Genomic DNA, 144,179 nt, shown 5'->3' on the forward strand with positions numbered 1-144,179 from the left:
GGACTGTGCTCGTGATGTCATCAGTGTTCCAAAAAGAAAGGAATTTCGTCTGTTGCATTCAGCAGCTAATAAGTACTGGAAGGATTAAGATTTTTTCATAGAAGTAATTTACAAATATGTTTAACTTTCTGCCACCAGTTGATTTAAAAGAAAAAAGGTTTTCACCGGAGTACCCCTTTAATATCATCACAGGGGCTGCCGGGTCAGAGAGGAAGCCCAAGGACTATAGAGGGGGAGCCTGCAAACAGTAAGGCACTTACTAGCAACCAAAAGTGCCCTTATTTGAGCCCCTGCCCTCCAAAACGTCCGTGCACCTCCCTGCTGTCCGGGCATGCTGAGAGTTGTAGTTTTGCAACAAGTTTGGAGACCACTGCTATAGACAGTCACTGCAATGTAACCGGGCCCCATTATCGCAGTCTCTTGGGAGCCACCTAGAAGTGATCCTGTGTATATATATATATGAAGTACTTGATGCTCTGCAGACGTGGTCCCCATATCCAGTGTTTCTCTATCACATCATCTGATTTAGAGTCTCTGCTCTTAGTGCCACATTGTGCGGGGTCCATGTTAGACGAGAAGAGATGCTCTGCAGGCTTGTGGTCCAGCGCTTCATGAAGGAACATGATCCGATGTTAATATTCAGGCCGCTATATGACCTGATGGCTGGGACATAACATGGCGCCTCTCAGTAAGGTTCACCATGAATGGGCACGGTCCTTGCAGTCATCCGGTGTGATGGCGGTGGACCCGTCCAGGCTCAGATGAAGGTGGCTCTGTGCACGTGACGTTCCTCCAGCTCTCGGTAGAGCGCCTCGTTCTCTCTCTGTAGTTTCCATATCCTTTCGTTCTGTACGGAGAGCTCCTGTGAGGACATAGTGATCTGTCAGGACAATTGTACATCTCCTGCACCTACTCCAGATAACAGTCATTGTGCTACTCCTGGGGATACAGATGGGTACACCAAATGGGCACTGGGCCAATCTTAGCATTGTCTTAAAGGGGTACTCCGCTGCTCAGCATTTGGAACAAACTGTTACGAACGCTGGAGCCGGGAGCTTGTGATATCATAGCCCCGCCCCCTCATGCCATCACGCCACGCCCCCTCAATGCAAGTCTATGGGAGGGAGCGTGACAGCCGTCACGCCCCCCTCCCATAGACTTGCATTGAGGGGGCAGGGTGTAACGTCATGAGGGGGCGGGGCTATGACGTCACGAGCTCCCGGCTCCAGCGTTCGGAGCAGCGGAGTACCCCTTTAATGGGGATCTCCAATGTCCCTGGTATTCTTGTTTTTCGGTAGATTCAGAAATATAGTATCTGCTGCGGATTTGATACTTTACATATTTATTTGTATTAATCAGTGATGTTCCAATACCGATACTGGTATCAGTGCCGATACGAGACATGTGAGTACTTGTACTCATGCAAATGTACCAAAACCCTTCCTGATTCCTGCAGATGGTGTTGATGCCATTCGATTGGTAGTCAGAGAGACCCCTTCATAGAAAAAAAAGTCCCTCTCACCTTTCCTCCGCTCCTGTGCTGAGGCCTCTTCGTCATTCGCTCATTATCAGGAGTGGTGCAGGACATCCCGAATGATGATGTGTTTTTATTGCGAGTCATCCTGCACCACTAACAGAGCAGAGGATGCAGCCGAGTGGAGGGAAGGTGGGAGGGGACTACCGAATTGACTACCTAAATACTGGGGGCTTTTGCCTAAAATGGGAGGGTTCCCGACCTACCTGCCTACTGGGGGCTTTTAACTTTTCGGGGGGATCCCCTGCCTACCTACTGAGGAACTTAACCTAATAGGGGGATTCCCTACTTACCCTTCTTTTGGGGGTTCTATCTAAAAAGGGGAGGATTACCTACCTACTGGGAGCTTTCACCTAGTAAGGGGGAATCCCTATCTACTTACCGACTGGGGGCTTATAATCTTTTAGGGATATTTCCTACCTAGCTACCTAAGTATGAACGGACCGTCCACAGCCGGCTTAGAGACTACTCCATCTTGGACTGTCCGGACGTCGATGAAGAAGAGGATTAACGCCCCTCTGCTTCCCCTACCTCCCTGTATGTTTTCCTAGTAGTTTGACCCTGTCATCTGCCCTCCCTCCTACCCCCATAGATCCCACGCCCCACCCCGATCACAGACTGTAATGTGTTGTTGTTTTTCGACTTTGTTTCTTTGATATCGAGTGATGGAGCGGAAAGTTAGTGTAGCATGTGGTATAGTGTATAGCTAAGGGAACCTGTGCTGTATATTGTACCGTCATGCTTTGTGTGATTGTAATTTAATGACGACTGAATGACGAATAAAGCTCTTTCAATACCTTTAGAGTCCTTTCACGTAGGACAGAGCTAAATATTGAAAGTCTGCAGTGTATTATAGTAGCAATGTGAATGTGATTTCAAAAAGATTTCATCCACAAGCTGCAGAAGAAAGTAATGGACTGCATGTATGAGGGAACATGTATGAGATATGCATTCAATGTATGCTTGCAATGTTATTTGGTGCCACTAGATGTCACTATGCATTATAAATTATAAATGGAGCAGTGAATCAGGAAGTAAGACAGTGTGAGGCTGAGAGCACAGAAAGTGCTGTAAGGAGCAGCATATGTTTGCTATGGGGATTTCCTCCTACTCTGGACAGTTCTTAAAATGGACAGAGATGTCAGCAGAGAGCACTGTGCTTGTGATGTCAGCAGAGAGCACTGTGTTTCAAAAAGGAAATAATTAGTATTAGACATTATTAACTGTCCAGAGTAGGATAAAATCCCCATAGAAAACATATGATGCTTTGGACACTTCCTAAAATGGACAGAGATGTCAGCAGAGAGCACTGTGCTCTTGATGTCAGCAGAGAGCTCTGTGTTCTAAAAAATAATAGAATTTCCTCTGTAGTATTCAGCAGCTAATAAGTACTGGAAGTATTACGATTTTTTAATAGAAGTAATTTACAAATCTGTTTAACTTTCTGGCACCAGTTGATTTAAATAAAAAAAACGTTTTCCACCGGAGTACCCCTTTAATGTTTATTATACTGTATATCAGTGGTCTCCAAACTGTGGACCTCCAACTATTGCAAAACTACAACTCCAAGCATGCCCGGACAGCCGTTGGCTGTCCGGACATGCTGGGAGTTGTAGTTTAGCAACATCTGGATGGGCCACTGTTAGGAAACCAGGGTGTATCCCATCCAGTCTCCACCCTGCGACTCTGTCCATCTATTACCCACCTTGGTTAGCAGCCGGTTCTGGTACCTCAGTGTGGTGATGGTGTCAGGATGTTTTGTTGAGTAGGGGGACTGTCTCCGGGTGCCCTAAAAACACAAATATGCCAGCAGTCAAGATAAAATACAATATACGGGCATACAAGCTGCATTGACATTATAGAAACATAGAATGTGTCGGCAGATAAGAACCATTTGGCCCATCTACCATTATGTGATTAGCTTTGCCAATTCCAGACTATAAGAGTATGTTCACACCTGTAAGGAAAAAAAACCTTCTAAAACGTTTCCATGTGGTTTTTAAAGTACGGGTGTTTTGTATTTTTGTGATTTTTTTTCTGGAATTTTCCAATCTCCCATTTATTTCAATGTAAGCTTCCAACGAAACTGATCTGAAAGTAACAAGGCGCTTATTTTTTTAAGTGCTGTTTTAATTCTCTTTTGAGCATTCTTCATAGAAGTTAAAGGGGTACCCTGCCCCTAGACATCTTATCCCCTATCCAAAGGATAGGGGATAATATGTCTGATGGTGGGGGTCCCGTCGCTGGGGAGGTGCACTAAGCAAACTTGCCGGCGGACTGGCGATGACGCCAAGGTCACGCCCCGCTCGTGAGGTCACGGCCATGCCTCCTCAATGTAAGTCTATGGGAGGGGGAGTAGCCGTGATGTCCCAAACTGGGCGTGCCTCACGCACTGCTCATAACGCTGCACACAACACACCGGGTGCAGCAGGGAGATCGGGGGGGTCCCAGCAGCAGGACCCGCGCGGTCAGACATCTTATCCCCTATACTGTGGATAGCGGATAAGATGTCTAGGGGTGGAGTACCCCTTTAATGGGAACTAAAACACACTTTTTCACAGTGTTTTAGAGGCTTTTTGGGGCTTTCTTTGCTTGTGTGAAAATGTATTTTATGTCTTATGTATCATCTTGATTTTTTATACTGATTAGAACCTGATACTGAAACGTGTGTTGATTTTTATTTATTTATTTTTTTGTCCTGTTTCTATTTTCTGATTGTAATTTTTTTTCTCATTCCCAGGGAGGGGGAGGCTGAGCTGTGAGCTTCATCTTTTGTCATCTCTATCTACTGGTGTCACCTTACCTGTAATGCTGTACAGATCATTTTCTAGCAGACACCTCCTTATTATCACATATAAAACAGGAAGGCTCAACTTAGTTTTAGGCCCAGAGGCCTGAATGGAAATTGCAAGCTTTCGGGAATATTTTATAATATAGATTAGAGATGAGCTAATTTTTTGAAAAAAATTATTTGGCTAATTTGCCGAATTTTTTAAAAATTTTATATTCAATCCATATTAATTCACCGCGAATCGATATAATAAAAAGTGTGTGTGTTTTTAACTTTTTTAACTTTTTTTTTCTTTATTTTTTACATTTTTAGGCAGTACTACTACTCCCAGCATGAAACAGACTGTTCTATGATGGGAGTAGTAGTACCTGTACTAATAGACAGGACGCCCTGGGTATCACTTCTGACACCCATTGCGATCCTCCTATACAATGTATAGTTGCGGACAGCTGGCCGCTCTTCTGCACGATCCTGCAGTATGTTCTGTGATGTAAAATTCTTCACATCACAGATTCATATTTCTCGCAGAGAGCTGTGATTGGCCAGATGGCTCCTGCCAATCACAACTCTCTGTGGGAAATATGAATAATAGGTGTATGTATGTATATATATATATATATATATATATATATATATATATAGCAGTGCCAGGGACCAGAGAAGATCGTCCGTTCCTCGAGTCTATACATTATATAGGAGGATCGCAACGGGTGTCAGGAGTGACACACACTGTGATCTTTCCTTAACTGCAGGTACTACTGCTCCCAACATGGAGCACACTCTGCTCAATGCTGGGAGCTGTAGTACCTGCATTAATAGACAGATCGCAACAGGTATCACTTCTTACACCTGTTCTGATCTGTCTATTAATGCAGGTACTAAAGGGACTAATTATCGGGAGCGATATTATATATATTTTCACTTTACCTTTTTAGCCCTGTTTATTTTATTTTTTCGGGCATTTAGATGTGCTGGCATGAATAATTGCGGGGGTCAGAGACAAGCTGAGGACAGGGACATCCGTAACATGTATAATACAGTAGGCAAAAAAGGCTGACATTTTCCTTAATTTACCAAAAATCCATAAATTTACAGAGGTCTTCTATTAGAAATTAAAAATACTTCAAATTGTAATTTGCGGAGGCAGATGGCCGGGACAATAATGTATGTATGTATTAAATATAATTGGGAAAGACAATGTCATTGTAATTATACAGTATGAGCTGGTTTTAACCCCTTAAGGACCCGGGGTTTTTCAGTTTTTGCATTTTCGTTTTTTCCTCCTTACCTTTAAAAAATCATAACTCTTTCAATTTTGCACCTAAAAATCCATATGATTGCTTATTTTTGCACCACCAATTCTACTTTGTAATAACATCAGTCATTTTACCCAACAATCTACATGATAATGGGGGAAAAAAATCATTGTGAGACAAAATTGAAAAAAAAACACCATTTTATACATTTTAACCCCTTAAGGACACATGACGTACTGGAACGTCATGTGTCCACTCCCGATCTATAACGCGGGGCCACGGCGTGGCCCCGCGTCATAGCGGGTCGGGCCCGGCCTCTAACAACGGCCGGGACCCGTGGCTAATAGCGCGCGGCATTGATCGCTGTGCCGCGCGCTATTAACCCTTTAGACGCGGCGTTCAAAGTTGAACGCCGCGTCTAAAGTGAAACCGAAAGCATGCCGGCTAGCTCAGTGGGCTGTTCGGGATAGCCGCGGTGAAATCGCGGCATCCCGAACAGCTGACAGGACAGCGGGAGGGCCCCTACCTGCCTCCTCGCTGTCCGATCGCCGAATGACTGCTCAGTGCCTGAGATCCAGGCCTGAGCAGTCATGCGGCAGAATCGTTGATCACTGGTTTCTTATGAGAAACCAGTGATCAACATAGAAGATCAGTGTGTGCAGTGTTATAGGTCCCTATGGGACCTATAACACTGCAAAAAAAAAGTGCAAAAAAAAAGTGAATAAACATCATTTAACCCCTTCCCTATTAAAAGTTTGAATCACCCCCCTTTTCCCATAAAAGAAAAAACACAGTGTAAATAAAAATAAAAATAAACATAAATGGTATCGCCGCGTGCGGAAATGTCCGAATTATAAAAATATATCGTTAATTAAACCGCATGGTCAATGGCGTGCGCGCAAAAAAATTCCAAAGTCCAAAATAGTGCATTTTTGGTCACTTTTTATATCATGAAAAAATGAATAAAAAGCGATCAATAAGTCCTATCAATGCAAAAATGGTACCGTTAAAAACCTCAGATCACGGCGCAAAAAATGAGCCCTCATACCGCCCCATACACGGAAAAATAAAAAAGTTATAGGGGTCAGAAGATGACAATTTTAAACGTATTAATTTTCCTGCATGTAGTTATGATTTTTTCCAGAAGTCCGACAAAATCAAACCTATATAAGTAGGGTATCATTTTAATTGTATGGACCTACAGAATACATATCAGGTGTCATTTTTACCGAAAAATGTACTACGTAGAAACGGAAGCCCCCAAAAGTTACAAAACAGCGTTTTTTTTTAAATTTTGTCGCACAATGATTTTTTTTCCCGCTTCACCATAGATTTTTGGGCAAAATGACTGACGTCATTACAAAGTAGAATTGGTGGCGCAAAAAATAAGCCATCATATGGATTTTTAGGTGTAAATTTGAAAGAGTTATGATTTTTTAAAGGCAAGGAGCAAAAAACGAAAATGCAAAAACGGAAAAACCTCCGGTCCTTAAGGGGTTAAGGGCTTCCGTTCCTACACAGTAAATTTTGTATACATTTAAAATTGTCATCTTCTGACCACTATAACTTTTTTATTTTTCCTCTTATGGGGTGGTTTGAGGGCTCATTTTTTGCATCATTATCTGAAGTTTTTATTGGTACCATTTTTGTATTGATCAGACTTGTTGATTGCTTTTTATAAATTTTTTCATAATATAAAAAGTGACCAAAAATACACTATTTGGGGCTTTTTAATTTTTGTGTGGTTTAATTAATGATATATTTTTATAATTTGGACATTTCCGCATGCGGCAATACCACATATGTTTATTTTTCTTTTTATTTACACAGTTTTTTTTAATGGGAAAAGGGGGGTGATTCAAACTTTTATTTGGGAAGGGGTGAAATGTCCTTTATTCACTTTTTTTTTTTGCAATGTTATAGCTCCCATAGGGAGCTATAACACTGCACACACTGATCTTTTACATTGTTCAATGGTTTCTCATAGGAAACCATTGATCAATGATTCTGCCGCTTGACTGCTCATGCCTGGAACTTGGCGATCGGACACCAGGAGGCAAGGTAAGGGATCCTCCTGCTGTGTCTCAGCTGTTCGGGATGCCGCCCCCTGAGCTAGCCCCCTGAGCTAGCCGGCAACGATTTAGTTTTACTTTAGACGCGGCGATCAACTTTGAACGCCGCGTCTAAAGGATTAATAGCGATCAGTGTCGCGCACTATTAGCCACGGGTCCTGGCCCGGGCCTGACCCGCTATGATGCGGGACCATGCCGTGGCCCCGCGTTATAGAACAGATGCGGACTCAGGACGTACCAGTACGTCCTGGGTCCTTAACAGGTTAATTGACAAATTACAGAAAAACTTTTCTTGCAATTCCAATGTCTCTGCTTTATATGTGAAAGATCTTTTATTTTTTTATGTAGGGGATGATGGGAGTTGTAATGTCTGAATTCTAGTACTGTGGTTGCAGCGGGACCGTCAGGGAGTCTATGGCCGTCCTGGGGCCATATGAATGGAAGAAATAAAGTTTTGAAATATACAGTAGAGCAAATTAAGGTCAATTGAATAATGAGACCACATCCAATTAAGGTCAAATAGGTAATAGAACATCAAAGGAATGTAGGTCAAGTGGTTTGACCTTAATTGGCTGTGGTTTTATTATTCAATTAAGGTCTTTCCTTAATTGAATAATAAATTAAGGTCTCTCCTATTTCCTGTTCTTCATTCATCTGTCTGCTGTGTGAGATGTATGATGTTATAGGTCCAAGACAGACCGCAGCAATAATGTCCATTTACCAAATGACCATATTCAGACTCCCAACAGGCATGTACTAAATAATCATACTTCACTCCGTGGGATTTTTCATTGGAAGACAAGTATACATTCTTAGTTCCAACATAAACGTACATACATACAAACATCCTTAGTATACATTTGGTCTTCCAATAAAAAATCCCATGGAGTGAAGTATGATTATTTAGTACATGCCTGTTGGGAGTATGAATATGTCATATGGTAAATGGACATTATTGCTGCGGTTTGTCCTTGTCACGATTCGGCTTCAGGTAGTGGATCCTCTGTGTCAGCGAGGGATTGGCGTGGACCGTGCTAGTGGACCGGTTCTAAGAGGCTACTGGTGTTCACCAGAGCCCGCCGCAAAGCGGGATGGTCTTGCTGCGGCAGTAGCAACCAGGTCGTATCCACTAGCAACGGCTCTACCTCGCTGACTGCTGAGAAGGCGTGGGACAGAAGGACTAGGCAGAGGCAAGGTCAGACGTAGCAGAAGGTCGGGGGCAGGCGGCAAGATTCGTAGTCAGGATGGATAGCAGAAGTTCAGGTACACAGGCTTTGGACACACTAAACGCTTTCACTGGCACAAGGCAACAAGATCCGGCAAGGGAGTGCAAGGGAGGAGATCAGATATAGCCAGGGAGCAGATGGAAGCCAATTAAGCTAATTGGGCCAGGCACCAATCATTGGTGCACTGGCCCTTTAAGTCTCAGAGAGCTGGCGCGCGCGCGCCCTAGAGAGCGGAGCCGCGCGCGCCAGCACAAGACAGCAGGGGACCGGGACGGGTAAGTGACCTGGGATGCGATTTGCGAGCGGGCGCGTCCCGCTGTGCGAATGGCATCCCCGACGGCCATGACAGTACAGCGCTCCCGGTCAGCGGGACTGACCGGGGCGCTGCAGGGAGAAAGACGCCGTGAGCGCTCCGGGGAGGAGCGGGGACCCGGAGCGCTAGGCGTAACAGTACCCCCCCCCTTAGGTCTCCCCTTTTTTTTGTCCGGTAACTGCCTCCCCTGGGATGAGGACACCGGGAAAGAATGGAGGGTTTCCTCAACGGCAGGCAGAGCAGCAGGAGTAGGAATGGGGAGGGAGGGCAGAGGGTGAAGCTTGGCACGGGGCAGGGTGACACAAGGACGGGAGCCATGAGGAGGCACAGAGGCTTGCCTGACGGGACTGGGAGGGGGGGAGAGGCACTTCCTAAGGCAGGCAGAGTCCCAGTTCTTGATCTCCCCGGTGGTCCAATCAAGGGTGGGAGAATGAAGCCGGAGCCACGGCAGACCGAGGAGGACCTCAGAGGTACAGTTGGGGAGAACGAAGAGCTCAATCCTTTCGTGGTGGGGTCCAATACACATCAGGAGGGGTTCTGTGCGGTAACGCACGGTGCAATCCAGTCTGACTCCATTGACCGCGGAAATGTAGAGCGGCTTGACAAGACGGGTCACCGGGATGCGGAATTTATTAACAAACGACTCCAAAATAAAATTTCCAGAGGCACCGGAGTCCAAGCAGGCCACGGCTGAGAGGGAGGAGTTGGCTGAAGGAGAAATCCGCACGGGCACCGTGAGACGTGGAGGAGCAGACTTGGAACCAAGAGACGCCACACCGACGTGAGCTGGGTGCGTGCGTGGAGGACGGATAGGGCAATCCACCAAGAAATGCTCGGTACTGGCACAGTAAAGACAGAGATTTTCTTCCCTACGGCGATTCCTCTCTTCCTGGGTCAGGCGAGACCTATCCACTTGCATGGCCTCCTCGGCGGGAGGCCCAGGCGTAGATTGCAACGGATACTGTGGGAGAGGTGCCCAGAGATCTAAGTCTTTTTCCTGGCGGAGCTCTTGGTGTCGCTCAGAAAAACGCATGTCAATGCGGGTAGCTAAATGGATGAGTTCTTGCAGGTTGGCAGGAATCTCTCGTGCGGCCAGCACATCCTTGATGCGACTGGATAGGCCTTTTTTAAAGGTCGCGCAGAGAGCCTCGTTATTCCATGATAACTCGGAAGCAAGAGTACGAAATTGGATGGCGTACTCGCCCACTGAGGAATTACCCTGGACCAGGTTCAACAGGGCAGTCTCGGCAGAAGAAGCTCGGGCTGGCTCCTCGAAGACACTCCGGAGTTCAGCGAAGAAGGCCTGGACTGTGGCTGTGGCAGGATCATTGCGGTCCCAGAGCGGTGTGGCCCAAGACAAGGCCTTTCCTGAAAGAAGGCTTACTACGAACGCCACCTTAGACCGTTCTGAAGGAAACAAGTCCGACAACATCTCCATATGCAGGGAACACTGAGACAAAAATCCACGGCAGAGTTTAGAGTCCCCATCAAATTTGTCCGGCAGGGACAAGCGGAGGCTAGGAGCGGCCACTCGCTGCGGAGGAGGTGCAGGAGCTGGCGGAGGAGATGGTTGCTGCTGTAGCAGAGGCAGAAGTTGCTGTAACGTGGCGGTCAACTGCGACAGCTGCTGTCCTTGTTGGGCAATTTGCTGCGATTGCTGAGCGACCACCGTGGTAAGGTCAGCGAGACTTGGCAGCGGCACCTCAGCGGGATCCATGGCCGGATCTACTGTCACGATTCGGCTTCAGGTAGTGGATCCTCTGTGTCAGCGAGGGATTGGCGTGGACCGTGCTAGTGGACCGGTTCTAAGAGGCTACTGGTGTTCACCAGAGCCCGCCGCAAAGCGGGATGGTCTTGCTGCGGCAGTAGCAACCAGGTCGTATCCACTAGCAACGGCTCTACCTCGCTGACTGCTGAGAAGGCGTGGGACAGAAGGACTAGGCAGAGGCAAGGTCAGACGTAGCAGAAGGTCGGGGGCAGGCGGCAAGATTCGTAGTCAGGATGGATAGCAGAAGTTCAGGTACACAGGCTTTGGACACACTAAACGCTTTCACTGGCACAAGGCAACAAGATCCGGCAAGGGAGTGCAAGGGAGGAGATCAGATATAGCCAGGGAGCAGATGGAAGCCAATTAAGCTAATTGGGCCAGGCACCAATCATTGGTGCACTGGCCCTTTAAGTCTCAGAGAGCTGGCGCGCGCGCGCCCTAGAGAGCGGAGCCGCGCGCGCCAGCACAAGACAGCAGGGGACCGGGACGGGTAAGTGACCTGGGATGCGATTTGCGAGCGGGCGCGTCCCGCTGTGCGAATGGCATCCCCGACGGCCATGACAGTACAGCGCTCCCGGTCAGCGGGACTGACCGGGGCGCTGCAGGGAGAAAGACGCCGTGAGCGCTCCGGGGAGGAGCGGGGACCCGGAGCGCTAGGCGTAACAGTCCTGGACCTATAAACAGCATACATGTGTAAGAGGCTATAAATTGTACATCTCGATGTCATCATTTTAATAGCCAGAATGTACTATATGAAAATATGAATACAAAAAATGCATAAAAAATGCATAGTATGCATACTAACTTAAATGGTTCATGAAATAGAATATATTTTGAATGTGTGCTACTTGTTTGGATAATCAGGTTGGTGACTATATTTCACATTAAATGTGAACTGTGTACTGGATGTCCATAAAGCAGTGGAATTGAATATAATACTGTTTGGAGTGCGCTACTTGCTTAGACAATTGCAGTGGGTGGTTACATACCGCATTGAATGTGAACTCTGCACTAGATATCTATAAAGCAGTGGAAGTGAATATTTAAAATTGTTTGGATATATTTGCAGAATAGACTATTTTGCGCTAATGTTGTTGGGTGCCGTATGCTACAACGGACGTATAATAGGCTCTACAAGAATAATATACTTGAGCTGTTAATAACAAGCACGATCCAGGCGTAGGAGCTGCAGGACTGCTATATTGACGCCACTTGCAGGCGCTGCAGGTCCTCGACCCGGCATCCACCGCCACTGATACATATATAACTTACTGCGAGGACTGCATCTTAGAAGGGATCACAGAGGTGATCGCAACCGAACATACCCGGGAGGGGTGAGATACAAAATTACCTGTCATAACTGCCAGTATCTCTTGCATAGTTGATAACCATCAAAGATCCTATTGTTGCAGCAGTATAAATCTGTTCAACTTGTTACAAATTGACTGCGCTAGAGACTTGAACTCAAAGTATGTGTTGAAACAAAATATTTATGCTGGCCAGCTTTTTTCCATATCTTTTTCTATATCTATCATTGATTAAGGACTGAAGGAACCTATTAGGATTTACTGCTGCCGGCTGACAGTCTCACAAATGGTTGCTACTGGTTACAGCCATTGAGTTGCTATTTGTACAGCTTGCGCCAATCGGAAAGAAAAAACGAGCGCATCAATTAGATGAATTTATCTACCTTTCTATAGTGGTCACATTTTTAACATTTTATTATTTGTTATACCATTTTATTGATATACTTGTTGGAGTGGTGTCATCACAAGGGCCCTGTGGTACACCTATCTCCACTAGTTTTTTACATATATATATATATATATATATATATATATATATATATATATATATTAATAAATAGTTGTTTATATATAAAACTATATCCTATGGCCATTTGTTCAAGACCTTGAGCCCCAATTTACTTCCTATTTACATTTAACTATTTTCATCACCTTGGGTATAGGTGATATAATTGGGTAGCCCAGGTCGTATGGTTATTTGATTGACAAGAGCCTCTCCAAACCCACATTGTAGTACGATTCTGGATATTGTTGCATATAATTATGAGGAAGCTGCAATGGCGTATCTGGACATTTATATATTTGTTTTGTAATTTTGTATCTTTCACTCCCACACAAGCAGAAATAATCTAATAATCTAACAAATGTGCAATCACATGTAGTAATGCCGTATACTGCTGTGCAACTTGAGCAATAAAAATCAAGTTTACAGTATGTGGTGGAATTATAGTACAAAATAAGTGGACTCTGCAGCGTTCAAGAGCACTGGTGGTGGTCAGAGTGTATCTAAGTTTGATAATCTATTTCAGTATTTTTAAAAGAACTTATTAAAAGTGAAGGTTTCTTGAAGGTTCCCGATACATTTTTGCTTATATATATATATATATATATATATATATATATATATATATATATATACACACATCTACAGTATATATATTATTACATATTATCCATATGGTACATATATTCAATATGCTGGGTCCTGCAACAGTATTGAGATAAGCTACGGGACCCACCCACCGTCAGTTTAGAAACAGTGCAAAATATATGTTTTCAAACTGTCCGTGGGTACTCAAATAGGATAGGTCAGATATGCTGCAGGATCGGCGGTACCCACGGACAGTTTGCAAACATATATATATATATATATATATATATATATATATATATATTATATCTGTACATATCTTATTAATTTTTTGCGTTCACACAGCAGACAGATGAACGAAGAACAGGAAATAGGAGGGAAAGACATAAATTGAATAATAAAACCACATCCAATTAAGGATAATCCACTTGACCTACATTCCTTTGATGTTCTATTAAATATTTGAAAAACAAACAAAAAAATGTCCCTGAGGGTCTCAGGGTAATTGTATATTGAACAACCTTTAAGGGGTTGCCCCCTCTCGGGGATAAGCCCTTACTAGATACCCTCCCCTAAAAATCAACTTTTATTGAATTTATATAAAATCTTATAATCCCTTCACACGTTTTAAAATTATCAGCGATGCAGTACTGTGCTTCAGTGGGGGTATTGTATTGACCCCCTACTGTGTCCGGTATCACTGGAGCTATGGTACCTAATTAGTGTATATGTTTGGTGTGCTACAGTATCTGCATCACCTAACCATAAACTACCAGTCCTGTTGTGATTCAAACTGCCGCTGGTTAAAACTCATTTAGGACCTCCCCGACGTTTCGCGGATGAATCCGCTTTGTCAATGGTTGCGAGGCTACTGAGCATATTGAATATATAGATACATATTGAATATATAGATAGGTATATGGTAACCAATCATACTAGCATATGATTGATCAGGCCCCCCCCCCCCCCCCCCGAGTATAGTGACACAGACCCAATAACTGTATTGTGCTGCACTGCTAAATAAGAATGCAAACAGGACTAAGTGTCTAAACATACCCATACATCAACATAGGCTGCAAAGGGAATTAATTCCCTAAGCGCAAGGATATGCACGATATGCACATATGTGCTGGTGCGAGACCGGAATTATTTCTAAGTGCAGTGACATGCGCCAAATAAACATACCCAGATCGGACCCTGGTTATGCGCAAGTCGGAGAAGCTGAAGAAATCTAAGTCCTGTGACATGCGCGAGATGACCAGCGAATGAGATCGCGCGAGACATGAGATCAGATACGTCATCTGGTCACATGATAACAACAAAGAGTAAAAGGAGAACCGGATTGGACCACAAATCACGCGATAAGGGAGATTATGACGTGGCGCTACTCTATTGGAGGGGGACGGAAGTGAGGAGGATCCGAGGTCATATAAACTAGTGATGGGCGTCCGGAGCTCAGTAGCCTCGCAACCATTGACAAAGCGGATTCATCCGCGAAATGTCGGGGAGGTCCTGAATGAGTTTTAACCAGCGGCAGTTTGAATCACAACAGGACTGGTAGTTTATGGTTAGGTGATGCAGATACTGTAGCACACCAATCATATACACTAATTAGGTACCATAGCTCCAGTGATACCGGACACAGTAGGGGGTCAATACAATACCCCCACTGAAGCACAGTACTGCATCGCTGATAATTTTAAAACGTGTGAAGGGGTTATAAGATTTTATATAAATTCAATAAAAGTTGATTTTTAGGGGAGGGTATCTAGTAAGGGCTTATCCCCGAGAGGGGGCAATCTATTAAATATTTGACTTTAATTGGATGTGGTCTCATTATTCAATTAACCTTAATTTGCTCTAATTAGAGCAGCTACTGTATATTTCAAAACTTTGTTTCTTCCATTCATACGGCCCCAGGACGGCCATAGACTCCCTGCCAGTCCCACTGCAACCACTGTACTGGAATTCAGGTATTTCAACTCCCATCATCCCCTACATAAAATATAAAAGATTTTCACATACAGAGCAGAGACATTGGAATTGCAAGAAGAGTTTTTCAGTAATTTGTAAATGAAAAACAGCTCATACTGTATAATTACAATGACATCGTCTTTCCCAATTATATTTAATACATACATACATACATTATTGTCCTGGCCATCTGCCTCCGCAAATTACAATTTGAAGTATCGTTAATTTCTGATAGAAGACCTCTGTAAATGTATGGATTTTTGGTAAATTAAGGAAACTGTCAGCCTTTTTTTTGCCTAATGTATTATACATATTACTGATGTCCCTGTCCTCGTCTCGTCTCTGACCCCCGCAATTATTCATGCCAGCACATCTAAATGCCCGAAAAAATAAAATAAATGGGCTTAAAAAGTAAAGTGAAAATATATACTGTATAATATCACTCCCGATAATTAGTCCCTGTAGTACCTGCATTAATAGACAGATCAGAACAGGAGTAAAAAGAGACACCTGTTGCGATCTCTCTATTAATGCAGGTACTACAGCTCCCAGCATGGAGCAGAGTGTGCTCCATGTTAGGAGCAGTAGTACCTTTAGTTAAGAAAGGTCACAGCGGGTCTCACTCCTGACACCCGCTGCGATCGTCCTGTATAATGTATAGATTTGAGGCACGGACGCTCTTCTCTGGTCCCCTGCACTTCCGTATATATACCTATTATTCATATTTACCACAGAGAGTTGTGATTGGCTGGAACCATTTGGCCAATCACATATCTCTGTGGGAAATATAAATCTGTGATGTGAAGAACTTTACATCGCAGTACATAGTGCAGGATTGCGCAAAAGAGCAGCCGGCCCCCCACATCTATACATTATATAGGAGGATCACAACGGGTGTCAGAATGACACCCGGGGCAATCTGTCTATTAGTATAGGTACTACTACTCCCATCATGGAACAGTCTGTCCCATGCTGGGAGTATTAGTACTGTGTTTCCCCTAAAATAAACCCTACCCAAAAGTAAGCCCTAGCAGTATTATCAGGGTGGGCTGCAATATAAGCCCTACCCCAAAAATAAGACCTAGGCCAGGGGTAATCAACTGGCGGACCGCGGTCCAGATCCGGACATTTTTATTATTGTTGGCTACATTTTTAGGCTCCTGCCTGCCCACATAAATTGGTCCCTGTTTACAAATTACTTAAAATTTTGTCATAGAAAATAAAAATTTCGTTAAATGCATTTTTTTTTTACTGCAAAAACTTAGTGGAATCCTAGCCTTAGAGTTATAACAAAATGCAGTGAATGAAGAAATTCGTTATTTCGAATCATCTGTAAATTCGGATTCGGTATGAATCAAATTTTTCATGAAATTCGGAATGAATTCGGATTCGCCCGATTCGATTCACTCATCTCTAATATAGATAGTAAAATAGGAAATTAAAAAAAAAAACATCACCAAAAATTCTTAAAAAATATATGTTTAATGTAAAATCTTGAATTAATCAATAGGTCCTTTTCTCATGGTACGTTACTGTGGGCCCTTATCTATATGTCCCCCTGGTGTGTATATTTACAAGGTCTAGTTATATGCTTCTGTTTGTTACAATGTATCAGTTACAATAAGCCTTGAGTCCTAGATAGATACAGTGAAACAAACTGCAGTTGTGTGAGAAAGTCTCGGAATATGAACAATTAAAAGATTGTTAAATAGTTAAATACAGTAATTTCCCAAAATTTATTTTGAGTCCAGTTCATTGTATTGTATAAAATTTAAAAGTGCTCTGAAAAGTCATGTATGAGAAGTAGAGATCTCCTAGTATTGTTTCCAACTGTACCCAAGCTCTTTGGGTTAGAGTCCCTTAACCTAATCCTTTTTCAATCGCTAAAATGGTAGCCCCCATTTTAAGCAATTTCCCTATAACAAATCCAAAAGTTTCGGATTTGCTGGTATCCTTTGTGAAATTCGGAACTAGTTCAATTTGTTCCAAATCAATTCCATCCTCTTTAAAGGGGTACTTCGGTGGAAAACTTTTTTTTTTTTAATCAACTGGTGCCAGAAAGTTAAACAGATTTGTGAATTACTTCTATTAAAAAATCTTCATTCTTCCAGTACTTATTAGCTGCTGAATACTACAGAGGACATTCCTTTCTTTTTGGAGCTCTCTGCTGAATCACGAGCACAGTGCTCTCTGCTGACATCTCTGTCCATTTTAAGGACTGTCCAGAGTAAAGGAAAATCCCCATAGCAAACATATGCTGCTCTGGACAGTTCCTAAAATGGACAGAGATGTCAACAGAGAGCACTGTGTTCCAAAAAGAAAATAATTTCCTCTGTAGTATTCAGCAGCGAATAAGTACTGGAAGGATTAAGATTTTTTAATAGAAGTAATTCACAAATCTGTTTAACTTTCTGGCACCAGTTGATTTAATCACTTAAGGACCAAGGGCATACAGGTACGCCTTTGCTCCCTGGTACTTAAGGACCAAGGGCGTACCTGTACGCCTGTGGGAATTTCGGTCCCCACCATGCGCCAGGCTGGGACCGGACCGGGGTGACTGCTGATATCGATCAGCAGTCACCCCGAGCAAATGCCCAGGGGGGTCATCAGACCTCCCCCATATCGGTGATCGGCGAAAATCGCAAGTGAATTCACACTTGCGATTTGCGCGATTCCGGGTCATTACGGGTCTATGGTGACCCGGAATATAAGGGGGATCACGGTTGTCCAAGACACCCACGATCCCCTTGAAAGGATAGGAATGAGGGGGCAAGGGTGCCACCCCTCCTATCCCTGCTATTGGTCGTATACACGCGACCACCAATAGCAGATCGGGGGTCGGGGGGTTAACTTTTGTTTTCCCCGTTCTGCCCACCCACAATAGGCGGGGCAGAATGGGGAACGGAAGGAGACCGGCGCCGGAGTCCACTTACAATGCGGGCGAGGCTGCGGGCGACGATCGGTGTCGGAGATCGGCGGGCAGCTATGTCGTGCAGCAGGCTCCCTGGATCCGACGGAAGCCGGTTAGTTGCCTAGCAACATCTGGAGGGCTACAGTCCAAGACCACTATACAGTGGTCTCTATACTGTAGCACTCCAGTTGTTTCAAAACTACAACTCCCAGCATGCCCAGACAGCTGTTTGCTGTCTGGGCATGCTGGGATTTGTAGTTTTGCAGCATCTGGAGGGCCACAGTTTGCAGTGGTCTCTATACTGTAGCTCTCCAGATGTTGCAAAACTGCAAATCCCAGCATGCTGGGAGTTGTAGTTGCGATCCCTCCAGCTGTTGCATAACTACATCTCCCAGCATGCCCTTTGGTGATCAGTACATGCTGGGAGTTGTAGTTTTGCAACAGCTGGATGCACACTGGTTGGAAAATATTGAGTTAGATAACAGAACCTAACTGAAGGTTTTCCAACCAGTGTGCCTCCAGCTGTTGCAAAAGTACAACTCCCAGCATGCACGGTCTGTCACTACATGCTGGGAGTTGTAGTTTTGAAAAAGCTGGAGGTTTGCTCCCCCATGTGAATGTACAGGGTACATTCACACAGGCAGGTTTACAGTAAGTTTTCTGCTTAAAGTATGATCTGCGGCAAATTTTTCACTGCAGCGCAAACTCCTAGCAGGGAACTCACTGTAAACCTCCGCCAGTGCGAATGTACCCTAAAAACACTATGCTACACTACACTAACACAAAATAAAGGGTAAAAAAACTACATATACACCCCCTTACACTGTCCCCCCCCCCCCCCCAATAAAAATTAAAAACGTCTTCTACGGCAGTCTTTCCAAAACGGAGCCTCCAGCTGTTGCAAAAGAACAACTCCCAGCATTTCTGGACAGCCACTGACTGTCCAGGCATGCTGGGAGTTTAGCAACAGCTGGAGGCACCCTGTTTGGGAATCACTGGCGTAGAATACCCCTATGTCCACCCCTATGCGATCAGTAATGTAGTCCTCAAATGCGCATGGCGCTCTCTCACTTCAGAGCCCTGTCGTATTTCAAGGAAACAGTTTAGGGTCACATATGGGGTATTTCCGTACTCGGGAGAAATTGCACTACAAATTTTGGGGGTCCTTTTCTCCTTTTACCCCTTATGAAAAGGAAAAGTTGGGGTCTACACCAGCCTGTTAGTGTAAAAAAAAAATGTTTTACACTAACATGCTGGTGTTGTCCTTTACTTTTTATTTTCACAAGAGGTAAAAGGAAAAAAAGACCCCCAAAATGTGTAACGCAGTGTACAGAAATACCCCATATGTGGGTGTAAAATACTCTGCGGGCACACAACAAGGCTCAGGAGTGAGCGTGCACTATGTACATTTGAGGCCTAAATTGGTGATTTGCACAGGGGTGGCTAATTTTACAGCGGTTCTGACATAAACGCAAAAAAATAAATACTGACATATGACCCCATTTTGGAAACTACACCCCTTACGGAATGTAACAAGGGGTATATGGAGCCTTAACACCCCACAGGTGTTTGACAAATTTTCATTAAAGTTGGATGGGAAAATTAAACAAATAATTTTTTTTCACTAAAATGCTAGTGTTACCCTAAATTTTTCATTTTCACAAGGGAAAATAGGAAAAATGCCCCCCAAAATGTGTAACCCCATTTTGTCGGAGTAAGAAGATACCCCATATGTGGATGTAAAGTGCTCTGCTGGCGCACTACAATGCTCAGAAGAGAAGGAGCGCCATTGGGATTTTGAAGAGAAAATGTGTCCGGAATTGAAGGCCACGTGTGTTTACAAAGCCCCCATAGTGCCAGAACAATGGACCCCCCAACATGTGACCCCATTTTGAAAACTACACCCCTCACATAATGTAATAAGGGGTACAGTGAGCATTTACACCCAACAGGTGTCAGACAGATTTTTGGAACAGTGGTCCGTGAAAATGAAAAATTAAATTTTTCATTTGCTCAGCCCACTGTTCCAAAGATCTGTCAAATGCCAGTGGGGTGTAAATTCTCACTGCACCACTTATTAAATTCTGTGAGGGGTGTAGTTTCCAAAATGGGGTCACATGTGGGGGGTCCACAGTTCTGGCACCACGGGGGGCTTTGTAAACGCACATGGCCCCTGACTTCCATTCCAAACAAGTTCACTCTTCAAAAGCTCAATGGCGCGCCTCCTCTTCTGAGCATTATAGTTCGACCGCAAAGCACTTGATGTCCACACATGGGGTATTTCCATACTCAGAAGAAATGGGGTTAGAAATTTTGGGGGTAATTTTCTCCTATTACCCCTTGTAAAAATGTAAAATTTGGGGAAAAACCAGCATTTTAGTGAAATTCTTTTTTCTCATTTACACATCCGACTTTAACAAAAAGTCGTGAAATACCTGTGAGGTGTTAAGGCTCACTGTACCCCTTGTTACATTCCTTGAGGGGTGTAGTTTCCAAAATAGTATGCCATGTGGGTATTTTTGCTGTTCTGGCACCATAGGGGCTTCCTAAATGCGACATGCCCCCCCAAAACCATTTCAGCAAAATTTGCTTTCCAAAAGCCAAATGTGACTCCTTCTCTTCTGAGCATTGTAGTTCGTCCGCAGAGCATTTTACGTCCTAACATGGGATATTTCCATACTCAGAAGAGATGGGGTTACAAATTTTGGGGGGCATTTTCTCCCATTACCCTTTATAAAAATGGTAAATTTGGGGGGGGGGAAATGCATTTTAGTTCAAAAAATGTTTTTTTTCATTTACACATCCGACTTTAACGAAATGTCTTCAAACACCTGTGCGGTATTAAGGCTCACTGTACCCCTTGTTACATGCCTTGAGCGGTGTAGTTTCCAAAATGGGGCTTCCTAAATGTGACATGACCCCAAAAACCATTTCTGAAAAACTCACTCTCCAAAATCCCACTGTCGCTCCTTCCCTTCTGAGCCCTTTACTGTGCCCGCCGAACACTTGACATACACATATGAGGTATTTCCTAACTCGAGAGAATTTGGGTTTCAAATTTTGAGAGGATTTGTCTCCTTTTACCCCTTGGAAAAATTCAAAAACTGGGTCTACAAGAACATGCGAATGTAAAAAATGAAGATTTAGAATTTTCTCCTTCACTTTGCTGCTATTCCTGTGAAACACCTAAAGGGTTAACACACTTACTGAATGTCATTTTGAATACTTTTAGGGGTGCAGTTTTATAATGGGGTCATTTATGGGGTATTTCTAATATGAAGACCCTTCAAATCCACTTCAAACCTGAACTGGTCCATGAAAAATTCTGATTTTGAAAATTTTGTGAAAAATTGGAAAATTGCTGCTGAACTTTGAAGCCCTCTGGTGTCTTCCAAAAGTAAAAACATGTCAACTTTATGATGCAAACATAAAGTAGACATATTGTCTTTGTGAATCAATATATAATTTATTTGCAATGTCTATTTTCCTTACAAGCAGAGAGCTTCAAAGTTAGAAAATTGCTAAATTTTCATCAAGTTTTGGAATTTTTCACCAAGAAATGATGCAAGTATTGACAAAATGTTACCACTAACATAAAGTAGAATATGTCACGAAAAAACAATCTCTGAATCAGAATGAAAGGTAAAAGCATTCCAGAGTTATTAATGCTTAAAGTGAAAGTGGTCAGATGTGCAAAAAACGCTCTGGTCCTACAGTGAAAAGTGGCCTGGTCCTTAAGGGGTTAAAAAAAAAACTCCACCGGAGAACCCCTTTAACAGCACAAGCTGCAGTGTAAGGCTATGTTCACATGGCTGAATTTCTATGATGCTCATAACACAAAATTGTGCCAAAATTCATAGCCCCGTTGAGTTCAATGGGATTCCGCTGCAGAATTCGGCAAAATTTAAAAAAATGTTCAATGTTTTCGCAGAATCAGGAAAGCAGAATTTTCGCTGCAGGATTTCCTCAGCGGAAATTCTGGCTTGTGAATGGGACAGCGGAATCCCCATTCAATACAATGTGCAGTAAATTTTGCAGAATCCGTGCAGAATTCCACTGGAAAATTGTGCAGGGAAATTCCACCGTGTGAACATGAGATTGGGGGGAGGTAATAACACCCCAGCCCCTGATGAGATGGAAGGCTATTATATTATTCATATTATTGATGCAGCTTACCCCTCTATATCTGGCAGCTCTTCATCTCGGATGCCAGCAATTAACTATTTATAGGAGTACTCTGGGGTATGAAAACTTATCTCCAATCCTAAGGATTGCTGGGGGTCCGACCACTGTGACCCCCCCCCCCCGTGATCTTCCCTATGGGGCCCTTGCAGTCCACAGGAAGGATTGGACCCCTCGCGATCTGAAACCTATCCCCTATCCTTAGAATAGGGGATAAGTTTTCATATCCCGGAGTACTCCTGCTGCTCAGCGTTTGGAACAAACTGGAGCCGGCTCCGGGAGCTCGTGACGTCACAGCCCCGCCCCTCATGATGTCACGCCCCGCCCCCTCAATGCAAGTCTATGGGAGGGGGCATGACGGGGTTGTCACGCCCCCTACCATAGACTTGCATTGAGGTGGTGGGGCGTGACGTCATGAGGGGCGGGGCTATGACGTCACAACCTCCCGCTGTGTGTGGAATTTTTGGTCACATCACATCCCACATGGAATAAAAAGTGATCAAAAAGTCACGTCTACCCCAAAATGGTAACAAACAAAAATACATTTTCAGATCCCTTTTAAATTTTAAAACTTGTTTGTCATTTTTGTAAAGTATTAAAATATAAAACTATACATTGGGATTGTACCGGCCTTAGATACATATCACTTTGACTGCACAGTTTAATGGCATAAAAACTAAAAACCCCACCCCAAATTTGCAAAACTGTATTTTTTTTTCTATTTCACCTCACAAAGAATACATTTTTTTGTTTTGCAGTTTATTTTATGGTAAAATGAAGGATGTCTTTACAAGGTATAAGGGCTCATTCACACTTCTGAATTTCCGCCAGGAAAATTTCACCGCAGAATTTCGTTTGCAGCAGATTACAATGGGATTCCCCTGCACCATTCACACTGCAGGATTTCCGCTGACAAAACAATAAACATGTTCATTCTTTTGGCAGAATCCGGCAGAACTACATTGCTGTCTATGCATAGGGCGCACATCCACTCAGTCCTACAATTTTGATGGCGCCCACTCCAGACACAATATGTTCAGGCAAAGATTCTGCAGTGTGGATGGGCCCTATTTGGCCCCGCAAAAGCAAGTCCCCATATGGCCCTGTAAACGGAAATATAAATGACTTATGGCTCTTAATAGACAAGAAGAAAAAAACGCAAAAATGAAAATTTCATGAATCGCTAAGGGGTTAAAGGGGTACTCCGGTGCTTAGACATCTTATCCCCTATCCAAAGGATAGGGGATAAGATGCCTGACCGCGGGAGTCCCGCCACTGGGGACCCCCGGGATCATGCACGCGGCACCCCGTTTGTAATCAGTCCCCGGAGCGTGTTCGCTCCGGTACTGATTACCGGCGACTACAGGGCGGTGTGTGATGTCAGGCCCCCGCCCCCGTGTGATGTCATGTTCCCCCCTCAATGCAAGCCTACGGGAGGGGGCGTGACAGCTATCACGCCCCCTCCCGTAGGCTTGCATTGAGGGGCGGAGCGTGACGTCACATGGGGGCGGGGGCGTGACGTCACACGGCGCCCGCCCTGTAGTCGGCGGTAATCAGTCCCAGAGTGAACGCGCTCCGGGGACTAATTACAAAAGGGGTGCCGCGTGCATGATCCCGGGGGTTCCCAGTGGCGGGACTCCCACGATCAAGCATCTTATCCCCTATCCTTTGGATAGGGGATAAGATGTCTAAGCACCGGAGTACCCCTTTAAGCAAGTACTAGGCCTTAGATATGATCTTGTCACCTTTTCAGAAGATGAAATGAGGTCACTCAAGAATCTGTTGACTTCTTGTATCTGCACCAAAAGTGTGGAGCCAAGGAGCGGAGGTGGTGGGGCTTGGTTCTGAGGAGAAGAAGCAACATGGTGTCAAGTTGATGCCGTATCGGTAGAAGAGCCAATATATGGTGGTCAACTAACTTACTGCATGTAGAAAACAAATAAAAACATAGAAAAATACACTTGCATAGAAACACATTTAAAGACATAGACCTGAGACTGAGCTGGGGACCTCCGAGGCGTCAGGAACCAGAACAGTGTTCATGGTAACAAAAGGTGACCCCCGCTCAGGGACACCACAATAGCAGAAGAAGAATGTAAAAGAATGTAATGAGAAGCATAGGACAAAAAACATCTATGTACCAAGGTGCCCTGCCGGTCCCTCTGCTGCTCGGACTCCTGTAGACGGTCCCTGTACCACTCTCGGGCCCTCTCCACCAGTTGGACACCATCTAGAAGAGCGTCTCGTTCCTGCTCCAATTCTTTCATGCGACGCAGCTGTAGGGGAAAAACAAAACAGAATTTCACAGCTTATTGTGACATTGCAGAACAGGGAGTGGAGGGGCGGCCCGGGAATGATCTGCTGAGAGGGAACAAGGCGGAATGGATGTGAAGTTCATGAAAAGTAGTCACAACTCTATGTATCATCACCCTAAAGATCAGGTCAGGAGGACTAAAAACCATAGATATGATAGACAAATCAATATATAGATATGAGATAGATATGTGGTGAACCACCGGTGTATGGAGGGACCACGGGTGTAGCAGAGTGAGTGGTGGGATCAGATGGTATTAACCCCGGGGGGGAGATGGTATTAACCCCTATGCGTGCATGATGCCAGTGTGGTTTTAGGGTTCTGGAACACCACACGCCCGGTTCCTCCGCTATCCCAGTTGCTAGTAGTGAAATGAGAGTCCACAACCAGTTGAGGGTAAACGGAGGCCTTACTGAGTAGAAGACAGGTGGAATTATCTTCACAGCTGAGGCCAGATTTCCCAGAGAGGTGGTCAGGACCCAGAAGGACCGCACAGCTTGCTGGACCAATATACTTGTAATTAACTTGACTTGAGATTGGACTTGACTTGACTATATGCAGGACTTGACTACTTGTAGTGACAGCAGACATAGACTTGAGACTTACTGGAATGACTGTAGCTTTTGGGGTCTTCCAGATGCTGATCACTTGCACTGAGATGTCTGTACTTGCTGGTTCTCAGTAAAAGAAGAGAGTGAATTGTAATGGCCGCCCCTTTATATAGTGCGGGGCTGGACTAAAGCCCATTGGTCAAGCTGTGGGTCATAGGTTAAGCTGGTGCTCTCTGGGGGAACATGTGACAACAAATCATTTGACTGTATAACATAACATGTGACAGACTCACACAGGTCCTTGAGACAACCTCTTCCAGGTCCTTTACACTACCTATACATAGGGATCCTGTCTAGGCATTAAAATAATATACACACCTTTATGAAACCAACAGGGGGAGACCTTGCAGGGGAGCCCAACCTGACAGGGCCTAAGGGTAGTACATGACCATGTCCTGTACTGGGAAATCACAGATATGAGATAGATAATAGATGGATAGATATGAGATAGATTGATATGAGAGAGATAGATATGAGAGAGATAGAGAGATAGATAGATATGTATGTAGAAGGTAGGCAGCACAACCACGTACTCTGCAAGTCTTGGGGTGCAGGCAAGGATAGCAGTCCCAATCGCAGACAGCTCAGATAATCCAAGATGCAGAAAATATAGCAGCACACCCAGTAGTAAAGTGCAAAAATCGGGATTTATTGACCCATATCAGATGCGACGTTTCGACGGCATCCCGCCATCTTTTTCAAGCATGCTTGAAAAAGATGGCGGGATGCCGTCGAAACGTCGCATCTGATATGGGTCAATAAATCCCGATTTTTGCACTTTACTACTGGGTGTGCTGCTATATTTTCTGCATCTTTGAGATAGATAGATAGATATCTAGGAAGGATGCCGCAGCACACAGAGGATTCAAGTGCAAAAACAGTGATTTATTCCATGGTAATACAGGTAAGCAACGTTTCTGCTGCCAATGCAGCCTTTATCAAGCTTTATCGCTTGATAAAGGCTGCATTGGCAGCAGAAACGTTGCTAACCTGTATTAGCATGGAATAAATCACTGTTTTTGCACTTGAATCCTCCGTGTGCTGCGGCATCCTTCCTAGATGTCTAACTTGCCTTGACCAGGGCTCTATTCGCTGCTTGCACCGCTATCATATTACTGTGGGACGTGCTGCTCTACCTTTTCTTGTGCTGTAGATAGATAGATAGATATGAGATAGATATGAGATAGATAGATATGAGATAGATAGATATATATGAGATAACTAGGAGATAGATAGATAGATATGAGATAGATATGAGATAGATATGAGATAGATAGATAGATAGATATGAGATAGATAGATAGATATGAGATAAATAGATAGATAGATAGGAGATAGATAGGAAATAGATAGGAGATAGATATGAGATAGATAGATAGATAGATAAAAGTAGAGAGGATCATCTGCATCTGCCTGAAGATGGTGGTGTGAGACTACCAAAACATTGCACTTTATGTATTTATATTGCTGAAGATGGAAAAAAACACAAGTTTTTGTACTGAAGAATTTTGTGTGCTGCGGTCCTCTCTACTTTTATTGAAGTGTGGGGTTTCTAACCAAGTCTCCTATGACTGCGTGCACCTTTATACTAGTGAATATGGACTAGCAGATGTGCTGCTTTTCTGGAATTCTAGATAGATATGAGATAGATAGATAGATAGATATGAGATAGATAGGTAGATAGATAAGAGATAGATAGATAAATAGATATGAGATACATATGTTCTGCAGTGTAATGTATTATAAAATGTTTTGTATCTTTAAGAGTTATACCATGTGATATGTCATGTGATTGTTACCCAGGAGGTATCAGTGACCAGGTGACCCCGGGGGTGACCTATGGGCTCCCTGCTAGTCTCCCCATATAATCCCTGGGTGGAGCTTCTCTCTCTCTTCTGCTGAGGTCCAGTGTAGTCTTGTCTAGTGTGTGTGTCCAGAGTGTTGGAGACCTCAAAGTCCAGTTCTGCAGCCGCCATCAAGTCAAGTAAGATAAAGTCACAGCTTTATGAGTCAAGTCAGTCCCTGTTATCTGTCAAGTCAGCGTGGTCTGCATCCAATTGTCCAGTCCTACTACAAGTCCCAGCAAGCCCTTAAGGTCTCTGTGTCACTGGTCCCCTCCTCGGTCCCTGGCTGAACTGTATAGACTTTACCATCTGTCTACCCTCAGTAAAGCTATCGCTGTCCGTAACTTGGCGTCAGTCTTTATTGCCCCCCGTGCCTAGCCCAGGATCCAGCGTATACCTTCGGGTGGTATCGAGGATAAACTACACCTTGGCGTCACGAATACAAGGGGTTATTTCTATCTGCCCCTAGGGTAACAACATCTGCCCTTATCACACCCCGCTACCACAATAGATAGATATGAGATAGATAGATATGAGATAGATAGATAGATATGAGATAGAAAGATATGAGATAGATAGATAGATAGAGAGATATGAGATAGATAGATATGAGATAGATAGATAGATAGATATGAAATAGATAGATATGAAATAGATAGATAGATAGATAGAGAGATATGAGATAGATAGATATGAGATAGATAGATAGATATGAAATAGATAGATATGAGATAGATAGATATGAGAGATAGATAGATAAATATGAGATAGATAGATATGAAATAGATAAATATGAGATAGAGAGATATGAGATAGATAGATATGAGATAGATAGATATGAGATAGATAGATATGAGATAGATAGATAGATATGAGATAGATAGATATGAGATAGATAGATATGAGAGATAGATAGATAGATAGATATGAGATAGATGTCAGATATATAGAAATAATAAATTGTAGATATGAGACTCTGGAGAAACGTCGCTGTTCACATTATAATGGAATAAAATCTTCTACAGTTTTTTCACCTATACTGGAGTACTGCATTCAACCTGATTTTTTTTTTTATAGACATGAGATAGATAGATAGATAGATAGATAGATAGATATGAGATAGATAGATAGATAGATAGATATGAGATAGATAGATATGAGATGGATAGATATGAGATAGATAGATAGATAGATATGAGATAGATAGATAGATATGAGATGGATAGATATGAGATAGATAGATATGAGATAGATAGATAGATAGATAGATATGAGATAGATAGATATGAGATAGATAGATAGATAGATAGATATGAGATAGATAGATATGACATGGATGGATAGATAGATATGAGATAGATAGATAAATAGATATGAGATAGATAGATAGATAGATAGATAGATAGATAGATATGAGATAGATAGATAGATAGATATGAGATGGATAGATATGAGATAGATAGATAGATAGATATGAGATAGATAGATAGATATGAGATGGATAGATATGAGATAGATAGATAGATATGAGATAGATAGATATGAGATAGATAGATATGACATGGATGGATAGATAGATATGAGATAGATAGATAAATAGATATGAGATAGATAGATAGATAGATAGATAGATAGATAGATATGAGATAGATAGATAGATATGAGATGGATAGATATGAGATAGATAGATAGATAGATAGATATGAGATAGATCGATAGATATGAGATAGATAGATAGATATGAGATAGATCGATAGATATGAGATAGATCGATAGATATGAGATAGATAGATATGAGATAGATAGATAGATAGATAGATAGATATGAGATAGATAGATAGATATGAGATGGATAGATATGAGATAGATAGATAGATATGAGATAGATAGATAGATATGAGATAGATAGATATGGCATGGATGGATAAATAGATAGATATGAGATAGATAGATAGATAGATAGATAGATAGATAGATAGATAGATAGATAGATATGAGATAGATAGATATGGCATGGATGGATAAATAGATAGATATGAGATAGATATGAGATGGATAGATATGAGATAGATAGATAGATATGAGATGGATAGATATGAGATAGATAGATAGATAGATAGATATGACATGGATGGATAGATAGATAGATAGATATGAGATAAATATGAGATAGATAGATATGAGATAGATATGAGATGGGTGGATAGATAGATAGATATGAGAGATATAGATAGATAGTAAAGTAAAGTAAGTAAAGTCTCACCACTGTGAGGAATGTCGGACCCCAGTGAGGAGTCGGTGTGGCCCCTCTGGTTATTTTGCTTCCTATATAAACACTATAATCAATATGACAGCCGTGTCCTGGTAATGAATTGTTTCCATCTCTCCTGCCTCCCCTCCCTAGTAAATGAATAGGATTCGCCATGATAAGTATTGGTTGGGGCCCCTGAGGTGTCGTCGCTGTACAGTGTGTGGGTGGCAGCGCGGGCACTAATATTAGGAAATACTCCATAATAACAATTACCAGAGTAAGCTACTATGGAGGAACCTGTCACCTATAGATGAGGAATTGTTATTACTGCCATTTCCCCATAGATACCGGGGGAGATTTATCAAAACCTGTGTAGAGGACGAGTGGTGCAGTTGCCCATAGCAACCAATCAGATCGCTTCTTTCATTTTTTACAGAACTCTTTAAAAATGAAAGATCTGATTGGTTGCTATGGGCAACTGCACCACTCGTCCTCTACACAGGTTTTGATAAATATATCTATCTCATATCTATCTAATATCTATATCATATCTATCTATCTATCTCATATCTATCTATCTATCTCATATCTATCTATCTATCTATCTATCTCATATCTATCTATCTCATATCTATCTCATATCTATCTATCTATCTCATATCTATCTATCTATCTATCTCATATCTATCTATCTCATATCTATCTATCTATCTATCTATCTATCTATCTATCTCATATCTATCTATCTCATATCTATCTCATATCTATCTATATATCTATCTATCTCATATCTAGAGAAGCAGGTGGAGCAGCACTCTCGAATTGAACTAGGTGCAGTGGGTGCAGGCTGTGGATGGGCCCTGGTCCTCGAGCCCCAATTAGATACAGCAACCAAGTAGACGCAGCAGCACTCCAGCGTAGTGAAGAATAGTGACTTTTATTTATCACCAAAATGCAATAGCGACGTTTCAACCACCTCACGTGGCCGTCGCTATTGCATTTTGGTGATAAATAAAAGTCACTATTCTTCACTACGCTGGAGTGCTGCTGCGTCTACTTGGTTGCTATCTCATATCTATCTATCTATCTCATATCTATCTCATATCTATCTATCTCATATCTATCTATCTATCTATCTATCTCATATCTATCTATCTATCTATCTCATATCTATCTATATATCTATCTCATATCTATCTATCTATCTATCTCATATCTATCTATATATCTATCTATCTCATATCTATCTGTCTCATATCTATCTATATATCTATCTATCTCATATCTATCTCTCATATCTATGTATCTCATTTCTACCTATCTAATATATATCTCATATCTATCTATCTATCTCATATCTATTTATCTATCTCATATCTATCTATCTCTCATATCTATCTATCTATGTATCTAATATCTATCATTCTATCTAATATCTATCTATCTATCTCATATCTATCTATCTATCTCATATCTATCTTCTATCTCATTTCTATCTATCTCATATCTATCTCATTTCTATCTATCTCATATCAATCTATATATCTCATATCTCTCTCATTTCTATCTATCTATCTCATATCTATCTATCGATCTCATATCTATCTCATACCTATCTATATTTCTCTCTCATATCTATCTATCTCTCTATCTATCTCATATATATCTATCTATCTCTCTATCTATCTCATATCTATCTATCTATTTCCTATCAATCTATGTATCTCATATCTATCTATCTAATATCTATCTCATATCTATCTCCCTATCTCCTATCTATCTATCTATCTATCTATCTATCTCATATCTATCTATCTATCTATCTATCTATCCATCTATCTCATATCTATCTATCCATCGATCTCATATCTATCTATCTATCTATCTATTTATGTATCTCATATCTATCTATCTCATATCTATCTATCTCATATCTATCTTATATCTATCTATCTATCTCATATCTATCTATCTATCTATGTATCTCATATCTATCTATCTATCCATCTATCTCATATCTATCTATCTCATATCTATCTATCTATCTCATATCTATCTCATATCTATCTATCTCATATCTATCTATCTCATATCTATCTATCTATCTATCTATCTCATATCTATCTATCTATCTATCTCATATCTATCTATCTATCTATCTATCTATGTATCTCATATCTATCTATCCATCTATCTCATATCTATCTATCTCATATCTTTCTATCTATTTATTGAGGTCACTACCGTCACCAACGGACATGACTGTGCAGCTGCTTAAGGGTCTCATGGAGTCGGTCCCATCCCTCCATACCAGTGTTTCCCATGCAGGGTGTCTCCAGCTGTTTCAAAACTACAACTCCCAGCATGCCCGGACAGCTGAAAGCTGTCCGGGCATGCTGGGAGTTGTAGTTTTGCAACAGCTGGAGGCACCCTGGATGGGAAACACTAGCCCAGTCTAAGGGCCAGCCATTCTAAAATGGTCTCCCCCTGTGGTTTTTCCGCTGTTGCAAAACTACAACTTCTAAGGTTGTACAGACATTCTGGGAGTTGTAGTTTTTTCACCAGTTGGGGATCTACAGCTTGGAGTTTACTACTTGCACTAACACTTGAAAAGTGCAAAAACATTCTAAACAAATTCAGTAACAGGTATAGGGCTGGGTTGTTCTCTGAGATGGTATCACACATCACTGGCTTAGATACATTGGCTGAGCAAAACCATAACGCTAAAAACAGGTTATGTAGGTTGAATCAGGATTTAATTATCAGTTGCTGTCACAGTTTATGGCAGATAGGGCGGCGCTGTTTTCATATGAATTGAATCAGAGAGTAAATTCTTTACTTTAGGGTTCGGTCCATATTGTATAATGTCATGTTTCTGCATTTTATGGCTCATATATGAGAGGTGACACATGACCTGGGCGTGATGATGATGATGATGATGATGATGAAACCCGGTGCAGCCTCATATAGTCCATAAACTACAGTCTCCTCTGATGTGCAGTGATGCTTATATATACATGTCACTTATATGCTAGTAAATGGGAATGGTAAAAGAAATATGTGACAGCTTATAGGGTGTCAGGGCGAGGGAGGGGCGGCTAGGGTGACAGCACTGTGCAAGGAAACAAGAGAGAAACACAAGGGTACCTGCAGAGTAATGGAGGACAACGTCACAGACTACATCCAGCACAACACCCACTGCCACATACTGGGTATTATAACCCCCAACGGATTAAGAGATTTACAGCGTGGGCCACGGGGGAAAGGACAGACAGGGAGGAGAGGAGGAATGGATACAGGAGGAGAGAGATATGGGATGGATAGATACAAAAGAGATAGATAAATATGAGATGGAAAGATGTGACATAGATAGATAAATAGATATGAGATAGATATATAGATAGATAGATAGATAGATATGAGATAGATAGATATAGATAGATAGATATGAGATAGATAGATAGATATGAGATAGATAGATAGATAGATAGATATGAGATAGATAGATAGATATGAGATAGATAGATAGATAGATATGAGATAGATAGATAGATATGAGATAGATATGAGAGATAGATAAATAGATATGAGATAGATAGATAGATAAATAGATATGAGATAGATAAATAGATATGAGATAGATAGATGTGAGATAGATAGATAGATAGATAGATATGAGATAGATAGATAGATAGATAGATAGATAGATAGATATGAGATAGATATGAGAGATAGATAAATAGATATGAGATAGATAAATAGATATGAGATAGATAGATAGATAAATAGATATGAGATAGATAAATACAAAAGAGGTAGATAAATAAATAAATAGATAGACAGATATGAGATTAATAAATAAATAAGAGATAGATAGATAGATAGATAGATAGATATGAGATAGATAGATAGATAGAGAGGAGATAGATAGATATGAGATAGATAGATATGAGAGAGATAGATATGAGATAGATAGATACAGTGGGGATCAAAAGTTTGGGCACCCCAGGTAAAAATTTGTATTAATGAGCATAAAGAAGCCAAGGAAAGATGGAAAAATCTCCAAAATGCATCAAATTACAGATTAGACATTCTTATAATATGTCACCAAAAGTTACATTTTATTTCCATCATTTACACTTTCAAAATAACAGAAAACCAAAAAATGGCATCTGCAAAAGTTTGGGCACCCTGCAGAATTTATAGCATGCACTGCCCCCTTTGGCATGTATCACAGCTTGTAAACGCTTTTTGTAGCCAGCCAAAAGTCTTTCAATTCTTGTTTGAGGTATCTTTGCCCATTCTTCCTTACAAAAGTCTTCCAGTTCTTTGAGATTTCTGGGCTGTCTGTCACGCACTGCTCTTTTAAGGTCTATCCATAGATTTTCAATTATGTTGAGGTCAGGAGATTGTGAAGGCCATGGCAAAACCTTCAGTTTACGCCTCTTTATGTAATCCCCTGTGGATTTCGAGGTGTGTTTAGGATCATTATCCATTTGTAGAAGCCATCCTCTCTTTAACTTCAGCTTTTTCACAGATGGCATCAAGTTAGCATCCAAAATTTGCTGAAATTTTATTAAATCCATTTTTCCACTCATGAGATGTTCCCTGTGCCACTGGCTGCAATACAACCCCAAAGCATGATTGATCCACCCCCATGCTTAACAGTTGGACAGAGGTTCTTTTCATTAAATTCTGTTCCCCTTCTTCTCCAAACGTACCTTTTCTCATTCAGGCCAAAAAGTTCAATTTTAACCTTATCGGTCCACAGAACTTGTTTCCAAAATGCATCAGGCTTGTCTATATGTTCATTTGCAAAGTTCAAACACTGATTTTGGTGGTGAGGACGTAGAAGAGGTTTTCTTCTGATGACTCTTCCATGAAGACCATAAAGTATCTCTTTATAGTGGAATAGTGTACCACAACTCCAGTGTCTGCCAGATCTTTCTGGAGGGATTGTGCAGTCAAACGTGGGTTTTGAATTGTTTTTCTCACAATCCTGCGAGCTGTTCTGGCTGATATTTTTCTTGGTCTTCCAGATCTTGCTTTAACTTCCACTGTTCCTGATGACTGCTATTTCTTAATTACATTCCGAACAGAGGATATTGACATCTGAAAACGTTTTGCTATCTTCTTATAGCCTTCTCCAGCTTTGTGAGCATCAACTATTTTCAGTTTCAGATTTCTAGACAACTGCTTAGAAGAACCCATGGTGCTGATTGTTGGGGCAAGGTCAGATGAGTCTGGGAATTTAAAACCTTTGAGATTGACATCACCTGGTCTTCCGAGATGATGATTGAGAACAATCCATGACACTGGCAGGTCTCAGCTTTGCAAAGGGGACAGTGCATGCTATAAATTCTGCAGGGTGCCCAAACTTTTGCAGACACCATTTTTTTGTTTTCTGTTATTTTGAAAGTGTAAATGATGGAAAGAAAATCTAACTTTGGTTGACATATTATAAGAATGTCTAATCTGTAATGTGATGCCTTTTGGAGATTTTTCCATCTTTCCTTGGCTTCTTTATGCACATTAATAACATTTTTCCCCTGGGGTGCCCAAACTTTTGATCCCCACTGTAGATAGATAGATGATAGATATGAGATAGATAGATAGATATGAGATAGATAGATGGATAGATAGATAGATATGATATAGATAGATATGAGATAGATAGATATGATATAGATAGATAGATATGATATAGATAGATAGATAGATATGAGATAGATAGATAGAAAAGAGGTTCCGCAGCACTCCTGTAGTAAAAAAAAAAAGTGTATTTTTATCAGCCATCTCTCTGATACGTTTCTCTGACCTCACATCAGCTTTCTCATGTATGATACTTAAAACGTTTTATCAGGAGTGCTGCAGAACCTCTTTTGTATTTAGCTAATTGTGCTGGACCATGACCTGGATAGATAGATAGATATGAGATAGATAGATAGATAGATAGATAGATAGATATGAGATAGATAGATGATAGATATGAGATAGATAGATATGAGATAGATAGATAGATATGAGATAGATAGATAGATAGATAGGTAGATAGATATGAGATAGATAGATATGAGATAGATAATAGATAGATATGAGATAGATAATAGATAGATAGATAGATATGAGATAGATAGATGATAGATAGATATGAGATAGATAGATAGATATGAGATAGATAGATAGATATTAGATAGATATGAGATACATAGATAGATAGATAGATAGATAGATATGAGATAGATAATAGATAGATATGAGATAGATAGATAGATAGATAGATAGATATGAGATAGATATGAGATAGATAGATAGATATGAGATAGATAGATAGATAATAGATAGATATGAGATAGATAGATATGAGATAGATAGATAGATAGATATGAGATAGATAGACAATAGATAGATATGAGATAGATAGACAATAGATGAATAGATGATAAATAGTAGGTACAAAGATGAATCCAGTTTATAGATAAGTGACAGGTCAATAGATTAATTGTCAGTAGAAAGATCCTCTTAATAGACAGACAGATAGACACTTCACCCCCTGTATCCCCCTCTTCCCCCCATAGACCCCTGTATTCAGCTGATACTCACCCACAGGTAGAAGGTCAGGGCCTCTCGGCTGCTGTGCAGGGGGAGGATGAGGATGGTGTAGGCAGCGTGTACAGCCATGCACCCTGTGTATACTCTCCTCTGTGTGTATATAGGTGTCAGTATATAGCCATGCACCCTGTGTATACTCTCCTCTGTGTATATATAGGTGTCAGTATATAGCCATGAACACTGTGTATATATACTCTCCCCTGTGTGTATATATATATATATATATATATATATATATATATAGATGTCAGTATATAGCCATGAACACTGTGTATATATAGGTGTCAGTATATAGCCATGCACACTGTGTATATAGTAGTCAGTATATAGCCATGCACACTGTGTATATAGTAGTCAGTATATAGCCATGGCTGCATACGTGTATGTCCCCAGAGCAGTGTGTGCAGCTGTATAGAGGGTGTGATCATGTCCTCCCTCAGGAGCTCTAGGCGTGTCGCTGTATCTACCTGTACGTCCCTCCCCGCTTCTCCTTCACCGTTTCTGCTGTGGTTGGGACGTCTCTCGCCTTTCCCTTCTTTTTGTGTCTTTCTTCTCTCATTTCCCCCCCTTTAGTTATTTGAAGCCTCCTAGAATTACCTGTGTGACTACACCTGCCCCGTCCCCACACAGCGCCCGCCTGGATCTTTGATGTCGTCTCCCTAAGTGACCCCCTTCCCCGCTCCCCGCCGTTTTTTCCTGGCTGGAGCCGCACAGACTTGTCCGCCTGTCACTTCCAAACAGCGTCCCCGTGTGAATAGAGAAGTTATGTGGGCTGACACTCCCTCGCCACCACGCTTTCCCACCCCTCCTTTATCTGTCTGGCCCTCTCCTGTCTCCCACCCTCCCTCCCCGGCCCGTTCATAGGCCTCCACCATCAGGGCCACCGAGAACATGGAAAGGACTGTGCGCCAAAATATTCAGGCCAAACATTCCCAAAATGATTTGTATCTAAGCCTTTCGTGTGTGATACTGCCTGTGGGAACCACACGGTACTACAATCCCCATCATCTGAGGAGTGACAGGGGAGACAGGTCTCTAAGCTATAGCTTCTCCTCAAGAAAAACATCTCTTCATGCACCCTAAAGAAAGACAATATAGGTCTTCATTCCTTCAAGCAGTGGTCTCCAAACAGGGTGCCTCCAGATGTTGCAAAACTACAACTCCCAGCATGCCCGGACAGCCGTTAGGTCTCTAAGCTATTTATTATAGAAGCGGAGATTTATCAAAACCTGTGCAGAGGAAAAGTTGCCCAGTTGCCCATAGCAACCAATCAGATCGCTTCTTTCATTTTGCAGAGGCCTTGTTTAAAATGAAAGAAGCGATCTGATTGGTTGCTATGGGCAACTCAGCAACTTTTCCTCTGGACAGGTTTTGATAAATCTCCTATATGTTCTTCTCAAGACAAACTTATCTTCACGCACCCTCATGCACCGTTCCTTCAAGCAGTGGTCTCCAAACTGCGGACCTCCAGATGTTGCAAAACTACAACTCCCAGCATGCCCGAACAGCCGTTAGGTCTCTAAGCTATTTGTTATAGAAGCTATATGTTCTTCTCAAGACAAACATATCTTCACACACCCTCATGCACCGTTCCTTCAAGCAGTGGTCTCCAAACTGCGGACCTCCAGATGTTGCAAAACTACAACTCCCAGCATGCCCGGACAGCCGTTAGGTCTCTAAGCTATTTGTTATAGAAGCTATATGTTCTTCTCAAGACAAACATATCTTCACACACCCTCATGCACCGTTCCTTCAAGCAGTGGTCTCTAAACTGTGGACCTCCAGATGTTGCAAAACTACAACTCCCAGCATGCCCGGACAGCCGTTGGCTGTCCGGGCATGCCGGGAGCTGTAGTTTTGCTAAATCTGGAGGTCTATAGTTTGGAGACCACCGGTCTATGCTGAACACTGGACAGAGAACTAGAGAAGTCCTCACATATTGTAATAATGTGGACCCCAAAATGGGGGAACGTCCATATTAACATTAACTACATATAAGTGTGGTCCGGGTGTGATGGAGGGCAGATGTTATCAACCTAGGGGCAGATGGCATTAGCCCCTTGTATTCGTGACGCCAGGGCGTGGTTAACCTCTGCACCACCCGAGGTATGACCGCTGGCTACTGGGCTAGGCACGGGGCAAATAATGAATCCGACGCCAAGTTACGGAACAACGGCAGCTTTACTGAGGCAGACAGATGGAATAGTCTTTACAGCTCAGTTAGGCCCAAGGAGGTGACCAGTAACTTCAGAGACTTTAGGGCTCGCTAGGACTTGTAGTGGATTTTGGACAATTTGCTGCAGGCCCACGCTGACTTGATACAGACTGATCTTGACTGACTTGACTAGGACTGACTAGACAGACTTCACCCCGTATGTAGCTTACCAGGTTTTGACATTCACCTGTGGGGTACTGAATTAGTAGAAGCGTGGCTGCGTGGTCGGCCTGGGGTCTCCTCCGGACACAAGACACTCTCTCCGGTCTTGGTTGCCCTAAACTGAAACTAGAACTCCCTAGGTAGCTCCTCCAAGGGCTTTTATGGGGCAGACTCTGGAGGGGTCCTATAGGTCACCCTATAAGTCACGTGATCACTGGTACCTTCCTTGGTTACAAGACTAGGTAACAACATTAAAGTTACATAACGTCATATATACATTACATTAGATGATATAGGCACTTATTAACCATTTAACATACTCAGCTTAAAGGAAAACTGTCATATGTTTTGTCCTGCACTATCCACGGGTATCTGTGGATAGTGCGGGAGACGCTGAACATTTTGAGTCATACCTTGCCCGGATCTGCTGCGCCGTTCGCCCGTTATAGCTGTTTTTTGGTATATTCAAATTAGCTGCTAACTGGCACAGGCGGGGTTACTGCTTTCAACTGGCACTGTGACGTAACCGCCGCCCAGCCCGCAGCACTGCCCGGCTAATGAATATTCATATGTTGTCTATCCGTCTTATCTCGAGTCCTGGACGATACTGCGCATGCGCGGGATTTCCTATTATACCCGGAAGCTGTCTTCAGCGTTGCCCGTGCCAGTTAGCAGCTAATTTGAATATACCGAAAACCAGCTATAACGGGCGAACGGCGCAGCGGACCAGGGCAAGGTAGGACTCAAAATGTTCAGCGTCTCCCGCGCCCGTGGATAGTGCGGGACAAAACATATGACAGTTTTCCTTTAAGGGGGAACTCAGGAGACACTGCAATAGAGTCCACCAGACAGGACAGCAAGGGTACAGGGGTGCCACTCCTGTACTGGGCCACCACATAAGGCACTGTTTACACTACGCCTGAGCCATCGGGAGAGCTTATCAAAGTGTTCCTGTAGACATATATATATAGGCATACAGTGGCATATGTCGCCCACTGGACCCAAATGTATATCTCCCAGTTCTCAGGATTGAAGGGGGAGAGGGGGTTCCAGTTTTTGGAATTAAAAGGGGGAGGTTCAATTGTCCAGTCCTACTACAAGTCCCAGCAAGCCCTTAAGGTCTCTGTGTCACTGGTCACCTCCTTGGACCCTGGCTGAACTGTATAGACTTTACCATCTGTCTACCCTCAGTAAAGCTATAGTTGTCCGTAACTTCGCCTCAGAGTCTTTATTGCCCCCCGCCCTTAGCCCAGGATCCAGGTATACCTTCGGGTGGTTATAGGCTAAACTACACCCTGGCGTCACGAATACAAGGGGTTAATGCCATCTGCCCCTAGGGTAGCAACATCTGCCCTCATCACACCCCGCTACCACAATAGAGAGTTCTATATGAGATAGATGTCTGATGTATAAAAATAATAAATTATAGATATGAGACTCTGGAGAAACGTCGCTGTTCACATTATAATGGAATAAAATCTTGCAATCGGAGGGAAGGGAAGGGTCCCAGTTCTCGGGATCGGAGGAGGGGTATTAGTTTTTAGGATCAGAGGGGGAGTCCCAGATGTCAGATCGAAGGGGGGAGGGTTCCAGTTCTCAGGACTGAAGGCGGGGAAGGCCCCAGTTCTCATGATCTGAGGGGGGGGGGGGGAAGGCCCCAGTTCTCATGATCGGAGGGGGGGAGGGTCCCAGTTCTCATGATCGGAGGGGGGGAAGGCCCAAGTTCTCATGATCGGAGGGGGGAAGGCCCAAGTTCTCATGATCGGAGGGGGGGAAGGCCCAAGTTCTCATGATCGGAGGGGGGGAAGGCCCCAGTTCTCATGATCGGAGGGGGGGAAGGCCCAAGTTCTCATGATCGGAGGGGGGGGAACGCCCCAGTTCTCATGATCGGAGGGGGGGAAGGCCCAAGTTCTCATGATCGGAGGGGGGAAGGCCCAAGTTCTCATGATCGGAGGGGGGGTAAGGCCCAATTTCTCATGATCGGAGGGGGGGAAGGCCCCAGTTCTCATGATCGGAGGGGGGGAGGGTCCCAGTTCTCATGATCGGAGGGGGGGGGGGGAGGCCCAAGTTCTCATGATCGGAGGGGGGAAAGGCCCCAGTTCTCATGATCAGAGGGGGCGAGGGTCCCAGTTCTGGGGATCAGAGGAGGGGAAGGTCCCACTTCTTGGTATTGGAGGGGGGGAGGGTCCTAGTTTTCTGGGTTGGAGGGGAGGGGGGTTCCTGTTCTCAAGATCATGGGGGCTCCCAGCAGTTAAACCCCCACCAATTAGATAGTTATATCACCTATTCTGAAGAAAGGGGATGACTTTGTTAGTTGGTACAACCTCACAAAATAAAGAAGGATACCAGAATGATAGAGGCCAAAATAGGACACTCTTCACTGTCTGGGTAATTGGTGTCTATAGATGCAATTGTCGTTTGCCCTGGGTGCTACAATGCATACGCCAAATGTAAGGAATAAGATGTGAACAGAAACTTAAAGGGGTACTCCGGTGGAAAACTTTTTTTTTTTAAGTCAACTGGTGCCAGAAAGTTAAACAGATTTGTAAATGACTTCTATTAACCCCTTAAGGACCAGGCCATTTTACACCTTAAGGACCAGAGCGTTTTTTGCACATCTGACCACTGTCACTTTAAACATTAATAACTCTGGAATGCTTTTAGTTATCATTCTGATTCTGAGATAGTTTTTTCGTGACATATTCTACTTTAACTTACTGGTAAAATTTTATGGTAACTTGCATCCTTTCTTGGTGAAAAATCCCAAAATTTGATGAAAAAAATGAAAATTTTGCATTTTTCTAACTTTGAAGCTCTCTGCTTGTAAGGAAAATGGATATTCAAAATAAAACATTTTTGGGTTCACATATACAATATGTCTACTTTATGTTTGCATCATAAAATTTATGAGTTTTTACTTTTGGAAGACACCAGAGGGCTTCAAAGTTCAGCAGCAATTTGGAAATTTTTCACAAAATTTTCAAACTCGCTATTTTTCATGGACCAGTTCAGGTTTGAAATGGATTTGAAGGGTCTTCGTATTAGAAATACCCCATAAATGACCCCATTATAAAAACTACACCCCCCAAAGTATTCAAAATGACATTCAATAAGTGTATTAACCCTTTAGGTGTTTCACAGGAATAGCAGAAAAGTGAAGGAGAAAATTCACAATCTTCATTTTTTACACTCGCATGTTCTTGTAGACCCAATTTTTGAATTTTTGCAAGGGGTAAAAAGGAGAAAAATTTTTACTTGTATTTGAAACCCAATTTCTCTCGAGTAAGCACATACCTCATATGTCTATGTAAAGTGTTCGGCGGGCGCAGTAGAGGGCTCAGAAGGGAAGGAGTGTCAAATGGTTTTTGGGGGGCATGTCACCTTTAGGAAGCCCCTATGGTGCCAGGACAGCAAAAAAAAAACACATGGCATACCATTTTGGAAACTAGACCCCTCAGGGAACGTAACAAGGGGTAAAGTGAACCTTAATACCCCACAGGTGATTCACGACTTTTGCATATGTAAAAAAAAAAAAAAATGTTTTACCTAAAATGCTTGGTTTCCCAAAAATGTTACATTTTTAAAAAGGATAATAGCAGAAAATACCCCCCAAAATTTGAAGCCCAATTTCTCCTGATTCAGAAAACACCCCATATGGGGGTGAAAAGTGCTCTGCTGGCGCACTACAGGTCTCAGAAGAGAAGGAGTCACATTTGGCTTTTTGAAAGCAAATTTTGCTCTGGGGGCATGCCGCATTTAGGAAGCCCCTATGGTGCCAGAACCGCAAAAAAAAACACATGGCATACCATTTTGGAAACCAGACCCCTCGGGGAACGTAAAAAGAGGTTAAGTGAACCTTAATACCCTACAGGTGTTTCACAACTTTTGCATATGTTAAAAAAAATAATAATTTTTACCTAAAATGCTTGGTTTCCCAAAATTTTAACATTTTTAAAAAGGGTAATAGCAGAAAATACCCCCCAAAATTTGAAGCCCAATTTCTCCCGATTTAGAAAACACCTCATATGGGGGTGAGAAGTGCTCTGCTGGCGCACTACAGGTCTCAGAAGAGAAGGAGTCACATTTGGCTTTTTGAAAGCAAATTTTGCTCTGGGGGCATGCCGCATTTAGGAAGCCCCTATGGTGCCAGGACAGCAAAAAAAAAAACACATGGCATACTATTTTGGAAACTAGACCCCTCGGGGAACGTAAAAAGGGGTAATGTGAACCTTAATACCCCACAGGTGATTCACAACTTTTGCATATGTAAAAAAAAAAAAAATTTTTTACCTAAAATGTTGGTTTCCCAAAAATTTAAGATTTTTAAAAAGGGTAATAGCAGAAAATACCCCCCATAATTTGTAACACAATTTCTCCCGAGTACGGTGATACCCCATATGTGACCCTAAACTGTTGCCTTGAAATACGACAGGGCTCCAAAGTGAGAGCGCCATGCGCATTCGAGGCCTAAATTAGGGACTTGCATAGGGGTGGACATAGGGGTATTCTACGCCAGTGATTCCCAAATAGGGTGCCTGCAGCTGTTATAAAAGTCCCAGCATGCCTGGACAGTCAGTGGCTGTCTGGTAATACTGGGAGTAGTTGTTTTGCAACAGCTGGAGGCTCCGTTTTGGAAACAGTGGCGTACCAGACGTTTTTCATTTTTATTGGGGAGGGGAGGGGGGCTGTGTAGGGGAATGTGCATATGTAGTGTTTTTTACTTTTTATTTTATTTTGTGTTAGTGTAGTGTAGTGTTTTTAGGGTACAGTCGCACGGGCGGGGGTTCACAGTAGTTTCTCTCTGGCAGTTTGAGCAGCGGCAGAAAATTTGCCGCAGCTCAAACTTGCAGCCGGATACTTACTGTAATCTTCCGCCCATGTGAGTGTACCCTGTACGTTCACATTGGGGGGGGGGGGGACATCCAGCTGTTGCAAAACTACAACTCCCAGCATGTTGGGTCTATAAGTGCATGCTGGGAGTTGTAGTTTTGCAACAGCTGGAGGCTCCGTTTTGGAAACGGTGGCGTACCAGATGTTTTTCATTTTTATTGGGGAGGGGGGCTGTGTAGGGGTATGTGTATATGTAGTGTTTTTTTACTTTTTATTTTATTTTGTGTTAGTGTAGTGTTTTTAGGGTACAGTCACACGGGCGGGGGGTTCACAGTAGTTTCTCGCTGGCAGTTTGAGCTGCAGCAGAAAATTTGCTGCAGCTCAAACTTGCAGCCGGATACTTACTGTAATCCTCCGCCCATGTGAGTGTACCCTGTACATTCACATTGGGGGGGACATCCAGCTGTTGCAAAACTACAACTCCCAGCATGTACGGTCTATCAGTGCATGCTGGGAGTTGTAGTTTTGCAACAGCTGGAGGCACACTGGTTGTGAAACACCGAGTTTGGCAACAAACTCAGTGTTTTGCAACCAGTGTCCCTTCAGCTGTTGCAAAAGCTACAACCCCCAGCATGTACGGACAGCGGAAGGGCATGCTGGGTGTTGTAGTTATGCAACAGCGGGAGGCATACTACTTTGGCTGGGGATTGTAGTTATGCAACAGCTGGAGACAAACTGGTTTGCTACTTAACTCAGTGTGCCTTCAGCTGTTGCAAAACTACAACTCTCAGCAGTCACCGACAGCCAACGGGCATGCTGGGAGTTGTAGTTATGCAACCAGCAGATGCACCACTACAACTCCCAGCATGCACTTTAGCTGTTTGTGCAAGCTGGGAGTTGTAGTTACACAACAGCTGAAGGTACACTTTTCCATAGAAAGAATGTGCCTCCAGCTGTTGCAAAACCATAAGTGCATGCTGGGAGGTGTGGTGGTCTGCCTCCTGCTGTTGCATAACTACAGCTCCCAGCATGCCCTTTTTGCATGCTGGGAGCTGTTGCTAAGCAACAGCAGGAGGCTGTCACTCACCTCCTGCTGCTGCTTGATCGCCGCACAGGTCAGTCCCGCCGCCGCCGCCGTCGTCGCTCCTGGGGCCCCGATCCCAACATTAACGCCGGGGATCGGGGTCCCCAGCAATAGGGGTGCACGTCCCGCACCCGTTCACGTCCTCCGGAAGAGGGGCGGAGCGGGTGCGGGAGTGACACCCGCAGCAGGCGCCCTGTTTGGTCGGCCGGGAATCCGGCCGACGAATCAGGGCGATCGTGAGGTGGCACCAGTGCCACCTCACCCCTGCAGGCTCTGGCTGTTCGGGGCCGTCTATCAGCCAGTAATTCCGGGTCACCGGGTGACGGGAGACCCGATTGACCCGGAATCGCCGCAGCTCGCTGGACTGAATTGTCCAGCGATCTGCGGCCATCGCCGACATGGGGGGGCATAATGACCCCCCTGGGCGATATGCCGCGATGCCTGCTGAAGGATTTCAGCAGGCATCGGGCACCGGCTCCCCTCCGGCTAGCGGTGGGGGGCCGGGAATGGACAGGACGTACTCCTACGTCCTCGGTCCTTAAGGACTCGGAAACGGGGGCGTAGGAGTACGTCCATTGTCCTTAAGGGGTTAAAAAATCTTAATCCTTCCAGTACTTATTAGCTGCTGAATACTACAGAGGAAATTATTTTCATTTTGGAACACAGAGCTCTCTGCTGACATCACGAGCACAGTGCTCTCTGCTGACATCTCTGTCCATTTTAGGAAGCGTCCAAAGCATCATATGTTTTCTATGGGGATTTTCTCCTACTCTGGACCGTTCCTAAAATGGACAGAGATGTCAGCAGAGAGCACTGTGCTCGTGATGTCAGCAGAGAGCTCTGTGTTCCAAAACAAAAATAATTTCCTCTGTAGTATTCAGCAGCTAATAAGTACTGGAAGGATTAAGATTTTATAATAGAAGTAATTTACAAATCTGTTTTTCTGGCACCAGTTGACTTAAAAAAGAAAAAAAAAAAGTTTTACCCCTTTAAGTCTCTGTTCACATCTTGTTCCTTACATTTGGGGTATGCACCGTAGCACCCAGGGCAAATGACACTTGCATCTATAGACACCAATTACCCAGACAGTGAAGAGTGTCCTATTTTGGCCTCTATCAGGCTGGTACAAATCTGTTTAACTTTCTGGCACCAGTTGATTTAAAAAAAAAAAAAAAAAAGTTTTCCACCGGAGTACCCCTTTAAAGGGGCATCAGACAGAATGATATGGGGTCAATGGCAAATGAGAGAGTTGGTCTTATCCTCTTGGGTGGACTCTCTCTACCATAGAGGAACTAGATCAGTGGTCTCCAAACTGTATCCCTCCAGATGTTTCAAAACTACAACGAACAGCATGCCCGGACAGCCAACGGCTGTCCGGGCATGCTGTTCGTTGTAGTTTTGAAACATCTGAAGGTCCACATTTTGGAGACCACATAACTAGATTGTCTACTTCTGGTTGAAGAACCCATCATCATAATGGGCGGCCATATTTGCTCTTTGCCAATAACACACAATACGCACATAAATTGACAGTACCGTGTTGTAATCGATCCCACTGGTCAGCGTGTGGCGCCGTATCCGCTGCTCCTGGCGTGTCAGGCGTACGGTAGAGGTGACGTCATTGTTGATGCTCTGGGATCGGGTGACAGACTTGGATCCTGGGAGACAGACAGAACGGCATTACTGGTGGGTCATGGCCCCCCGTGTCACCGGGGACGTTCTTTTAAGAAGGACGAGTATTATAAGAGGCTTGATATTCCTCTCCCAGTAATTAATGTTGTGATCTCTCCATCTGTTCCCATCTTATGGATCCACATCTGCTCGCATGAAAGAAAAAGTTCACACAGGGCCGGGGGGGGGGGGGGGGGGAGCAGACGGATTGGGATGTCTGGGGCCGCGGTGCAACTGAGCGCGGTCACTTCATCACCGTATCTGGCAACATACATGATAGACGGGACCTATATACTGAACATATGGAAAGTCTATGACTAGTGGTCTGGAGGGACTTTCAGCCTGATAACAATATATCAATGAGACGTAGAAACAAGAGCGTGTTAGAAAGTCAAATTATACAGTCACTTATGGATAGAAAGAAGTAAAATCTCTAGTGGTTGTCTGTGTGGAGGGCACAGAGGGTCTACTCCCTACTTTGGACGCTTCTCCATGAGCCAAAGTGGAAAACCACTAACCATGAGTTGTACTGGAGGACAAGGCCATGGATTACATGCAATACTACATTTTACCTATAGAGGCCGCTAGATTCTGGAGAAGGGGATTTAGATTATTGATCAAGGGATTTATTCTGACTGCCAGGTCTGGAGTCACAAAGGATTGGGTTTTTTTTTTAGAAAGAAAGAAAAGAACAGAAAGAATGAAAGACATGAGACATATAGCTAAATATGGGATAGAAAATAGATATGAGATACACATAAGAAACATAAGAGATAGATAGATATGAGATAAATTGATAGATATTAGATAGATATGAGATAGATAGATAGATAGATAGATAGATAGATAGATAGGAGATAGATAGATATGAGATATATATGAGAGATAGATAGATAGATAGATAGATAGATATGAGATAGATATGAGATAGATATGAGAGAGACATAGATAGATGGATAGATAAATATTAGATAGATAGATAGATATGAGATAGATAGATAGATATGAGATAGATAGATAGATATGAGATAGATAGATATGAGATAGATAGATATGAGATAGATAGATAGATATGAGATATATAGATAGATAGATAGATATAGAGAAAGAGAGGACTGTAGCACTCCAAAATGGTGAAAAAGCAGTGACGTTTATTCCAGCTTAAACATCAAGGCAACGTTTCGGCTGCATGCAAGCAGCCTTTGTCAAGCCAGGCTTGACAAAGGCTGCTTGCATGCAGCCGAAACGTTGCCTTGATGTTTAAGCTGGAATAAACGTCACTGCTTTTTCACCATTTTGGAGTGCTACAGTCCTCTCTTTCTCTATATCCAAGTTGTGATTCCTGTGACCTGGGACTCCGGCTGTGTGCACCCACTATCTTCATTTTCTTCTACACGGAGTGCTGCTTCCCTATCTTATCGTAGATAGATAGATAGATAATAGATAGATAGATAATAGATAGATATGAGATAGATAGATAGATAGATAAATATGAGATAGATAGATAGATATTAGATAGATAGATAGATATAGATATTAGATAGATATGAGAGATAGATAGATATGAGAGATAGATAGATAGATATGAGATAGATAGATATGAGATAGATATGAGATAGATAGATATTAGATAGATAGATAGATATTAGATAGATAGACAGACAGATAGATAGATAGATAGATAGATATGAGATAGATAGATAGATAGATATGAGATAGATAGATATGAGATAGATAGACATGAGATAGATAGATATTAGATAGATAGATAGATAGATATGAGATAGATAGATAGATAAATATGAGATAGATAGATAGATATTAGATAGATAGATAGATATAGATATTAGATAGATATGAGAGATAGATAGATATGAGAGATAGATAGATATGAGATAGATAGATATGAGATAGATATGAGATAGATAGATAGATATTAGATAGATAGATAGATAGATATTAGATAGATAGACAGACAGACAGACAGACAGATAGATAGATATGAGATAGATAGATAGATAGATATGAGATAGATAGATATGAGATAGATAGACATGAGATAGATAGATATTAGATTGATAGACAGACAGATAGATAGATAGATAGATAGATAGATAGATAGATAGATAGCTATGAGATAGATAAATAGATAGATATTAGATAGATATGGGATAGATAGATATGAGAAAGATAGATATTAGAAATGAGATAGATAGATAGATAGACAGATAGAAAAGCAGGAGAGATCTATGTAACATGTATTTGTTAGCTTTGTATGGCGCACTCACACTCTGCTACTGTATAATTGTATCATTTCTATTCTATGTATATATCACTTTATAGGGGGAGAATAGCTCTTTAATGAAACATTCTACAACTCTCTAATATACTTTCTACTTTATACCCCTGTTCAACATCTGTGTTTGCTGTCAGTGAATAAGAACATTCTTTGGATAAAGCAGGTCAGTGACCAGGACCACATAAAGTATCAGGTAGGTTCTAGGCAGGACAGAGCTGAACATACACTGAATGACCATTTTATTAGAGACCCCCATTGTGGTGGCATAGATTCCACCAGGTGCTGAGGTTGTTCTGCAGGAATACTGGACAGGATCTCTTCTTGCCGCACATTAGATGGAGGTACTGACATGTTCTGAACGGCCCATTCTGCCTCGTCCCAAAGATGTCTATAGGATTGAGATCTGAGGACTGGGACCATTCCATGACTATATGACCCTTGATGCGTTGTCCTGAAGCTGCCATGACGGGGTGAACATGGTCGGTCACAGTGTTTAGATAAGTCTTATTGTCCAAATGTCTATCAGAGGGGCAGGGACGTGCACAGACACTTTGGGGGGCAGGGGCACTTCTTGTAATTATTTGTATAGATGCCCACATAATGATGCCAGACTGCCCAGGGCACTATAGGAAGAACATGAAAAGGGCAGGGGCTCAAGCCCCCTTTCTAGTCAACCTGTGCACTTCCCTGCAGAGGAGCCAGGGGGCGCCAAGAAAACATTGCCCACCCCATTACACCTCCTCCACCACAGAGATCTGGAACCATCAGTCCAGGCAATGTTTCTCCATGTTTGGTGATAACATTTTGCTCTTTTGCCCCCTTAGGGTACGTTCACACTACGGAATTCCAGCAGATTTCCACGAGCGGAATTCCGCGGTGTGAACTTAACATTTAGTGTGAATGGGTTTTCCGCGAGACCCGTTCACACTGCGGAATTCTTTCTTTTCGCGGAACAATTTCAGCGGTGGACTTGTCCACCGCTGAAATTGTTCCGCGCAAAGAAAGAACATGTTCATTCTTTGAGTGGATTCTGCGAGCAATGCATAGCCATCAATGGTGATGGCTCAGTGCCCCGCGGCCCTGGTGCTGAAGTATTTTTGGCGGCATCCGCCAGATGGAATTTCCGCTCGCGAAATTCAGTGAGCGGAGATTCCGCAGTGTGAACGCACCCTTAGACACGATGGTCATCTGCTGTTCTAGCCCATCCATGGTGGGGAATTATGTTTTATGTGTTCGGATACGCTAGTTGGACCCCAACGTTGTATTGTACTCCGGTTTTCTTGACTGAGCGCCATCTGTTCGTCAGAACGATTCCAGGACAGGTTGTCTCCATCTACAGGATCCCTTTTCTCTGGATGATTCTTCTCACTAGTATTATTCTTTATATACCCTTCATACTGTTACTTGGGGAAACCCCACAAGGTTGGAAGAGTGTTTCCCTGACTAGTCTAGCCCTGTTGACCCGGCCTCGGTCCAAGCTGCCCACTGGATTTTCCCAACTAGTGTAGATTCACACCAAAACTGATCCACAGGAAGCTGATCACTGGATTTTTCCATCTAGTGTAGATTCACACCAAAACTGATCCACAGGAAGCTGATCACTGGATTTTTCCATCTAGTGTAGATTCACACCAAAACTGATCCACAGGAAGCTGATCACTGGATTTTTCCATCTAGTGTAGATTCACACCAAAACTGATGCACAGGAAGCTGATCACTGGATTTTTCCATCTAGTGTAGATTCACACCAAACCTGATGCACAGGAAGCTGATCACTGGATTTTATGTTGCAGTCTAGGACAGTATTTTCCAACATCCAAGTTGATATCCCCCAGCATGTTTCATTGTAGAAACAGCATCCTCAGGGGACTGGGATATAGAATGAATACCACTTTTGTTATGTTGCCCTCTAGGGCAGTGTTTCACAACTAGAGGGCCTCCAGCTATTCCAAAACTACAACTCACAGCATGCCCGGACAGCCGTTGGCTGTCCGGGCATGTTGGGAGTTGTAGTTTTGCAAGAGCCAGAGGCGCACTGGTTGGGAAACTGCAAAATGCAATACTAACTCGGTATTATGAAAAATCAAGTCGATATCCCCCCAACATGTTTCACTGTAGAAACAGCTTCCTCAGGGAAATTTGGGACAGTGACTGAATACCACTTTTGTTATGTTGCACTCTAGGGCAGTGTTTCCCAACCAGAGTTGTAGTTTTGCAACAGCTGGAGAAACACTTGGTCTTATCTCCATACAGGGGTGGGCCCTAATAAAGTGGCCATTTAGCATATACAGTAGAATCTCCCAATAGCGGACACTCACGGGGAATAAAAAAGTGTCCACTATTGGGAAAAAGGCTCAAAATTCTTCCTAAATGACGGAATACTGTCCTGTACTCACTCCAGAGTGTAATTACCTATAAAACACTATAAAAAGTAATATTACAGTACAATCTCCCAGTGACGTTTAATCACCCCTTATCCTTCCCATCATTTCATCCCCCCTTTATACCCTGTGCCACCTTATTCCCCCTCCATTGTGCCAAATTATCCCCTCCTTACATCATTTCCCCTTGACCCCCGCTCCCTGTACGATTTCATTCCCCCTTCATTACCCTCTATGTAAATTCCTCGCCCCCCCCCCCCCCCTCTTCATGAAGTGGCACAGGGGATAAAGGGGGAATAAAATGGCAGAGGGGGTTGTAAAGAGGGGGTGATGAATTAGCAAAAAGGGGTGTAAAGGGGGAATTAAATAGCACAGGGGGGGATCAAGAGGAAATTATGTGGCACAGAGGGTAATAAAGGGGGGATATGATTTGGCACAGGGGAAATAAAGTGGCACGGGGGGGATCACGAGGAGACCACTGTTTAAACATTGGTCTTTTGCTTCTGTGCTGGGGCTTCTGCAAGGGGGCCCCGCGGGGGCCTGGGCCCCTTACTGGGGTACTGTCTGTACCCCGACAGTGGCTTTGTGTACAATGTAGGACCGGCACATTAAACCTGGTTGCCCCTATTGGGAGTGTTTTGCCCCCTATTGGGAGTGTTTTGTCCCCTATTGGGAGTGTTTTGTCCCCTAATGGGAGTGCTTTGTCCCCTATTGGGAGTGTTTTGTCCCCTATTGGGAGTGCTTTGTCCCCTATTGTGAGTGTTTTGTCCCCTAATGGGAGTGTTTTGTCCCTATTGGGAGTGTTTTGTCCCTTATTAGGAGTGTTTTGCCCCCTATTGGGAGTGGTTTTTTTTTCAGCTAATGAGAGTGTTTTGTCCCCTATTGGGAGTGTGTTGTCCCTTATTAGGAGTGTTTTGTCCCCCATTGGGAGTGTTTTGTCCCTTATAAGGAGTGTTTTGTCCCCTATTGGGAGTGTTTTGTCCCCTATTGGGAGTGCTTTGTCTCCTATTGGGAGTGTTTTGTCCCCTATTGGGAGTGTTTTGTCCCCTAATGGGAGTGTTTTGTCCCTATTGGGAGTGTTTTGTCTCCTATTGGGAGTGTTTTGTCCCCTAATGGGAGTGTTTTGTCCCCAATTGGTAGTGTTTTGTCCCCTATTGGGAGTGTTTTGTCCCTTATCAGGAGTGTTTTGTCCCTATTGGTAGTGTTTTGTCTCCTATTGGGAGTGTTTTGTCCCCTAATGGGAGTGTTTTGTCCCCAATTGGGAGTGTTTTGTCCCTTATCAGGAGTGTTTTGTCCCCTATTGGGAGTGTTTTGTCCCTTATTAGGAGTGTTTTGTCTCCTATTGGGAGTGTTTTGTCCCCTAATGGGAGTGCTTTGTCTCCTATTTTCCACTATTGGGAGTGTTTTGTCCCCGATTGGGAGCGTTTTGTCTCCTATTTTCCACTATTGGGAGTGTTTTGTCCCAGATTGTCCCCTTTCGGGTCTGTCTGCGACCGCTACTGGGGGTGTCCCCTATTCGGAGGGTGCAAATACATTCATTCTTATGAGAGTTGTCCACTAAGGGAGATTTCACTGTTTCTGCAGTAGCTAAACGTTGGTAATCTGTTCTATGGTGGCGTATGTACCCTGGATAGTGGATGCCAGGAAAAATGCCAACATGTCACAGAATTTAGATATAGGGCTAATACATTTGTCCCGGGTGAAAAAAATTCTAGCTACAGTCACTATCCAGGATCCTACAATCACTATCCAGTATCCTACAGTCACTATCAGGGATCCTACAGTCACTATCCAGGATCCTACAGTCACTATCCAGGATCCAACAGTCACTATCCAGGATCCTACAGTCACTATCCAGGATGATACAGTCACTATCAGGGATCCTACAGTCACTATCCAGGATCCTACAGTCACTATCCAGGATCCAACAGTCACTATCCAGGATCCTACAGTCACTATCCAGGATCCTACAGTCACTATCCAGGATCCTACAGTCACTATCCAGGATCCTACAGTCACTATCCAGGATCCTACAGTCACTATCCAGGATCCTACAGTCACTATCCAGGATCCTACAGTCACTATCCAGGATCCTACAGTCACTATCCAGGATCCTACAGTCACTATCCAGGATCCTACAGTCACTATCCAGGATCCTACAGTCACTATCCAGGATCCTACAGTCACTATCCAGGATCCAACAGTCACTATCCAGGATCCTACAGTCACTATCCAGGATGCTATGGTCCAGGCTAAAGGGGATCCCTACTTTCCATTGTATTGGGATATAATAGACTACATCAGGGGGCGCCCACCAGCTGGCACTCATACATTGAAGAGCTCTGGGCCCATAAGACATCACTGGGTCCATAAGTTTCCCAGAACATGGTTAACAAATGTCCATCCGAGAAGACACAAATGACCTCTATGACCAGAGCATTAGGAATTTCTCAGGTCACTGGTGGGAATCCCCCCCGTAATATGAATAGACCCCCTTTAATACTCGGTTAAAGTAATTTTTGTGACATAAAGTAATAATCCCTCCAAGCTTAGCCCTTTTTTCTGTTAATGTACAGATTACCCTCAGACAGATGGTGCAGATTACAGAGGGTCATGATACATGTGTCCGACCATAGAAACCGCACAGGAGAAGATGAAGGGGACAAGACTGGATGAGATACAGAAGCTGTGAGACAAACAGAAGACAATGGTAGACAGATCCCTCACATCCTCCTTACACTCACCCCTTTTCCTTGGCGGGGCTGTGTCTTCAGGGTCCCCTGCTCTCAGCGCTTGGGTAAGACCCCTCACCAGTCGTGGGAAGCTCAGGTATCCTCCACTCGAAGCCGTGGCATCTCTGAGAGCCTGAGGGACGCCTGCCAGAATGCTTGGTCCCCCCCAGAGTCCCTCAATGTCCTGTACGTGTACTCGGCCGCCACCTTCTTCTTCCAGAATGTGATACAGGATCCGAAGGCTGCGAAGAAAGCCCCGGGAAGGACAAGGAAAAGCAGCGGAGCCAGGGGCCGGGGCACCTGGGGGAAAGGGGCCAACATTGGCAGAAGAGGGGCTGGGGGTGCACAGGGGAGAGGTAGGGCAGGAAACTAACATTGCGCTCATAATGGTTTCACGTTATCCTAGTTAACAAACTTTTCATATATCTAGTGATCTACAAGCCTTCTCTACATCTATCTATCTCTCTATCTATCTCTCTCTCATATTTATCTATCTCTCTATCTATCTCTCATATCTATCTATCTCTCTCATATCTATCTATCTATCTCTCTCATATCTATCTATCTATTTAATATCTATCTATCTCTCTATGTTATATCTATCTTTTGTTTGTATGTATATATTGTTTGTATATACATATATATATATATATCTCATGTATTTATCTCTTGTTTGGACACTTTCTGTGCGCACTTTCTGCTCTGAGCTTAGTTGCCCTCTCTATAACAAGTCCCCGAAAGTACCCCCAGGATAATATTCCTACACTTCACTGTGCAGTATGAGTACCCCATAGATACAGCGGGTCTATCCCTCTCTAACCCCCATCTCCCTGTAGTCAGTCTCTAGCTGTCTCTTACTCACACTCTCTCTCCTGCCAGTCTCTCCTTGTCTTGCAGTCTCTTCATCTGTCAGGGTGCGGGCTCCTGGCTCTGCTGTGCCCCTCAGATTAGCTATGGTTGTTGTGTGTCCCTGGCACTTTCTCCTTACTCCTCGTCCCCTGGGTCAGTCTATGGGCCAGTTAGCTGTCTCTCTCTCTCTCTCTCTCTCTCTCTCTCTCTCTCTGGCTCCCCTCCCTCTCACCATCTAATCTCTGTGATTCTTGCTAAGTCTCTACCTCTTTCTCTTTGTAGCTTGTGTTGCTTCCTGTGGTTTTTAGAGACTGTCACATGTGCGCACGGTCTCATTGAACCACATGGGACTCTGGACCAGACGGGACCAGGAACATTGGCCGTCCCCTTCCCTCCCCCTTGCTCTTCTGTCCCTTTGTCTCGTTCCCCTCTTTGTCCCTCGGTGTCTATCCTTCCCCAGCTTTCTCCCAATTCACCTGTCACTTTCTGCGCTCCTCATTACGGTCACAACTTCCGCATGTTTTTTTTTGGAATCTCGAAAATAAATATTTGACTTCTTTATGGCAGAGAAAACACAGAGCGAAGCACAATGTAAACACGATGCTTATTCTACATACTTCTCACACAAAGGGTTAAAAACACAAACCATAAGACCAGATGTTACTCTGTAAGGCCATGTTCCCACGGCGGAATTTACTGTACATTCGTTTCAATGGGATTCCGCGGTCCCATTCAGGGCATTCCACGCAGAAATTCCACAATTTTGCAGAATTCCAAAGCAGAATCCCATTAAAGCCAATGGGGCTTCAACTTCTGTGGAAATTCTGCCGGAATTTTGCTGAATAGAATTTTTTGCGGAATTGTGGAAATTCCGCCGTGTGAACATACCCTAAGGCCAGGTTTCCACTTTTTTTTTTTTAAACGCTCCAAAAAAACACCACAAATGCCGCACTTCTGTTTTTTTTCCGATCAATTGTTAGCTGCAAGTCAATAGGGATTTATGAAATGCCATACCCACTCGGTGTTTTTTCCGTTGGCGTTTTTTCCTCATTTTTGGCGTTTTTCAGCTCATTGGCACTTTTCTAAAATCGTAACATGTTGAAACTAGGTTTTTTTTATTTTATTTATTTATTTTTTATTTTTTTACAAAATCTTGGTGTTTTTCTCCTATAGAAGTCTATGGGAGAAAGAATATAAAATCTTGGTGTTTTTCTCCTATAGAAGTCTATGGGAGAAAGAAAACAAAATCTTGGTGTTTTTCTCCTATAGAAGTCTATGGGAGAAAGAAAACAAAATCTTGGTGTTTTTCTCCTATAGAAGTCTATGGGAGAAAGAATATAAAATCTTGGTGTTTTTCTCCTATAGAAGTCTATGGGAGAAAGAATACAAAATCTTGGTGTTTTTCTCCTATAGAAGTCTATGGGAGAAAGAAAACAAAATCTTGGTGTTTTTCTCCTATAGAAGTCTATGGGAGAAAGAAAACAAAATCTTGGTGTTTTTCTCCTATAGAAGTCTATGGGAGAAAGAATATAAAATCTTGGTGTTTTTCTCCTATAGAAGTCTATGGGAGAAAGAAAACAAAATCTTGGTGTTTTTCTCCTATAGAAGTCTATGGGAGAAAGAATATAAAATCTTGGTGTTTTTCTCCTATAGAAGTCTATGGGAGAAAGAAAACAAAATCTTGGTGTTTTTCTCCTATAGAAGTCTATGGGAGAAAGAATATAAAATCTTGGTGTTTTTCTCCTATAGAAGTCTATGGGAGAAAGAATATAAAATCTTGGTGTTTTTCTCCTATTGAAGTCTATGGGAGAAAAAAAACTTTATAAAAAGCACCATGTGGGTTTAGCATTGGCGTTTTTCTGGCATATTTCTATCCCCCCCCACCCCCATTTCTTCAATACAAATCTTGAGTCAAATGATGAGAGAAATCACAAATGCCGAGGAAAAAAACGCCAAAGGGAAAAAAAAAAAAACATTAAGACTAAAAACCAACAATTGTTGCAAGAAAAAAAAAACACCACAAAAACCAGCATCTTGGGAGCGCAAAATGACAGGGCAGATTTTTTTGGGCAGTTTTTTTTTCAGGGGTAAAAAAAATGCTGGCAAAATACCATGTGGACACCTAGTCAAAGGGTTCACGCATACGGCCGTGCTCACACCCTGTAAAATCAGCCACATTTTCAACTGTAAATGGTTAAAAAAAAAACTGGCGTTTTTTGCTTTACATCCATTTTTTTTATGCCGTAAACGCCCCCCAAAAAATAAAAACAATTTTTTTTTTATGAGGGTGTGAATGTGACCTAAGGCTCCGTTGACAGTGTAAAGGAGATTAATCAAAACCTGTGTAGAGGATGAATGGTGCAGTTGCCCATAGCAACCAATCAGATTGCTTCTTTCATTTTTCACAAGCCTCTATAAAAATGAAAGAAGCGATCTGATTGGTTGCTATGGGCAACTGCACGACGCTTCCTCTGCACTTCCTCTTTTTTCATTTTTTTTTTTTCATTTTTAAATTGGATGCTCCATTTCCCATTGACTAACATTATTAAAATAAATAAATAAATAAAAAACGCAATGTATAGGCTTTTTTTGGGGGGGGGGGGGGGAGTGCGTACACAATAGCGTGGATGACCACTTTTTTACATGAAAATTAAAAAGACTGCTACGGAGACAGTAAACAGTTGCAAAACTACAATTCCCAGCATGCCCGGACAGCCGTTGGCTGTCCGGGCATGCTGGGAGTAGTAGTTTTGCAACAGCTGGAGGCACCCCGGTTGGGAAACATGAATCCAATTAAAGTGGTGATCACCAGCCCAGGATACAGGGTAAAATACATACCATTTTATTTTATTTTAATTAATTAATTAATTAATTTATTTATTTATTTATTAATTAATAAATTTATGTTAAATATACATTACTTGCTGTAACTGAATGAAAACATTACATATAAAAAATTACATAAAAAAAAAACGCAGAGGAAAAAAACGCCAAAGAAAAAATAAACCATTAAGACCAAAAACCAACTATTGTTGCAATAAAAAAAATGCCACAAAAACCTGCATCTTGGGAGCGCAAAATGACCAGGGGTAAAAAAAATGCTGGCAAAATACCATGTGGACACCTAGTCAAAGGGTTCATGCATACGGCCGTGCTCACACCCTGTAAAATCAGCCAAATTTTCAACTGTAAATGGTTAAAAAAAAAAAAAATGGCGTTTTTTGCTTTACATCCACTTTTTTAATGCCGTAAACACCCCCCCCCCAAAAAAAATTTTCTTTTTTTTTTATGAGGGTGTGAACGTGACCTAAACCTGTGTGGAGGATGAATGGTGCAGTTGCCCGTAGCAACCAATCAGATCGCTTCTTTCATTTTTCACAGGCCTCTATAAAAATGAAAGAAGCGATCTGATTGGTTGCTATGGGCAACTGCACAACGCTTCCTCTGCAATTCCTCTTTTTTCTTTTTTTTTTTCCTTTTTAAATTTAATGCTCCATTTCCCATTGACTAACATTATTTAAAAAAAATAAATAAAACAACCGCAATGTATACGCTTATTTTTTATTTTTTTTTGACGGGTGCGTACCACTTTTTTTTACATGAAAATTAAAAAGACTGCTACGGAGACAGTAAACAGTTGCAAAACTACAATTCCCAGCATGCCCGGACAGCCTTTGGCTGTCCGGGCATGCTGGGAGTTGTAGTTTAGCAACAGCTGGAGGCACCCTGGTTAGGAAACATATGAATCCAATTAAAGTGGTGATCACCAGCCCAGGATACAGGGTAAAATACATATTTTATTTTACAATTTTATTTTAATTAATTAATTAATTTATTTATTTATTTATGTTAAATATACATTGCTTGCTGTCACTGAATGAAAACATTACATTGTTTACATTTGCTTTAAATTGTGGCAAATTCTCCACTGTGAAAAGTGTTTAAGATGTTAACCAGGAATAGAAAACCAGAGCTGATTTTAAAATAAATAAATAATAATAAAAAAAAAAAATAGCGCCACCCTTGTCCTCAGGTTGTTCGAGGTATTACAACTTGCCTCAATTCAGTTGAACTGAGCTGCAATACCACTCGTGACCTGAGGACAGGGGTGGCGCTGTTTTTCAAACCTGGATAGTCCCTGTAAATCTGTACACTTTAAACAAAGAATATTCTTCTCTTTTATCGATGTCGAGGAACTAAAACACAAAGTTGTGGAATAATATCAGAATAATACGGTATTATTATTATTTTTTATCTCCGTGATATAAATCTGGAGGTAAACACGTGGCGCTGCCGTCTTTTCATGTTATTTTAGCACCACGATATGTAATCTCCCATCTGCAAATACTGTGGGAAAACATCACGTGAAAAGAAATGTCTTAAGTCCCAGGTGTTAAAGTGGGTCATAGGGTGCGTATTATTATTATTGTGTGTTTTTTTTTTTTTTTTTTGTGTTTATGTGACTTACATTTTTTTAAGAATTAAAGGGGTATTCCAGGAATTTTTTATTTGACTATGCTACAGGGGCTGTAAAGTTAGTGTAGTCCATAATATAGTGTCTGTACCTGTGTGTGACGGTTTTCTCACAATTCTTCTGTGATTTTCACCCCAATATTTATTTTTACCAGCATACAAAATGACTGTTGTCTCAGATTTTTCCCAGCTTGCAATGCGGCCGAGACCTGACATCACTTGTCAGCTGATGACAGGGAGCCTGTCTGCTTCAATGGGTGGAGCGATCGCTTGGTGGGAGAGAGATCAAAGGGGTCATCCAGGAAAAAACTTTTTTTTATATATATCAACTGGCTCCAGAAAGTTAAACAGATTTGTAAATTACTTCTATTAAAAAATCTTCATCCTTACAGTACTTAGGAGCTTCTGAAGTTAAGGTTGTTCTTTTCTGTCTAAATCCTCTCTGATGACACGTGTCTCGGGAACCGCTCAGTTTAGAAGAGGTTTGCTAGGGGGATTTGCTTCTAAACTGGGCATTTCCCGAGACACGTGTCATCAGTGTATTGAAGTAATTTACAAATCTGTTTAACTTTCTGGAACCAGTTGATATATATATATATATATATATATATATATATATATATATATATATAAAAGTTTTTTCCTGGAATAACCGTTCAATCTACAACTAATGCAACAGCTGTAGGCACCCTGATTGAAAACCACAGGTCTTTTGAATGGATGCAGCTAATTTATGTTTCAATGGGTGGGTGGCTGATGTGTGGGAGGGAGGAAAATGGAATTGTGGGATTTGTAGGCAAAAAAAGAAAAGTCAAACAGGAAATACTGGTTCACAAACAGCTAGCCACAGTGTTATGGTATATCTCACAACATAGCCATTTATCCCCAAGACAAGCGCAGATCCTTCCTAATCCTGTCCATTACTGTCTGCCAGGTACGTACTAAAATCACCTTATGATGGAGAACCCCTTTAAGTGGTGGTATAATCTTATAATATATCCTATAATGACTGCAATGTACACGGGGTGAAGGGGGATATGAGTGTGGGTGAGACTTCATGCAGTGAGACTGGAGGGGGATGCAGCTGCAGTATCTCACAGAGTAGGTAAGACTGCATTCTGGAATACTGGAGGGGGATGCAGCTGCGGGATCTCTCAGTGTGGGTGAACTGCATGCTGTGAGACTGGAGGGGGATGCAGCTGCAGGATCTTTCAGTGTTTGTGAGGCTGCATGCTGTGAGAATGAAGGAGTATGCAGCTGCAGAATCTTTCAGTGTGGGTGAACTGCATGCTGTGAGACTGGAGGGGAATGGAGCAGCAGGATCTTACGGTGTTTGTGAAGCTGCATGATGTGAGAATAGAGGGGGATGCAGCTGCAGGATTACTCCATGTGTGTGTGTGTGTGAAGCTGCATGATGTGAGAATAGAGGGGAATGCTGCTGCAGGATTACTCCATGTGTGTGTGTGTGTGAAGCTGCATGATGTGAGAATAGAGGGGGATGCAGCTGCAGGATTTCTCCATGTGTGTGAAGCTGCATGATGTGAGAATAGAGGGGGATGCAGCTGCGGTATCTCTTAGAGTAGTTAAGACTGCATGCTGTGAATACTGGAGGGGGATACAGCGCAGTCTCTTTTAAAATAGGTGAGACTGCATGCTGGGACACTGGAGGGGGAGGTTTTGGATGTTTTGGGGGTGGTTCTGCAGCTGGGGCTTAAATGGGCACTGTCAGATTCAAAAACTTTTTATACTTCATAATCCTATCCGGCTGCAGCATTATCTTTGTCCAAGCTGAAGTAAAGGCAGGGACAAAGTCCAGGAAGTGAGGGCCAAACTAGCACTCTATGCTCACTCCTATCAGACTGCAGCATGAAAACAGAGAGGAGAGGGTTACAGAGCAGCCTGCAGTGATTGGATGAAGAGACCCAGCACAGCACAGCAGACTCAGGGAGAAAGATGAGTTATACAGAGTGAGGACATGCCCCCTCCAGAGCAAAGAATGACAAACAGAGTGAGCAACAGAAACAAGGTATTTGTGAGAGAAATAAATGCTAGACATATAAAAAATAAAATGTACATAATTAAGATTAGGTACTGAGTAACATATAATGGGATATCAAAGGTTCTCTTTAAAAGGGGTATTCCAGGAAAAAAAACAATTTTTTTTCTATATCAACTGGCTCCAGAAAGTTAAACAGATTTGTAAATTATTTCCATAAAAAAATCTTAATCCTTTCAGTACTTATGAGCTGCTGAAGTTGAGTGGTTCTTTTCTGTCTACGTGCTCTCTGTTGACACCTGTCTCGGGAACTGTCCTGTTTAGAAGCAAATCCCCATAGTAAACCTCTTCTACTCTGTGCAGTTCCCGAGACAAGCAGAGATGTCAGCAAAGAGCACTGTTGTCAGACAGAAAAGAACAACTCAACTTCAGCATCTGATAAGTACTGGAAGGATTAAGATTTTTTTAATAGACGTAATTTACAAATCTGTTTAACTTTCTGGAGCCAGTTGATATCTATATATAAAAAAATAAAAAAAAGTTTTTTCCTGGAATACCCCCTTAAGGGGGACCTATGGAAGAAAACAAGTAACTGTAACCTTTACATAGCTTAGGGGGTTGATCACTTACCTTTTATAGCCAGTTTACCCCAGCCCTTACCTGTCAGAGGGGTTATGAAGCCCTATATCTCAGGAATGGGGGCTAATCGACATGCTATAAAAAGGTGTGGGAACAGCCCCCCTAAGCTATGTCAGGGTCTACCCCCTTTGGCCCTAGTACTTTATTTGAGCACTGTATGGTGGTATATTGTGAACACTGTATGCTGGTATTATTTGATCACTGTATGGTAGTGGTATTATTTTAGCATTTTATGGTGGTATTAGTTTAGCATTGTATGGTTATATTATTTGAGCCGTATGATGGTATTATTTGAGCACTGTATGTAAACATTATTGAGTGCTGTATGATGGAATTATTTAAGCACTGTTAGGTGGTATTATGTGAGCGCGGTATGATTTGAGTATTTAAGAAATGTTAGCATAATTCTTATACTAGATGGTAGTATCATTTAAACACTGTGCAGAGTATTATGTGAGCATGGTATTATTTGAGCATTGCATGTCAGCATGATTTGATCACTGTATGGTGATATTATATGAGCACTGTATGGTGGCAATATTTTAGCACCATATGTTAGTATTATATGAGCACTGTATGGTAGTATTATGTGAGCACTGTGTGGTGATATTATGTGATTACGGTATGATGGTATTATATGAGCGCTGTATGGTAGTATTATGTGAGCACTGGCAATATTATGTGATTACGGTATGATGGTATTATGTGAGTGCTGTATGGTAGCATTATGTGAGCACTGTCTGGTGATATTATGTGATTACGTTATGATGGTATTATATGAGCGCTGTATGGTAGTATTATGTGAGCACTGTGTGGTGATATTATGTGATTACGGTATGATGGTATTATGTGAGCGCTGTATGGTAGTATTATGTGAGCACTTTGTGGTGAGATTATGTGATTACGATATGATGGTATTATATGAGCGCTGTATGGTAGTATTATGTGAGCACTGTCTGGTAATATTATGTGATTACAGTATGATGGTATTATGTGAGCGCTGTATGGTAGTATTATGTGAGCACTGTGTGGTGATATTATGTGATTACGGTATGATGGTATTATGTGAGCGCTGTATGGTAGTATTATGTGAGCACTTTGTGGTGATATTATGTGATTACGGTATGATGGTATTATGTGAGCGTTGTATGGTAGTATTATGTGAGCACTGTGTGGTGATATTATGTGATTACGGTATGATGGTATTATGTGAGCACTGTATGGTAGTATTATGTGAGCACTGTCTGGTAATATTATGTGATTACGGTATGATGGTATTATATGAGCGCTGTATAGTAGTATTATGTGAGCACTTTGTGGTGATATTATGTGATTACAGTATGATGGTATTATATGAGCGCTGTATGGTAGTATTATGTGAGCACTGTCTGGTAATATTATGTGATTACTGTATGATGGTATTATATGATTGCTGTATGGTAGTATTATGTGAGCACTGTGTGGTGATATTATGTGGTTACGATATGATGGTATTATGTGAGCGCTGTATGGTGGTATTATTTTAGCACAATATGTAAGTCTTATTTGAGAAATGTATGTTCACATTATTACAGCACACAATAGTAGTTATTACACTGTATCACAGTCATTGTACAGCATTTTATTTGTGCAGTGTATGGCGGTAGTAGGATATAGCATTGTTATTTGGACGACTGTATGAAATGCTATCTCACCAACATATGCTACTATTGGGCACCATCCTGTATGACAGGGAGGGATAATTTGGCATTGTAGGGTATGGTTATCAGTACACAGTCACATCCTATGAGGAACTGTGCGAACAGAAGCGCCTGGCATGTATCTAGTAGTCTGTGACAGTGCGACTTTATATAGGAATCTACATAGATATATACATGTGTATGAATTACTTGTCCAGTTACTGAGATAAATCGCTGGGAAGATCTCCAGAATATGAGAACCATCTGAGTGAACAGACTCTAGAAAGAAAAGAGAAGAGGAATTCAGAACATCTGCTCGAATATTTCCCAAACTAGTCTGTCTTCTCCTGAAATCCCCATAGTTGTAATCTGAACATTTTCGGTGTACACCTAATATCACCCGTAGCTTCTGTAAAGACAGCTTGAATACTCAAAAAACAGCTGTTTCCCTTCACATTAAAACTTAGAGCAGAATGTCACCTGCCAAAGCTCTGTTTTGGCCATTTTGCAAATATCTATGTCCAAGTCCCTTGAAGAAGCTGTTTCTACAGTGAAACATGTTGGGGGACACCAACTTGATTTTTCACAATACTGAGTTTGTAGTGCAGTGTTTCCAAACCAGTGTGCTTCCAACTGTTGCAAAACCACAACTTCCAGCATGTCCAGACAGCCAAAGGCTGTCCGGCCATGCTGGGAGTTGTAGTTTTGCAACAGCTGGAAGAACACTGATTGGGAAACATTGATTTAGAGTCATGGGTCTAATTTCCATACATGGGAGCATCGATCATGAAGGGCGGTTGGCCCTAATAAAGTGGCCATTCGGCATATATCTATGTCCCAGTCCCCTGAGGAAGCTGTTTTTGTGGGGAGGCACAAAAACCCGGAAATGGAGCCGGCACTGCTATGCGGGCTGACAGTCACTAGTGTCCAATAGACTCCTAATGGCGGGACCCTCCAGACTCCCAAAACCTTGAGGTGGTGCTCAGTCAACCACGGACGTGATCACAATGCACAGAAGAAAAGAAATAGACGGCACTCACCTCTTATCAGGTAATCAGGTAATCTTTATTTCTTCATAACCGGAGCCGCAGGCAGGTGGAACTCAGCGGTCAGCAGGGGGCGTGTATGTGGGACGTTTCGTGCGTGACGCACTTCCTCAGCCAAGTCGTTGGCTGAGGAAGTGCATCACACACGAAACGTCCCACATACAAGCCCCCTGCCAACCGCTGAGTTCCACCTGCCTGCGGCTCCGGTTATGAAGAAATAAAGATTACCTGAAGAGCGGTGAGTGCCGTCTATTTCTTTTCTTCTGTGCATGTTGGGGAGGCATTGATTTTTTTTTTATAGTTCTTAGATAGTAGTGCAGTGTTTCTCCCAACCAGTGTGCCTCCAGCTGTTGCCAAACAACAATTCTCAGCATGCCCAAGCAGCCAAAGGCTCTGGACAATTCCCAACTCAGACAGTTTGTTAAATATAAGAAATGTACAAATTTGTATATACCAGTTGATTTTAAACCTATTTTCAAAACTACCCATGGCTTCAGGCAAAGTCTTTCCACTCCAGCTTGTCCCTGTGTTGTGATTTTACCATAAAGCTGCTTCTTTATTTTTGTGAAATCTCCTGTTGGAGTTCCCTCTCTCAAACTACAAGTCCCAGGATCCCTTGTTTGTAAAAGTTAGGTCACTTTTCTTCCTTCCACACATCAGTCACCCCACCCATTGCAGCACAGCTGGGCTGCCTTGAATGTGTGCTGTGCATGAAACTACAATTCCCTGCAGCCCTGTGGAAAATTATTTCCCTCCCACTCTTCAGTCACTCCACCCATTGAAACTCAGCCTAGCCCCCTTTTAACACATGACTAGTGATGTAATGTCTCGGGCCGGACCTGGAAAAACCCGAGACAACATTCATTTTGTAGGCTGCCAAAAATGAACACCCGGGCAAACATCACATAAAAATTGTGACACCAGCCATCAAACACAGGTACAGACACTTTACAGGTAACTTTACAGCCCCTGTAGCACAGTCAAATAAAAACAAATCCTGAAAACACCCCTTAAGAGTTTTTCAAGTTTAGGGTTTTCACAGCAAGCGTTAAAAGGGGTTATCCAGGAAAAAACTTTTTTTTTTATATCAACTGGCTCCAGAAAGTTAAACAGATTTGTAAATTACATCTATTAAAAAATCTTAATCCTTTCAGTACTTATGAGCTTCTGAAGTTGAGTTGTTCTTTTCTGTCTAAGTGCTCTCTGATGACACGTGTCTCGGGAACCACCCAGTTTAGAAGCAAATCCCGATAGCAAACTTCTTCTAAACTGGGTGGTTCCCGAGACAGGTGTCATCAGAGAGCACTTAGACAGAAAAGAACAACCTTAACTTCAGAAGCTCATAAGTACTGAAAGGATTAAGATTTTTTAATATAAGTAATTTACAAATCTGTTTAACTTTCTGGAGCCAGTTGATATATAAAAAAAAGTGTTTTTTTTCCTGGAATACCCCTTTAAGTTAGTTGCCAAGGCCTACTAGGATTATATGGGACCAAGCCTGGCTGCCACATGCACTTAGGATATCCCACGTATCAGCTTTGCCCTAGACTGGGGGACATTTTCGCTCTCTTTTGTCACTAAGTCCTAAGATGAACAGGAATATAAATTTTGAGGGCCCCTTAGCTATTTGTACCTTGGTGGCCCTAAGGTGGGTACAGATCACCTTATCACTGCTGGAAGCCAACCAGTGGTACTTTCCCAAGTTCTCTCAGGGATTCATCCATCTCAGGAACTTCTGCGCACGCTAAGGGTATGTTCACAGGGCAGAATGTTCATGCGGAATTCCGCACGAATATTCCGCATGGACATTCCGCAGCAGCAGAGTCCCAGCAGATTCTGTTGCACTGCTCAAATGTTTCTGATTCCGGCGGTCACAGAAAGAATAGTCATGTCTATTCTTTCTGCGGAGTCCTCAGGGATATGTATTGGCTTCTATTCTATGGGTTAACTCTTTGCTACCCTCTTCCACCACTTTTATCACTTTTTGATACTGTTTAAGCTGTGTGCCTCCACCCTGTGGATAAAGTTTTTTTTTTATAATTGAAGGGGTACTATGCCCTTAGACATTTTACCCCCTAACCAAAGGATAGGGCATAAGATGTCTGATCGCGGGGGTCCCGCTGCTGGCTCCATGCCGGATGACTGGCGATGCGGGGCGGAGGCTTGTGATGTCACGGACAAGCCCCCTCAATGCAAGTCTATGGGAGGGGGCGTGATGGCCATCACGCCCCCTCCCATAGACTTGCATTGAGGGGGCGTGGTCGTGAGGTCACGAGCCTCCAGCGCTGCATCCGACGCTCTAAACGAACGTCAGGTGCAGCAGGGAGATCGCGGTGGTCCAAAGCCGCGGGACCCCCGCGATCAGACATCTTATCCCCTATCCTTTGGATAGGGGATAAGATGTCTAGGGGCGGAGTACCCCTTTAAGTATAGTTACTCTTCGATTCCTGGTGTCTCATTTACAGTTTGTTGTGTCCAGAGAGGTAATCGGGGCCTAAGAGCCACTCTACCCACTGTGAACAACACCTCCTACCAAGGGTGGGACTACAACTACCATCTGATACTTTCTCCCTGGGTACCACACAATCTCCATTATTTACCGGACTTATATGAAACACTTACAGTGCTGGGACCAGTGTGATAAGTATATTGGTTTGCACCATTCTTCCCACCCTGTATACACAGATTTCTCACAGTTTGTCCTTCCCATGACAAGCAAGCGTTACATACAGATAAGTTGCAGGTCTACTGTGACAATTTTATCGTTCTGCGTGATTTCTCCCATCTGCTACATTGAAGCAGACTTGAATGTGCAACTAAACTTATATTAAAGGGGTATTCCGGTGAAAAACAATTATATATATATATATATTATTTTATTATTATTATTTTTTTTTATCAACTGGTGCCAGAACGTTAAACAGATTTGTAAATTACATCTATTTAAGAATCTTAATCCTTCCAGTACTTATCAGCTGCTGTATGCTCCACTGGAAGTTCTTTTCTTTTTACATTTCTTTCCAGTCTGACACCTCTGTCCATGTCAGGAACTGTCCAGATTAGAAGCAAATCCTCATAGAAAACCTCTCCTGCTCTGGACAGTTCCTGACATGGACAGAGGTGTCAGCAGAGAGCACTGTGCTCAGACTGTAAAGAACTAAACAACTTCTGTGGAACATACAGCAGCTGATTAGTACTGGAAGGAATAAGAAAGTTTAAATAGAAGTAATTTACACATCTGTTTAACGTTCTGGCATCAGTTGATTTAAAAAAAAAAAAAAAAGGGGGTACTCCGGAGAGGAAAAAAAGGTTTTCAAATCAACTGGTGACAGAAAGTTAAACAGATTTATAAATTATTTCTATATAAAAATCTTAATCCTTCCAGTGCTTACCAGCTGCTGTATGTTCCACAGAAGTTGTTTAGTTCTTTCCAGTCTGACCACGGTGCTCTCTACTGACACCTCTGTTTATGTCAGGAACTGTCCAGAGCAGGAGAGGTTGCCATGTGGATTTGATAAGTTATTTCGGTGCAATTCATTTCCCTTTTCAAGTAAAGTTTGATCCTGAATCTTCAATTTGTCATTACATAATTTCAAGATATGTTGATAGCCCCTCCAAACAGAAGAGGTATTTATTTTATGTCCCAGTCCCCTGAGGAAGCTATTTCTACAGTGAAACATGTTGGAGGATATTGACTTGGATGCAGTAAGTTGATTTTCCATAATACTAACTTAGTAGTGCAGTGTTTCTAAACCAGTGTACCTCCAGCTCCCAGCATGGCCGGACAGCCAATGGCTGAAGTGAATTTGGATCCTGAACCTGCGATTTGTCATAGCATATCATTTCAAGGTACATTGCTGGCCTCACCAAACAGAAGTGGATGAAAAAACGTATCAAACAATAAAGGATAAATGTATTTAGGGTTAGTTTTTTGGTCAAATTTGCTCATGCATACTTGCCATCAGTCAAATTTTTTTGGCACTGGCCCATGAACCCATAAATGTAGGTGTCGAGAAATGGAATGGGGCCTTAATGGGGTACTCCGCACCCCTAGACATCTTATCCCCTATCCAAAGGATAGGGGATAAGATGTCAGATCGCCCCCGACTTGCATTGAGGGGGCGTGGCGTGATGTCACACGGGGCGGAGTCGTGATGTCACGCTCATCCGCCAGTGTGGTCGGGCTCCGAAGCCTCCAGCGTTGCCGCCGGTGTGAGGTGGAAGCAGAACAGGTGGGTGCAGAAGCCGAGATCCCGGGGGCCCACAGCAGCGGGACCCCGGCGATCTGACATATTATCCCCTATCCTTTGGATAGGGGATAAGATGTTTAGGGGTGCGGAGTACCCCTTTAAATTGTCCTTCAATCTGAGAGCAAAAAAAAAATTAGCAAGTTGCAGCATTCTCATCTCCATCATTGATCACTATATGGCTGCTGTGTATGACATTACTAGCAATCCCTGCTGCATTTGGTGCACTGCGCGCAGTCGGCTCTGCTGTGTACATGTTATTGTGGGTGCCTAATCCAACAAAACTATAGGGAGGGAACGAGCGATGTCAGCAAAGAGAGGATTAATGGTCAAGAACTAGAGGAACAATGCTGCTCCATACAGGGGACAAGTGATCTGGTACAGGGTGAGGCCCGGATAAAGGCCTAGAGACTGGCAGAGGAAACGCGCTTCAGGATCAGTTCTATTTACTTATGATTAGAAGGGTTTGTAGGAATATATCCTATAGTTTAACATAGCCATGGGGCACAATACATGGAAAAAGGGTTACCCGGCACTATTATAGAGGATCTCTGGCTAATATTGGGGGGCGTCTGCATGACACTGGTGGGAATACAGCGGTCCCTCAAGTTACAATATTAATCAGTTCCAGGACGACTATTGTATGTTGAAACCATAACTATGGAAACCTGGTAATTGGTTCTAAAGCCCCAAAATGTCATCCACAAATAGGAAGTGAGAATTATTGAAGAATAAGTAGATAATTAAAGGGGTATTCCAGGCCAAAACTTTTTTTTATATATCAACTGGTTCCGGAAAGTTAAACAGATTTGTAAATTACTTCTATTAAAAAATCTTAATCCTTCCAATAGTTATTAGCTTCTGAAGTTGAGTTGTTGTTTTCTGTCTAACTGCTCTCTGATGACTCACGTCCCGGGAGCTGTGCAGTTCCTATGGGGATATTCTCCCATCATGCACAGCTCCCGGGACGTGACATCATCATTGAGCAGTTAGACAGAAAACTTCAGAAGCTAATAGCTATTGGAAGGATTAAGATTTTTTTAATAGAAGAAATTTACAAATCTGTTTAACTTTCCAGAGCCAGTTGATATATATAAAAAAAAGGTTTTGCCTGGAATACCCCTTTAATATAGATAAAGCAAATCCTTACATATAAAAGTAATAAAGATCTGCTGGGAGCTGTAAATCACTGTCTATGTAGAGGAAAGAAGCTTCTTCAGGGTCCTGTACAGTACACAGTGTCCTAAAAAAGTAACATGGAGCCGCCCTCACCTGGTGTCCAAAGGAGCAGCTAACCCTGGTACAGGTAAAGAGTACAGAAGATGTAATACCTCCCTGTACTGTAGAGGGCGCTACCAGACACCAGTCAGTGCATGCACTTCAGTAATATGAGTAGAGTGAATATGGTTTCAGGCAATATTGGTCCAGAAAAGACAACTGTATGTTGATTTTATTATAATATTGTAACCTGAGGTCATTGTAAGATGAGGGACTTGTACTGTTGACCGTCTGGCAGACAATTTTTTGGAAAACAAATCACTGGGGGGGCCCAATGGCAGGTACTATTACTGGAAGACCTATGGTTGGCACTGTTAGTGAAGGTGTTCTGCCAGGGTCTATTAGTGGGGCCCTATGGCAGGCACTATTTGTGGGGACCATCTGGCATACAACATTACTGAGGGTCATCTGGCAGGCACTTTTATTAGGGACCTTCTGACAGGCACTATTAGAGGGGGGCCCTCTGGCAGGCACCATTAGTGGGGGCCCTCTGGCATGCATTATTAGTGGGTTCTGTCTGGCAGACACTATTAGTAGGGACCTTCTGACAGGCACTATTAGTGGGGTCCCCTTGGAAGACACTATTAGTGGGGCCCTCTGGCAGACACTATTAGTGGGGGGTCCTCTAGCAGGTAATATTACTGAGGGCCCTCTGGCAGGTAATATTACTGAGGGCCCTCTGGCAGGTAATATTACTGAGGGCCCTCTGGCAGGTAATATTACTGAGGGCCCTCTGGCAGGCAATATTAGTGGGGGGCCCCTGGCAGGCAATATTAGTAAGGGCCATCTGGCCAACACTATTAGTGGGGGCTATCTGGCAGGAACTATTAGTGGAGTCCCCTTGGCAGACACTATTAGGGGGGGGCCCTCTGGCAGACAATATTAGTGGGGGGGGGGCCCCTGGCAGGCAATATTAGTAAGGGCCATCTGGCAGACACTATTAGTGTAGGCTGGCAGGCACTATAAGTGAGGGCCATATGGCAGGTAATTTTAGTGGGGACTATCTGGCAGGCGCTATTAGGGGGGCCCTCTGGCAGGTAATATTACTGAGGGCCCTCTGGCAGGCAGAATTAGTGGGGGGTCCTCTAGCAGGCACTATTATAACTTCAAAAGCTGTACCAAACCTGCCCTGTGTGATCAAGATGATATACAGCAGTGGTCTCCAAACTGTGGTCCTCCAGATGTTGCAAAAATACAAGTCCCAGCATACCTGGACAGCCATTGGCAGTCCGGGCATGCTGGGAGTTTTAGTCTTGCAACAGCTAAAGTTTGGAGACCGCTGATATAGAGGAATATAGATAAATATGATGTAAATGTACACGAGGTAAAGATGCCATAATAGCGCCAGTTGGTACACAGTGCCCAGAATGTGGCATCTGCTAGCAAGGATGTTAATCTGGGAGAGCACAGAGGGTTGTGCAGCGGAGTCAGCACAGAAGGGATTAGCCATCCGCGTCTCGCTCTACAATGCCCTCGCCGGGTGAGAGGGTCACTCAGACAGAAGAGCACAAAGAACCAAAGGCGCTGAGCGGTTTAATGGGTGAAAGGGTCATCCTAATGCGGGAGCGCTGCTGTGCAGAGACATGGATGGATATGGATATCATAGGCCATGTCGTTTTTAATCTGTTGCAAAACTACAACTCCCAGCATGCCCGGACAGCCGTTGGCTGTCCGGGCATGCTGGGAGTTGTAGTTTTGCAACAGCTGAAGGTTCACAGTTTGGAGACCACTAGTCTAGCAGATTTACTATTCTTCTGAAGGAAAGCTCATTTTCATATTTTTTTCCCAGGGAGTATTGCTTGGCCTATAAGACACCTTCAACTGGCTCCAGAAAGTTTAACAGATTTATAAATTACTTCTATTAAAAAATCTTCATCCTTTCAGTACTTATGAGCTTCTGACGTTGAGTTGTTGTTTTCAGTCTAAGTGCTCTCTGATGACAAGTGTCTCGGGAACTCTACAGAGTAGAAGCAAATCCCCATAGCAAACCTCTTCCCGAGACAAGCAGAGATGTCAGCAGAGAGCACTGTTGCCAGACAGAAAACAACAACTCAACTTCAGCAGCTGATAATTATTGGAAGGATTAAGATTTTTTTTAATAGAAGTAATTTACAAATCTGTTTAACTTTCTGGAGCCAGTTGATATATATATAAATATATAAAAAAAAAAAAGTTATTTCCTGGAATACCCCTTTAACCCCTTAAGGACCAAGGACGTACCGGTACGTCCTTGGTCCTGCTCTCCTGATATAACGCGGGGTTACACAGTAACCCCGCATAATATCACGGCGGGCCCGGCGTCATAGTGAAGCCGGGACCCGCCTCTAATAGCGCGCTGCGCCGATCGCGGTGGCGCGCGCTATTAACCCTTTAGCCGCGCGCTCAGAGCTGAGCCGCGCGGCTAAAAGCGAAAGTTGCCGGCTAGCTCAGTCGGGCTATTCGGGATAGCCGCGGCAAAATCGCGGCATCCCGAACAGCTTACAGCTGGCCCCTTCCTGCCTCCTCGCTGTCCGATCGCCGAATGACTGCTCAGTGCCTGAGATCCAGGCCTGAGCAGTCAAGCGGCAGAATCGTCGATCACTGGTTTCCTATGAGAAACCAGTGATCAATGATGAAGATCAGTGTGTGCAGTGTTATAGGTCCCTATGGGATAATAATGATCAGTGTGTGCAGTGTTATAGGTCCCTATGGGACCTATAACACTGCAAAAAAAAAGTGAAAAAAAAGTGAATAAAGATCATTTAACTCCTCCCCTATTAAAAGTTTGAATCACCCCCCTTTTCCAATAAAAAAAAACACAGTGTAAATAAAAATAAACATATATGGTATCGCCGCGCGCGGAAATGTCCGAATTATAAAAATATATCATTAATTAAACCGTTTGGTCAATGGCGTGCGCGCAAAAAAATTCCAAAGTCCAAAATAGTGCATTTTTGGTTACTTTTTATATCATTTAAAAATGAATAAAAAGCGATCAATAAGTCCTATCAATGCAAAAATGGTACTGTTAAAAACTTCAGATCACGGCGCAAAAAATTAGCCCTCATACCGTCCCATACATTTAAAAAATAAAAAAGTTATAGGGGTCAGAAGATGACAATTTTAAACGTATTAATTTTCCTGCATTTAGTTATGATTTTTTCCAGAAGTGCGACAAAATCAAACCAATATACGTAGGGTATCATTTTAATCGTATGGACCTACAGAATAAAGATAAGGTGTCATTTTTACCGAAAAATGTACTACGTAGAAACGGAAGCCCCCAAAAATTACAAAACTGTGTTTTTTTTTTCAATTTTGTCGCACAATGATTTTTTTTTCCGTTTCACCGTAGATTTTTGGGCACAATGACTGACGTCATTACAAAGTAGAATTGGTGGCGCAAAAAATAAGCCATCATATGGATTTTTAGGTGCAAAATTGAAAGAGTTATGATTTTTTAAAGGCAAGGAGCAAAAAACGAAAATGCAAAAACGGAAAAAACCCCAGTCCTTAAGGGGTTAATCATAGACCCATGATTAAGGATCTGGGACCAAAACACATCAGGCCTGATGCGTCCTTTTTTTTTATGTTGTATGGTTTTAAATACTTTAATAGCTAAACTTAATAAACAACATGGATTTGTACCAGGAATCAAAAAGGGAACAAGGTACACTCTCTCAGACCTAAATAATTATTTTTTTCCACAAGTGTCAAGGAGGCGGGACAGGACTGCTAAAGTGCCACCACAGTTTTGCTTACCTCCTGTTTCCTCCTCCCTGACAAACAGGGTGTCAAGCACTTGCTCCAAATCCTGCACAATACTGTGGCACTTAAGCAGCTCTGCACCACCTCCTTGACACTTAGTTAGAAAATTAATAATTTTTGGAAGTTGTGGCAAACCCATCACGTGGGACAGAGAAAAGTGCAGCCATGAGCTCACCCAGACCACTGTCCCTGCCTTTTGGGGTGCCCACCTCCGTAATAGGACGGCCCTAACAATGGTGCCCGACTCTACTCTACTACAGTGCAAGGAATAAATAAGTCTAATACAATAAACAAGCACTGTATAGAAGTCAGGGAAGCAGGTCAGAACACAGTTGGATTCTATGACTAAGTGCTGTATTGCGCGAAATGCGTCAGAAGTTTCCTGTATCTGTGTCTCGTGTAACGAATTATGTATCTTCAATAAAGGGAAAGTTTTATCGGATCACATCAATATATTAGGTATATTAAAAGGACAGACAAACAGTAAAAGAGTAAACAGATGGGCTGAATCCAAACCTAGAGTGCTCGCAGTACAAATACAGAAAACAGAAGAATAGTCAGGTCACTTGTGTCAAACTACACAGGATAGATCAAGCAAGAAGCAAATCGGGAGCTAGTGCAGAAATAACTCAAACACAGGCAAGGAGTAACAGACTGTCTGGGTATTTATATTCCACCTGAGAAGGACGTGGATGCTGAAACCAGATGTAATTGCCTGTAAGTCTATGCCGCCTGATAGGCCCGGGCATTTTACTATGCTAGGTACAGCCTGGTGTACTTCGGCAGCGGCACAATATTTGTCTTGGGGAACGCGGTCATGCTGCAATGTAGTTTCTTACTGGAGTACTGTACATGGCGGTGGACCTTTGGTTTGGGATTCCCTAGATGTTACCTAAAAATGTTTGGGAACCCCTCTTTTAAAAAGGAATTCCACACTGCACATATTACTATTGCCAACTAGTAAATGGATAATATGTAAGGATAGGTATTGTTGTAGACAATGACTTCTAAAGGATTAGGAACTTAGCCTGAGGCGGCTTCCTATTAGGGGCGGTGTGATGTACGCCAGTTCTCCATTAGCGGTAATTGACAAATTATCATCTGCTGCAGTACAAAGCCTCAGTGCTACAAAAAAATTGCCTACCCGGTGAATGATCCCCCAGGATTAAGACAATAAAGCATACGTCACTTGTCCACACTGTTGCAAAACGACAGCTCTCGGCATGAAATGCTGGGAGTTGTAGTTTTATAAGAGCTAAAAAGTCACCACTGGGTTATAAAGTCTCTTTAGCTCAGTTTTTTCAAAAGTGTGCCTCCAGCTGTTGAAAAACTACAACTCCCAGCATGCCCGCACAGCCGTTGGCTGTGCGGGCTTGCTGGGAGTTGTAGTTTTGCAGCAGCTGGAGGAACACTGGTTGGGAAACACTGCACTACCAACTCAGTATTATGAAAAATCAAGTTGATGTACCCCAACATGTTTCACTGTAGAAACAGCTTCCTCAGGGGACTTGGACGTAGATATATGCAAAATGGCCACTTTATTAGAGCCCACCGCCTTTTAATGACACTCCCCTGTATGGAGATTAGACCCATGACCCTATAGCAATGTTTCCCAATCAGCCAAAGGCTGTCCAGGCATGCTGGGAGTTGTAGTTTTGCAACTGCTGGAGGCACACTGGTTGGGAAAAACTGCACTACTAACTCAGTGTTCTAAAAAAAAAAGTTACTGCATCTAAATCGATCTCTTCCAACATGTTTCCCTGTAGAAACAGCTTTCTCAGGGGACTGGGACATAGATATATGCTGAATGGCCACTTTATTGTCGCCCACTGCCCTTTAATGATAAACACTCCCTTGTGTAGTGATTAGACCGATTAGTTCATGCTTAGAGTTGTAGTTTTGCAGCTGCTGGAGGCACAATGGTTGGGAAACACTGCACTACCAACTCAGTATTATGAAAAATCAAGTTGATGTCCCCCAACATGTTTCACTGTAGAAACAGCTTCCTCAGGGGACTTGGACGTAGATATATGCAAAATGGCCACTTTATTAGAGCCCACTGCCTTTTAATGACACTCCCCTGTATGGAGATTAGACCCATGACCCTATAGCAATGTTTCCCAATCAGCCAAAGGCTGTCCAGGCATGCTGGGAGTTGTAGTTTTGCAACTGCTGGAGGCACACTGGTTGGGAAAAACTGCACTACTAACTCAGTGTTCTAAAAAATAAAGTTACTGCATCTAAATCGATCTCTTCCAACATGTTTCCCTGTAGAAACAGCTTTCTCAGGGGACTGGGACATAGATATATGCTGAATGGCCACTTTATTGTCGCCCACTGCCCTTCAATGATAAACACTCCCTTGTGTAGTGATTAGACCGATTAGTTCATGCTTAGAGTTGTAATTTTGCAGCTGCTGGAGGCACACTGGTTAGGAAACACTGCACTACCAATTCAGTATTATGAAAAATCAAGTTGATGTCCCCCAACATGTTTCACTGTAGAAACAGCTTCCTCAGGGGACTTGGACATAGATAGATACAAAATTGCCACTTTATTAGGGTCCACCGCCATTTAATGATTGACACACCCCTGTATGGAGATTAGACCAATGACCCTATAGCAATGTTTCTCAATCAGCCAAAGGCTGTCTGGGCATGCTGGGAGTTGTAGTTTTGCAACGGCTGGAGCCACACTGGTTGGGAAACACTGCACTACTAACTCAGTGTTATAAAAAATAAAGTTACTGCATCCAAGTTGATGTCCCCCAACATGTTTCCCTGTAGAAGCAGCTTCCTCAGGGGACTGGAACATAGATATATGCTAAATAGCCACTAAATTAGTGCCCTTTCATGATTAACACTCCCTTGTATAGAGATTAGACCCATTAGGTCATGCTGGGAGTTGCAGTTTTGCAACAGCTGAAGGCACGTTGTTTGGAAAACAGTGACATTATAAAAAATCTATTTACTGCATCCAAGTCAACGTCTCTGTGATGTCCCAGTACGGGATATCATCCTACAGTCCTATCAGCTTGAGTCCCTGTACCTCCTCAGGGCTCTTTATGTTCCTTATAAAGTTTATAGGTTGTACATAAAGTGTAAAGGACCTTTGATATGGTCACATGGTTATTTATCACATGATAATGGTTGTCATATGTTAAAGTCACATGCTTTGTTACCCAGAGAGCACCAGGTGACCAGATGATCCGCAGCTAGCCTATGGGCTCCTTGCTCAGCCCCCTTTATAAGAGGGGCGGGGGGGGGGGGGGGTAATACAGTCATTCTCTTAGATCCTGAGGTCAAGTCCAGTCCAGACGTCTCAGAACCAGTGTCCAGCACATCTGGAGGCCTCAAGCCTAAGTTACATAGCCAATCACGATATGTTCCTTCAGTGCGTCACGTGAGTAAACACGCGCGTCACTGACAAGCGACACGCACGTCGTCCAACTTTATTGAAACCCTGTATATACTCACTATGTTCACGAGTTACTCGTGCGCATGACACTGGACTTTGATTCTATTTCATTTTCGTTGTGGTCACTGCGCATGTCAGCGGACTTAATTTTAGTAAAAATTTTATCTACGTATTACAATGTACATGTCCCTACAATTGTGTAGGTAAAACCACTCAAGAACTGCGACGACGCATAGGGAAACATTTGAGTACCATTAGGACCCTAACAGATACACCAGTGGCTAGACATATGAAAGAAAAACACCAGAACAACTTAAAAGAACTTACCTTTTGGGGTATCCGACAAATGAAACTTGGACCAAGGAAGGGCGATATTGACGGAATCCTAAGAGAGGAAGCTAGATGGATTTATCGTTTGAATTGCAGACACCCTCATGGTCTAAATATTAATATAATTAATTCTATTTCACTTATTATTTAGTGCTGGCATAGTTATGCAGCAGATATATGCACATTTAATTGTACTTAAAATGGTATATCCATGTTGGTACATATGTGTACACTTAATTGTATTCAATATAGTATATCTATAATGATTTACCTATATGTACTTACACTATCACTAAAGTGAATTACAGGTCCCCCCACTTAACTCCCCCTCCCCTTTCCTTCCCTTGTTTATAATGGAATAACACTTACCTCTTACACTTAGTAGTTATCACAATTGTGAAATAATATAGGATATAATCAAAATATTGAGCCCCTACATATATACGTTACTCGGAGCTCGAGCCACAACGAATACAATCTAAGTCCGCAGACATGTGTTGTATACCTGGTTCTATGCAGCTAAAGCAATGACAACGTAGGTACACTAAGTCCGGTTACATGCACAGTAACAACAACGGCACTAAAAATAAACTAAGTCCGGTGGCATGCGCATAAACATCCATGTCAGTGGAATAAAATTAAGTCCGCTGACATGCGCAGTGACCACAACGAAAATGAAATAGAATCAAAGTCCAGTGTCATGCGCACGAGTAACTCGTGAACATAGTGAGTATATACAGGGTTTCAATAAAGCTGGATGACGCGTGCGTCGCTTGTCAGTGACGCGCGTGTTTACTCACGTGACGCACTGAAGGAACATATCGTGATTGGCTATGAGAACAACAACAAATAAACATGTGATTTGAATACCCTGCTATGATAGGTTATCATAAGTGGAGATAGGCTGAGGGGCCGCGGCGAACATTTATGACATCAGACGCCGTAGTGTATAAGGAACCACGGGACACCCGCTGGCCATTAGCCACCAGCCCTTCCTGACGAAGCTGGGGTGCCAGCGAAACGTTGGAGGCGCTGGCTAATGCTCGGAGTTTTTAATTAGCAGCCGCTAACAGCTCCCTAAAAACAGATCACCATATCAAAAGATGATGATCGCTGTGCAATCATTCTGCTATTAATTGCAGTTACTGCTTATAATATTACAATGGGAGCTGGTCTGAGGCTGTGATTTTAAATAATTAGTGGTGTAGATCACACCATAAGGAAAAATCACACATTTACTATTTAGATGATATACTTTAATATTTTAATAGGACAAATAAAAGTTACATTTTAGGAGGTACTTAGTTTAAGGGTTCCCCTTAGGGGGTTTCGCCTAAAATAGTTGTGAATACAACTCACATGGCACCCTGTGGCTCACCACATCTCCCTACATGTTTCCCTGTAGAAAGAGCTTTCTCAGGGGACTGGGACATAGAAATATTCTGAATAGCCACCTAATTAGTGCCCACTGCCCTTTTATGATTAACACTCCCTTGTATAGAGATTAGATCCATTAGGTCATACTGGGAGATGTAGTTTTGCAACAGCTGGAGGCACACAGTTTGGAAAACACTGCTCCTACTGGATAAAGACCTGTGAGGATTTATTTTGGGTCTATTTCATTGTCATAGAGACACATTTACTCCAAAGACAAAGGGGATTACAGGACATGAATATCTTATACACGAGCACAAGGAACATCTGGGATTCCTTTATCTCTGTAATCTCAACCTTTCCGGCTCCCACGGATTTACAGATCTCTTTTGTTTGCACCGTTTTAGGAAATCATTTTCTTACCCTCCAGTTGGAAATTAATATTTTTGCTTCATTTTTTCAAGCGCCTTTGTTTAAAGCGTCACTTTAATTTAGTAATAACCCTTAAGAGTGCGGCATATTTTTTTTGCATTCCACTTTTATGGCATTATTTTATATTACAAATAAAACAGTATTTAACTAGTATAATAAATTATAGCGTGGAATAGAAAAACATGTTCTTCCCTTCACTGAACACTCTAAATCCCATAAGTGACTCCACCCCTCACATTATATATACAGTATCTCCCATAAGTGACTCCACCCCTCACATTATATATACAGTATATCCCATAAGTGAGTCCACCCCTCACATTATATATACAGTATATCCCATAAGTGAGTCCACCCCTCACATTATATATACAGTATCTCCCATAAGTGACTCCACCCCTCACATTATATATACAGTATCTCCCATAAGTGAGTCCACCCCTCACATTATATATACAGTATCTCCCATAAGTGACTCCACCCCTCACATTATATATACAGTATCTCCCATAAGTGACTCCACCCCTCACATTATATACAGTATATCCCATAAGTGACTCCACCCCTCACATTATATATACAGTATCTCCCATAAGTGACTCCACCCCTCACATTATATATACAGTATCTCCCATAAGTGACTCCACCCCTCACATTATATATACAGTATCTCCCATAAGTGACTCCACCCCTCACATTATATATACAGTATCTCCCATAAGGGACTCCACCCCTCACATTATATATACAGTATATCCCATAAGTGACTCCACCCCTCACATTATATATACAGTATATCCCATAAGTGACTCCACCCCTCACATTATATATACAGTATATCCCATAAGTGAGTCCACCCCTCACATTATATATACAGTATATCCCATAAGTGACTCCACTCCTCACATTATATATACAGTATCTCCCATAAGTGAGTCCACCCCTCACATTATATATACAGTATATCCCATAAGTGAGTCCACCCCTCACATTATATATACAGTATCTCCCATAAGTGAGTCCACCCCTCACATTATATATACAGTATCTCCCATAAGTGAGTCCACCCCTCACATTATATACAGTATCTCCCATAAGTGAGTCCATCCCTCACATTATATATACAGTATCTCCCATAAGTGAGTCCACCCCTCACATTATATACAGTATCTCCCATAAGTGAGTCCACCCCTCACATTATATATACAGTATCTCCCATAAGTGAGTCCACCCCTCACATTATATATACAGTATATCCCATAAGTGACTCCACCTCTCACATTATATATACAGTATATCCCATAAGTGAGTCCACCCCTCACATTATATATACAGTATCTCCCATAAGTGAGTCCACCCCTCACATTATATATACAGTATCTCCCATAAGTGAGTCCACCCCTCACATTATATACAGTATATCCCATAAGTGAGTCCACCCCTCACATTATATATACAGTATCTCCCATAAGTGAGTCCACCCCTCACATTATATATACAGTATCTCCCATAAGTGAGTCCACCCCTCACATTATATATACAGTATCTCCCATAAGTGACTCCACCCCTCACATTATATATACAGTATATCCCATAAGTGAGTCCACCCCTCACATTATATATACAGTATCTCCCATAAGTGAGTCCACCCCTCACATTATATAAACAGTATCTCCCATAAGTGAGTCCACCCCTCACATTATATACAGTATATCCCATAAGTGAGTCCACCCCTCACATTATATATACAGTATCTCCCATAAGTGAGTCCACCCCTCACATTATATATACAGTATATCCCATAAGTGAGTCCACCCCTCACATTATATATACAGTATCTCCCATAAGTGACTCCACCCCTCACATTATATATACAGTATCTCCCATAAGTGAGTCCACCCCTCACATTATATATACAGTATATCCCATAAGTGACTCCACTCCTCACATTATATATACAGTATCTCCCATAAGTGAGTCCACCCCTCACATTATATATACAGTATCTCCCATAAGTGACTCCACCCCTCACATTATATATATAGTATATCCCATAAGTGAGTCCACCCCTCACATTATATACAGTATCTCCCATAAGTAAGTCCACCCCATCACATTATATACAGTATATCCCATAAGTGAGTCCACCCCTCACATTATATATACAGTATATCCCATAACTGAGTCCACCCCTCACATTATATACACTATCTCCCATAAGTGACTCCACCCCTCACATTATATATACAGTATATCCCATAAGTGAGTCCACCCCTCACATTATATATACAGTATCTCCCATAAGTGACTCCACCCCTCACATTATATATACTGTGCTGCCTTTTTAGGTTAACTGCATTATAATGATAGGTTGTGTAGTGTACCACTGCCATCTAGTGGCAGAAGTTAATATCAGCTTTACTTACACAGATAGTTTATACAGACAGGAAGTGACCTTTGTTCCAGGAAGCTCTTCCACCATCTTGAGGTCACTCTTTCACTGGGCAGGCAGCATGTATCTATCTCTCCCATGAGGTTTGGGACATCATCACCTGTAAGTGCCTTTCTGCTTAGTTATTTGTCATTTATGCTAGGCTAATGATTCCATGTGTACTGATATGTTGTTATTGTATTGTATTGCAGTTTCACAGACTAAAATAAAGTTGGAGTCCTCTGGTGGACAATACAAGCATGGGCTTCTGTTTACTGGAGTCTCTAACAAGTGTTTAGCTGTCCGTTTAGAACCACACATAGTCAGTGTTTTGAGAGCGGAACATATACAGTATATCCCATAAGGGAGTCCACCCCTCACATTATATATACAGTATCTCCCATAAGTGAGTCCACCCCTCACATTATATACAGTATATCCCATAAGTGACTCCACCCCTCACATTATATATACAGTATATCCCATAAGTGACTCCACCCCTCACATTATATATACAGTATCTCCCATAAGTGAGTCCACCCCTCACATTATATATACAGTATCTCCCATAAGTGACTCCACCCCTCACATTATATATACAGTATATCCCATAAGTGACTCCACCCCTCACATTATATATACAGTATATCCCATAAGTGAGTCCACCCCTCACATTATATATATACAGTATATCCCATAAGTGACTCCACCCCTCACATTATATATACAGTATCTCCCATAAGTGACTCCACCCCTCACATATATACAGTATCTCCCATAAGTGACTCCACCCCTCACATTATATATACAGTATATCCCATAAGTGAGTCCACCCCTCACATTATATATACAGTATATCCCATAAGTGAGTCCACCCCTCACATTATATATACAGTATATCCCATAAGTGAGTCCACCCCTCACATTATATATACAGTATCTCCCGTAAGTGACTCCACCCCTCACATTATATATACAGTATATCCCATAAGTGAGTCCACCCCTCACATTATATATACAGTATCTCCCATAAGTGACTCCACCCCTCACATATATACAGTATCTCCCATAAGTGACTCCACCCCTCACATTATATATACAGTATCTCCCATAAGTGACTCCACCCCTCACATTATATATACAGTATATCCCATAAGTGAGTCCACCCCTCACATTATATATACAGTATCTCCCATAAGTGACTCCACCCCTCACATTATATATACAGTATATCCCATAAGTGAGTCCACCCCTCACATTATATATACAGTATCTCCCATAAGTGACTCCACCCCTCACATATATACAGTATCTCCCATAAGTGACTCCACCCCTCACATTATATATACAGTATATCCCATAAGTGAGTCCACCCCTCACATTATATATACAGTATATCCCATAAGTGAGTCCACCCCTCACATTATATATACAGTATATCCCATAAGTGAGTCCACCCCTCACATTATATATACAGTATATCCCATAAGTGAGTCCACCCCTCACATTATATATACAGTATCTCCCATAAGTGACTCCACCCCTCACATTATATATACAGTATATCCCATAAGTGAGTCCACCCCTCACATTATATATACAGTATCTCCCATAAGTGAGTCCACCCCTCACATTATATATACAGTATATCCCATAAGTGAGTCCACCCCTCACATTATATATACAGTATCTCCCATAAGTGACTCCACCCCTCACATTATATATACAGTATATCCCATAAGTGAGTCCACCCCTCACATTATATATACAGTATATCCCATAAGTGACTCCACTCCTCACATTATATATACAGTATATCCCATAAGTGAGTCCACCTCTCACATTATATATACAGTATATCCCATAAGTGACTCCACCCCTCACATTATATACAGTATCTCCCATAAGTGAGTCCATCCCTCACATTATATATACAGTATATCCCATAAGTGACTCCACCCCTCACATTATATATACAGTATATCCCATAAGTGACTCCACCCCTCACATTATATACAGTATCTCCCATAAGTGAGTCCACCCCTCACATTATATACAGTATCTCCCATAAGTGAGTCCACCCCTCACATTATATACAGTATATCCCATAAGTGACTCCACCCCTCACATTATATATACAGTATCTCCCATAAGTGACTCCACCCCTCACATTATATATACAGTATCTCTCATAAGTGAGTCCACCCCTCACATTATATATACAGTATCTCCCATAAGTGACTCCACCCCTCACATTATATATACAGTATCTCCCATAAGTGACTCCACCCCTCACATTATATATAGTATATCCCATAAGTGACTCCACCCCTCACATTATATATACAGTATATCCCATAAGTGAGTCCACCCCTCACATTATATACAGTATCTCCCATAAGTGAGTCCACCCCTCACATTATATATACAGTATATCCCATAAGTGAGTCCACCCCTCACATTATATATACAGTATATCCCATAAGTGACTCCACCCCTCACATTATATATACAGTATCTCCCATAAGTGAGTCCACCCCTCACATTATATATACAGTATATACCATAAGTGACTCCACCCCTCATATTATATATATATACAGTATCTCCCATAAGTGAGTCCACCCCTCACATTATATATACAGTATATACCATAAGTGACTCCACCCCTCATATTATATATATATACAGTATCTCCCATAAGTGAGTCCACCCCTCACATTATATATACAGTATATCCCATAAGTGAGTCCACCCCTCACATTATATATACAGTATATTCCATAAGTGAGTCCACCCCTCACATTATATATACAGTATATTCCATAAGTGAGTCCACCCCTCACATTATATATATATAGTATATCCCATAAGTGAGTCCACCCCTCACATTATATATACAGTATCTCCCATAAGTGAGTCCACCCCTCACATTATATACAGTATATCCCATAAGTGACTCCACCCCTCACATTATATACAGTATATACCATAAGTGAGTCCACCCCTCACATTATATATACAGTATATCCCATAAGTGAGTCCACCCCTCACATTATATATACAGTATATCCCATAAGTGACTCCACCCCTCACATTATATATACAGTATCTCCCATAAGTGACTCCACCCCTCACATTATATATACAGTATCTCCCATAAGTGACTCCACCCCTCACATTATATACAGTATATACCATAAGTGAGTCCACCCCTCACATTATATACAGTATATCCCATAAGTGACTCCACCCCTCATATTATATATACAGTATATCCCATAAGTGAGTCCACCCCTCACATTATATATATAGTATATCCCATATGTGACTCCACCCCTCACATTATATACAGTATCTCCCATAAGTGAGTCCACCCCTCATATTATATATACAGTATATCCCATAAGTGAGTCCATCCCTCACATTATATATACAGTATCTCCCATAAGTGAGTCCTCCCCTCACATTATATACAGTATCTCCCATAAGTGAGTCCACCCCTCACATTATATATACAGTATCTCCCATAAGTGAGTCCACCCCTCACATTATATATACAGTATCTCCCATAAGTGACTCCACCCCTCACATTATATATACAGTATATCCCATAAGTGACTCCACCCCTCACATTATATATACAGTATCTCCCATAAGAGAGTCCACCTCTCACATTATATATACAGTATATCCCATAAAGTGACTCCACCCCTCACATTATATATACAGTATATCCCATAAGTGAGTCCACCCCTCACATTATATACAGTATCTCCCATAAGTGAGTCCACCCCTCACATTATATATACAGTATATCCCATAAGTGAGTCCACCCCTCACATTATATACAGTATATCCCATAAGTGACTCCACCCCTCACATTATATATACAGTATATCCCATAAGTGACTCCACCCCTCACATTATATACAGTATCTCCCATAAGTGAGTCCACCCCTCACATTATATATACAGTATCTCCCATAAGTGAGTCCACCCCTCACATTATATATACAGTATCTCCCATAAGTGACTCCACCCCTCACATTATATATACAGTATCTCCCATAAGTGAGTCCACCCCTCACATTATATATACAGTATCTCCCATAAGTGACTCCACCCCTCACATTATATATACAGTATCTCCCATAAGTGACTCCACCCCTCACATTATATATACAGTAGCATAAGTGAAAATTAGCATATGCAAATTTTCACATATGCGAAAATTCGCACGCCAGTCTCACACAGTAGTATTAGAGCCTTCTTTACACCACACAAGCTGGAAGCAGAGAGGGGTGATCACTGTGATGTGTACTGTGAAAAAAAAAACGAATATTCGTAATTGCGAATATATAGTGCTATATTCGCGAATATTTGCCAATTCGCGAATATGCGATATTCACGAATAAAATTTGCATTGCGAATATTCGCGAGCAACACTATATACCGTATTTATCGGCGTATAACTTATAACGTAAAATTTTTAGCCTTAAGTCTATGTGCGTGTTATACGCCGATACACCCCCAGGAAAGGCAGGGGGAGAGAGTCCGTCGCTGCCCGCTTCTCTCCCCCTGCCTTTCCTGGGGTCTAGAGCCCTGCTGCCGACCCTTTTCTCCCCCTGGCTATCGGCGCCGCTGCCCGTTCTGTCCCCCTGACTATCGGTGCGGCGCCTCATTGCCGGTGCCGATAGCCAGGGGGAGAGAAGCGGCGCCGACAGCCAGGGGGAGAGAAGGGGCAGCGGCACCCATTGCCGGCGCCGCTGCCCCGTTGCCTCCCCAGTCCCCGGTGGCATAATTACCTGTTGCCGGGGTCGGGTCCGCGCTGCTGCAGGCCTCCGGCGTGCGTCCCCAGCGTCGTTGCTATGCACGGCGCGGCGCACTGACGTCATGCGCCGCGCCGTGCAGCGCATAGCAACGACGCAGGGGACGCACGCCGGAGGCCTGCAGCAGCGCGGACCCGACCCCGGCAGCAGGTAATTATGCCACCGGGGATGGGGGGAGGCAACGGGGCAGCGGCGCCGGCAATGGGTGCCGCTGCCCCTTCTCTCCCCCTGGCTGTCGGCGCCGCTTCTCTCCCCTTGGCTATTCAGGGGGTGAGAAGGGCCGGCAGCAGGGCTCTAGACCCCAGGAAAGGCAGGGGGAGAGAAGCGGGCAGCGACAGCCTCTCTACCCCTGCCTTTCCTGGGGGTGTATCGGGGTACACACGCGCACACACGCACTCCCATTTCACCATGGATATTTGGGTAAAAAAAAATTTTTTACCCAAATATCCTTGGTAAAATGAGGGTGCGTGTTATAGGCCGGTGCGTGGTATACCCCGATAAATACGGTATATATAGATTACATATATATATATATATATATATATATATACATATATATATATATATATATATATATATATATATATATATATATATATATATATATATATATATATATATATATATATATATATATAGACAAAGAATAAGTCAGCCAGCACTTTAGTTGATACCAAACTATTATATGTACCTGGCCTACAGGTGCACACTACTAGGCTAGATATACAGCAACAGAAGAATGCAGCAGCACACTGCCAGCACAAGGATATAGGTGAAACATGAACATGCAGATAAAACATGGAGAGCTATACAGCTATGGTGTAATAGATGCAAATGTGAAACTATGAAATAGTGAGGCACTTAGCTCGCAAATATGTCTCCGCCGGCGGTCAAATAGCTTGGACCGTCCCACCGCTATTTGACCGCCGGCGGAGACAAATTTGCGAGCTAAGTGCCTCCCTATTTCATAGTTTCACATTTGCATCTATTACACCATAGCTGTATAGCTCTCCATGTTTTATCTGCATGTTCATGTTTCACCTATATCCTTGTGCTGGCAGTGTGCTGCTGCATTCTTCTGTTGCTGTATTTATCGGGGTATACCACGCACCGGCCTATAACACGCACCCTCATTTTACCAAGGATATTTGGGTAAAAAATTTTTTTTTACCCAAATATCCATGGTGAAATGGGAGTGCGTGTGTGCGCGTGTGTACCCCGATACACCCCCAGGAAAGGCAGGGGTAGAGAGGCTGTCGCTGCCCGCTTCTCTCCCCCTGCCTTTCCTGGGGTCTAGAGCCCTGCTGCCGGCCCTTCTCACCCCCTGAATAGCCAAGGGGAGAGAAGCGGCGCCGACAGCCAGGGGGAGAGAAGGGGCAGCGGCACCCATTGCCGGCGCCGCTGCCCCGTTGCCTCCCCAGTCCCCGGTGGCATAATTACCTGTTGCCGGGGTCGGGTCCGCGCTGCTGCAGGCCTCCGGCGTGCGTCCCCAGCGTCGTTGCTAGACCCCAGGAAAGGCAGGGGGAGAGAAGCGGGCAGCGACAGCCTCTCTACCCCTGCCTTTCCTGGGGGTGTATCGGGGTACACACGCGCACACACGCACTCCCATTTCACCATGGATATTTGGGTAAAAAAAAATTTTTTACCCAAATATCCTTGGTAAAATGAGGGTGCGTGTTATAGGCCGGTGCGTGGTATACCCCGATAAATACGGTATATATAGATTACATATATATATATATATATATATATATATATATATATATATATATATACATATATATATATATATATATATATATATATATATATATATATATAGACAAAGAATAAGTCAGCCAGCACTTTAGTTGATACCAAACTATTATATGTACCTGGCCTACAGGTGCACACTACTAGGCTAGATATACAGCAACAGAAGAATGCAGCAGCACACTGCCAGCACAAGGATATAGGTGAAACATGAACATGCAGATAAAACATGGAGAGCTATACAGCTATGGTGTAATAGATGCAAATGTGAAACTATGAAATAGTGAGGCACTTAGCTCGCAAATATGTCTCCGCCGGCGGTCAAATAGCTTGGACCGTCCCACCGCTATTTGACCGCCGGCGGAGACAAATTTGCGAGCTAAGTGCCTCCCTATTTCATAGTTTCACATTTGCATCTATTACACCATAGCTGTATAGCTCTCCATGTTTTATCTGCATGTTCATGTTTCACCTATATCCTTGTGCTGGCAGTGTGCTGCTGCATTCTTCTGTTGCTGTATATCTAGCCTAGTAGCGTGCACCTGTAGGCCAGGTCCATATAATAGTTTGGTATCAACTAAAGTGCTGGCTGACTTATTCTTTGTCTGTATTGCACATACGGAGGAGTGGCTACCTCCATGTTGGCCTTGCACCCCACCCACCTCTATCAGGTGCATATATATATATATATATATATATATATATATATATATATATATATCTCAACTGGCTCCAGAAAGTTAAACAGATTTGTAAATTCTTTCTATTAAAAAATCTTTTTTTTAAAACTTTATTTATAAATTTTCATATAACACAAACCAGTACAGTTATGCACCTAATAAAGGAGCACAAACAACAGAACAACAGTAAGGTCCTCGATATACAAAGTATAAAACAAGGAATGAGAGACCACCAATACAATCATAATCATAATACACATATCAGAGTGAGATACATCGTGCATACACAATTAGCTAATCTATGACCCTAACTGGGGTCGAACAACTGTCCGTCCACTGGGACAGAGTAGCTATACGGCTATTAGAAGCCCCACACCTCTTCGCTATCAATCCCTCCAACACGAGGTTACTATGAACCTCCGCCAGAATGGCAGGAAGACCCGGCACCTCAGTCGACTTCCACCTCCGAGCAATGTGCGCCCTCACAACTGTCAGAATATGATATAAAATGGTCATATAATGCGGGGGAACTTGTTCTAAGGACAGGAATAGTAGCGCACTCTCTGGGCCCCATGAGAAGGGGCAATCCACTAGGTTGTCCAATAACTTTTTAATTTTGGTCCAAAGAGGTGCAATTAACGGGCAAGTCCACCACACGTGTAGCAAGGTACCACTTTCCCGGTTACATCGCCAACACACCGGGGAGGTGGTAGGGTATATTTTAGCCAGACGAACCGGCGTGTAGTACCATCGGTATAGGAGCTTCCTGGAGGCTTCGAAATGGTTAACACATTTAGAATATTTTTTGTGCATGTTAAAGACAAAGCTCCACTGCTCAGCCGTGAATCTGCGTGCCAGGTCCTCCTCCCATCTGGACTTAAACGTACTGATCATTTCCCCCTCCGCCTCAGTCAAAGCTACATAAGCAAGGGAGATACCCCTAGTAAAGGAGTCCCTGCACAGGAAATGATGTTCATACGCAGTGCGAGGCCGAGAGCTATCCCAAGGGAGAGATCTCAAAAAGTGTCTAAGCCTCAAATATTTGTAAAAGTCTTTCTGTGATATAGAGAACATGCGTACAATATCAGTGAAAGGCATCAGCCCATTAGCATCGCTAATCAATGCCACAGTGAGGATGCCCGCATCTATCCAGGGCTTAAAATCTATATCTAGAAGATAGTCTCCTATAGCAGCTAAAGGGATATCCTTCACTCTAGGTGGACAAAGACTTTTAATCCGCGCCACCCTACTCCACAACCTAATAGCAGCCGCAATAGTGGAGAAAGGAGAAGAGGGAGTAAAGGTAGGGTTAAAGCGCAATGCCCAGAGAAAGTTATTAAAATTAGAGACATTGAGGACAGCAGCTTCAATATCTACCCACAGGGGGGGAGCGTCCTGCCACCACCATTTTTTAAGCTGATCGAGTAGAACAGCGTGATAGTACAATTTAAGGTTGGGCACCCCCATACCCCCCTCATGCACGGGGCGATACAATATATTCGCACCAACCCTAGGGTGCTTGGCATCCCAAATAAATCGTAAGAGCATTCTCTGTAGTTGTGAGAGGAAGGAGGCGGGCATTATCATCGGCAGGCATCTAAAAAAATATAAAATTTTAGGGAGCAGCATCATCTTAGCAGTGGCAACACGTCCCGCCCATGAGACAGGAAGCTTGGAGAAGTTATCAATTTCCTTGGTAAGTTGGGACCGCACAACAGCAAAATTAGAAGCAATTGTCTTATCAGGCAACGCAGTAAGGACTATGCCCAGGTAAGGAATCTGGTCAGTGACCCATTGAAAGGGATATTTAGCTTGTAGCACTCTCTGTTGCTCAGTAGGTATCTGCAATGGTAAGATACACGACTTTGAGGGGTTAATCTTATAAAAGCTAACTCGGCTAAAGGCATCAATAATATCCATAACTGGGCCTAAAGAGCTCAGGGGGTTGGAGAGACTAATGATAACATCGTCGGCAAACAAGCCAATCCTGTGGTCTACTTTTCCTATTTGAATGCCCGCAATGTCTGGGGAGTCCCTGATGGATTGAGCAAGCGGCTCCATAACTAAGGTAAATATAAGAGGGGATAGTGGGCACCCCTGTCTAGTCCCATTGCTAAGTGAGAAACTATTAGAAAGGGTACCCATCGTGTAAATTCTAGCAGATGGGAGCGTATATAGTGCCATAATGGCGGATTCCAAAGAGTGGGGAAAACCAAACTTACGCAGCACACTTCGCAAATATCCCCAGTGCACTCGATCGAACGCCTTCTCTGCATCAAGGGATAGCAAGAGAGAAGGCGTCCGATCGGAATGCGCTTTTGTGATGATGTCGAGAAAGCGTCTCGTACCATCCACCGTTTGACGACCCTTGACGAAGCCAACCTGGTCCCTGTGAATTAGGTCCGGCAGAACCCTATTCAACCTAGCAGCTAGAGCCAGGGCATACAATTTAATATCACAATTTAGGAGAGATATTGGTCTGTAGTTTAGGGTAGAGTCCAATGGCTTACCAAGTTTAGGTATGGTAACGACCAGAGCATCCAACATCTCTTTAGGGGGCACACCGTTCTCCTTAATATGGTTAAAGGCTCTGGTCAAAAAGGGAGCTACGGAAGGGCCAAATCGCTTATAGAATTCATTTGTAATACCATCAGGGCCAGGTGACTTCGAGGGCTTGAGGGAACGCACACATTCAAGAATTTCTTCTGTGGAGAAGGGAGAGCAAAGATCAGATGCCTGGTCCGAGGACAGAGAGGGGAGGGACATAGAGGACAGAAAAGAAGAGATAACTGCTTCATCAGGCTGTGGAGTAGCAATGTCATGTTGAAGATTGTATAATTTGCTATAAAAATCTGCAAAACAATTAGCTATACTTTGAGGGTCAGTAACTATAGAACCATCAGATTTAGTAAGGAAGGGAATTCTCCCCTTATCCTGACGTTTTTTAAGTTGTTTAGCCAGTATAGAGCCAGATCTATTACCTTGCCAATACCATGTCATTTTGAGCCTTCTCAGTGCCATCTCATAGCTGTGTAAAGAGAGGGAGTTTAGGGTAGCACTAACCTGTGAAATTTCCTCTACTAGTGATGGGGAGTACGAGGTCTTATTGCGCCTATGTAATTCTGCAAGGCGCTGTTGGAGTTCTAGTGTTTTGGTCTGGCGGAGCTTCCTGTCATAGGCTGTTTGGCTAATAAAGTGGCCCCTAATTGTAGCCTTAAACGCACACCAAAGCATGGGGTCTGTGACATCACCAGTATCATTAATGCGGAAGTAGGCATCAACCGCCAACTTGGTCGCTTCAGAGTATTCAGGGTTATGGAGTATTAGTGGGTTAAGTCTCCAAATATAGGTCGGGCGGGGGCTATGCAATTCTTTAATGGTTACGCTTATGGGGGAGTGGTCCGACCATTCTATGGGCATAATTTGGGCCTTTGAAACCAATGATAGGAGAGAGTGGGAGGTAAGGGCGTAATCTATTCTGGTGTATATCTTATGCACATGAGAAAAGAAGGTGAAGTCCCTTTCCGTGGGGTGGGATATACGCCAAACATCATATAGGTCATTTTGGGACACACTAGTGAAGAAACCGGTGGGTTCTTTTTTCAAACTGGGCGAAGTAGAATCTACACTAGGCCACATGGTCATATTAAAATCTCCTAGCAGAAGGCAGTGGCCCCTTCTCAAGGATTCCAATTTGCGCAAGAATGCCCTGAGGAAGGTACACTGTTTCGTATTAGGCGCATATAAGGAGCCTAAGGTATATTGAACATTGTTTAGTAAGCACACAATAATTATAAAACGACCTCTATCATCTATCACAGAGTGCTGGACAGTAACCGTCAGGGTGTTCTTAAATGCAATCGCCACTCCTCCCTTCTTGTGAACAGCATGCGCCTGATAGATGTGCGGATATCTCTTATTTTGGAGTCTATGGGCATCTAGGGCTAATAAATGGGATTCTTGTATACAGAGGATATCGGCCGCCAGGCGTCCAGCCTCCCTCCACACCAGAGACCTTTTATACGGTGAGTTAAGACCCCGCACATTCATAGACACAACCTTAATAACCATAATTAAAGTATACATCAACGCAAAGCAGAACCATTAGCACAGTAAACTGAAAAGGAGCAGGTACTCCCGTCGAAGAGGATACATCTACACTTAGCAGCTCGCAAGAGGAGCCTCTCATATCCAATATCAGAGAAAGCAAGTGATGGAGGACCAACGGGACAGAAAACAAGTAAACAGAACGAACAACAAAGAACAGATAAATTGAGCAAGCAGTAGTAAAGACCATGTGTTAGGTCTTAATGGGGGTAGGTAAGTACATTCGACTGCAGTTAGGCCGAATGTTTAAACATTCAGGAAAAGTATCCAGAGCACTAAGAGGATAAGTAACCCAAAAAATGGGGAAGGGTACCCCAGTCGCAAGCCAGTGAGTCAAGTCGGACAGGCCTGTCTAAAGGCAGAGAAACAGTTCATGTCTTGGTTTTTTTCTTGCGGTGGGAGACAACCTTCCATTCCTCAGCTATCTTTGCAGCATGTGGTATGTCCAGGGACCTCTGAGCAGTCAGATCAACAGGCAAGTTCCATTCCGCACACAGTTGCAAAAGGGTCTCCGGGGAAGAGACCACATGTTTGGACCCATTATTGGTGATAATCAATTTCACAGGGAATCCCCATTTATAAGGGATCCCTTTTTCTCTGAGAGCTTTAGTCCCTGCACTGAACTCACGTCTCCTGGCTAGAGTGGCAGCAGATAGATCCGTGTAAAGAGAGTCCCGAATACCCATCTGGTAGGGAGGGTGAGGAGCGCGCCACCGACATCAATTGCTCCTTAATATGGTAGAAATGAAGGCGCAGAATCACATCCCTTGGTGTAGCAGCAGGTAGGGTTTTGGGCTTAGGGAGCCTGTGAACTCTGTCCATTAGCAGATCTAGGGTGGAAGCCTGAGGCAGCAACAATGCAAAGTAATCCGTTAGGAAGCTGTTGAGGTCCTCCGTCTTCACAGACTCCGGCACCCCTCTCACCCTTAAATTGTTGCGGCGAGACCTGTCCTCCATATCCGCTATCTTAAGTTGAAGAGCGGTAACCTCATCCTCCAGGCCATTAGCTAGGTCCACTACTTCATTATGAGAAGAGGTGAGTTCCGCCATCTTGTTCTCAATGTGCGATGTGCGGTGTCCAAGAGAGGAGATCTCATGCTGTATATTGGACACGGCTGCCTTAATGTCACCCTGAATGGAGGTATGTAACTCAGCGAGAAGCCCCCTCATAATAGGTTCAGTTAGGGGCGTTGACGAAGAGCTCCCATCAGGGCCTCCTGGGCCTCTAGTATGCAGGGTCCCCGCTCCCAGTGGCTTAGAAGAGATCGGGGAAAACGGTACCTGCGGGTCCTGCTGCACCGAAGGCGACCAGCCTGTCAGGAGAGTCGGAGGGGTTGAAGGAGAAGCCTCCAGGGCGCAGCCCGTCTGAGAGGATGAAGACGCTGGTGAGGCGCTTCCAGTAGCCGGAGACGCTGACCCGCACAGAGCCGCGCCATCTTGTGAGGCCTCTGCAGCAGGAAAGAACGCCGTGAGCTTCAGCGGGCTCTTTTTCCCTCGCCTCCGGGTCATCATCAGGTGCCCCGACAGATCAGGTACCGGTGGGCACGATTGCCGTAGCGATATGCTCAGGATCAATGCTGTTTAGCCGCTATTAGGCCTGGGCTGCAGCGGAGCACAAGGTTTATGCGACCGCCGCCATGCACTGCAGGACACGCCCCCCTATTAAAAAATCTTAATCCTTTCAGTACTTATGAGCTGCTGAAGTTGAGTTGTTCTTTTCTGTCTAAGTGCTCTCTGATGACATCTGTCTCGGGAACTGTCCAGAGTAGAAGCAAATCCCCATAGCAAACCTATTCTACTCTGTGCAGTTCCCGAGACAGACAGAGATGTCAGCAGAGAGAACTGTTGTCAGACAGAAAAGAACAACTCAACTTTAGCAGCTGTTAATTATTGGAAGGATCAAGATTTTTTTTAATAGAAGTAATTTACAAATCTGTTTAACTTTCTGGAGCCAGTTGATGTAAAAAAAAAAAAAAAAAAAAAAAAAGTTTTTCTTCCTGGAATACGCCTTTAAAAAAAAAAATAAAAAATAAAATATATATATATATATATATATATATATATATATATATATATATATATATATATATAAAATATAAAAATATAAAAACAAAGAATAAGTTGGCCAGCACTAATGATTCCAAACTACTATATGGACCTGGCTTACAGGTTCAGGCTGCAACAGGAGAATACAGCAGCACACTGCTGGCACAAAGATATAGATAAAACATGAGTATATAGATGAAACATGAGTATATAGCATATATATTTATCTATATACTCATGTTTTATCTATATACTCATGTTTTATCTATATAATCATGTTTCATCTATATACTCATGTTTTATCTACATCTTTGTGCCAGCAGTGTGCTGCTGTATTCTCCTGTTGCTATATATATATATATATATATATATATATATATATATATATATATATATATATCCTGTGACATGTCAAACATTGTTTTTTTTTTTTATTACAGGGACACTTTAAACGGATACAGATGACAAATGGACATAAGACTATAAAATGAAATAAAGGAATCAGAGACTACGAATTTCTCACACTAAAGTTTTTTTTAATGCTGAAAAACTACCATTAAAACAAACAATTGAATTCTTAACCAGTGAATATTCGTTTTATCTATATGAAAATGCTCAGATTCTCCAAATATATATATATATATATATATATATATATATATATATATATATGTGAAGATATACTATTATTATCATAGTAAGAGATAAAGCTTAGGTGTCCAACCTGTGGCCCTCCAGCTGTTGCAAAACTACCACTCCCAGCATGCCCGGACAGCCTTCGGCTGTCCGGGCATGCTGGAAGTGGTAGTTTTGCAACAGCTGGAGGGCCACAGGTTGGATACCTAAATAATGAAATGTGGGGTAGGCACTGCCAAGCCTCGGCCCTATCTCTACCAGCTTTAACAATCAGATTTTTCAGAATCTTTTCCTATACTTCTACTTAAAGGGGTACTCCGGTGGAAAATTATTATTATTTTTTTTTTTAAATCAACTGGTGCCAGAAAGTTAAACAGATATGTAAATTACTTCTATTAAAAAATCTTAATCCTTCCACTACTTATTAGCTGCTGAATACTACAGAGGAAATTATTTTCTTTTTGGAACACAGTGCTCTCTGCTGACATCACGAGCACAGTGCTCTCTGCTGACATCTCTGTCCATTTTAGGAACTGTCCAGAGCAGCATATGTTTGCTATGGGGATTTTCTCCTACTCTGGACAGTTCTTAAAATGGACAGAGATGTCAGCAGAGAGCACTGTGGTCATGATGTCAGCAGAGAGCACTTTGTTCCAAAAAGAAAATAATTTCCTTTTCAGTATTCAGCAGCTAATAAGTACTGGAAGGATGAAGATTTTTTTTTAATAGAAGCCATTTACAAATCTGTTTAACTTTCTGGCACCAGTTGATTAAAAAAAAAAAAAAAAAGTTTTCCACCGGAGTTCCCCTTTAAGGTAACAATTTTGACCCCCACAAAATACAGAATCTACCTCGGACGTACAACCTCAGTCTACAGTTTCTGGATTCAATAGTTTAGAATATGGAGGAGAAGGGTAACACTTCATCGGACAAGTATTTTTGCAGGTCGGTCTGAGGATCGTCGAGGTCGAGGCTAAGAAAACTGGAGATTAGCTTCTGACACCTGCGAAGAGAGGAAAAAAAGTGCGCGAGACAACGTAGGATCGTAGGCGGAATCACAATTTACATGAAAAATCTTAGGCATATTTACATGTAAGGATATGAACACACAGCAGAATTTTTGCGGAATGTCTGCCCGCGAAATTTCAGATTACAGATGACGAGGGTTATGCTAGGAGTAGTAGTCCTTTAACTGATGTGTCACATGGCAGGGTGGTGTAGTTAACCCCATGCTCCCTGTGGACCCAACTTACTCTTGTCAAAGGAGCTGTTCCCATAGACAAAGTGCAGGACTGAGACCTCCGGACACTAGGATTCCCAAAAACAACTTTATTCAAACTTCTGGGGTGATTTGGATATTTGGTCACTGCCCCTTTAATTTTTTTTTCTGACTTTAACGTGCATTCTCATAATGGGGAGCAACAGCAAACAACGGGTCCTGGCGGCTCCCATTTACTATTATAGGGGCCGCTGGGTGCCGTTATGAATAGCGGGAGAATAAGATGGCACATGCTGTCATTTTTCTCCCGTTATTCTGCTCGGCTCTCCCAGCGGCCGTCACACTGCCGGGCATTATTGTAAGTGTGAAAGGGGCCTCTCTCACACAATTGTGACCCTGCAACACGTTACCCAGAAGGGCATATCCAGTAAAATCTTCCTGTTGTGGCAGCCAAGCAGCACTAACTCTGACTGTAGGCTGACGAAGTGATTAGTTGTATGTTAGAGAGGTCCTTGTTCAGTGTTCTCCTCTCTAATGTAGAAGATATTCTACCTCTCAGAGATGAGAAATCTTGTAGAAATTTTGTCCTCAATAAAAAACATGGACAGGAATAGAAGCAGGAAGAGTGACTTGATTGTAGACAGAATGGGGGAGATTTATCAAAGTTGTCTATGTCCCGCATCAATATAGACCAAACTACAGAGGGTTAGGCCGCTCTATTGTGCGCCTAATTTATCAAAAGGCGCACGGCTCTTGATATATTCTGTGCACAGACTTCGGGATCTATGCTTTAGACTGTATGTAAACCTGCTCCAGCATGGTCTGACATTTCAGCGCCCTTTCAGCCGATGTGACTTGTCGCCGAAAAGTCGCGTCTGATAAATTCAGCACCGATGCATTTTTCCGTCTAAAATAGACTAGAATGCATCATGTTCTAAAAATCCTCTAAAGCAAAAGTCGCAAAAAAGGCACACATATTTAGACTGCGACTTTCTGTGCGACAAATTTAGATGGGGAAAAACCAGTCTAAATCCTTTGATAAATCTCCCCCAATGTATCTAGATTGTAGACGTGTGGCCTAGGTGTAGGTATGCCTTGTAACAGCAGGGCTAAAAGATACACATGTGGCAATGGATATGTCCAATGGTTTCAACAGTTTTAGGTCCACCCCTTCTCCTGGGATAGGGAGGTTAGACAAAGAAATACTCCTGCAACCATTGGTGGGGAGGATCATGTGACCAAAGCATAATGGGTACAATTATATCAACTATGGGTACAGTTATATCAACTATGGGTACAGTTATATCAACTATGGGTACAGTTATATCAACTATGGGTACAGTTATATCAACTATGGGTACAGTTATATCAACTATGGGTACAGTTATATCAACTCTTTTTTCTTTTAATGCAATAAATTTGGTGCAATACATGTAACTACATTTGCATTAACTCTCCTCCAGTACCTCATACACATTTCTGCATTATGCAAAACCTTTGACTGTCAGCCACATGACTACATTCTAGTAGCTGGAACAGTTTTACTGGGACACTAAATAAACAGGGTCCCAGTGAAAAAAAAACACATATATGGTATTATTAATATTCCCCTTACTTGTCTATTTTCTCTTGCTTAGCCGTCTGGTGGAGGCAGTGAATGGCGCGTCCTTGCCGAAACAGCTCTGAAACCTTTGGTAAAAAAGTAAGAATTTAATGGAACGGTTATAGCGATTGTATAAGTTAACTGGGAATATTACCTGTTACTGAGAGGATCATAAAGACTCCATCATGGCTTCCGTATATAAAGAAGTCGTGATGCCCGTCATAGTTATAGCTGTATATAAATATCTGTCCTTACAGGTGCTCTTACATTGCAGTGCTGTAACCCGGCAGGGCAGCACATTTGTTGATAGGAACATTGGCCTTTTAAAGGGTACCTCTCATCAAAAAAACTTTTGATATATTATAGATTAATGTATGCAGAATAACTTTACAATTGCATGTTATTAAAAAAATATGCTTCTTTCTATTTAATTTTCCACTTTGAAGAAATGACCACTAGGGGTCTCCCTACCAGTCCTGGCAGCAAGCATTTCAGACTCATGCTGGAGTCCTAAACACTACGAGCTGCCAGTCTGCTTTGTTCACAAAGGAGAACACTCAGAGCTGCCAGCCTGCTTTGTTCACAGCCTGTTTGGCTGTGAACAAAGCAGGCTGGCAGCTCTGAGTGTTTAGGACTCCAGCATGAGTCAGAAATGCTTGCTGACAGGACTGATCGGGAAAAATACAATAGAGAGAAGCATATTTTTCATTAACATGCTATTGGAAAGTTATTCAACATTCATTAATCTAAAATATATCAAAAGTTTATTTGATGAGAGGTACCCTTTAAGACTGATAGAAAACACATGTATACTGCTCCACGGCCCCTTTACTGCAGTACTCGACCAGGGCCAGATTATAGGGAGGACAAAAGGGGTATTTGCCCAGCGGCCTCCACCACCCTGTTCCGGCTCCAGCTCTTCTGGAACACAACCATCAGCAACATAATAAGATTTAAAGCCCAGGTCCATCCATATAACAGTTTCAGAAGAGGTAACCCTCATTTTACCAGGCAACGTGGTTGGGACCTCCATTACTGATATGGCTTATGGAACATACAGTAAGCCAACAAAAAAAATCTAAGGTGGGAAAGACTGGGGAAGGTACCCCTACCAAATGTTGCCTCAATTCCAAGGTCAGGATCCATAAGTGTGTGCCTGGTCCTGCAGCTCAGCCCATTCTCATCAATGGAGCAAGCTACACAACCAGGCACATCTGTGCCCGTGACATACAGCGGTCCCTCAAGATACAATATTAATTGGTTCCAGGACGACCATTGTATGTTGAAACTATTGTATGTTGAGTCCAGAACTCTATGGAAACCTGGGAATTGGTTCTGAAGCCCCAAAAATGTCATCCAAAAATAGGAAAAAGTGAGGATTAAAAATAAATCAGTAGATAACTAATATAGATAAAGCAAATCCTTACATATAAAAGTAAGAAAGATCTGCTGGGAGCTGTAAATCACTGTCTATTTCAGTGTTTCCCAACCAGGGTGCCTCCAGCTGTTGCAAAACTACAACTCCCAGCATGCCCGGACAGCCTTTGGCTGTCCGGGCATGCAGGGAGTTGTCGTTTTGCAACAGCTGGAGGCACCCTCTTTGGGAAACACTGGTCTATGTAGAGGACAGGAGCTTCTTCAGGGTCCTGTACAGTACACAGTGTCCTAAAAAAAAGGAAAATGTAGCCGCCCTCACCTGGTGTCCAAATGGGCAGCTAACCCTGGTAGAGGTAAAGAGTACAGAACATGTAATACCTCCCTGTACTGTAGGGGGCGCTACCAGACACCAGTCAGTGCATCAGTGAAAAGTCTATTCTGATTGGTCGGTTCTTCCGGCCATTGACAAGTTTCGCAGATTCCGTAGCATTGTATGTTGAGTCTGGTTTCAAGTTACAATGGTCCAGAAAAGACCATTGTATGTTGAAACTATTGTATGTTGAGGCCATTGTAAGTTGAGGGATCACTGTATGTGAATGGGCTGTGGCTGCAGCCCCTGTGTTCTACTTATCAGTGGGAGCCAGTTGGAGGCGTATTGATGGCCTATCCTTAGGATGTTATATGTAAGGGGATATTAGTGAGTATTTTACCTCTACTCCTCTCTTGATGATTTCTTCTGGCATACCGGCCATGGACGCCACCCTGGCTGCCTGACTCACTTCAGATACTCCATCTTTAAGCTGGTAGAAAAATACGAGCTCCTCCCCGTCCAGACACCACTCGAACGTCTGCACAGAACAGAGAAATTGTCCAAAGAATGGAAGAATTTCTCATCCAAACCAATCAGGTTGCATTTTTTTTTTTTTACTGGGCCATTTTTGGAAAAAACTGATTGGTTACTATGGGCAATATATAATTATAAATATATATATATATATATATATATATATATATATATATATATATACGGGATGATTATTTAACTCAGGGAGAGTTCACCACTCCTGGTGTGATGGAGCTTTCAAGGGCTACTAAGCACTCCGCAGGCCTTCTGGGTAGGGGAATATGCAAATCAGCTCATTACATCACCTTCTCAGGCAATGTTCCCTGGTATCAGCTTAGCTCCAGTTACAGAATATAAAAAGCCAAGCCAGAACTCCTCTCTCCAGAAGGAAAGAGTACCCATCTGCAGACAGCTGTTTCAGGGTCGAACCATGTAAAAGAGTACCCATCTGCAGCTGTCTGCAGATGGGTACTCTTTCCTTCTGGAGAGAGAGTTCTGGCTTGGCATTAATCCCGATTAGCTTTTTATATTCCGTAACTGGAGCTAAGCTGATACCAGGGATCATCGCCTGAGAAGGTGATGTAATGAGCTGATTTGCATTTTCCCATATATATACATATATATATATATATATATATATATATATATATATATATATATATATATATATATATATATATAATATAATATATATATATATATATATATATATATATATATATATATATATATAGTTTATGAGATGATTCTCTTTCAATGCAGGAAAATGTAAAAAAAAAAAATATATATATTTTTGGTGGTGTCTCAAAGGAGTTAAAGTTTTGCAACATCTGGAGAGCCAAAGTTTGAGGCCACTGCCTTAAAGCATTACTAACATATCACAAAACTTTTGACATGTCAAAAGAGACATGTCAAAAGTTTTTGTGGTGGCCCAGTACAGGAGTTGCACTTCTGTACCTTTCTGTCCTGTGTGGCAGACTCTCTCATTGTCCCCTGAGTCCACCCTTATTGTATGTATCTTAAAGGGGTACTTCCTTGGAAAACTTTTTATTTTTTATTTTATTTTTTTAAATCAACGGATGCCAGAAAGTTAAACAGATTTGTAAATTGCTTCTATTAAAAAATCTTAATCCTTCCAGTACTTATTAGCGTCTGTATACTACAGAGGAAATTCTTTTCTTTTTGGATTTCTTTCTGTCACGAACACAGTGCTCTCTGTTGTTACGATTCGGCAGGCTGGATGTGGAACCTCTGTGTCAGCGAGGGATTGGCGTGGACCGTGTCGGTGGACCGGTTCTAAGATGCTACTGGTATTCACCAGAGCCCGCCGCAAAGCGGGATGGTCTTGCTGCGGCGGTAGCAACCAGGTCGTATCCACCGGCAACGGCTTAACCTCGCTGACTGCTGAGAAGGCGTGGGACAGAAGGACTAGGCAGAGGCAAGGTCAGACGTAGCAGAAGGTCGGGGCAGGCGGCAAGGTTCGTAGTCAATGTGGATAGCAGAAGATCTGGAACACAGGCTTTGGACAACACTAAACGCTTTCACTGGCACAAGGCAACAAGATCCGGCAAGGGAGTGCAGGGGAAGTGAGGTTATATGGACAGGGATCAGGTGGAAGCTAATTCGGCTGATTGGGCCAGGCACCAATCACTGGAGCGCTGGCCCTTTAAATCTTAGAGTGCTGGCACGCGCGCGCCCTAAGGAGCGGAGCCGCGTGCGCCGGGACGTGACAGCCGGGGACCGGGACGGGTAAGTAACTTGGGATGCGATTCGCGAGCGGGCGCGTCCCGCTATGCGAATCGCATCCCCGCCGGCAATGTCAGTGCAGCGCTCCCGGTCAGCGGGTCTGACCGGGGCGCTGCAGAGAGAGAGACGCCGCGATCGCTCCGGGGAGGAGCAGGGACCCGGAGCGCTCGGCGTAACATCTGTTGACACCTCTGTCCATTTCAAGAACTGTCCAGAGCAGGAGAAAATCCCAATAGCAAACCTATGCTGCTCTGGACAGACAGAGGTGTCAGCAGAGAGCACTGTGTTCGTGACAGAAAGAAATGCAAGAAGAAAAAAAAATTCCTCTGTAGTATACAGCCACTAAGAAGTACTGAAAGGATTAAGATTTTTTAATAGAAGTAATTTACAAATCTGTATAACTTTCTGGCACCAGTTGATTAAAAAAAAAATTTTTTTCCACCGGGGTACCCCTTTAAATGGTTACTAAGTGCCTTATGTTATGTATGAGATTGTCTTTATAATGTTCATATGCCTTTAAATGTTGTTACCAAGTCATGTAACCAGGGAAGGTGTCAGTGACCAGGTGACTTGTGTGGTGACCTATAGGACCCCTCCAAATTGCTCCCTTATAAACTAAGGGAGGAGTTTGCTACCTCTCTTGAGTTACAGTCTTTGCTGAGTACAGAACAGTCAAGACCTGAGAGTGTCTGGTGTCCTGAGGAGACCCAAGGCCTAGTCACACAGCCACGCTTCCATCAGCAAGTGCCCCACAGGTGAACGTCAAAGCCTGTTAAGCTACACAAGGGGTTAAGTCTAGTCAGTCAAGTCTGTCTAAATTCAGCGTGGGTCTGCAGCATTCTGTCCAAGTCCACTACAAGTCCCAGGGAGCCCGCAAGTCTCCTAAGTCACTGGTCATCTCCTTGGGCCTAATTGAGCTGTAAGGACTATTCCATCTGTCTTCCTCAGTAAAGCTGCCGTTGTTCCGTAACTTGGCATTGGAGTCATTATTTGCCCCGCGCCTAGCCCAGGATCCAGCGGCCATACCTCGGGTGGTGCAGAGGTTAACCACGCCCTGGGGTCACAAATACAAGGGGTTAATGCCACCTGCTCCTAGGGTAACAACAGCTGCCTTCATCACACCCTCACCACAACTTTCATCTGTCAGGATCTGAGTGTTCAGCTCCCCACCCCAATTGCTTGAACAAGACAGGTAAAGAGAGCAGCTGAGTGCCGCTCACCCGAATATGGATTCTATAGTAAGTCTATGGGGCTTGTCTCTTCTAACAAGATGGGGAGATTAACAAGTCAAGGAGAGAAGTGCTCAGCTGCGTGCTTCTTCCAGCTCCTGTGATATTGGGGATCTAGGAGCCTTCACAACCATGTAAAAGCCCAATAGAAAGTTTGCCATGCAGCCTTTGGCACATATGCCAGTCATGGGTAGTGTTCGGTATACAGTGAAAATCTCTTGGCCCCACCTCTTAGAAAGAAAGGGAAGACTCAATGTCCTTCTGTCTTACCAACATATGCATGTGTCACTTTTGAAGTGTTAGGCTATGTTCACACTACGGATTGTCCGCACGGCATAATATGTCATTGTTAGTAACGCAAAGGAATGCGCCGTCTCATGGACAGCTATGCATTCCATGCAGAGTCCCCAGAAAGAATTAACAGGTTCCTTCTTTCTGCGGATAGGAAAGACTGAATTACCGTGCCGGAAACATCTGGCATGAAAATTCTGCCATGTGCACTGCGCAGCAGAATCCCGTTGTATTCAATGAGTCACTGTTGCAGCGGAATATCTGTCCAGAATTCCAACTGGAATTCCACGCAGAATTTCAGAGTCTTCAATTGCAAGGCATAATATCTCCCACAAATTCTATTGCAAAGGGCCACACCCATGTGCAGCCCCTAATATGTGATCAGGGGTCTGGTGGGTACAGGGTTTGAAAAGTGGGATGTAGGCCTCCACCAACCCAATGTTATTCACAGTATTCATAAATGTTGATTTCAAGTAGGTTCTCACCTGATAATGCACTATGGGACTCTCTGGGAGTATTTTTAGCTGAATTAGACTGTGAAAGTTAGTAGAAAGTAAAATATAGGGGCAGAGAGGCCCCTGCTTAATCCAATGTCTGAGAATGGCAGCAAGAAGGGAAAGACCATCCACCTAGAAAGACATAGGAGGATATTCTTGTGAGAGCGAACAAATTAGATAGATAGATAGATATATAATAGATAGATACATAAACAGAAGAATACAGCAGCACACTGCTAGCACAAAGATATAGATAAAACATGAGTATATAGATACAACATGAAAAGCTATACAGCTATGGTGCAATAAATGGAAATATAAAATTATGAAGTTATTAAATAGTGAGGTACTTAGCTTGCAATTTGGCGGCCAAATAGCTTGGACCGTCCCACCGCGAGGTCACCTTATCGTGGTGGGACGGCCCAAGCTATTTGGCCGCCAAATTGCAAGCTAAGTACCTCACTATTTCATAACTTCATAATTTTATATTTCCATTTATTGCACCATAGCTGTATAGCTTTTGATGTTGTATCTATATACTCATGTTTCATCTATACCTTTGTGCTAGCAGTGTGCTGCTGTATTCTTCTGTTGCTGTATATTTAGCCCAGCAGCGTGCACCTGTAAGCCAGGTCCATATAATAGTTTGGAATTAATAGTGCTGGCTAACTTATCCTTTTGTCTAGATAGATACATAGATAGATATGAGATTGATAGACAAATAGAAAGATATATTATACAGACAGATAGATAGATATGAGATAGATAGATAGATAGATAGGAGACAGATGGATAAATAAATAAATAGACAGATAAATATGAGATAGACAGACAGATAGATAGATAAATAGATAAATAAATAGATAGATATGAGATAGATATTAAATAGATAGATAGATAGATATTAGATAGATATTAGATAATGTTCCTTACCGTATTGGTCCCTTTTCCAAATTCATCTATTAAAACAAGTGAATTCTTAGTTGCATTATTCACTGCATTTGCCACCTGAATAAAAAATTTACATGTTAATAATATAAAATATTAATATAATATAAAGTTCTACAAATATAATATAGGTAATGGTGACAACCAACTTTACAAAAAAAAAAAAACACTATTTGCCAGTGCATCTAAAAGAAGGATAATAGAGAAACTTGTCTAACCAACCCTGTGTAGCCTGATCCTGCAGTAAGGTTAGGTTCAGACTACGGAATTTCCGCCTGCAATTCCGCTTTGAAATTGCAGGCGTAAATTCCGCTTGCTAAAATGTACTGTATAGTGAATGGGTTTCCGTTCACAAATTCACACTCCGGAATTTGTGAAGCGGAATTTGTGTACGGAAAATCCGCTTGGAAATTTCCGTCTGAAGAATGGCGTTGCTCTTTCTTCAGGCGGAAAAACGCGTGGAACACATTGCAGTCTATTGGAGACTGCAGTGTCCGTGCGGTCCTAGCGTCGACTGATTCAGTCAGCGCTGGCCGCACTCGGAATCTCCGGGCGGAAATTTCCTGCCCGGAGATTCCGTAGTCTGAACCTAGCCTTATACTCCATTCTATCTGTCTTCTACCAGGGTCCATTAGCATGAAATAGAGGGTGGATGGAAGCAGGAATAAGTGCAGAATCAGACTACACAGGGTTTGAAAGATGTCTGTAACCACGGAGACACATAGGTCTGCATAGAGCTGTCAATCACACAAACCATTGGCCACAAAAACTCCAAAAAACACCACAAAACCAATGCTCTGCTTGTGCAATGTGGAATATGCATAAAAAATGCACTGTGTGGACAGGGCCTCATAAGGCCACTACTAGTTTAGTTGCTATTTACCCCTTGGAGAACTCAGCCACAGCTGCCACGTGTTTTCCTGAATTGCAGGTCCAGCTACCACCTATAATTCAGGAATGTACACAGCCACAGCGGAGAATGATACCACCGCATGTAAGAGTGCCCTAAATGACAAACTCACTAACCTGGTTCAGGTCAATCATGAAGGTGGACAAGCCAAGAGAAACAGATTCCCGTGTCTGTAGACGAGTGAAGATTCCATCCACGGGCCCGATTTCAGCATACGAGGCGGGGACATAACTTCCAATCATAGCCATGAAGACAATGAGACCCACCTGAGGTTACATGTAGACAGTTAGTCCATACAGATACAGCACATAACTACAGGGGCCCCCGTCGTAGGGGGCAAACTACCAAAATCAGGATATTTAAGCCCCACCATGGTAAGGTCTTCAACTCAGCTGGCAATGGCCCCAATCTGCCCCCTTTTGGACAGAGTTTACATGGGCACTCTCATTAAAACTAATTTTTAGTTTTAACTTATGGTAAATAAAAAATAAAAGATGTTTTCTGATGTTTTATTTGTGTTTACAAAAGCTGCCACTAGGTGTCTCCCTACTTGTCCAGAGCACATTTCCCCCCCATCTCTTGCACAGACTTTGGACTCCTGCTGGCCTGGTAGAAGTCCAAAATCAGGAAATGCTGAGAGGGTGTGTGTACAGCGTTATCCAATCATAGCTCATCTCACACTGAACTGCTCTGGGCTGTGTGTAGCAGAGTGAGGGAGGAAGTTCTCCCCTGTATGGCTTCAGATGATGTCACACCTGCTGGGGAACGCCCCTTCCCAGTCTGTGAATCTGACTGAGCAAAAATACAGAGCGATATCAAGGTAGAAAACTAACAAATAATAAAAATAAAGACGGGGCGTTTATCATGATGGGGATTTTATGATCCTGGGAGGATTATAAAATTTAACAAGATCATGAGAGGTACTCTTTAAGTAAACCCTTTGCAGACTGGTTCACATGATTCTACTGCTAGGGTCAGGACTGTTGGCAAATATGGTAGGGTGCTTAACCCTGAACTGCTTTCACCGCTTGTTGTGGCATTAAAGGGGTACTCCGCTGTTCAGCGTTTGGTACACACTCTAAACACTGGAGCCGGCGCTGGAAGCTCGTGACATTATAGGCCCCCCCTCACAATGACCCGCCCCCACAGTGAAAGTCTATGGAATATCCCGCCCCCTCCCATAGACTTGCATTGAGGGAGCGTGGCGTGACATCATGAGGTTGTGGGGCTATGACAACAAGAGCTCCCGGTGCCGGCTCCAGCATTCGGAACAGTTTGTTCCAAACGCTGAGCAGCGGAGTACCCCTTTAAGGCCACCTCTAGACACTGCAGATTCTTCAGATCTGTTCTGCGTACCTGTTTCAGATATACACTCTTCCCGCATGAGTTGGGTCCCGTCACAATTTTTATCCTCTTTTCTTGCTCTCCAGTCATGGTTGGGTTTGGGACAAATGTTCCAGAGCAAAATACCATAAGGGGGTGTCTGGAAGAGAAAAAGTAGATTAAAGCCAAAAATCTAAGAGTTTATGAACATGACGGTGTAACCCCCTCCTTACCTGCCCTCTTTTATATTGATGACGTTGTTAGATGTGTAACATGGACGAATGTATCCATTCTCACGGGCAGAGACGGCCATGGCTAGAAGAGCGTCCAGCTGCCCGACATACTCAGTGACCTCATATAGGACAGTTGACCTTTCCAGGATCAAAGTCTGAAGTTGATGCATTATTATGGTCTCGTGATCTGTGGAGAACCCACACACATTAGTTACACCAATACTTCTCATATATCACTGCAATTGCAGCACCTCCATTTCTGCACCAAAATCCTACAACCCCTTATTTGTTAGTTGTCATTGGAAACAGTCAATAAGCTTGTTGTCAGATATCCCCGTAACAGCTTAACCCCTTAAGGACGCAGGACGTAAATGTACGTCCTGGTGAGGTGGTACTTAACGCACCAGGACGTACATTTACGTCCTAAGCATAACCGCGGGCATCGGAGCGATGCCCGTGTCATGCGCGGCTGATCCCGGCTGCTGATCGCAGCCAGGGACCCGCCGGCAATGGCCGACGCCCGCGATCTCGCGGGCGTCCGCCATTAACCCCTCAGGTGCCGGGATCAATACAGATCCCGGCATCTGCGGCAGTTCGCGATTAAAATGAACGATCGGATCGCCCGCAGCGCTGCTGCGGGGATCCGATCATTCATAACGCCGCACGGAGGTCCCCTCACCTTCCTCCGTGCGGCTCCCGGCGTCTCCTGCTCTGGTCTGTGATCGAGCAGACCAGAGCAGGAGATGACCGATAATACTGATCTGTTCTATGTCCTATACATAGAACAGATCAGTATTAGCAATCATGGTATTGCTATGAATAGTCCCCTATGGGGACTATTCAAGTGTAAAAAAAAATGTAAAAAAATGTAAAAGTAAAAGTTAAAAAAAAGTGAAAAATCCCCTCCCCCAATAAAAAAGTAAAATGTCCGTTTTTTCCTATTTTACCCCCAAAAAGCGTAAAAAACATTTTTTATAGACATATTTGGTATCGCCGCGTGCGTAAATGTCCGAACTATTAAAATAAAATGTTAATGATCCCGTACGGTGAACGGCGTGAACGAAAAAAAATTTTAAAAGTCCAAAATTCCTACTTTTTTAATACATTTTATTAAAAAAAAAATTATAAAAAATGTATTAAAAGTTTTTTATATGCAAATGTGGTACCAAAAAAAAGTACAGATCATGGCGCAAAAAATGAGCCCCCATACCGCCACTTATACGGAAAAATAAAAAAGTTATAGGTCATCAAAATAAAGGGATTATAAACGTACTAATTTGGTTAAAAAGTTTGTGATTTTTTTTTAAGCGCAACAATAATATAAAAGTATATAATAATGGGTATCATTTTAATCGAATTGACCCTCAGAATAAAGAACACACGTCATTTTTACCATAAATTGTACGGCGTGAAAACGAAACCTTCCAAAATTAGCAAAATTGCGTTTTTCGTTTTAATTTCCCCACAAAAATAGTGTTTTTTGGTTGCGCCATACATTTTATGATATAATGAGTGATGTAATTACAAAGGACAACTGGTCGCGCAAAAAACAAGCCCTCATACTAGTCTGTGGATGAAAATATAAAAGAGTTATGATTTTCAGAAGGCGAGGAGGAAAAAATGAAAACGTAAAAATTAAATTGTCTGAGTCCTTAAGGCCAAAATGGGCTGAGTCCTTAAGGGGTTAATAAAGTTAAAGGGGTACTCCAGTGGATTTTTTTAAATTTTTTTTAAACAACTGGTGCCAGAAAGTTAAACATATTTGTAAATGACTTCTATTTAAAAATATTAACCCTTCCAGTACTTATCAGCTGCTGTATACTACAAAGGAAGTCCTTTTCTTTTTGAATTTCTTTTCTGTCTGACCACAGTGCTCTCTGCTGTCACCTCTGTCCATGTCAGGAACTGTCTAGAGCAGGATTGGTTTGTTATGGGGATTTGCTCCTACTCTGGACAGCTCCTGACACGGACAGAGGTGTCAGCAGAGAGCACTGTGGTCAGACTGAAATAAAATAAAAATAAAATAAAAAGAACTTCCTCTGGAGCATTCAGCAGCTAATAAGCACTGGAAGGATTAAGATTTTTAAATAGAAGTCATTTACAAATCTGTTTAACTTTCTGGAGCCAGTTGATTTAAAAAAAAAAAATTCCACTGGAGTACCCCTTTAAGTCTGAATTCTACTTTAGCATTCTCAAAAGGATAGAGCACAAATAATTTGCATTGAAGTCAATCAGCTTACTAGGCCAAATACTTCCATAATATTATGTGACTATACATATCCCTATAAATACTGATCACAGGTCTGACCTCGTATGTCACAAAGGAGATCCCCCAAAACTGTATCCAGCTCTTTGGTCCGTGCACTTCTGTAATGGAGTCGACCTTCAGACAGAAACTGCTCAAAACAAAAATATATTTCACAGATAACTGAGGTGTGAACATAACACATGAAAATAATATGATGACATGGAAATAAAGCAGGAAAGGACACAAAGGTATCATCAAGGGGTTCAGTAGAGGGTTAAATTCACTTTCGGCCCTTTAAAGGGGTACTCCGCCACTGGCATCTTATCCCCTATCCGGATAGGGGATAAGATGTTAGATCGCCGCGGTCCCGCTGCTGGGGACGGGCGATACAGGGGCCGGAGCAGCGTGACATCATGGCTCCGCCCCTCATGACATCACGGCCCGTCCCCTTAATGCAAGTCTATGGCAGGGGACGTGACGACCGCTACGCCCCCTCCCATAGACTTGTATTGACGGGGGCGGGCTGTGACGTCACGAGGGGCGGAGCCATGACGTAACGATGCTCTGGCCCCTGTATTGCCCGTCATTACGTGCAGAGCGATCTCGCTCTGTGCAGTAATGATGGTGGGGTGCCGCAGCAGCGATTCCGGGGGTCCCCAGCAGCGGGACCCCGGCAATCTGACATCTTATCCCCTATCCCTTGGATAGGGGATAAGATGTCTAGGGGAGGAGTACCCCTTTAAGATCGTACATTATGAGATTTATTTAATTTTTGCAGTTGAAGAAATTAAAGGGGTATTCCAGGAAAAAAAAAAAATTATATATCAACTGGCTCCAGAAAGTTAAACAGATTTGTAAAAGACAGGCCGACCAATAAGATTTAAAGGGGTTATCCAGGAAAAAACTTTTTTTTATATATCAACTGGCTCCAGAAAGTTAAACAGATTTGTAAATTACTTCTATTTAAAAAATCTTAATCCTTTCAGTACTTATGAGCTTCTGAAGTTAAGGTTGTTCTTTTCTGTCTAAGTGTTCTCTGATGAAACGCGTCTCGGGAAACGCCCAGTTTAGAAGAGGTTTGCTATGGGGATTTGCTTCTAAACTGGGCGTTTCCCGAGACACGTGTCATCAGAGAGCACTTAGACAGAAAAGAACAACCTTTACTTCAGAAGCTCATAAGTACTGAAAGGATTAAGATTTTTTAATAGAAGTAATTTACAAATCTGTTTAACTTTCTGGAGCCAGTTGACATATAAAAAAAAGTTTTTTCCTGGATAACCCCTTTAAATCTGATTGGTCGGCCTGTCTTTTGTCAGAAAGTTTTCACAACCCTGCAGCCCAATCCACATTTCCTGACACAATTCATAGTACAGTGGTCCCTCATCATACGATGGTAATCCGTTCCAAAAGGACCATCGTTTCTTGAAACCATCGCATGTTGAGGGATCCGTGCAATGTAAAGTATAGGACAGTGGTCTACAACCTGCGGACCTCCAGATGTTGCAAAACTACAACACCCAGCATGCCCGGACAGCCGTTGGCTGTCCGGGCATGCTGGGTGTTGTAGTTTTGCAACATCTGGGGGTCCGCTGGTTGAAGACCACTGTTAGACAAAGTTATACTCACGTGTCCCCGCCGCTCCTGACCGTCACCACTCGTCACCGCTGCCCTGGATGTCGCCCTCCATCGCTGTCGCCGCGTCCCCGAGGTGTCCCCGTTGCTCCGGCAAGGCCTCTGCTTCCCCGGCATCCTCGCTCTCCGTCGCCGCCATCACGTCACTACGCACGCCGCTCCTATTGGATGACGGGACGGCGTGCGCAGCGACGTGATGACGACGATGGAGAGCGCCGACGATGCAGGGGATCCCGAAGAGGACGCGCCGCAGCCCCGAGGACAGGTAAGTGATCGTCAGCGGAGCACATGGGGCACCGTAAACGGCTATCTGGTGGCAGCTGAAGCAGTCTGCTCTGCCGGATAGCCGTTTATGCGATGGCCCCGACATACAAAAGCATCGTCTGTTGATGCTGCCTTCAACATGCGATGGCCTCTGAGAGGTCATCGCATGTTGAAATGATCGTATGTCGGGGCCATCGTAGGTCGAGGGGTCACTGTAGTTGTATGTGTCAGGAAACGAACAAGATTCATAGGTGTCCGAAAATCTGGCATAGTTTTCATCCAGCATTATTGTGCCAGATAAAAAAAGTTGTATGAAGTGTTTTTTTTTGGTGTGTTTTTTTTTTTTTTTTTGCCAAAATGTATATGTAAAATCTTTAGGAGCTTTAGTTTAATCCAATAAAACAGAAACAGACACGACTAGAAACATGGATGCATTTCAGGCAGAATACTGCCCTTAGTCATCATGATGAGGGATGCATTTTAGGCAGAAAAATACCCTAATTATCACGATAATGGACACGTTTCGGGCGGAATACTGCCCTAATTCATCAGGATGATAGTGCATGCATTTCAGGTAGAATACTGCCTTTAAACATTGTGATAATGTGATGGGCGAATTTCAGGCAGAATGCTACCTTTAAAATTGTTTTCCACCGGAAGGGTCCAAACTACAGTGGAAAACTATTTTTTTCATATCAATTGGCTCCAGAAAGTTAAACAGATTTGTAAATTTTTTCGATTAAAAAAAAATCTTAATCCTTCCAGTACTTATCAGCTGCTGTATACTACAGAGGAAGTTGTGTAGTTCTTTCGAGTCTGACCACAGTGCTCTCTGCTGACACCTCTGTCCATGTCAGGAACTGTCCAGAGTAGAAGAAAATCCCCATAGCAAACCTCTCTTGCTCTGGACAGTTCGTGACATGTCAGCAGAGAGCACTGTGGTCAGACAGAAAAGAACGACTCAACTTCCTGTGGAGCATACAGCACCTGATAAGTACTGGAAGGATTAAGATTTTTAAATAGAAGTAATTTACAAACCTGCTTAATTTTCTGGTACCAGTTGATTCGAAAAAAAAAAAAAAAAAATACATTTCCACCGGAGTACCCCTTTGAATAATCAGCAGCAGCAGAATAAAGTTTTTGAAGATTTAATTTACTATGCTGGACAACTCTTCTGCTATAGTGTCCACCATCTGGTTCAGAAGTCGCCTGGTGGCGTGGGGGGTGGCTGTGAGCTCTCTATGCCTCCGGCTGTGTAGCAGCACATCTAGGAATACAGGGGTTAAGATTTTTTAATAGAAGTAATTTACAAATCTGTTTAACTTTCTGCCACCAGTTGATTTAAAAATTTTTTTTTACAGTGGAGTACCCTTAACCCCTTAAGGACTCAGCCATTTTTTGCAATTCTGACCACTGTCACTTTAAACATTAATAACTCTGGAATGCTTTTAGTTATCATTCTGATTCCGAGATAGTTTTTTCGTGACATATTCTACTTTAACATAGTGGTAAAATTTTGTGGTAACTTGCATCCTTTCTTGGTGAAAAATCCCAAAATTTGATGAAAAATTTGAAAATTTTGCATTTTTCTAACTTTGAAGCTCTCTGCTTGTAAGGAAAATGGATATTCAAAATAAAAATTTTTTATTCACATATACAATATGTCTACTTTATGTTTGCATCATAAAATTGACGTGTTTTTACTTTTGGAAGACACCAGAGGGCTTCAAAGTTCAGCAGCAATTTTCCAATTTTTCACAAAATTTTGAAACTCGCTTTTTTTCAGGGACCAGTTCAGGTTTGAAGTGAATTTGAAGGGTCTTCATATTAGAAATACCCCATAAATGACCCCATTATAAAAACTGCACCCCCCCCAAAGTATTCAAAATGACATTCAGTCAGCGTTTTAACCCTTTAGGTGTTTCACAGGAATAGCAGCAAAGTGAAGGAGAAAATTCACAATCTTCATTTTTTACACTCGCATGTTTTTGTAGACCCAATTTTTGAATTTTTGCAAAGGGTAAAAAGGAGAAAATTTTTACTTGTATTTGAAACCCAATTTTTCTCGAGTAAGCACATACCTCATATGTCTATGTTAATTGTTCGGCGGGCGCAGTAGAGGGCTCAGAAGGGAAGGAGCAACAAATGGTTTTTGGGGGGCATGTCACATTTAGGAAGCCCCTATGGTGCCAGAACAGCAAAAAAAAACACCATTTTGGAAACTAGACCCCTCGGGGAACATAACAGGGGTAAAGTAAACCTTAATACCCCACAGGTGATTCACGACTTTTGCATACGTAAATAAAAAAATAAAAAAAAATTCCCTAAAATGCTTGGTTTCCCAAAAGTTTTACATTTTTAAAAAGGGTAATAGCAGAAAATACCCCCCAAAATTTGAAGCCCAATTTCTCCCAATTCAGAAAACACCACATATGGTGGTGAAAAGTGCTCTGCTGGCGCACTACAGGTCTCAGAAGAGAAGGAGTCACATTTGGCTTTTTTGAAGGAAATTTTGCTCTGGGGGCATGCCGCATTTAGGAAGCCCCTATGGTGCCAGGACAGCAAAAAACCCCACATGGCATACCGTTTTGGAAACTAGACCCCTTGGGGAACGTAACAAGGGGTAAAGTGAACCTTAATACCCCACAGGGGTTTCACAACTTTTGCATATGTAAAAAAAAAAAAAAATTTACCTAAAATGCTTGGTTTCCCAAAAAGTTTACATTTTTACAAAGGGTTAAAGCAGAAAATACCCCCCCAAAATTTGAAGCCCAATTTCTCCCGATTCAGAAAACGCCCCATAAGGGGGTGAAAAGTGCTTGGCTGGCGCACTACAGGTCTCAGAAGAGAAGGAGTCACATTTGGCTTTTTGAAAGCAAATTTTGCTCTGGGGGCATGCCGCATTTAGGAAGCCCCTATGGTGCCAGGACAGCAAAAAAAAACACATGGCATACCATTTTGGAAACTAGACCCCTCGGGGAACGTAACAAGAGGTTAAGTGAACCTTAATACCCCACAGGTGTTTCACGACTTTTGCATATGTAAAAAAAATAAAAAAAATTTTACATAAAATGCCTCTTTTCCCAAAAATTTTACATTTTTAAAAAGGGTAAAAGCAGAAAATACCCCCCAAAATTTGTAACACAATTTCTCCCGAGTACGGCGATACCCCATATGTGACCCTAAACTGTTGCCTTGAAATACGACAGGGCTCCAAAGTGAGAGCGCCATGCGCATTTGAGGCCTAAATTAGGGACTTGCATAGGGGTGGACATAGGGGAATTCTACGCCAGTGATTCCCAAACAGGGTGCCTCCAGCTGTTGTAAAACTCCCAGCATGCCTGGACAGTCAGTGGCTATCTGGCAATACTGGGAGTAGTTGTTTTTCAACAGCTGGAGGCTCCGTTTTGGAAACAGTGGCGTACCAGACGTTTTTCATTTTTATTGGGGAGGGGAGGGGGGCTGTGTAGGGGTATGTGTATACGTAGTGTTTTTTACTTTTTATTTTGTGTTAGTGTAGTGTAGTGTTTTTAGGGTACAGTCGCACGGACGGGGGTTCACAGTAGTTTCTCGCTGGCAGTTTGAGCTGCGGCAGAAAATTTGCCGCACCTCAAACTTGCAGCCGGATACTTGCTGTAATCCTCCGCCCATGTGAGTGTACCCTGTACATTCACATTGGGGGGGGGAAGGAACATCCAGCTGTTGCAAAACTACAACTCCCAGCATGTACGGTCTATCAGTGCATGCTGGGAGTTGCAGTTTTGCAACAGCTGGAGGCACACTGGTTGTGAAACACAAAGTTTGGTAACAAACTCAGTGTTTTGCAACCAGTGTGCCTTCAGCTGTTGCAAAAGCTACAACCCCCAGCATGTACGGACAGCGGAAGGGCATGCTGGGTCTTGTAGTTATGTAACAGCTGGAGGCATACTACTTTGGCTGGGGATGCTGGGGACTGTAGTTATGCAACAGCTGGAGACACACTGGTTTGCTACATAACTCAGTGTGCCTTCAGCTGTTGCAAAACTACAACTCCCAGCAGTCACCGACAGCCAACGGGCATGCTGGGAGTTGTAGTTATGCAACCAGCAGATGCACTACTACAACTCTCAGCATGCACTTTAGCTGTTGGTGCAAGCAGGGAGTTGTAGTTACACAACAGCTGAAGGTACACTTTTCCATAGAAAAAATGTGCCTCCAGCTGTTGCAAAACTACAAGTCCCAGCATGCCCATAAGGGCATGCTGGGAGTTGTGGTGGTCTGCCTCCTGCTGTTGCATAACTACAGCTCCCAGCATGCCCTTTTTGCATGCTGGGAGCTGTTGCTAAGCAACAGCAGGAGGCTGTCACTCACCTCCAACGATCCAGCCGCATGAGGTCAGTCCCTCGTCGTCGCCGCCGCGGCCGTCGCTCCTGGGGCCCCGATCCCAACATTGACGCCGGGGATCGGGGTCCCCAGCACCTGGGGTGCTCGTCCCGCACCCGCTCACGTCCCCCGGAAGAGGGGCGGAGCGGGTTGCGGGAGTGACACCCGCAGCAGGCGCCCTGATTGGTCGGCCGGTAATCCGGCCGACGAATCAGGGCGATCGTGAGGTGGCACCAGTGCCACCTCACCCCTGCAGGCTCTGGCTGTTCGGGGCCGTCTCTGACGGCCCCGAACAGCCTGTAATTCCGGGTCACTGGAGACCCGATTGACCCGGAATCTGCCGCAGATCGCTGGACTGAATTGTCCAGCGATCTGCGCCCATCGCCGACATGGGGGGGCATAATGACCCCCCTGGGCGATATGCCCCGATGCCTGCTGAACGATTTCAGCAGGCATCGGGCATCGGCTCCCCTCCAGCTAGCGGCGGGGGGCCGGGATTTGACAGGATGTACTCAAACGTCCTGAGTCCTTAAGGACTCGGAAAAGGGGCCGTTTGAGTACGTCCTGCGTCCTTAAGGGGTTAAAGGGGTTATCCAGGAAAAAAAAAATGTTTTATATATCAACTGGCTCCAGAAAGTTGAACAGATTTGTAAATTACTTCTATTAAAAAATCTTAATCCTTTCAGTACTTTTTAGCTGCTGAAGTTGAGTTGTTCTTTTCTGTCTAAGTGCTCTCTGATGACACCTGTCTCAGGAACTGTCCAGAGTAGAAGCAAATCCCCATAGCAAACCTCTTCTACTCTATGCAGTTCCCGAGACAAGCAGAGATGTCAGCAGAGAGTATGTAGTTCTTTTAATCTATTGCAAAACTACAACTCCCAGCATGCCCGGACAGCCAACGGCTGTCCGGGCATGCTGGGAGTTGTAGTTTTGCAACAGCTTAAGGTCCACAGTTTGGAGACCACTAGTCTAGCAGATTTACTATTCTTCTGAAGGAAAGCTCATTTTCATATTTTTTTTCCCCAGGGAGTATTGCTTGGCCTATAAGACACCTTCAACTGGCTCCAGAAAGTTAAACAGATTTGTAAATTACTTCTTTTAAAAAATCTTAATCCTTTCAGTACTTTTTAGCTGCTGAAGTTGAGTTGTTCTTTTCTGTCTTAGAGCTCTCTGATGACACCTGTCTCGGGAACTGTCCAAAGTAGAAGCCAATCCCCATAGCAAACCTCTTCTACTCTGTGCAGTTCCCGAGACAAGCAGAGAGGTCAGCAGAGAGCACTGTTGCAAGACAGAAAAGAACAACTCAGCTTCAGCAGCTGATAATTATTGGAAGGATTAAGATGTTTTAATAGAAGTAATTTACAAATCTGTTTAACTTTCTGGAGCCAGTTGAAATAAAAAAAATATATATATATAGTTTTTTCCTGGAATACCCCCTTTAATGCCCCACTTTGGCCATCAATTGATTCTACATCTGTCAATAAAAATGTAGAGCCAACGTCTATGTTCCCAGATTCCTAATTTCTTAGAATTCTCTATATGATATATGGAGGATACAACATCCTAGTCATATGGATTATTCTTTTTTTTCTCATCCCCATCAAGTTTATACTAGAATCGATTTTTTTTTTTTTTTTTGGCTAATAAAATACTGATAGATTCGGTAGCTCAGACTAATATTCGCACGATAACTTGGTCTGATCATGAACCGATCTCTATGAAAATTAATGAACAACAAAAGTCTCCACCCTGCTCGCCCTGGAGGGCCAAACAGCACCCAGCACCCAGTACTACAGCACCCAGACTATACACTAAACAGGAGATAAGGGACTTCTTTGTATGTAACGGGGTCTGTATCGGAGGAAACCGTACTTTAGTGTGCGTTTTAAGGTACACTTATAGCTCAATCATCAGATTTTGAAGATAAAGGGGTACTCCGCTGCTCAGCATTTGGAACAAACTGTTCCGAACGCTGGAGCCGGGAGCTCGTGATGTCATAGTCCCGCCCCTCATGAAGTCAAGACCCACCCCCTCAATGCAAGTCTATAGGAGGGGGCGTGACTCTCTTGATTTATATAAATATGATTTGGCATTAAGACGATTGTGATTAAAGTCCTTTTGGCAGGGAAACAAACCAGGGAAAGTGCTCTCCAAACATTTAAAAGCTAATGCTGATAGTTCCCGCATAATATGTTCATCATTGAAAGATGGAACTAAGGTTTTTGACCCTCAAACTATAGCAAACACGTTTGCAGATTATTACTTTAAAAATTGTATAATTTAAAGGGGTACTCCGGCGCTTAGAGACATCTTATCCCCTATCCAAAGGATAGGGGATGAGACGCCTGATCGCGGGGGTCCCACCGCTGGAGACCCCTGTCATCTTGCACGCAGCACCCCAGTTAAAATCAGTCCCCGGAGCGTGTTGGCTCCGGGTCTGATTACCGGCGTCCACGGGGCTGCCGGCGTGTGACATCACGCCTCCGCCCCCCGTGTGACGTCAAGCTCCGCCCCTCAATGCAAGCCTGTGGGAGGGGGCGTGACAGCTGCCTTTATCTCTATACACATGAGCATTCAGCTCAGCTAAGCTTTCATGTGTTCTGAATAGAGAGAAGAAGAAGCCACTGCCAGACTCCTCCTACGGCAACTTATCTCTCTGCTTCTCGGCCTTTTGGATAAGATCATGTGTAGTATCTGTTCTTATCAGTTTCATGCCAGTGGTCCATACAGCACCGGTGTGGAGCTGGTGGGGATGGGTGCTGCATGGTAGGGGGCAGGTGTACCTGGGCGCTCGGGGGCTGGTGCCACAACACCAGCTCAATGGCTGCCTCGATGAGACCTGCTCCCTCCAGGTCTCGCCATGAGGCTGGGGGGGGGGGGGGGGGGTGAAGGCTGAGGTACATCTGTACCTCGGGGAGTGGTGACCCTGAGGTGCCGAAACTCACTGGGTGTAACAGCTCACTGAACCACACGCTCTTCCCATTTGGCCCTTCTGGGTGTCCCTCCTGGCTGTCCTGGGGAGGTGTGTGTGGCCATTCGGTTCCGCACCTCCCTGCAAACCCTGGGCATTCCTGCATGGGCAGGATGCCATTGTATATGGCTCTGTGTGTGGATTCTTCGGCTAACGCCTGGGAGCACTTATGTTCCCCTAGTAGCTTCAGCGAAAAGGGACATTGAGCCTGGACCCTTGCAGGTGCCTTTTGGCCCCGAGGGAAAGGGTGGTTTCATTGGGGGGGCCTCTCTCCTTTTGGAGAAGGGCTTTGCGATGGACCGCATCATTGTGAAGGTTTTTTCTGAGTGTGACACGTTTGCACTTTTTTCTTGCACGTGGGTGATAGAGAGCACGTTCCTCGGCTCTTCAAAAAAAAAATAAAATGTATCCCTCTGAGAGCAAAAGGATTGGGCAGCTGAATTCCAACATGTCTGTGGTGGCCCAGGGAGGTGCTAGTTCAGTCTCCTTGAGTCTTTGCTGAGGACAGTGAGGTCAAGTCCAGAGAGAGAGTGTCTGGTGTCTTAAGGAGGCCTGAAGTCTACCATGCAGCCACGGATCCAAAAGTCCACTGCCCCACAGGTGAACGTCAAAACCTGGTAAGCTACAAACAGGGTGAAATCTGTCTAGTCAGTCCCAGTCAAGTCAGTCAAGATTAATCTGTATACAAATAAGAGAAAAAATTACCTTGGCAGCAGGCGCTCAGGATCCCAAAGGAAGTAGTCACACTCAGCTCATAAAGTGGCAAAATGCAGCAACTTTATTTGATGTACAGCAATAAAACAATGACGCAGTTTTTTGTTGATGGGTTGCATGCTTTGTTGCGGGGTAGCGGGTTGTACGTGGGTGGGTCGCCGTTACCTGTGTGGGGCGCAGCTGAGGGACCTGGGGGGCAGGTGGCTCCGGGGGTGGCGCTGGGGGTGGCTTCTGGGGGTGGCGCGGGGGTTCAGCAGGTGGGGACTCCCCCGGTGGTAGCGGCTTCGGGGTCCGGTGGGGGGGTTCGTTTGGCGGATGCGGCTAGGGGGGAGGTTTATGTGTGCTTTGAGGGCCCCTTAGGCGCGCACCTCAGGGCCGAAGTGAGGGAGAAAATTTGGAAGCGGGAGTACGTGGATATTTTTTCGCTACTCCCGCTCGAAAAATTTAACCTGGATAGAGTGCGTCCGGATGAGTCGAAACGGTTGGAGAAGGTGGAGGAGGAGGAGCGTCGGCGGTACCGGCTGATACCGCGGACGTTCTCGAATTGGCTTCAGGCCTTCGCAATTTTGGCCTGTGTGGTGGGGGAAAAGTCGCCGGAGCATTGCTCCGGTCTCTTTTGTTATATGGATGCGGTGGGGGAGGCGTACAGGGTGTACGGGGGTTCGGCGTGGCTTCGGTACGACGAACAATTTCGTCAGCGTATGGCGGTGCGTTCTGACCTGCGGTGGGACCATAAAGATATTGGGCTGTGGATGCGGCTGATGGCCGCTCCGCGTGGGGGGGGTGGCTTGCAGTCCTTTCGGGACGGCGCAGGGGGGGCTGGTTCTGGGTCTGGGCGGTCGGCGGGGGCCGGAAAAGGAGTGTGTTGGCAATTCAATGAAGGGAATTGCAAGTTCGGCGCTGAGTGCCGGTTTAAACACGAATGTTCGGGCTGCGGCGTGGGAGGACACGGGCTGTCGCGCTGTTTCCGGCGGGGAAGAGGGAGACTGGGAGAGGTTGACGCGAAGAGGGGCGACCCCGGTGCAGGTGGGAAGGATGGCACCTTTCCTCGCCAGGTACCCAAATAGGGTTGTGGCGGAATTTTTGAGGTCTGGGTTTACGGAGGGTTTTCGTATCCCCTTCGAGGGGATGGGGTACGGTAATGGGGCAGTTCGGAATCTGGTTTCGGCGTTGGCCCGCGCGGATTTAGTTGAGGAAAAGTTGTTGAAGGAGGTGTTGTTGGGTCGGATGGCTGGACCGTTCGAGTCGCCTCCGTTAATGGGCTTGCGGGTCTCCCCATTGGGCTTGGTCCCTAAGAAAGAACCCAACAAGTTTCGCCTTATTCATCACCTCTCCCATCCAGTTGGGGGGTCGGTGAATGATGGCATTGACCCGGCGCTTTGCGCTGTGTCTTACACCTCGTTTGATGCGGCACTGGTGTGGGTCCGGAAGTACGGCAGGGGGGCGTTGTTGGCTAAGACGGATATTGAGGCGGCGTTTCGTCTTTTGCCGGTACACCCGGACAGCTTTGCGTTGTTGGGGTGCTGTTTGGGGGGTCGGTTTTTTTGTGGATTTGTGTTTACCTATGGGCTGCTCTGTTTCCTGTGCGTTTTTCGAGCAGTTTAGTTCCTTTTTGGAGTGGGTGGTGCGGAGTGAGTCAGGTTTGGAGTCGGTTCTACATTACCTGGACGACTTCCTTTTTTTGGGCCCGGCTGGGTCTAGGGTATGTGCGATTTTGCTGCGGGAAATGGAGCGGGTGTCGGGTTGGTTTGGCGTCCCGTTGGCGCCTGAAAAGACGGAAGGCCCGTCTACCTCGGTTAAATTTTTGGGCATAGTGATCGACACGGTAGCCATGGAGTGTCGGCTGCCCGAGGATAAGCTGGGAGAACTGAGGGAGGCGGTGGGGAGGGCATGTCGGGTTCGCAAGTTGCAACTGCGGGAGGTCCAATCTTTGTTGGGCCGTCTCAATTTTGCGTGCCGGATCATGCCTATGGGGCGTGTTTTTTGCAGGCGTCTCGCTGCGGCTACGGCGGGTGTCTCGCGGCCTAACCACTATGTGCGGCTGTCGGCTGGGTTGCGGGCGGACCTGGGGGTGTGGCAGGTTTTTCTGAGTCGGTATAATGGCCGTTCGGTGGTGATGGGGAAGCCGGTGTCGAGTGTGGATTTGGACTTGTATACCGATGCGGCAGGGGGCTGCGGGTTTGGGGCTTTTCTTCAGGGTCAGTGGTGCGTGGGGCAATGGCCGGGTGAGTGGCAGGAGGCGGGGTTGACGAAAAACCTTGCATTCCTGGAGCTGTTCCCGATTGTGGTGGCGGTGTTTGTGTGGGGTGAGATGTTTTGCAATCGGAAGGTGTGTTTCCATTGTGATAACATGGGGGTGGTCTTGGCCATTAACAACCAGACGGCGAGTTCTCCGCCCTTGGTTACGTTGCTGCGGCATTTGGTGTTAAGGGTGTTAGAACTTAATTCACAAGTGGTGGCGTTGCATGTACCGGGGGTGGATAATGCGGTGGCTGACGCTCTCTCTCGTCTACAGTGGGACCGTTTCCGGGAACTGGCGCCGGAGGCAGAGGTGACCGGCCTTCCGAGTCCGGAATGGCTGTGGCGTCTGGTTTAGAGTTAGAGGTGGCGCTTGCTTTGGTCGGCCGCTCAGTGTGCCAGGCCACTTGGTCGGCTTATCGGCGCTGGTGGTCAGACTGGGAGAAGCTGGTGGGGCAGTTGTCAATCGCGGGCGCCCCCGCTGAATGGGAGGCGGCCTTGTTGTTTTATGTTGGTAGGGCGTTTTGCGAAGGGGTGTCTCCGGCGGGAATTGGTCGACGAATGTCGGCCTTGGCATTTTGGTTTAAAGTTCGGGGTTTGCCGGATGTTTCTAAGTCGTTTTTGGTGCGGCAGGCGTCGAGAGGGTTTCGGAAGGGGGCGGTGTCCAGGGATGTGAGGCGCCCAGTGACTTTTCCGCTTTTGTGTCAGTTGGGGGTGGCGTTGGGGGAGATATGTTTTTCTGATTATGAGTGTCGCTTGTTTCGGCTGGCGTTTGCGTTGGCGTTTTTTGGGGCGTTTCGTATTTCGGAACTGGTGGCGCCTAGTAAGCGGCGTGTTGGGGGTTTGCTTTTTTCCGATGTGAGTCTGGCTGATGGGGTGTTGCGATGTTTTTTGCGCTATTCTAAGACGGATCAGGTGGGTCGTGGGGCGACTGTGTGTTTGGCGGCTTTGCGGGGTTCGGATATGTGTCCGGTTTTTTGTTATGCCGCATTTTTGGAAGTTCGGACGGGGGTTGTGGGTCCTCTATTGGTGCATGCGGACGGGGGGTTCTTGTCGCGTTTTCAATTTGTTGGGGTTTTTCGGAAATGTTTGAAGATGGTGGGTTGCGGTGCGAGGGAGTATAGCTCTCATTCATTCCGCATCGGGGCGGCCACCGAGGCGTCTCGGTGGGGCTTGGGGCCTGACGTCATTCGGCGGATCGGGAGGTGGGAGTCGGAGAGGTTTCAACTGTATGTTCGTCCTCATTTGGTGTGAGTGCTGTGTGTTTTGGGAGTGCGGTTGGTAGTTTGTTCTTGTTGTTTTTGTCTTTTAGGTGCTGGCCCGGGACTGATTTGGATTGTCGGCCACTCATATGTGGTGAGGGGCGGGGTGAGGGCTGGTGTTCGCCCGGCGGGCCGCCAGTTGGGCTTGGAGAGTTCGGCAGGACAGGTGCATTGGTTGGGAAAGGGGGGAATGAGGTGGGCGGAGCTGTTGGCCAGGGTTCAGTTCTTTGTCCATTTGGATAGGGCCCCCGATGTCCTGGTTATACACCTGGGTGGGAATGATTTGGGTGTGCGGAGATCGCACGATCTGATCAGGGACATCAAGATGGACTTGTTCAGGTTGTGGTCGTCCTTTCCTGGCCTGATTGTTGTGTGGTCCGAGATGGTGGCTAGGCGCAAGTGGAGGCAGGCTCGTTCGGTGGTGGCTTTAAATAGGGCTCGGATTAAGGTTAATAAGGTTATTAGCAAATTCGTGGCCCGGAATGGGGGACTGGTGGTGCGACATCGGGAATTGGAGGGGGGCCCTTTGGAGTTCATGGCTGAGGATGGGGTCCACCTCAATGTTTTGGGAATGGATCTATGGATTTTGGAGATTCGAGAGGTAGTGGAAAGAGCCCTTAGTTTGTGGAGGAAGGGTGACTAGTGAGGTGTCACTTGTCGCCGTTGTGGCGGTGGCAGGAGAGAGACCTGGAGGTACATGTGGATGGCATGGAGGTGATGGGATACAGTGTGGAGGTGGGCTGGGAGCGGTTCCCAGCCCGATGGAGAAATTCTTCAAGGGGACATGGGTCCCAGGATGGTCGGGGGGCCTCACAAAACGGTGCTCCTGTGCAGGTGCTCACGGCTAGGAGTAAGGGAGGCCCCATTCTAGTTTGGGCTCGGTAACAGTGCCTTCAGGTCCTCCTCCTCATGTATTAGGGACATGTTAACTTATGTTAAATTATGTTTAAGGATGTTTATACAATGTTTATGTATGATGTTCATACTATAGTTGCATTACAACGTTTTAATTGTGTTATTTAATAAAGGGGCTGCTGTGGCCTTGTTACCACCAACATTGTGTCTGTCGTGTTTAAGGTAAGGGGTTGTTATGGGGACAAAGGGGTTGGTGGGAGGTAGGTTACAGCAGCTATAATATCCCCTAGTCATGTATACCGCAATACAATAGGAGCCTAAAACAGAAATGCATATAGTAATTCTGGACAGCAGGGGGCAGCATAGCGAGGAAAATATCAAGACTGTATAAATGTTTACTATGTACAATATGTATCTTACACAGCGAGGGTCATATACAACACATACTGTATTTTTCGACGTATAAGACGCACTTTTTCTTCCCCAAAACTGGGGGGAAAAAGTCGGTGCGTCTTATACGGCGAATACACCCCTATCGCGGCGGTCCCTGCGGCCATCAACGTCCGGGACCAGCGGCTAATACAGGACATCACCGATCGCGGTGATGCCCTGTATTAACCCTTCAGACGCGGCGATCAAAGCTGACCGCCGCGTCTGAAGCGAAAGTGACACTAACCCGGCTGTTCAGTCGGGCTGTTCAGGACCGCCGCTATTTCACCGTGGCGGTCCCGAACAGCCCGCCTGAATAGCCGGGTTAGTGCTTACAGGACACCAGGAGGGACCTTACCTGCCTCCTCGGTGTCTTCTCCGTTCAGGGATCCCCTGTATGGCCGGCGCTCTCCTTCCTCGTCATCATGTCGTCGCGTACGTGCGTCGGCGTGCGTAACAACGTGGTGGCGGCGACAGAGAGCGAGGATACCCGGCCGGCAGCAGAGACGTTCCGGAGCGACGGGGACACGGCGACAGCGATGGAGCGACATCCAGGGCAGCGGTGACGTGTCCGGAGCTGCGGGGACACGTCAGTATTACCTCCTATGCAGTGGTCTTCAATCTGCGGACCTCCAGATGTTGCAAAACTACAACTCCCAGCATGCCCGGACAGCCAACGGCTGTCCGGGCATGCTGGGAGTTATAGTTTTGCAACATCTGGAGGTCCGCAGGTTGAAGACCACTATTGGGTTCAAAATCTTTAATCTTTTAGATTTTGCACCTAAAAATAGGGTGCGTCTTATACGCCGGTGCGTCCTATAGGACGAAAAATACGGTAAATGATAAAAGGAATGAGAGCTAATGCAGAGAAGGAAGAAATAAACACCTCACCATGAAATCAAGACCTTTAATCTCAAAGTCACTCTTGTCCTGCATGAACGGGAGGCGCTCGATGGATAGAAGGAATCCTATCTAAGGGTGACAAAACGGTATATAATATAGAGATAATAAAATGAGTTAAAGGGGTATATATATATCAAATGGTTCCAGAAAGTTAAACAGATTTGTAAATTACTTCTATTAAAAAATCTTAATCCTTCCAGTACTTATTAGCTGCTGAATACTACAGAGGAAATTCTTTTCTTTTTTGGAAAACAGAGCTCTCTGCTGACCTCTCTGTCCATTTTAGGAACTGTCCAGAGCAGCATATGTTTGCTATGGGGATTTTCTCCTACTCTGGACAGTTCTTAAAATGGACAGAGATGTCAGCAGAGAGCACTGTGCTCGTGATTCAGCAGAGAGCTCTGTGTTCCAAAAAGAAAAGAATTTCCTCTGTAGTATTCAGCAGCTAATAAGTATTGGAAGGATTCATATTTTTTAATAGAAGTAATTTACAAATCTGTTTAACTTTCTGGCGCCAGTTGATTTAAAAAATAAAGTTTTCCACCGGAGTACCCCTTTAAGATAGTGTCCATCTTGTTCCGCTTAGTTCTCTCACCAGTGGGATGTAGATCACACAGCATGATGGTATCTGATCGTCCAAGGTCTCCAGTTCCTTGCGGGCAACCTCTGTTAGGAAGTCTGGCAGTCCTTGTAGCCTACGTTTCTCTGTCACAGGTCAACACAAATGAGTAAAAGTCTCACAAAACCCACGTGTTCTGTTAGATTTAGTACATTTCTTTAGGAGAGGGTCACACGTAGCAAATACGCTGCGTATTTAACGTTGCAGGAAATGCAGGAAATCCGCAGTGTATTTTGATATGAGCAGACACACAGCACTTCCGCACTACAGCCCTATGTCCTCAGTAAGGACTGCTGTGGGGACACCCTGTGTGTCGGTCTGTAGCAAATTATTTCCCGCTGCCCGGTGGATTTCCTGCAGTGTGAAATACGGAGCATATACGCAACGCGTGACCCTACTGTAAAGGGGTACTCCGGTGGAAAACTTTTTTTTATTTTAAATCGACTGGTGCCAGAAAGTTAAGCAGATTTGAATTACTTCTATTAAAAAAATCTTAATCCTTCCAGTACTTATTAGCGGCTGTATACTACAAAGGAAATTATTTTCTTTTTGGATTTCTTTTCTGTCCCGAACATAGTGCTTTCTAGTGACACCTCTGTCCATTTTAGGAAATAGTTCCTAAAATGGACAGAGATGTCACTAGAGAGCACTGTGGTTGTGACAGAAAAGAAATCCAAAAAGAAAAGAATTTCCTCTGTAGTATACAGCCGCTAATAAGTACTGGAAGGATTAAGATTTTTTTGTAATTTAGAAATCTGTTTAACTTTCTGGCATCAGCTGATTTGATTTAAAAAAAAAAAAAAAAGTTTCCGACTGGAGTACCCCTTTAAGGCTATATATAAACACAGCAGAATTTCCCTGCGGAATTCTTCAGAAGAATTCTGACGAAACTGACTGCTCATTGACTTCAATGGGAATGGCAATTCCGCAGCAGAAATTCTGCAAAATTTAAAGACCCGTCTGTTAATTCTGCAGGATTCCGTGGCAGAATCCCATTATAGTCAATGGGGCTTTGAATTTCAGAAAATTCTGTGTTTTTAGACCACAGAAATTCTGCCAAAATTCCGCTGCAAGTTTTGAAGGAATTTGAGTGGAATTGCGTAATTTCACTGTGTGAACATAGCCTTAGGGTTTATTCACACACACATTTTTTTCACCATATGGTAAAACAGATATGTTAACTTTAGTCTATGGGTCACTCTCATCCGTTTTGTTTTGTTTTACCACTTTTAGACAATAAAATAAAATAAAAAACTTTAGCAATTTCTGCACTTTGGTATTATTTTTGGCATTCGCCATGCAAGATCAGTAAAGCTGAGTTTTAATAGTTATTGAATTATTTTTTATTATTATTATTGGGGGAGACTTATATAATATTTAAAACCTTTTTTTTTCCTTGTATTGGCAATCATTCAAGAGCTTGCATTGCTATTGAATTGGCAAATGACCCTGTCGATTTCTATTGATCACAGCATCTAGGCTAGTGTTTCCGAATCAGGGCACCTCCAGCTGCTGCAAAACTACAATAAGCTGGGAGTTGTAGTTTTGCAACAGCTGGAGGTACCCTGATTGAGGACAGCGTAGTCTCCATAGAAAGCAAATCATTACATTTGGAATTGGAATTTCACAGTGGAATTTCCGAGCGGAATCCGGCGGACAAATTCCGCTCGGAAAATTCACTGTGTGGACATGGCCTAAGTGTGAGTCAATCTCTCTCTAACTTTCACGTTAGTGAAATCTCTCCAAAATACCACCCACTTACCCAGAACAGATTTTCTGTGATTTTTTCTTCTTCAAATCAACTGGTGCTAGAAAGTTATACAGATTTGTAAATTACTTCTATAAAAAAAATCTTAATTCTTCCAGTACTTATCAGCTGCTGTATGCTCCAGAGGAAGTTGTGTAGTTCTTTCCAGTCTGAGCACAGTGCTCTCTGCTGACACCTCTGTCTGTGTCAGGAACAAATCCCCATAACAAACCTCTCCTGCTCTGGACAGTTCCTGACACGGACAGAGGTGTCAGCAGAGAGCACTGTGCTCAGACTGGAAAGAACTACAAAACTTCCTCTGGAGCATACAGCAGCTGATAAGTACTGGAAGGATTAAGATTTTTTAATAGAAGTAATTTACAAATCTGTTTAACTTTTTAGCACCAGTTGATTTGAACAAAAAGTAAGATAAAATGATGTCACATAGCATTGATGTGACGGGTTCTGTTCCATACACACAGCTCCATGTCACTTACTTTCATCTACAGTTGGATCCACTTCTGGCTTAATACAAAACCGCTTCTCCCTAACACTCTCTTCAAAATCCACCTGGGCAAAAGAAAAATTGGGCTCAATGACTTTGTTTATATGAATTCAGATAAAAGGTGGTAAGAAAGTCTCAGCGTACGAACCACTTTACTTATGATGTTGGCGATGTAGTGCAGGTCACTGCTGAAAGCGGAAGAGACTCGGCTGAACAGAGTGACGGAATGAGGCAATGAGCGGCACAATTGTCCTATACAAACAGCATTGTACACAGTCTGCAGGAACACAACGGTGGAGATGTAAAGAGCATTTACTATTAAAAGAAACATAACAGACATATACACACCAGCAATAGAAACTAGAGTACCTGGTACAGAGACTGCCAGTCAGTCACCTTGGTGTTAGAGAGGGTCATACGCTTCAGGATCATCTGATTATGAGAAAAATTGGAAACATGTTAGTAAAAATAAACAAAGGCGGCTTATAAGTCCCTATTCTAAAGTCATATGCGACTGTCCCATGAAGTGGATGGCAAAAGGGGTGGGGTTTACGCAAATGTTTCGCTTAGGTGGGCATTTCTGGTACTATGGGGCATAACTTGGTATAACAGGTAAAAAGGCTTACAAACTCCTACTTCTTAAAAGGTTCAATTGACATTAAAGGGGTATTCCGGAAAAAAAACATCTTATCTCCTATCGAAAGGATAGGGGATAAGATGTGTGATCGTGTGGGGCCCGCCGCTGGGACCCCCCATGATTTTCCTGGAAACCGCCGGGCTTCCAAGACGGGGACGTGACGCCACGCCCCCTCCATTCATTTCTATGGGTCTATGGGAGGGGGCGTAACAGCCGCAACGCCCCCTCCCATAGACATGAATGGAGGGGGCGTGGCGTGACATCACGTCCCTGTCTCGGAAGCCCGGCGGTTTTCGAAACTGCAGACGCAGCTACGCATAGAATGCGGGATGCTGCAGGGAGATCGCGGGGGTCCCAGTGGCGGGCCCCCCACGATCAGACATCTTATCCCCTATCCTTTCGATAATTCAAATCAGCCCCGCCATTCTACAAGGGTTACCCCATACAGCGGTGAGCCAAGCCTTGGTGGTGATAGTCACTGGACCTTGTCAGAACCCTAGGCAGCATGGGAAATCTTTCAGTCTCTTATCTCAAGTCCAAGTGGGTGAAAAGCACCATAAGTCTCAGCAAGGCAACAGGGCTCTCAAGGGTTACACTGCATCCCTCCTACTCTTCTCCGTACTGTGTGTTGTACCATCTACACCTGTTAAGTAAAAGACAGTTATTCGTAACGCGATGTCTGTGTGTTTCTTACCCCCGTGTCTGTCTCCACCTTGGGCCGTGAATAGGCTAACAGTGCCCTGGCGTCACAAAGTGATTAGAATTCCTTGCACCCCTGTGTCACCACAGACAGTCCAGAAGTCAAAGGAATAAGGATAATACCCTTCTCCTTTCCCCTCTTATGTATTTTGTCTCTCAATAAAGCTTCGCCCCTGTTATCTCCCCTCCCTACCCCCTTTTTTCCCAACCCCAATTCCATATAAATGTCTATAATGCTTTATTGTTTGGCTTTGTTTTATAATGTGTGTAGGAATGTTAGTTTAGCCTGTGGTATGATGGTAAGAGCTGCCCCAAAACAAATCTGACAGCTGATTCAAGCGAATACTCCTGAAATGAATTTTGGAAGGCTAACTCAATTCTATATTTGGCTCTCTTCAGGATAGCCCCCCCCCCATAAACAAACCCCTATATTTAAAGGGCTACTCCACTGCCTCAGTGTTAAGAACATTTTGTTCCGACTGCTTGGTGCGGGTGGCGGGGGTCGTGATTTCACACTACGCCCCCTCAATGCAAGTCTATGGGAGGGGGCGAGGTGGCTGCCACGCCCCCAGCCATAGACTTGCATTGAGATGGTGTGGCGTGACTCTAAAAGGGGCAAGGCCGTGACATCACAACCCCGCTTCCCGCACCCAGCCTTCTAAACGAACGCCAGGTGCTGCAGCTGGGACCCCCATGATCAGACATCTTATCCCCTATCCTTTGGATAGGGGATAAGATGTCTAGAGGCGGAGTACTCCTTTAAACCTGAACGCTCAGTTGTTCTATTTTTTGGGATGAAAGTTATCTTAGACTCTTGGGAATGAACAGTGATTGGCATACTCACAGGGATGTTTTTAATGTTCCTGAGGCAGCGCTGAATGTTGCTGGTAGTCTCCTGGTTGTGCGGTGCCAGGAAAAATTCAATCACATCGAGCCGAGATGTTAGCTCTGCCTGGTTCCGTGTGGGCCTCATGAACCACAGTCTAAGGAGGAAGGAAAGAAACAATAGGAAGAACATTATACACATTGGAGGAATGGACTAATTGCATTGTACAATAAAGGAGTTTATATGCTGGCAAAAACTGAGCAAAATAACAAAAAAATAATTGTCAAAAATAGGCCGAATGTGGATCTCTAGGCACACATCGCCGTCTCTTTCCGTCTTATGGTGGGAGTACATGAACACAAATATCTTCAGTAAAAAATAACATTTGGCAAATTTTATGATTCCTGTGATGGTGTTTAGTCTCCACCAATGTGTTCAAAGCACCTAGAGGGAGATTTATCAAAACCTGTGCAAAGAAAAGGTGCCCAGTTGCCCAGAGCAACCAATCAGATCGCTTCTTTCATTTTGCAGAGACCTTGTTCAAAATGAAAGAAGTGATCTGATTGGTTGCTATGGGCAACCCGGCAACTTTTCCTCTGGGCAGGTTTTGATAAATCTCCCCCATAGAATCTTACCTCATCCTGTGCACACCCCATTTACACTGGCATCGGTTCAGAAGACCTAAAATATGACAATAAACCGAACTTCAGAAAACTTTTTCTGCATATCAGACCCACAGTCAGGCTGAGACTTATACAGAAGCAAAAATGCATCAGTTTTACCATGAGAAAACAATCACTCCATAAAAACCACTCCCACTTGGCACTTTGTTAATCTGACGAGAGCCACAAAAAGTTGCGTGTATTCTGTACTACACCTTCGACAGATTTATTAAGAAGAAAGCAAGAAAAGGGAGATAATTCAGCAGGCATAGATTTTGTTTTCTGAATTTTTAGACAGTCCCAAAATGCGACAAATTTATCAAGAGGCCTATGCTTTTCAAAAAATTTGGTGCAGGTCACTCTATCTTAGTCTGGCATAAGAAACATCAGTCTTCATCAGTAAGCGTAGGACTTTTTTCTTCACTAGATGGACTTCTTAAAGGGGTACTCCAGTGGAAAAAAAATTTTTTACACCAACTGATGCCAAAAAGTTATGCAGATTTGTAAATTACTTCTATTTAAAAATCTTAACCCTTCCAATACTTAGCAGCTGCAGCATGCTCCAGTAGAAGTTCTTTTCTTTTTGAATTTCCTTTCTGCCTGACCACAGTTCTCTCTGCTGACACCTCTGTCCATGTCAGGAACTGTCCAGAGTGGGCGTAAATTCCCATAGCAAACCTATCATGCTCTGGACAGTTCCTGACATGGGCAGCGGTGTCAGCAGAGAGCACTGTGGTCAGACAGAAAAGAAATTCAAAAAGAATAGAACTTCCTGTGGAGCATACAGCAGCTGATAAGGACTGGAAGGATTAAGATTTTTAAATATAAGTAATTTACAAATCTGTTTAACTTTCTGGCACCAGTTGATTAGATTTTTTTCCCAATGGAGTACCCCTTTAACTTTACTTGACACTTAAAAAAAACAAAATCAGGAAAGGAATACCTCAAAACATGCTGAAATGCCTAAAAACGCCCACTTTGGGGCAGGATTTGCAGTAAACCCTTTTGTGGCCCAGTTCATGGCATTGTCCTGCCAAAATTGTAACACAAAACCCCCTTGATTGGGTTAGGAGCCAAAATACAATAAACAGCTAGATCACAGGCAAAATGGGGGTCAGAAGAACCCATAATTAAACTTACCCCACCCCTTAAAACTTTCCATAAGGGTGTCAGGAGAGATCTATCTATTTAAGTGACTGTCATCTGGCTTTAATGCTGGTTAAAATGAATTCACCTAGAATACACTATGTTGTACAAATAAAGGGAAAGGGGGAGGGAACTATTTTTATTGATAATGTTTATTAAAAAGTTTTAAGTAAGTTACACGCTGTTAAAATCAGAGGTGAAGTGTGGCAAAAGTCACTGATATCTCCATAGCAAAACAGTAACCTCTCTAATATAGTTAACTAGCTTAATACCCGGCGTTGCCTGGTTTTTCCTTTCTAATCCTTGTTGGGGAGGAAAATAAACAAAGGAGGAAGCTTTTGACTTCATATCCCGTCCTCATATATTGTTGTCATATCCCAACCCCATATCCTGTTCTCATATCCCGACCTCCTATCCCGTCCCCATATTCCGACCTCCTATCCCGACCTCCTATCTCAACCTCCTATCCGGCCCTCCTATCCTGACCTCCTATCCCGTCCTCCTATCTCGACCTCCTATCCCGACCTCCTATTCCGACCACCTATCCCGACCTCCTATCCCATCTTCCTATCTCGTCCTCCTATCCCGTCCTCCGATCCCATCCTCCTATCTTGTCCTCCTATCTCGTCCTCCTATCCCGTCCTCCTATCTCGTCCTCCTATCCTGTCCTCCTATCCCGTCCTCCTATCCTGTCCTCCTATCCCGACCTCCTTTTCCTGACCTCCTTTTCCCGACCTCCTATCCCAACATCATATCCCGTCCTCCTATCCCATCCTCCTATCCCGGTCCTCCTATCTCGACCTCCTATACCATCCTGCTATCCAGTCCATCTATCCCTACCTCCTATCCCGTGCTCCTATCCCGACCTCCTATCCCGTCCTCATATCCCGACCTCCTATCCCGGTCCTCCTATCCCATCCTCCTATCATAACCTTCTATCCCGTCCACCTATCCTGGTCCTCCTATCCCGTCCCCCTATCCCGACCTGTACTCCTATCCCGGTCCTCCTATCCTGTCCTCCTATTCCGACCTCCTATCTCGACATCCTATCCCAATCTCCTATCCCGACCTCCTATCTCGTCCTCCTATCCCATCCCCCTATCGTGACCACCTATCCCGACCGTAATATGTGTAACAGGTATTGAAATATCTCCAGCCGTGCGGAAGTTATGTGAGAACATGCATTTCCCATTGATTTGCATGGGACTTTAAACAAAAACCCCGACCCTCACAAATGGGGGTGGTTAAGGGCTAAATTAACTATCCTATATTTTAAGTGGACATATAAGTAACATGTGACCAAGTATTATAGAAATATCTCCAGCCGTTTGGAAGTTATGCAGTAACATATATTTCCCATAGACTTGTATGGGACTTTAAACATAAACCCCGCCCCTGGCAAATGGGGGTGAGTAAGGGTTAAATCACCTATCCTATGTTTGTTGTTGACATATAAGTAACATGTGGCCAAGTTTTATGTTAATATCTTTAGCCGTTTGGAAGTTTTTGTGGAACATACATACATAAACACACACACGTTGAGTTTTATATATATAGATAAAAAAATGTTATCTTCTTTTTATAGAAATCATGGCTTATAAACAAGACCACAGGGGTCCCCTATACCATCCAGAACACAATCCTGTCCGGCTACAGCATCATCTTTGTCCCAGGTGAAGCACAGGCAGGGACAAAGTCCAGGAAGTGAGGGTGGGACTGGCACTCCTCTGTGCTTACTCCTGTCCTATCAGACTGCAGCATGAAAATAGAGAGGAGGGGCTTAGAAAGCAGCCTGCAGTGATTGGATGAAGAGACACAGCACAGCACAGCAGACACAGGGAGGAAGTGAATACATGGTGAGTGAGAGCTTGTTCAGTGTCTGCCTTGGACCCACCTGTTCCTGAGCAGTGATGTCAGAATGAGTGAGCAACAGAAGGATTTGTGAGCCAAATACAGAAGCTAGACACATAAAAAAGATATGTAAAGAATCTGTATGACCTAATGAGTTATGGCAGGAACACTTTTAGGTAGGTCATTGTGAAGACATCCATACTGTGTGTGTATACAAGGACAAAAGTCAACGACATCAGTAACATAGTAAAAGACATGCAAAAAAAAAAAGATAAAAAGAGATAACATGCGCCAATCATAGCCAATCATAGCTCATCTCACACTGAACTGCTCTGGTCTGTGTGTAGCAGAGTAAGGGAGGAAGTTCTCCCCTGTATGGCTTCAGATGATGTCACGCCTGCTGGGGAACGCCCCTTTCCAGTCTGTGAATCTGACTGAGCAGAAAATACAGAGCAATATCAAGGTAGAAAACTAAAAAATAATAAAAATAAAGGCAGAGGGTGGTTTATCATGATGGGGGCAGTGAACTGGGAGGATTATAACATTTAACAAGATCATGAGAGGTACTCTTTAACAAGATTGATGACTACGGTGGCCCTATGATTGAATTTGACACCGCAACTGTGTTTGAGAAAGATCCTGTTTTGTATGTTTTTTTCTACAGTATATGACATGTACAGGTTTGCAAGTGCTGCAGATTAGTATTACCAAATAGACTAAGTCCTTCTTTCCCCCCGGAGGCCATTTTATACACAGACGGATGAGCTTCACTCTTGAATATTTGCAAAACACTAGAAGAGAATAATAATGGAAGAGTATTTCAGATGTCTCATATAGAATCACTTTTGAATTAAAATTGTACAATATTATACATGGAGTATATATATATATATATATATATATATATATATACACACATACATCGCCTCTAAAGATATAAGATCATTTGGGAGTCGGGTAGAGAGGCCCCAAGGCCCAAAAATCTCATATTACCTTTATTTAGTGTTCAGTTTGCAAAAAAAAAAAAAAAAAAAAATATATATATATATAGCTTTTCTGATGTTTTACTGTTTGTTTGTTTGTTTTTTTGCTTGTTTTTTATAAGTAAGGAAACTTGAACAAAAATTGGGAGGGTGGGCTTTTTTTTACATGTTTGTTTTACAATTTTTTTTCTCCTTTTTTTATTTATTCCCATTTGGGCATTTAGATACACAATCACTCCATTGTTTGTAGAGTACACTACCATATTTCTGTATTGTAATGTATTGTGCAAGATGTTATAAAAGTACAGCTGCCATGACAACCCCTTAAAGGAACTGTTCCGAACGCTGGAGCTGGCACCTGGAGCTTGTGACATCATAGCCCCGGCCCCTCATGATGCCACGCCCCGCCCCCTCAATGCAAGTCTATGGGAGGGGGCGTGACGCCCCCTCCCATAGACTTGAATTGAGAGGGCGGGGCGTGATGTCATGAGGCGGTGGGGCTATGAGGTCACGAGCTCTTGGCTCCAGCGTTTGGAACAGTTTGTTCCAAACGCTGAGCAGCGGAGTACCCCTTTAACAACCCACAAATGCAGAAATACCTCCCTCTTTTGAACCCCTGAGATGCCACAGTCACTATTGACATCAGAGGGGCAAAATGCTGCAGATGGGTGCGAGCTGCAAAATACAGCTGGCACCCACCATATGTGAATAAGTCCAACTCCTAAGCATGTGTCTTATTGTCCCTATGTAGGTTATTTGTAGATGTACAGCAGGTTTTGCTAAGGGATTAGAACTTGAATCCATATAACAATGTACTGATAATCTGTGGTTTGTTACGCAAACATTATGCTCGGTTTTCATGATACATCGTGCAGCACAATGTGGGTGATGACTTTGTGTAGTCAGGTTACTTACCTAAATGTATCCTGGTCCATGTCCACAATGTCAGTCCTAGACACACAAGAGAAAGCTGCATAACTACCTTCCTTACTTCATACTAAGGACCGTACCTTGGTCCTCTATTTTATATACAGTGTGCTATCAACATGATTACAGTCCAGTCCCATATGTATTAATACTCATTGCATTTTTTATTTTATTTTTTTACAAAATATGTAAAGGATATGCCATAAATGGATGATAGATGTGGGTAAATCACAGGCCTCCTTTCCCCCTCCGGCCTGCTTGTGGGGACCAGAGATGATCACAAAACCCAAAGTAACTTACATTGAAGTTAATAGGAGTTGCATACACATCATAGCATCACTAGCCATGCATTTTCCAAAACTCAGGATGTATGGAAATAGCCTAGCTCTTAGTCCTAACCTGCATGTGTACATCTGCTTATAGAGTACCTATCATTAACTAAACTTTCCCTAATTCCCCTCCCCATCTGTCTCTGACTCTAACTATCTCTATCCCTGTTTTTATTTTTAGTTAAAACCCCCTGTAAATACCTTTTTTATTCCAGTAGGCGTGGCCTGGCAGGCACAACGTCTGATGCCTGCCAGGACCGGCTTCTGCCCTTCTTCCTGTATGCTGCGCTCCCTCTCGGGAGCGCGCATACAGGCTGAGTGCAGGGCAGGGACGGCAGCCACTGAGTCTCCTCTCTTTTTGGCTATACATGTGCCATACAGAGAGGAAGGACATTGGAGTACAGAGCTGCCGTGCCCTGCAGGGATATGCGCACAGCGCTCACTCCCGCCTGTCTGATTGACAGGCGGGGAGCTGCGCTTAGTATGCAATTTCTGACTTAGCAGCCAGGCCGGCGTGAGTCCGAAATCACTGAAATAGGGACTCCTAGGGAGACCCCTAGTGGCCAAAATTTCAAACATAAAAAACACATTAAAGGAAAAAAATGTTTTTATAGAATCAAATTACAAAATGAATCTATATATATATATATATATATATATATATATATATATGTTAAATTATAAAATATAAAAAAAAACTTTTCATGAGAGGTACTCTTTAATGTCAATGGGGCATAAGCCACTGTGTAAAACAGCTGATACCAACCTGGCAGGGGCCCAGGGGATTCTCCCTGCACTCAGGCTGTCAATCAAGCTGGTCTAGGTGGGAAGAGGCCTCGTCGAGTGTGACTAGATTTTTGACAAGATTAGTAACAGTAAGTCATTCTCAGACACAGTAGTTCCCATCAGAACAGGCTCAATGCTGCCTTATGTAATGATTCTTAAATCTAATGAGCAGTAATATGAGCTCTCCTCTTTATATTACTGGTCTCGTCAAGAGCAGACAGGAGGGGAGGAGGAAGAAAGGACAGGAGCTCTCTGCTTAGCCAGACAGCTCAGCTTATATGGAAGATCTGTGCACTATGGCTCATAACATTATATTATTAAGTTGCTTTATTATACTTTTTGAGACAATACACAGTTTTTTTTTTCTTTCACCGGACAACCCCTTTCAGCTGTCTCTGGTGGTGGCTGCAGGAAGCAGAAGTGTATCAATTAAATTTATGTCTATGCAAGGGATCGGTAGCAAGGTATCAGAAAAATGGAGTGCTGACTGATATAAGCAACTTATTATTATAAACTCTAAAAGGTATACTATATAGTTTATATACAGGATATAATTGTGGTACATATCTAGTACATGTACACTATATAGTAAGATAGTAAACATTTCTACATAGAACTCCCTTTTATATCTTGTTATAGTATCCGCTTTATTGTCAACCTTACTATTACATGTCATTTCATATAATGTGTGTATATACCAGCAGTCTATAGGAGAAGGGATATATGAGTAATATGACATCGTACATGACGTATTTCTTGATACTTAGGATAGGGACTTGCACGCTGCTGTCCTCCAGTTCAATACCAATTCGCCTCCGGTCAAGAAATTTAAGGAGCCCACCTAAAGAGCAAACCTGAAGTAAAGTACAAGAAATCCACATATGAAGAAAATTATGTAACATGTAGAAAATTTCAATTTAATATACAGTGATTTTTCTTATTATTAGAAGGTGAATATTTGGGCTCCCCATTATGGAGGTCAAGAGAAAAAACCCCATATTGTCTCTGACCCCAACCTGTGGCTCTCCAGCTATTGCAAAACGACAATGTCCATAATGCTTTTACAGACCAGATGAGTAAAAGGGGTACTCAGCCCCTAGATATCTTATCCCCTATCCAAAGCGGGGGGGGACCCCCACGATCTCGGCTGTGGCACCCCAGACATCCAGTGCACGGAGAAAACTTTGCTAGGTGCCAGATGAATGGCAATGCGGGGAGGAGGCTTGTGATGTCACGGCCACGCCCCCTCAATGCAAGTCTATGGGAGGGGGTGTGACGTCCGTCACACCCCCTCCCATAGATCTGCATTGAGGAGGCATGGCCATGACATCACGAGCAGGCGTGGCCGTGATGTCAAGAGCCTCTGTCACTCTAAACGAACGCTGGCGCAGCGGAGGAACCCCCGCGATCAGACATCTTTACCGCTATACTTTGGATAGGGGATAAAATGTCTAGGGGCAGAGTTCCCCTTTGAGTCAGATTAGTTAAGTCAGTTTAGCCTGGCTCCGGCCAGAAAAACATCAGGTCAGAGTGTACCTCTCCGGTCTAGTCAGTAAAGTTCAGGCCTACTTAGTGACCTGTTTGTTCATGCTACAATTGTGCAAGCAAGACAACCAACTACCGTTCCAGTTGCAAGAATCATTTAACCTAAAACAGATTTCAAGAAGGAAAATAATATACTGGTCAGAAGTGGGGAACCATCTGAGCAAGGATCCTTCTGCAAAACACTAATCTCTTTGTGGACTTCCAGTCAGAGCTAGTGCTTAACGGCTACACATATCACAAAAAGTTCTTCATTGTACGCCATGCGCATAGGGTATTCTGCTGCAAAACAGTGAGTAAAGTTTAGAAGAACCTCTTCCTCTGTAAAGACAAATGCGTCAAATGATTCATTAGCCTTGTCTTCCTCCCTAACTAAGGTCCTTTTCTTCGGCACTTTAAATGAATATGTAAAAAAAAAGACTTTTATGAGTTACTATGTAAAATCCCAGGTCTGACTAGGGAAAAGTATGAGCCAGTAGTAGCACGTTCAAAAGTATAACTACAGCAGGTGTAGAGGAAGCAATTGTTCGTCTGCAACATAACAAGACAACAATACATTAAAGGGGTACACCTGTGGAAAACTTTTTTCTTTTTTTTTTTTTTTTAATCGACTGGTTCCAGAAAGTTAAACAGATTTGTAAATTACTTCTATTAAAAAATATTAATCCTTCCAGTACTTTTTAGGGGCTATATACTACAGAGGAAATGCTTATCTTTTTGGATTTCTCTGATGTCATGACCACAGTGCTCTCTGCTGTCCATTTTAGGAACTGTCCAGAGCAGCATATGTTTGCTATGGGGATTTTCTCCTGCTCTGGACAGTTCCTAAAATGGACAGCAGAGGTCAGCAGAGAGCAATGTGGTCATGACAACAGAGAAATCTAAAAGTAAAGCATTTCCTCTGTAGTATATAGCCCCTAAAAAGTACTGGAAGGATTAAGATTTTTATATAGAAGTAATTTACAAATCTGTTTAACTTTCTGGCACCAGTTGATTTAAAAAAAAAAAAAGTTTCCACGGGAGTACCCCTTTAAAGAGTATCTATCATCATCCTAACTCTCCCTAATTCCCAATCCCTATCTGTCCCTGACTCTGTCTCATACTATCTCCGTCCTTTATTTTTAATAAAACCCCCTAGAAATACCTCTTTTGAGCTATATTTGGTAGCTCAGTAGCCTGGCGTTTGTGAGGGGCAGAAGTGGGCGTGGCACGGCAGGCGCGATGTGTACAATAAGAAGAGCAGCTCTCCACTGATTCAGGCCCAGCATGCGCAGGCTCTTCTTGTCAGGGTTCGGAGCCTGAGGATGCGGCTGGCAGACCGAGTCACTCGCTCCCCCCCCCCCCTGTCTGACAGGCGGGGAGCTGCGCTGAGCTCTTACGAGTCCTGGCTGCAGAGTGATTTCAGACCGAAATGCTTGGGGCCAGGACTGCTAGGGAGACACCTAGTGGAGGATTTTTCAAAGTAAAAATATACATGAAGAGAAGCAAAATTTTTAAATAAAACCAATTAGAAAAGTGTTCATTAGGGTTGGATCTGTCATAAATAAAAAGGTTTTTTTTCATGAGAGGTACACTTTAAACATCACATATAATGAAAAAGACAAGGTCTGAACTGATCCTTATAAGTATATAATTTTTCTCCGTAAGTTAAAAAGGTGGCGAATAAATCTTATAACACTGCAGGGTTAGTTTCCGCAGACCTATGTTACAAATGATGGAAATACTTTGGGGTCATGGTCGGCCGGTTAATCCTCTTTGTCACTATTGCAGCCTTTGCTGCGATCCATCTGTTCATAACTGCACACATGGTCTATCCCCTGCAAAATAATATTCAGCAAATACTGTTCATACGCTGATCTTATTATGAGCATCAAAAGGGTAATTTAAAATAGACGCTCCACAGCAGACAGATGACATTTTTTTATTATTATTCCTTACCTGGCATTAGAACAGTGCCCTGAAACTGGCCACTATCGTCATTGAAGAAATTACCTGGTATTTCTGTTAAAGGGGTACTCCAGTGGAAAACATATTTTTTGTTTGTTTAATCAACTGGTGCCAGAAAGCTAAACAGATCTGTAAATGACTTCTATTAAAAAATCTTTACCCTTCCACTACTTTTTAGCAGCTGTATGCTACAGAGGAAATTCTTAGCTTTTTGAATTTCTTTTTTGTCTTGTCCACAGTGCTCTCTGCTGACACCTGATGCCCGTATCAGGAACTGTCCAGAGCAGAAGAAAATCCTCATAGCAAACCTATGCTGCTCTGGACAGTTCCTGACATAGACAGAGGTGTCAGCAGAGAGCACTGTGGACAAGACAAAAAAGAAATTAAAAAAGCAAAGAATTTCCTCTGTAGCATACAGCTGCTAATAAGTACTGGAAGGATAAAGATGTTTTTAATAGAAGTAATTTACAAATCTGTTTAACCTTCTGGCACCAGTTGATTTAAAAAAATGACAGTGGACTAGAGATTTGGATTGACATAATAGATACAGTACTTGATACATTATAAAACGTCAGATAATCAATGTCGGCTGTGCAAAAATAGCTGAATACAAAAAATCCAGACTTCAAACTAAATTCTGTGTAGTCTGATCCTGCAGTTATGTGTAAGGCTGTGTTCACACGGCCGTCTAGGCCCGTCTCATTCTTCTCCTGTCAAAAATGAAAACGGACAATAACAGTGCAAACAGATGTGAAAGGATTGTAAAAAAATCCAATTGACATCAATGGGATTATTTTACAACCGTTTGTAATCCGTTTACAAGCAGCAACAACGGAACCTAAACAGGGGGGGAAAAAACGGGGACAGACAGCCGTGTGAACGCACCCTTACTCCCTTTCTTCAACATGCAAGTAAAACTGCCCGATCAGACTACACAGGGCTTGTTTGTAGTCTGTTACCATGGAGATGCATATGTCTGCATTTTATTTTCTATGTACTGGAGCAAAAAAATTGGCTTGCAGCTGGTTCTGAAAGAAATATAAACTTTTAGTGATTTTTCCAGACTATAGAATTGAAGGCCTATTCTTAGAGGGATTATAGATACTATAGACTATACAGGGTGGGTCATTTATATGGATACACCTTAATAAAATGGGAATGGTTGGTGATATTAACTTCCTGTTTGTGGCACATTAGTATATGAGAGGGGGGAAACTTTTCAAGATGGGTGGTGACCATGGTGGCCATTTTGAAGTCGGCCATTTTGAATCCAACTTGTTTTTTCAATAGGAAGAGGGTCATGTGACACATCAAACTTATTGGGAATTTCACAAGAAAAACAATGATGTGCTTGGTTGTAACGTACGGTAAATTTATTCTTTCATGAGTTATTTACAAGTTTCTGACCACTTATAAAATGTGTTCAATGTGCTGCCCATTGTGTTGGATTGTCAATGCAACCCTCTTCTCTATATACTGCTCTATACTACTATATACACCGCAGGAGAAATGCTAGCACAGGCTTCCAGTATCCGTATACACTGCTATATACTACTATATACACCGCAGGAGAAATGCTAGCACAGGCTTCCGGTATCCGTATACACTGCTATATACTACTATATACACCGCAGGAGAAATGCCAGCACAGGCTTCCGGTATCCGTATATACTGCTATATACTACTATATACACCACAGGAGAAATGCTAGCACAGGCTTCCAGTATCCGTATACACTGCTATATACTACTATATACACCGCAGGAGAAATGCTAGCACAGGCTTCCGGTATCCGTATATACTGCTATATACTACTATATACACCGCAGGAGAAATGCTAGCACAGGCTTCCAGTATCCGTATACACTGCTATATACTACTATATACAGGCTTCCGGTATCCGTATATACTGCTATATACTACTATATACACCACAGGAGAAATGCTAGCACAGGCTTCCAGTATCCGTATACACTGCTATATACTACTATATACACCGCAGGAGAAATGTTAGCACAGGCTTCCAGTATCTGTATACACTGCTATATACTACTATATACACCGCAGGAGAAATGTTAGCACAGGCTTCCAGTATCTGTATACACTGCTATATACTACTATATACACCGCAGGAGAAATGCTAGCACAGGCTTCCAGTATCCATAGTTTCAGGTGCTGCACATCTCGTATCTTCACAGCATAGACAATTGCCTTCAGATGACCCCAAAGATAAAAGTCTAAGAGGGACAGATCGGGAGACCTTGGGGGCCATTCAACTGGCCCACGACGACCAATCCACTTTCCAGAAAACTGTTCATCTAGGAATGCTCGGACCTGACACCCATAGTGGTCACCATCTTGCTGGAAAAACTCAGGGAACGTGCAGTTTCAGTGCATAAAGAGGGAAACACATCATCATGTAGCAATTTCACATATCCAGTGGCCTTGAGGTTTCCATTGATGAAGAATGGCCCCACTATCTTTGTACCCTGTATACCACGAGATATGCAGTACCTGAAACTACGGATAATGGAGGCCTGTGCTAGCATTTCTCCTGCGGTGTATATAGTAGTATATAGCAGTGTATACGGATACTGGAGGCCTGTGCTAGCATTTCTCCTGCGGTGTATATAGTAGTATATAGCAGTGTATACGGATACTGGAAGCCTGTGCTAGCATTTCTCCTGCGGTGTATATAGTAGTATATAACAGTGTATACGGATACTGAAAGCCTGTGCCAGCATTTATCCTGCGGTGTATATAGTAGTATATAGCAGTGTATACGGATACTGGAGGCCTGTGCTAGCATTTCTCCTGCGGTGTATATAGTAGTATATAGCAGTGTATACGGATACTGGAAGCCTGTGCTAGCATTTCTCCTGCGGTGTATATAGTAGTATATAGCAGTGTATACAGATACTGAAAGCCTGTGCTAGCATTTCTCCTGCGGTGTATATAGTAGTATATAGCAGTGTATACGGATACTGGAGGCCTGTGCTAGCATTTCTCCTGCGGTGTATATAGTAGTATATAGCAGTGTATACGGATACTGGAAGCCTGTGCTAGCATTTCTCCTGCGGTGTATATAGTAGTATATAGCAGTGTATACGGATACTGAAAGCCTGTGCCAGCATTTCTCCTGCGGTGTATATAGTAGTATATAGCAGTGTATACGGATACTGGAAGCCTGTGCTAGCATTTCTCCTGCGGTGTATATAGTAGTATATAGCAGTGTATACGGATACTGAAAGCCTGTGCCAGCATTTCTCCTGCGGTGTATATAGTAGTATATAGCAGTGCATACGGATACTGGAGGCCTGTGCTAGCATTTCTCCTGCGGTGTATATAGTAGTATATAGCAGTGTATACGGATACTGGAAGCATGTGCTAGCATTTCTCCTGCGGTGTATATAGTAGTATATAGCAGTGTATACGGATACTGAAAGCCTGTGCT

The 144,179-nt window shown here is 43.3% G+C and overlaps 2 protein-coding genes and 1 long non-coding RNA gene across 12 annotated transcripts in view; 1 reads left to right on the forward strand and 2 right to left on the reverse strand.

The window, feature by feature from the left end:
• Window positions 1-670: 670 nt before the first annotated feature.
• SAPCD1 (suppressor APC domain containing 1) lies at window positions 671-53,891 on the reverse strand. 3 transcript variants are annotated; one of them, XM_056539901.1, is made up of 6 exons: window positions 53,443-53,891; window positions 45,884-46,005; window positions 24,566-24,700; window positions 24,170-24,268; window positions 3,240-3,323; window positions 671-862 (listed from the first exon to the last, which is right to left on the reverse strand). In XM_056539901.1, the coding sequence occupies exons 1-6, from the start codon at window positions 53,813-53,815 to the stop codon at window positions 758-760; spliced, it is 918 nt and encodes a 305-aa protein (XP_056395876.1). In that variant the 5' UTR covers window positions 53,816-53,891; the 3' UTR covers window positions 671-757. The 3 variants fall into 3 exon arrangements, with proteins under 3 accessions (XP_056395876.1, XP_056395879.1, XP_056395878.1); XM_056539904.1 differs by lacking the exons at window positions 45,884-46,005; window positions 53,443-53,891 and adding exons at window positions 26,340-26,496; window positions 36,048-36,345; XM_056539903.1 differs by lacking the exons at window positions 45,884-46,005; window positions 53,443-53,891 and adding an exon at window positions 36,048-36,345.
• A 27,383-nt stretch (window positions 53,892-81,274) lies between these two features.
• LOC130291723 (uncharacterized) lies at window positions 81,275-81,626 on the forward strand. The gene is made up of 2 exons (XR_008848016.1): window positions 81,275-81,491; window positions 81,581-81,626. It is a non-coding gene; the product is annotated as an uncharacterized LOC130291723 (long non-coding RNA).
• A 14,556-nt stretch (window positions 81,627-96,182) lies between these two features.
• The window catches only part of MSH5 (mutS homolog 5), a 113,508-nt gene continuing 65,511 nt past the window's right edge, over window positions 96,183-144,179 (reverse strand). For all 8 annotated transcript variants that reach the window (XM_056540526.1, XM_056540522.1, XM_056540521.1 and 5 more), the window contains 19 exons: window positions 137,981-138,090; window positions 136,110-136,145; window positions 134,920-135,002; window positions 131,188-131,233; window positions 130,571-130,709; window positions 128,760-128,822; window positions 128,539-128,667; window positions 128,383-128,455; window positions 126,115-126,224; window positions 125,508-125,588; window positions 109,950-110,037; window positions 107,642-107,828; window positions 107,442-107,568; window positions 106,202-106,351; window positions 105,161-105,235; window positions 104,216-104,359; window positions 100,331-100,468; window positions 98,256-98,329; window positions 96,183-96,424 (listed from right to left, as the gene is read on the reverse strand). In XM_056540526.1, coding sequence (XP_056396501.1) covers window positions 96,316-96,424; window positions 98,256-98,329; window positions 100,331-100,468; window positions 104,216-104,359; window positions 105,161-105,235; window positions 106,202-106,351; window positions 107,442-107,568; window positions 107,642-107,828; window positions 109,950-110,037; window positions 125,508-125,588; window positions 126,115-126,224; window positions 128,383-128,455; window positions 128,539-128,667; window positions 128,760-128,822; window positions 130,571-130,709; window positions 131,188-131,233; window positions 134,920-135,002; window positions 136,110-136,145; window positions 137,981-138,090 — 1,962 coding nt within the window. In that variant the 3' untranslated portion in view covers window positions 96,183-96,315. The remainder of the gene's footprint in view (window positions 96,425-98,255; window positions 98,330-100,330; window positions 100,469-104,215; window positions 104,360-105,160; window positions 105,236-106,201; window positions 106,352-107,441; window positions 107,569-107,641; window positions 107,829-109,949; window positions 110,038-125,507; window positions 125,589-126,114; window positions 126,225-128,382; window positions 128,456-128,538; window positions 128,668-128,759; window positions 128,823-130,570; window positions 130,710-131,187; window positions 131,234-134,919; window positions 135,003-136,109; window positions 136,146-137,980; window positions 138,091-144,179) is intronic.

The sequence above is a fragment of the Hyla sarda genome, chromosome 9, assembly GCF_029499605.1.
Source record: "Hyla sarda isolate aHylSar1 chromosome 9, aHylSar1.hap1, whole genome shotgun sequence".
NCBI classification, from domain to species: Eukaryota; Metazoa; Chordata; class Amphibia; order Anura; family Hylidae; genus Hyla; species Hyla sarda.

Bases quoted from the DNA above. Each gene is read 5' to 3' on its own strand.
- SAPCD1 (XM_056539901.1), bottom strand. From the start codon at position 53,815: ATGAGCGCAATGTTAGTTTCCTGCCCTACCTCTCCCCTGTGCACCCCC. The intron at 24,701-45,883 runs GTACTGTCAATT...TTTCCCCTACAG, and splicing joins GTGGGATCGATTACAACACG to CTGCGTCGCATGAAAGAATT. The intron at 24,269-24,565 runs GTACATAGATGT...TCTTCTCCTCAG, and splicing joins GGGACCGGCAGGGCACCTTG to AACCAAGCCCCACCACCTCC.